The sequence below is a fragment of the Oryctolagus cuniculus genome, chromosome 2, assembly GCF_051225735.1.
Source record: "Oryctolagus cuniculus isolate XC-2025 breed Fujian yellow rabbit chromosome 2, ASM5122573v1, whole genome shotgun sequence".
NCBI classification, from domain to species: domain Eukaryota; kingdom Metazoa; phylum Chordata; class Mammalia; order Lagomorpha; family Leporidae; genus Oryctolagus; species Oryctolagus cuniculus.
Window position 1 is genome coordinate 20,528,981 of NC_142868.1, and position 141,219 is coordinate 20,670,199.

The 141,219-nt window shown below is 47.6% G+C and overlaps 2 protein-coding genes across 12 annotated transcripts; both read left to right on the plus strand.

Annotated features, from left to right (window-relative positions):
- Window positions 1-1,143: 1,143 nt before the first annotated feature.
- ZCCHC4 (zinc finger CCHC-type containing 4) lies at window positions 1,144-62,551 on the plus strand. 10 transcript variants are annotated; one of them, XR_001795666.4, is made up of 15 exons: window positions 1,144-1,373; window positions 2,013-2,131; window positions 3,328-3,410; window positions 21,052-21,327; window positions 22,084-22,164; window positions 33,241-33,313; window positions 38,080-38,230; window positions 40,176-40,270; window positions 49,800-49,921; window positions 50,155-50,230; window positions 51,499-51,735; window positions 53,091-53,142; window positions 53,606-53,750; window positions 60,645-60,878; window positions 62,315-62,551. XR_001795666.4 is itself a non-coding variant. In XM_089327023.1 (14 exons), the coding sequence occupies exons 1-14, from the start codon at window positions 1,247-1,249 to the stop codon at window positions 60,778-60,780; spliced, it is 1,788 nt and encodes a 595-aa protein (XP_089183149.1). In that variant the 5' UTR covers window positions 1,144-1,246; the 3' UTR covers window positions 60,781-61,400. The 10 variants fall into 10 exon arrangements, 8 of the variants coding, with proteins under 8 accessions (XP_089183149.1, XP_017206053.3, XP_089183150.1 ...); XR_011386205.2 differs by lacking the exon at window positions 51,499-51,735; XM_089327023.1 differs by lacking the exon at window positions 62,315-62,551 and having other exon boundaries at window positions 60,630-61,400.
- Window positions 62,552-70,429: 7,878 nt separating this feature from the next.
- ANAPC4 (anaphase promoting complex subunit 4) lies at window positions 70,430-116,061 on the plus strand. 2 transcript variants are annotated; one of them, XR_016229832.1, is made up of 28 exons: window positions 70,430-70,757; window positions 73,487-73,592; window positions 76,899-77,031; window positions 78,810-78,884; window positions 79,027-79,053; window positions 79,139-79,183; window positions 80,079-80,163; window positions 80,760-80,864; window positions 83,034-83,117; window positions 84,315-84,401; window positions 85,300-85,364; window positions 86,043-86,085; window positions 86,201-86,277; window positions 87,504-87,604; window positions 87,684-87,735; window positions 95,233-95,288; window positions 99,127-99,176; window positions 100,294-100,350; window positions 100,641-100,697; window positions 104,520-104,613; window positions 107,144-107,241; window positions 107,604-107,838; window positions 107,917-107,955; window positions 108,056-108,157; window positions 111,009-111,083; window positions 111,877-112,050; window positions 113,979-114,102; window positions 115,739-116,061. XR_016229832.1 is itself a non-coding variant. In XM_008274744.5 (28 exons), exons 1-28 carry the CDS (start codon window positions 70,629-70,631, stop codon window positions 115,964-115,966), a joined length of 2,430 nt encoding a protein of 809 aa, XP_008272966.1. In that variant the 5' UTR covers window positions 70,430-70,628; the 3' UTR covers window positions 115,967-116,061. The 2 variants fall into 2 exon arrangements, 1 of the variants encoding a protein (XP_008272966.1); XM_008274744.5 differs by having other exon boundaries at window positions 107,777-107,838.
- Window positions 116,062-141,219: the final 25,158 nt, after the last annotated feature.

Below are 141,219 nucleotides of genomic sequence, written 5' to 3' on the forward strand. Positions count from 1 at the left end.
AAGGACTTGGGCCATCTTCTACTGCTTTCCCAGGTCGTAGCAGAGAGCTGGATTGGAAGTGGAGCAGCCGGGACTCGAACTGGCGTCCATATGGGATGCCAGCACTGCAGGCAGCGGTCTTATCCACTATACCACGGTGCCGGCCCCTTGACTTATCTTTAATTGGCATTTTGTAGTTTTCGGTTCACAAGTCCTGCATATTGTGGTAGATTGTTTGAACAGCTATAGATGGTATTCTATCTTTAATTTTAATGTTCGTGTGATCATTGTCTGTATATAGAAATATATGTATGCTTATTTCATATCCTGCAACCTTGTGGAACTCACTTTAAACTGGAATTTTTAGGGCCAGCGTCGTGGCTCACTTGGCTAATCCTACGCCTTCAGCGCTGGAATCCCATATGGGCACCAGATTCTGTCCCGGTTGCTCCTCTTCCAGGCCAGCTCTCTGCTGTGGCCCGGGAAGGCAATGGAGGATGGCCCAAGTGCTTGGGCCCTGCACCCGCATGGGAGACCAGGAGGAAGCACCTGGCTCCTGGCTTCGGATCAGCATAGCTCCGGCCGTAGCAGCCATTTTGGGGGTGAACCAACGGCAGGAAGACTTTTCTCTCTGTCTCTCCCTCTCACTGTCTGTAACTCTACCTGTCAGATAAATAAATAAATAATCTTTAAAAAAAACCCTGGAATTTTAAAAAATGTAGATTCCTTAGAATTTTATGCAGAGACAATCACGCCATCGGCAAGTAGGGACAGTTTCGTTCTGATGCCTAAATGCCAAGGGGTGTGCAATTACATGGGTGTGCAACGTACAATCGTTGCACAGAAGTCCGAGAACAGTGTGGCTGTGACGCTGACAAAAGGAGGCTGTTTCCATCATTTCAGCCACGGCAGCCGTTCCCGCTGTTTCTCAGCGGCTGTTGGTGGTGGCGCTGCCGGTTTGGACTTAAATCCCGACCCAGTTTTTGCTCTCTGGGCTACGGAAGACCGCAGGTACTCAGAGCGAGACAGAACACAGGTGATCTCACCGCGCAGGTCCAACGTGCGGCCTGCCAGCCCTACCGCTAGGGGCCGCTTCGGAGCAGCCCCGGAGGGCCGGGCCCTGGGTTTCGGGGCGTGGCCTCCGCGGCCGCGGGAGCCAATTCCTCCAAGGCGCGCGGGGGCGCTGTGAGCCCTCGGACGCTCGGCGCCGCTCTTTCTCCTCCTCCTCCTCGATTCGGACTGAGGCTTTCGGGACGGCGGCGGGAAGATGGCGGCCCCCAGGGACCAGCTTGGTGTTTTGGAGGCACAAGGGAGCAGTGGGAGACAGGGGAGCTGGGGAGTGAAGGTGGCGTTTCCCTCGGATCCTGCCGCCCCCGCCCCGCTCTGCCCTCACGGTGGGTCCGTGTTTGGGCCCAGCCTGGCTGCGGGGCTGTGGCGTCAGGGCCGTGGGGAGCTCAGAAGTGCGTTTGCTGTCCCCCAGTGTTGTGCTTTTGGCTCCAGTGCTGTTACCTCTCTGTTTTCAGGGCGGGGAATGGGCAGAGCGTATGCAAGGGAGAGGCGTTCTCGGGGATTTCATTGTTGGTTTGCTGTCTTATCAAACAGAAGAGTTAGGGGTGGGATGCGATGGATTCTTGCCTGGAAACGAGCCCCACTTTTCCTCTTTGAGAGGGTGTGTCCAAGTTAAAGCTCAGGGTTTCACTGAAAAGATGACCGCGAGGGAGATGGAGAGCGCTGGATTCTCAGGGCGCCTCCTTGCCCTTTAGCATCAGGACCCCGGTTCGTGACGGTCACAGCGCGGACAGAGCTAGACAGATGGTGGCGTTCTCCTTCTGGAGAGACCGGTTTTCAAAAATGGGCGTGTACTAAGTAGTCTGTGCCAGAAGGTTGTGACCGCAACAGAAGAGTTCATGAAATAGTGTTGACTTTAATTACGAAATGTTGTGCATAAAACCAAATCCCATTTTAGGGGCAGTGACTCCTAAGGATTTGATGTAGGCAATTGTTTGACATGTTTTTTCCTGTTCTGGCACTAGGACCCACTCTTCTGTTTGTAAAAGTGATCCAAGGGAAGGAAGAAACGCGGAGATTTTACGCCTGCTCAGCCTGTAGAGACAGGAAAGAGTGTAATTTTTTTCAGTGGGAAGATGAAAAGGTTTGTCAACTTTATTGAACGTTACATGAGATAAATGCCTTCAGGTAGATAAAGATACCAGGAGTTTTGCTTCAGGAGACTGGAGTCGTGTTAACTCAGCATTGGTGATGATGTCTTCTTCCTCTCTCAAAAGTTCTAGTTGCCCTTTAGATTTCCTGAGGTCTTGCTATTGACTGGCAGGTGGTCTGGGTCTTAGCTCAGGCTGCTGTAGACCGGGTGCCGTAACCAACAAGCATTTGTGTCTCCCAGTCTGGAGGCTGCAGAGTCCAAGATGAAGTTTCTGGCAGATGTAGTGTCTACTGAGGGCTGGCTGCCTGGTTTGCAGATGGCTTTCTTCTCATTTTATCCTCGCTTGGCACAGAGAGAGAGGCTGGAAAGAGAAAGTTCTCCTAAGAGTATTAATCCCACACACAGGGGCCCCTTATTCATGACCTAATTGCTTCTCCAAAGCCCTACTCTAAATGCAAGATAAATATTCCTTATCTGACATGCTTAGGGCCAAAAGTGTTTAGATTTTGGATTTTTGAAGTTTTAGAATGTTTGCATAATCTTCACTGGTTGAACACCCCTAATCCAGAAATCCACTCTTGACGTCTGAAATGTTCTGGGTTTTTGGATTGGGGGTGCTCAGGCTAAGCCATCACACTGGAGGTTATGCTTCAACAAGCGAATTTTGGGGGTTGGCATCATTCATTTCATAGCAGTCTGCTTGCAAGGACTGCACAGATCTCTCCCTAAAGAGTCTAGGTCATAATCATTGAGGAAGTAGTAGAAGAACATGTTTTTGTGGACATTTGCATTGAACATCCTTTATCTAGCGTGGGTGACCAGTGAAGGCATCGAGACGTACAGTTATGAGTTTTGTGTCCTCTTGGATTCAGTCCCAAGTAAAGTTTCTGAAGACTTTGTCCAGGGATCTTCAGCGTTGCTCAGTTTATTATGCTACTCTTCCAAGCATTGTTAAGACCAACACATGTGCGTCAGTCTCTCAGTCCTTTCCCTTGTTGGGTGTTACCTGAAGTGCTCTCCTCTTGTCCTTGTTTTCTGAATTTTGTTTTCCCCTGAAATGAGCACTCGTGTTCCACATTGTGCTGCCTGAATTTCTACATCCTCGATGTCAGCACGTGACAGCAGTTTTCCTAGGAGGTTAGCACGTTTGCTAGTTTTTTCTCAGCGAGTTTTGTGCTCTTTTTCAGTTGTCAGAGGCTAGGCTTGCTGCCCGAGAAGCTCATAACCGGAGATGTCTGCCTCCCCTGTCCCGAGTGCAGTGCGTGGACAGGTATGCGTATGCTGTCATCTCTCTGCACCGTGTTAGCCTCAGTGTTTCTTTCTTGGTTGGCTTTGTCTGTGCCTTAAAGTTTACTTACGTTTTTTTATTTTTTATTGTGCTCAAATATACATAATATAAACCTTGCCATTTTGATTATTTGAAAATGTACAGTTCAGTGGCCTTAATTACCTTCCCAGTGAGGTGAGTTAAGCTGCTGTTGCAGTGCTGGCATCCCATGTGGGTGGTAGTTCGAGTCCCAGCTGCTCCATTTCAGATCCAGCTCCCTGCTGATGTGCCTGAGAAAGCAGTGGAAAATGGCCCAAGTCCTTGGGCCCCTGTACCCACGTGGGAGGCCCAAATGGAGTTCCAGGCTCCTTGCCGCAGCCTGGTCCAGCCTTGCTGTTGTGGCTGTCTGGAGAGAGAATCAGCAGGTGGACTGTCTGGTTCTCTGTCTCTCCCTCTTTCTGTGTAACTCTGACTTTCAAATAAATAAATAAATAAATCTTAAAAAAGCACGAAACTGTCACCATTAGGGAGTAACTTACCCATTCCTCCTGTAGCATAGCCTCTGATGACCTCTAGTCTACTTTTGGTTGCTATGAATTTGGCCAGTCCAAGTGCCTCAGTTATTGGAATTCTGCAGTATTTGTCTTTCTATGTCTGCGTTATTTCTTTTGGCATAATGTTCTCAAGGCTGATCCGTGTGCTAGCATGTACGTCAGTACTTCACACCTTTTTTTGTCTAGTGTATACACTGTATAGTATTCGTTATAAAGCACGCTTTGTTGATTCACTTGTCTGTTGATGGGCTCTTGTGTCATTTATACCTTGTGGCCATTGTGAAAAATGCAACAACTTCCAAATACAAATATCTGAGTCCCTGTTTTCCATTCTTTTGGGTATACACTCTGAGTACATAATGACATTATTGGGTTATATGGTAATTCTGTTTAGTTTTTTGAGGAATCCCCGGAACATTTCTCACAGTGGCTACACCCATCTACATTCCCCCCAGCAGAGTACGGGCATTGCTCCACAGCCTGCCAGCACTTAGCTTTTGCTGTTTTTTACTTATAGCCATCCTGGTACTTGCAAACTGGTATCTTGTGGTTTTGATTTTTATTTCCCTTGTTACTAATGATGTTGATCATCTTTTCACATGCTTATGGGCTGTTTGTGTTTGTCTTCTTTAGAGAAATGCCTACTTGAGTCCATCAGCCATTTTTTTTCAAAGTTTATTTATTTATTTGAGAGACAGAATTACAGACACAGAGAGGGAGAGACAGAGAGAGAGGTCTTCCAGCCTCTGGTTCACTCCGTAGATGGCTGCAATGGCTGGAGCTGGGCCAATCTGAAGCCAGGAGCCAGGAGCTTCTTCCGGGTCTCCCATGTGTGTGCAGGGGCCCAAGGACTTGGGTCATCTTCCACTGCTTTCCCAGGCCATAGCACAGAGCTGGGTCAGAATAGGAGCAGCCGGGATACAAACTGGTGCCCACGTGGGATGCTGGTGCCACGGGTGGAGATTTAACCTACTATGCCACAGTACTGGCCTATCATCCATTTTTTAAAAAAAGATTTAGGTCTATTTTTTAAAATACTTATTTACTGGGGCTGGCACTGTGGCGCAGTGAGTTAACGCCCTGGCCTGAAGCACTGGTATCCCATATGGGTGCCGGTTCAAGACCCAGCTGCTCCACTTCCGATCCAGCTCTCTGCTATGGCCTGGGAAAGCAGTAGAAGATAAATCTTTAAAAAAAAAAAAAAACTTATTTATTTATTTGAAAGGCAGAGTTATAGAGAGGGAGGGAGTGAGGAGGGGGAGAGAGAGAGAGAGAGAGAGGTCTTCCATCTGCTGGCTCACTCCCCAGATGGCAAAGCCAGATCCCAAAGCCAGGAGCCAAGAGCTTCTTCCAGGTCTCCCACGCAGCTGCAGGGGCCCAAGGACTTGGGCCATCTTCTACTGCTTTCCCAGGCCATAGCACAGAGCTGGATCAGAAGGGGGGCATCCGGGACTAAAACTGGCACCCATATGGGATGCCAGCACTGCAGGCAGCGGCTTTACCCACTATGCCACAGCGCCGGACCCAAGATTTATGTATTTGAAAGGTAGGGCCTTGGCTGGCTCCCCGGCTCACTAGGCTAATCCTCCGCCTTGCAGCGCCGGCACACCGGGTTCTAGTCCCGGTCGGGGCGCCGGATTCTGTCCCGGTTGCCCCTCTTCCAGGCCAGCTCTCTGCTGTGGCCAGGGAGTGCAGTGGAGGATGGCCCAAGTGCTTGGGCCCTGCACCCACATGGGAGACCAGGAGAAGCACCTGGCTCCTGGCTTTGGATCAGCACGGTGCGCTGGCTGCAGCGGCCATTGGAGGGTGAACCAACGGCAAAGGAAGACCTTTCTCTCTGTCTCTCTCTCTCACTGTCCACTCTGCCTGTCAATAAAAAAAGAAAGGTAGGTCCGGCGCCGTGGCTCACTAGGCTAATCCTCCACCTGTGGCGCCGGCACACCAGGTTCTAGTCCCAGTTGGGGCGCCAGAATTTGTCCCTGTTGCTCCTCTTCCAGTCCAGCTCTCTACTGTGGCCCCGGAAGGCAGTGGAGGATGGCCCAAGTGCTTGGGCCCTGCACCCGCATGGGAGACCAGGAGGAGGCACCTGGCTCCTGGCTTCGGATCGACGTAGCGCGCCGGCCGTAGCGGCCATCTGCGGGGTGAACCAATGGAGGGAAGACCTTTCTCTCTGTCTCTCTCTCACTGTCTAACTCTGCCTGTCCAAAAAAAAGGAAAGAAAGAAAGGCAGCAACAGAGAGAGATGGGTTGGGGGGTGGGGAGAGATCTGTCTTCCATCCCCTGATAGACTTCCCGAATAGCCACAATAGCCAAGTCTGGGACAGGCTGAAGCCGGTCACTGGGAAATCCATCCTGGTCTCATAGGGGTGGCAGGCAGCCAAGCACTTGGGCCATCTACTGCCTTCCCAGGTGTATTAGCAGGAAGCTGGATCAGAAGCAGAGCAGCCAGGCAGAGGAAGAGGGCTCATCCATGTGGCAGACCCAGATTGAGTTTTAGGCTCCTGACTTCGGTCTGTGGCACAGTAAGTTAATCCTCCGCCTGTGGCGCCGGCATCCTGTATGGGTGCCGGCATCCCATATGGGTGCCGGTTCTAGTCCTGGCTGCTCCTCTTCCAGTCCAGCTCTCTGCTGTGGCCTGGGAAGGCAGTGGAGGATGACCCAAGTCCTTGGGCCCTGCACCCGCTTGGGAGACCAGGAAGAAGCACTGGTTCCTGGCTTCGGATCGGCGCAGCTCCAGCCATTGCGGCCAATTGGGGAGTGAGCCAATGGAGGGAAGATCTTTCTCTCTGTCTCTGCCTCTCACTTTTTGTAACTTGACCTGTCAAATAAATAAATAAATAAATCTTTTTTCTCTTTAAAAGAAGATGATTCTGGTCTCAGTTGCTATTGAGAAATAAGATTTCATTAAAAAGTTATTTGTTTTCATTTAATTTGGAAGGTAGAGAGTCAGCTGAAAAGAGATCTTCAATCTATTGGTTCACCCCGAAGTGCCCACAGTAACCATGGCTGGGCCAGTGCAAAGCATGGAACTCAGTCCTGTCTGGGTTCTCCTGTGCGGGTGGTCGGGACTCAAGTACTTGAGCCATCACCTGCTGTGTCCCCTGGTACACGTTTGTAGGAAGTTGGATTGGAAGCAGAGTGGCTGGGACTTGAAACAGGCACCTCGATATGGGGTGTGGGTTTCTCAGTTGCCAACTTAACTACTGTACCACACACCTGCCCCAAGTTTCCGTTTTATGACAATCCTTGTGAAACAACTAAAATGCTGGCGTGGAGCTGAGACGTGCCTAAAGGTTATCCGTATGAAGCAGCCTGTGGTAAGTGTTGACAGTATTACAGGAAGGACTAGATGCTCTGCAAAGTAAGCAGTGGGACTCGGGTGTGCGTCCGCTGGTCAGGACTGTCTGAAGACATGGTGCTTGAACAGGTTTTGGAAGATGGGTAGAAGTTCAGGCTTTCGGAAATGCAGTATCGCTTATGTCACTGCATCAACTTGTAATTGATCCTTCCATGCTTTATAATGTTCCTTGTGGAGGAAGATTTTGAAATCTGAGGCAGGCATTTGTCCTAATGGCTACGATAGTGGTTAAGATGCCCGAACCCTGTATGGGAGCACCTGGATTCCGTGCCCGGCTCTGCTCCTAACTCGAGCTTTCTGCTAATGCAGACCCTGGGAGGCAGTGGCGATGGCTCAAATGATTGGTTTCCTACCACCCATGTGGGAGACTGGGATTGAATTCCCAGCTTCAGCTTCTTGTCCCCTGGATCAGGGCCATTGCAGGCATTTGGGGAGGGAACCAAGGGATGAGAGTTCTCTCTCTCAAATAAATGAATAAATAAATAAATATATTTTTTTAAGTTTGAAATAAGGGGCTGGCCTTGTGGTGCAGCAGGTTAAGCTGCACCTGTGATGGCTGCATCCCAGGTTGGCACTGTGCCTAGTCCGGCTGCTCCACTTCTGATCCATCTTCCTGCTGATGTGTCTGGGAAAGCAGCAAAGGATGGCCCAAGTGCTTGGGTCCCTGCACCTCTGTGGGAGACCCAGGGTGGAATTCCAGGATTATTGCTTTGGCCTGGCCCAGACCCAGCATTTGAGGCCATTTGGGGAGTGAACTAGCAGATGGAAGATTTTTTTTCTCTTTCTCATTAACTCTGATTTTCAAATAAGTCAGTGAATCTCTTTTAAAAAATTTTAAAAAGTTTTAAATCAGTAATTTCTCTAAAAATTTTCAGTGCCACAAGATAAGGAATTCCTATTAACCTGTTGGCTTTTTTCTTTCTTCTTTTTTTTAAACAAAAGCTCAACCCATTCCTTGCTCTGTTAGTAGGACTGTTGTTTAAGACTTACGTTTCTTCCTTGTGTGGACACAGACCTAAGGATGAGGTCCTGTTACCTGAGAGGGTCGTTGTCTTCTAATGTGGGTGATTTAATTCTGTACAGCTCATCTATAAGTTGGCTTATTGAATAATGGCTATTTGAAAGTAGCAAACTACATTTAAACTTTAAACCTAGTGTGTAACCCAAACTTCACCTCTTATTGTGAGTAACAGTAGCTTTTCACTGACTAATTTGTTCTAGAAATCTTTAGAAAGGAAGGATGGGTGCTAGCAAGATAAATTGTCCTTTGTTACCGGATTTTTATTATGGACTGGCAGTGCTTCACAGATTCCTAGGTTTATAGAATGGGTTTGATGTTCATTTTTCTAATCTCACTCTTTGAGGGATGCTTTATGTTTTATAGGTGGTGAGTTGACAGATTTATATTTTGTACCTGAGATTTGCTTTCTCCTTACTGTTGTTAGCTGCCTGTTAGACTCTGAAATGTGTTATTATTCCATTATGTAGTATGTTTGCACCCTTCTTGTGACCTATGGAGTGTTAGGGAAGATATATTTGAGTGCTAAAATCAGCATTAATTTATGTGTATCCAGATAGTTTTGTTTAGTTGGATATTTCATTTGGTTATATATTTTTTCAGAGCTCATTTAAACTTAGATTTTCAAGGTCTGCTATTAGAGAAATGCCATAAACATAATTTGTGTACTCCAGGAAAGGCAAATGCAACATCAAATGGAAATCAATAAAAATGACATTTCCAAATGCTAGCCTGCAGTTTGTGAATCATGCTGAGCCACGAGGCACAGTGAATTCCTCTCCCCCAGGGTCTGTGTCGCAAATGCGCTTACGGAGGGAGCCGGAGGAATCCTGAGGCCTCACTCTCCTGTTCTTCCTCCCAAGCCTTTGAAAAGCCTTATGTCTGAAAGTTAGATCGAAAGCAGTGGAGCTGAATGACTGTGTGGTGACTTTGAGAAGAGAATCCGCACAAGATCTCAGCTTATCTTTTGTCAGAGAAAAAGGTTAATAAACTAGCAATAAAGCTTTCTGAAGGGCAGTGTGGAAAGCTGAAGGAACAGGTAACCGACAGGCGCACAGCTGTAGTGTCTAAGTGGGGGTTCGCTTAGCAGTGTTCTTTTTCTTTTAAAAATAGTGGAACGCCGTTCCTGGTGCTGGGGGAGTCGCGCCGTCAGCCGCTGGTTGCCTGGAACTCCGGTTTCTTAGAGAGCTGAGATAGGAAGTCCTGAGCGCACTGACTAGGGAGACCTGCCGCCGCTCCCTCTGTCTGTGGGACCTCCCTTCCTCAGGTCCTGGGACGCCCTTGGTTGTTGCTGCGGGCCCCGTTGCGCGCATGCTGGGGTACTGAGGTGCTGAACCCAGGGCAGTGCAGCTGACTCTCCGTCGTAGTTCCCACAGTTCTGACGTGAGGACATGACAGCATGGGGAGCTGGGACCACGTTTGCTCGTGGGCAGTCAAACCACGCCACAGCAGTTACAGAGCCTGCCTCAATATGGCAGAGGCTGGCATGTGACCAAATAGACGTCTTGGAAGTGATGAAATGGGTGGTTAGTCTGTGTGTGCCGGTGTGTGATCCCGTCTGACAAGCTTTCTTTTAATGGAGGGATTCAGCCAGATGTGCCTGGGCTTAGTTTTGCTCTCTTACGCTTTCTGTTTTTATTGCTTCTGTTTATTTTGTGCTATATGTTCTGTGTTAGCTTCCTTTAATGTGTGTTGCTGCTGTGTTTTTGTTCTCGTGGGTGCCTTTGTGGCTTTCTCTGGCATTTAGTCATTTTTTGGTCTTCTTTCATCTAAAAACTGAGCATCGGCAGACTTTGTCTGTTTCTCCTTCCCATCTCCTTCCTCCTCCACAGTCACTGTCCAGTTTGGTTGATTGTTTCTTTGCCAGGTTAACTCTTAGACCTTTGAATATTGCTTATAACTCCTTTGATTTTTTTTTTCAATTTTCTGTTAAGTATTTTGGCCTAAAACTCTAAAATATGAGACCATCATTGTGCTTATGCTGTCTCCCACCTCCCGTGTCCCTTTCTCTCCCCCTTTTATCTGACTTGTCTTGTTTACATTGTGTACTGTGACCGTCGTCCCCACACGCATGCCTGCTTCGAGTCTGGAGCTAAGTGGATTCAGTGCGTACCGACTGCTCCTTTCCTGTGGTTTCCCCGCTTACCTCCTAGTAGGCTGCAGTTCATCCTCTAGCGATTCTGATTTTTAAATGAAAGTCTTTCATTCATGAAGCTTTAACTCAAAGCCTCTGTGTAGCTCTTGTCTGATCCTGTTTTCGTGAGGCGTCCAGAGGAACAGATTGGTGGCGACAGAGTCGGTCATGGTTGCCAGAGGCCGGTGGCAGGGGGAGAACTGTGGACGAGTACGGGGTTTCTTTTTAGGCGATGAGCAGGTTCTGGGATCAGATTCTGGTGTTAGTGGCATAGCTTTGTGAAGACACTAAAAAGGAGTGAGAAGGGCAAGGGTACACAGTATGATATGCAGAATTGTATCCCAATTGGAAGTCTGTATGTGGCAGTAGAATCAAATAGTTCTATGAAGTTTTACAAAGAAGAGCAATTTGTTTCCATCCTGCGTTTTTCCCTCCCTAGAAGCGACTGCAGGTAGCTATTGTGGCTAATTCTTTTAGAGTTTACCTTCCTGACTGTGAGCTTTGCTTCTTTGTCACATCAAAAGGTAGATAATGACTGGTTGTTTGCTTTTTAAAAAATTATTTCATGTTTATTTATTTGAAATGCAAACGGACAGAGGTTCACTCCCTCAGTGCTCACAGCAACTAGGGCTGGGCCAGACCAAAGCCAGGAGCCTGGAACCCCATCTGGATTTCCCAAGTAGGTGGCATGGGCCCTACTACTTGAACCATCGTCTGCTACCTCCCAGGGCGCACATTAGCAGGAAGCTAGAATTGGAAGCAGAGTTGGGACTCAGTCTCATGCACTCTGACATGGCACGGGGAGTCTTAACCACTGTGTCAATCCTCACCCCTGGTTGTTCGCTTTTTGTGACACCAGCATCCCATACGGGTGCCAGTTCATATCTGTCTGCTCCGCTTCCAATCTAGCTTCCCTCTGATGTGCCTGGGAAAGCAACAGAAGATGGCCCAAGTGCTGGGGCCTCTGACGTCCATGTAGGAGACCAGGAAGAAGCTCCTGGTTCCTGTCTTTGGCCTGACCCAGCCCTCTCTGGCTGTTACAACCATTTGGGGAGTGAACCAGTAGATGGGAGGTCTCTCACACTGTCTCTCCCTCCTTGTAACTCTGCTTTTCAAGTAAATAAATCTTGAAAAACAACAACAAAAAAGGATTGATCGTGTGTTCAGGTATTGGCCAGCCTAAACCATCTGTTATAAAGTTCCCTGACAGATTTTTGTCTGATGATTTTTGCAGAAGTTGCTGATCATTGCCCAGAGCTGTAATGTGTTTATTAGCTGTGATTTTTCTGTAAAGAAAAGCTTTCTTTAATCAGCTGTTGGCTTACTTTTTTATAGTTTATTTGAGGAAAAACAAGATAAATGTTTAGTGTTTTTTAGTTTATTGACATCGTTCTATTTGATATAGCATTTTTTGAATTTGATTTACTTTTTTTTTTTGACAGGCAGAGTGGACAGTGAGAGAGAGAGACAGAGAGAAAGGTCTTCCTTTTGCCGTTGGTTCACCCTCCAATGGCTGCCGCGGCTGGCGCCCTGTGGCTGGCGCACCGCGCTGATCCGATGGCAGGAGCCAGGTACTTCTCCTGGTCTCCCATGGGGTGCAGGGCCTAAGGACTTGGGCCATCCTCCACCGCACTCCCTGGCCACAGCAGAGAGCTGGCCTGGAAGAGGGGCAACCGGGACAGAATCCGGCGCTCTGACCGGGGCTAGAACCTGGTGTGCCGGCGCCGCAAGGCAGAGGATTAGCCTAGTGAGCCGCGGCGCCGGCCTGATTTACTTTTTTACTGTGCGCTGAAGCTTGTGTATAATGTGATCATGTAAATTTCTCTTTATTGTTTATTTTGTTTATTTGAGAGACAGTCACAGAGATCTCCTGTTTGCTGGTTCACTGGTTTGCTGGTTCCAAATGCCTGCAACAGGTAGTGCTGGGCCAGACTGAAGCTGGGAGCTTGTAATTAAATCTATGTTTGCTACATAGGTGTTAGGACCCAATTACGTGAGCCTACAGCCTCCCAGGGTTTGCATTAGCAGGAAGTTGTAGTCCGGAGTGGTGGTGGGACTTGAACCTAAGCACTCCAATATGAGATATGAACACCCCAACTGGCCTGGTAATTGCTAGGCCAAATACTCACTTTTTGTGAGTGATGGGCGCACTAGTAGATGGAGTTCCAGCGCAGCAGGTTTTGTAAACAGGTCTTTTTTGGGCAAACAGGGATGTACAGTCACCCTAGTGATATGTGGATTGTTAGAGAAAAATTAATTTTGGTTTTCATACTTTCAGCTTTCTGAGATAGGATAATTTACTTATAACACATTTTGCATATTTAAAATGTATAATTTGATGAATTTTGTCTTGTGCATCTCCCTGTGAAACCATCACCACAGCCAGAATAACTACCCCCAAGTTTTCTTCTATTCCATTGCCCTATCTCCTCTGACTTTAAGAGTCCCTGAACAGCCGCTGATCTTCTGTCACTGCAGACTAACTTGCATTTTCTAGAAGTTTATATACAGGGAATCATACAGTACTTACTTTTTTTTTTTTTTGAGGGGGAATTGTGTTCATTTACTCGGCATATATATATATATATATATATATATATATATATATATTTATTTATTTATTTGACAGGCAGAGTTAGACAGTGAGAGAGAGAGACAGAGAGAAAGGTCTTCCCTCCGTTGGTTCACCCCGCAAATGGCTGCCAGGGCCGGTGCACTGTGCCGATTCGAAGCCAGGAGCCAGGCACTTCCTCCTGGTCTCCCATGTGGGTGGAAGTCCCAAGCACTTGGGCCATCCTCTACTGCCTTCCTGGGCCACAGCAGGGAGCTGGACTGGAAGAGGAGCAGCCAGGATAAAATCGGCGCCCCAACTGGGACTAGAACTTGGAGTGCCAGCACCGCAGGTAGAGGATTAGCCTAGTGAGCCATGGCGCCGGCCAGCATAAATATTTTTTATATCTATCCATGTTGATGTGTTTGTCAATAGTTCATCCTTTCTTACTCCCAAATGATATTCTTTTATATGGATATATCCACTCACGTGTTTGTCAACATTAAAGTTTTCTCTAGTTACTGATGGCTTACAACCAAAGCTACTAGGAATATTTATGTATAAGTCTTTTTATGGACTCATGCTTTTATTTCTCTTGAGAAATACCTAAGATTAGAATGGCTAGAACATATGGTAAATATATGTTTGCCTTTTTACAAAACTGCCAGACTCTTCCAGAGTGGCTGTACCGTTTTACATTCCCACCAGCAGTGTGGGAGGATTCCAGTTCTTCTCTGTCTTCCACAAACCTGTTAGCTGTCTTTCTAATTATAGCCATTGTGAAGTGATACTGCATTGTGCTTTTGATTTGCTTTTATGTTGAGCATGATTTCAGATGACTGTGGGCTTTTTGTATGTTGTATTTTTTATAGAAAGCTTTTATTTAATAAATATAAATTTCATAGTTACAGCTTTTGAAATATAGCAGTTCTTACCCTCATACCCTCCCTCCCACCCCCACTCCTGTCCCACCTCCTACTCCCTCTCCCATCCCATTCTACATTAAGATTCATTTTTGGCCAGCGCCACGGCTCAATAGGCTAATCTTCCGCCTGCGGTGCCAGCACCCCGGGTTTCTAGTCCTGGTCGGGGCGCCGGATTCTGCCCCAGTTGCTCCTCTTCCAGTCCAGCTTTCTGCTGTGGCCAGGGAGTGCAGTGGAGGATGGCCCAAGTGCTTGGGCCCTGCACCCGCATGGGAGACCAGGAGAAGCACCTGGCTCCTGCCTTCGGATCAGCATGGTGCACCGGCCACAGCGCGCTGGCCACAGTGGCCATTGGAGGGTGAACTAACGGAAAAAAGAAGACCTTTCTCTCTGTCTCTCTCTCTCACTGTCCACTCTGCCTGTCAAAAAAAAAAAAAAAAAAAAAAGATTTATTTTTACTTTTCTTTATATACAGAAGATCAACTCTATACTAAGATTTCAACAGTTTGCACTCACACAGACACAACAAAATATAAAGTACTGTTTAAAGACAAGTTTTACTGTTAAATCTCATAGTACAACACATTAAGGACAGTGATCCTACATGGGGAGCAGGTGCACAGTGACTCCCGTTGTTGATTTAACAATTGACACTCTTGTTTATGACATCAGTGATCACCCGAAGCTCTTGTCATGAGCTGCCAAGGCTATGGAAGCCTTTTGAGTCCACAAAGTTGGACATTATTTAGACAGGGCCATAATCACAATGGAAGTTCTCTCTCCCTTCAGAGAAAGGCACCTCCTCCTTTGACGGCCCCTTCTTTCACTGGGATCTGAATGTTACCTTTGGAGGAAGCTCTATACAAGTGTATTGCTGCTCTCAGCTGTGGTGGTTGTCTGTGTGTTGAGTAGTAAGTGTTCTTTACATATCGTTGATACAATTCCTTTATCTGGTAATTACTTTCCAAATACTGCCCAAATATTATCTCCCTTTCTTGTGTTGTTCTCTCACTTTCTTTCATTCTTAAAGATTTATTTATTTTATTTGAAGGAGTTACAGAGAGAGAGAGAGAGAGAGAGAGAAAGAAAGAGATCTGCCATTCCTGGTTCATTCTCAGATGGCCACAATGGCCAGGGCTGGACTAGACCAAAGTCAGGAGCCAAGAGCTTCATCCTGGTCTCCCATGTGAGTGGCAGGGACCCACACACTTGGGCAGTCTTCTGTTGTTTCCCCAGGCCCATTAATAGGGAGTGGGATCCTACGTGGAGCTGCTATTTGAGCTGGTGCCGATATGGGATGCCGGATGGGATGCCGGCATTGCGAGTAGCAGCTAAACCCACCGCAGCACAGCGCTGGCCCTGGCTGCTCTTCTGAGTAGCTGACCTGGTGTTTGTGGACTGTGAGGGGTTCCCACTCTGCCTTGTTGGTAGACAAACTGTTCTGGGCTCTGTATGTGTATTCTGGCAGTTGTTCCTCCTGCTTCCTTCAGGTAGTTCTTTCCCTCTTCTTGGCTGGCTGTTCCTTCACACTCTTGTGCTAAATGGCACTCAGCTAAAGAGGGAAATCCTCAGCTAATCTGAGCAGAGAGCCTCCCCCCTTCTCACTGAACTTTTTGTTCCCCATGTACTCCGCATAGATTCTCCAGCGCTCTGTCCGTGAAGTGTCGCTGCCTTAGGCTCCCCAGGTTCTCCACTCCATCTCCAAGGCCTTGAGCTTTCTTTGGATTCTGCACCTCTGTGCTTCGCGCTCCCTACAGGCAGTAAGCCTGGCGGTTGTGGCTCGGCCTCATCTTTTCTACTTGCTCAGGATTCCTTGTTCTGGGCTGCCAAGATGTCCAGTATTTAAACACTGTGGATTCATATATTTTGTCTGTTTAAAAAATTCTTTGAGGGACACCAAGAGACTATTAGATTTGATTAAAGAAATCAGCAAAATTTTAGGATACAAAATCGACACAGAAAAAAATCAGTAGCAGTTTTATACACTAACAATGGCCAGACTGAGAAAGAACTTAAAATTACATTAACAGTAGCTGTAAAAATATTAAAAACATTTGGGGGCCGGCACTGTGGCGCAGTGGGTTAAAACCCTGGCCTGAGGCGCAGGCATCACATATGGGCACCGGTTCTAGTCCGGGCTGCCGCTCTTCCGATCCAGGTCTCTACTATGGCCTGGGAAAACAGTGGAAGATGGCCTGAGTGCTTGGGCCCCTGCACCCACATGGGAGACCCAGAAGAGGCTCTGCTCCTGGCTTCGGATCGGTACAGCTCCAGCCAATGCAGCCATCTGGGGAGTGAGCCAGCTGATGGAAGACCTCTCTGTCTCTACCTTTCTCTATAACTCTGTATTTCAAATAAATAAAATAAATCTTTACCAAAAAAAAAAAAAAAACACATTTGGATACATTGAACTAAGGGTGTGAAAGACCACCACAATGAAAATTACAAAACAATAATGAAAGAAGTAGAAGAAGACACAAGAAAATGGAAACAAGCCTATGTTCAGGGATTTGCAGAATTAATATTATCAAAATATGCATACTACCAAAAGCAATTTATAGATTAAGTGCAGTCCTCATGAAAATACCATTGACATTCTTTGTAGAAGTAGAAAAAAAATCCTAAAATTCATGTGGAGCTTTTACCAAAGAAATCTTGAACAATAAAATCAAAACTGGAGTCATCACAATACTAGATTTATAACCAAAACAGCATGATACTGACCTACAAATAGACACACATGAAACAGGATAGAAACCCCAGAATTTAATTTACCCATCTTACAACCATCTTGTCTTTGATAAATGTACTAAAAACATTCCCTAGAGAAAAGACAGTCTCTTCAATAAATGTTGGGAAAATTGGATTTCCACATGTGGAAGTTTGAAATAAGACCCCCTGCCCCACACCCTGTACAGAGATCAACTCAGGATCCAGTGTTGTGTGGTAGCGTGATGCTGTCATCCCTTATCGGAATGCCAGTTTGAGTCCCAGCTGCTCAGCTTCTGATCCAGGTCCCTGCCAGTGCACCTGTGAAGGCAGGCGGTCAAGTGCTTCTGCCCCTGCCATCCTTGTGGAAGATCTGGATGGAGTTTTGGGTTCCTGGCTTTGGCCATTTGGGGAGTGAACCAACTAATGGAAAATCTCTCTCTGTTCCTCCTTCTCTGTCTCTCTGCCTTCTGCATAAAAGTAAAAATAAATAAATAAAAACACTTCAAATGGATCAAAATGGACCTGAAAGCATGAAACTACTAGAGAAAAACATAGGGGAATCACTCCGAGATACTAGTCTAGGCAGTGCGTTTTGGATAAGTCCCTGAAAGCACAGGTAATAAAAGCAGGAATAGATGAGTGGTATTATATCAAACTAAGAAGCTTCTTCACAGCGAGGAAAACAACAGAGTGAAGAGACAGCTGACAGAATGGAGAAAATACTCATAATGCATCTGATAAAGGATAGGTCCAGAATACATGAGGAGCTCAAGAAATTCAGCACCAGTAAAACAAATAATCCAGTTAAGAAATAGGCAAAGGATCTGAAAAGATAACTTTCCAAAGAAGAAATACTGATGGCCAACAGACGTATGAAACACTGCTCAGGATCACTAGCAATCAGGGAAATGCAAACAGAACCCACAGTGAGGTATCATCTCAATCCAGTTAGAATGGCTATTACTCAGAAGTCAAAAAATTGCAAATGGTAAGACTGGGAGAAAAAAAGGAACTCTAGTACACTGTTGGTGGGAATGCCAATTGATGCAGCCATTATGGAAAACAGTGTGGAGAGTCCTCAGAAAGTGAAAACTAGATCAGCCGTGTGACTCAGCCATCCCATTTCTGGGAATATATAAAAATAAATAAATAAATAAAAAAAGGCCAGCATATGAAAGAGATACCTGTGCTCCCGCATTTTTTGCAGCCCAATTCACAATAGCAAAAACATGGAATCAACCTGGTTGTCCATCAGCTGATGACTGGATAATGACATTGTGGTATGTACACCTGATGGAATATTACTTAGCCATAAAAACTAATGAAATCCTGACATCTGCAACAAAATGGGTAGAACTGTTGATCACTATGCTAAGTGAAATAAGCCAGACTCAGAAAGTAACTTTCCATGTGTTTTCTCTCTTACGTGGAAGTTAAAATACACACAGTATTAAAAAAATGTGTGGATGCCATATTATTTGGTACATGGATATTTGTAAAGATTATATTCACTGAATTATAACCTTATTTAATAATAAATTTATTTCCTCACTTTTTTTTTTAAAGATTTATTTATTTAGGGCCCATGCTGTGTTGTAGTGGGGTAAGCCTCTGTCTGTGGTGCCGGCATTCTGTATAGGTGCCGGTTCGAGTCCCAGCTGCTCCAATTCTGATCCAGCTCCCTGCTAATGCACCTAGGAAAGCAGCGGAGGATGGCTCAAGTCCTTGGGTCCCTGCATCCACATGGGAGACCCGGAGGAAACTCCTGGCTCCTGGCTTTGGATTGGCCCAGCTCTGGCCTTTGCAGCCATCTAAGGAGTGAACCAGCAGATGTAAGACTTTTCTGTCTCTCCCTCTCTCTGTCTGTAACTCTACGTCTCAAATAAATGAATAAATATTTTTAAAAAGATTTATTTATTTGTTTGAAAGACAGAGAGAAGGTTCACTCCCCAAATGGCTACAATGGCTGGGACTAGCCAGGCTGAAGCTGGGAGCCAGGAGCTTCTTCCTGTTCTCCTGTGTGAGTGGCAGGGACCAAAATACTTGGACGATCTTCCACTGCTTTCCTAGGCACATTAGCAGGGAGCTGGATTGGAAGTGGAGCAGACAGGACATGAACTGGTGCCCATATGGGATGCCAGCACCCAGCCCCTTTCCTCACGTTATGATCCTTGGCATAAAATCTATGTTAATTGATAGTAATGTATCCACCCTCTGCTTTTAAGAAAATTGTATATATGACTATATTTATATATATACATATATAAATAAATACATATGCAGTGAATATGGTGTGGTATTAAAAGTTGTTAAATCTACGTGGCCTCATTGGACTCTTCTTTATGCTTTTCTGTATTATTTGAAGTATTTTAAAATAAATAATTGAAAGGCAAAAGGAAAAGGAAAAAATGCATTATATTTAATCAGTGTGTACTTAATGTAGTGACTAATCTCTACCATTTTACTGACTTTCTAAATCCATCTTGCCTGTTCTATCATTTTATGATTAATGAAGTAGTTTTTAAAAAGATTTATTTTGTTTATTTGAAAGAGTGCAGAGAGAGGTAGAGACAGAGAAGTCTTCTATCCACTGGCTTGTTCCTCAAATGGCTGCAATGGCCGGAGCTGGGCTGATCCGAAGCCAGGAACCAGGAGCTTCTTCTGGGTTTCCCATGTAGGTGCAGGGGCCCAAGGACCTGGACCATCTTCTACTGCTTTCCTAGGATATTAACAGGGAGCTGGATTGGAAGTGGAGCAGGCGGGACTTGAACCGGCTGTCCAAATGGGACGCTGCAGTGCAGGACCACTGCACTACAGTGCTGCCCGTTAATAAAGTACTTTAAAATAAAAAGTAAATGCTGTGAGGGCCAGGCTGGTGAACTTGGTCTCTGTGACTGTGTCACGGGCGGATGTGGAAATCTTCAGCACGTAGCACTTGGCGAGGAAAGGTGGTAGCAGGAAGTGCAGTGAGGTCTGTTCCCCAAGGCGTCTCTTGGTTCTTCCCCTTGCATTTCACGTCTTAGAGGGCCTTTCCTCTGCTGACATTTTTACTTTGAGTTACTAAGAAGTTTATTCTAACATCCTTTCTCTCCTTTTTCTTTCCAGGCGTTGATAAGTCTGCCCAAAGGACAGTTATCAGAGAAATAGAATCCATTTAAATCTCTGGCATGATAGCTTGTTTCTCGCTGTAGCTGTTCAGAGTGTCTGTTCATCATTGCCTTGGGTGCTCTGAAATGAAACTGTGCTTTGATAGGAAGGTTTAATACTCACTTGGATTTCGTGTGACACTCAACTTTTACAGTACAGTTCTTGTTAGACCGTGTGACTCTTCTCCAACTGTAAGAGTCCTTCCGTGCATTATTTAACATGCCTGAATTGAGGTATTTCTGACCTTCGGTGGTCTTACTCAGATTTCATCACTGGTATCAGATATTCAAAATTAACAGTTTTTTTTCTTAAGATTAATTTATTTGAAAGATTTACAGAGAGAAGTAGAGGCAGAGAGAAAGGGGTCTTCCATCCGCTGGTTCACTCCCAAATGACCATAATGGCCAGAGCTTAGCCAGCCTGAAGCCAGGAGCCAGGAGCTTCCTCCGGGTTTCCCACATGGGTGCAGGAGCCCAAGGACTTGGGCCATCCTCCGCTGCTTTCCCAGGTACATTAGCAAGGAGCTGGATCAGAAGTGGAGCAACTGGGGCTCGAATCACTGCCCATATGGGATGCCGGTGCTGAAGGCTGGGGCTTTAACCTGCTGCGCTACAGTGTCTGCCCCCCACATCTGCAGTTTTTAAAACATACTGAGCATGATTACTTTTTTCTCTACAATAATCTCTAATAAAATGGAAAAAGAAAATAGTCTTTTTTAAGGCTTTGAATATTGTCTTGCCAACTGGGGTGAGCTTATAGTCAGTACTGCTAGGATCCTTAAAGGAACATCTTTTCTTTTAGGAGGTCATTTTTCTTGCTAAGTATGCCGTAGGAAAGTGAAGAATGATCTTAATTTCTCATTTTAAAGTGACTGTCAACTGAGCCAGGCAGTTTAACGCTCCAAAGTTGGAACACATGCGTTCATCAGTAAATTTAAATGTGCTAGTAGTCGCCATTACTACTAAGTTGTGTGAGTAATATATTCACATTTTAAATGATATTGATCTTCATTCAGTGCCTAAATTAGGGCATCTCAATTCTTAAGAAATTGCTGATTCTTTTCCACTTTGTTGGCATGCAGCCAGACATGAATTCTAGCCAACATTCCACAGCTTTTTCTTTCCTTTGCTTCTTTATGCAGCATTCTTTAGGAAATCAGAACACGTTTGGGATGCTAAAAATAGTAAACGGGCATTGTCTTTAAAGTAAACTTACAATAATTATTCTGTATGTTACTGTGTCTTCAGGTACTTGAAGTTTATTGAGCTGCCCTTGACTCAGAGAAAGTTTTGTCAAAGATGTCAGCAGTTGCTGTTACCAGGTGACTGGGAGAAGCATCGTGAGCATGAGGTGCTGGGTGATATTTCTGTCTCCCAGTTAAAAAGGCCTAGTCAGCTCCTTTACCCACTGGAAAACAAGAAGACAAATGCCCAGTATCTGTTTGCTGATAGAAGCTGTCAGTTCTTGGTGGACCTACTTTCTACCCTTGGATTCAGGAGAGTACTGTGTGTTGGAACACCAAGGTATGTACACACTTGTTTTGTTTTGTTTTGTTTAAGATTTATTTATATATTTGAAAGGTAGAGTTACAGGGAGGCAGAGACAGAGAGAGAGAGGTCTTCCATCCGCTGGTTCACTCCCCAGGTGACTGCAATGGCCGGAACTGAGCCAATCTGAAGCCGGGAGTCAGGAGCTTCTTCTGGGTCTCCCACATGAGTTCAGGGGCCCAAGGACTTGGGTCATCTTCCACTGCTTTCCCAGGCCATAGCAGAGAGCTGGATCAGAAGAGGAGCAGCTGTCACTTGAACTGGCGCCCATATGGGATGCCGGCACTGCAGGTGGCGGCTTTACCCGCTACGCCACAGCGCCGGCCCCTTGCTTGTTTTTTAATTCTCTCATTGTCAATAAACTGTAAGACAATTCTATTGAGTAGGTATGTGTGGGGTGCAACATGAAGCTGGGAGCATTCTCTTAAAGAATGGCCCTTAAAGAGTTACAATTTGGTCTGTTTGAAAGAATTCGCTATAGATTTCCTTCTGATGCGTCATAGCAAATTCTTTCTGATCTTATTTCTAAATTGTTTGTAATTTTAGACTTCTGTTTATGGTAAGTTCTGCCCTTTAAAAAATACTTGCAGAGCTGAGACTTTTGTTATACCTGCTAAATTCTCTTCAGTATTTTATCGAATATCAGAACATCAGTGAGTTTTGTTGTTTGTTTACTTGATGTCTATGACATTTATAATTTCTTATTAAATTTTCTTTCACTAATTGCTTTAGGTTACATGAACTGATCAGGTTGACAGCATCAGGTGACAAGAAGTCCAACATTAAAAGCCTTTTATTGGATATAGATTTTCGGTATGTTTACAAAAGGTGGTAATTCTCCTTTATTGTCTGTGGTTTCTTTTTAGTATTTTTCTCTTGAATCTCATGGTTTATAATCTGTTAACAGTGCTGTTATTATCTTTTACAAGTAGTCGTGGATTATGAGGCACCTTTTTAGTCTTCTAAATGCAGCATGTCATCTGTATTCCAACCAATTTCCCGTCTTGCTAGAGTACTTTCTAGATTTTTATCTCTGAATATATCTAGTTGTCTCTGGCTTATAACTTAGAGATTCATTGCTACGAAATGAAGTTTCTTCTCATGTACTCATGTTCAAAGATAATCCTGAACTCACTCCTATTTCATTAGATTTCTGAGGCTTTGTTTCATCATCAGATCTTTGAAGTGTGCTAAGGTGTTTCTTCGGATCTGTTTTACAGACGATGTGCGTATTGTCTTTCACTGGACATAACCTGAAGTGAAAGCAGTGTTAACTGGGGAATAGACAGGTCCCAGGGCGGCGGACTAGCAAATGGATGTGCTTTCTGGGAGAGGCTCAGAGTGAGCTGCACCTGCTGAGCTGGAACAAACGTGGGTGAGAGGAGCGAGGAACAGTCTTGCATCTCCCATCTGGTGGGAATTTAGGAGACACAGAGCTTTGATTTCTAATGCGATGGTGAACTTGTCCTTCTGCTGTCTCCATAATTCTGTATCTTTGCAATACTCTTCCTAGATTTTGTAGTTGAATTCCAAGAGTTCATGGTGAGTTTAGAGGACACTGTATTCTTAGCGTCTTTCACATGTTTTTGAATGCACTGAAGGAATCAGGATTGTGTTTCTTTTTATAATGTTTAATTTTATTTATTTTTTCTTGTTTTTAATTTTCTTTTATTTGAAAGGCAGAGTTACAGAGAGATAAAGAAAGATATCTCCCATCTGAGGGTTCACTCCCCAGATGGCTGCAATGGCGGGGCTGGGCCAGGCCAAAGCCAGGAGCTGGGAGCTTCTTCCGGGTCTCCCATGTGGATGCATGGAGCCAAGCACTTGGGCATCTTCTGCTGCTTTCCCAGGCACATTAGCAGGGAGCAGGATGGGAAGTGGAGCAGTTGGGTCTCCAACCAGCAGCCATATGGGATGCCAGCATCACAGCTGGAAATTTAACCTGCTATGCCACAATGCCAGCTCCAAGTTTTATTTATTTTTTAAAGATTTATTTATTTGTTTGAAAGTCAGAGTTACACAGAGAGAGAAGGAGAGGCAGAGAGAGAGAGTGGTCTTCTATCCATTGGTTCTCTCCCCAGTTGGCTGCATCCAAAGCCAATCTGAAGCCAGAAGCCAGAAGCCAGGAGCTTCCTCTTGGTCTTCCCATGCGGATGCAGGGGTCCAAGGACTTGGGCCATCTGCTGCTGCTTTCCCAGGCCATAGCAGAGAGCTGGATCAGAAATGGAGCAGCCAGATCTCGAACCGGTGCCCAAAGGGGATGCTGGCACCGCAGGCTTTACCTGCTACACCACAGTGGTACGCCACAGTGCCAGCCCTGTTTTATTTAATTTTTTCTTGTACTTGAAAGGCAGAGCAATATGGGGAGAGAGAAAGGAGAAGAGATAGAGAGATTGAGGGAGATGGATTTTCTATTCACTGATTCATCCCTGGAATGCCCACAACAGCCAGGGTTGGCCAGGGTGAAGCCAGGAGCCTGGAACCCCATCCTATTCTCCCATGTGGGTGGCAGGGGCCCAAGCACTTGCGCCATCATCTGCTGTCTCCCAGGATGCATTAGCAGGAAGCTGGATCAGAAGCAGAGATGGGATTCTCTGATGTGGGACATGAGTATCTCAGTGATATCTTTTTTTTTTTTTTGACAGGCAGAGTGGACAGTGAGAGAGAGAGACAGAGAGAAAGGTCTTCCTTTGCCGTTGGTTCACCCTCCAATGGCTGCCGCGGCCGGTGCACTGCGGCCGGCGCACCGCGCTGATCCGATGGCAGGAGCCAGGTGCTTCTCCTGGTCTCCCATGGGGTGCAGGGCCCAAGTACTTGGGCCATCCTCCACTGCACTCCCGGGCCACAGCAGAGAGCTGGACTGGAAGAGGGGCAACCGGGACAGAATCCGGCGCCCCGACCGGGACTAGAACCTGGTGTGCCGGCGCCGCAAGGCGGAGGATTAGCCTAGTGAGCTGCGGCGCCGGCCTCAGTGATATCTTAACCTGTTCTACAGCCCTCACCCCAGGCTTGTGTTTCTTTTTATTTAGCTCTGATAGAGTCTATTTGGACAGTGTTCCAATATTTGTTGGAGAATATCTCTGAAATTAAATATGCTTTTCCCCCCAAACAGTGTAGACAGGGGTGAGAGTTGTGGCAGAGTGGGTTAAGCTGCACCGTGGGATGCCTGCATCCCATGTCAGAGCACCTGGGGTTGAGTTCAGCCTCTGCTACTGGCAGTTTCCTGGGAATGCTCACCTGAATGGCGGCAGATGATGTCTCAAGCATTTGGGCCCCTTCCATTGACGAGGGAGACCCACATGGAGTTTCTGGCTCCTGGTTTCGACCAGGCCCTGCCCTAGCTATAGTGGGTATTTAGGCAGACAACCAACTGATGTGAGATCTCTCATGCTGTATTTCTTTTTCTCTGTCTCACTGTTTCTCTGCCTTTCAAATAAATAAAAATAAACTTAAGGCCGGCGCCATGGCTCGATAGGCTAATCCTCTGCCTGCGGCGCCGGCACACCAGGTTCTAGTCTCGGTCGGGGTGCCAGATTCTGTCCCAGTTGCCCCTCTTCCAGGCCAGCTCTCTGCTGTGGCCAGGGAGTGCAGTGGAGGATGGCCCGAGTACTTGGGCCCTGCACCCGCTTGGGGGACCGGGAGAAGCACCTGGCTCCTGGCTTCAGATCAGCGCAGTGTGCCGGCTGCAGCATGCCATCTGGTAAACCAACGGCAAAGGAAGACCTTTCTCTCTGCTCTCTGTCTCTCTCTCACTGTCCACTCTGCCTGTCAAAAAAATAAAAATAAAAAACAACTTAAAGTCAGATCATTTTAAAATGTTATATTAAAACCCATAGCTTTTTTTTTCAAAGACTTATTTATTTGATAATCAGAGTTACAGAAAGAGGAGAGACAGTGAGAGAAATCTTCCATCTGCTGGTTCACACTCCCTAGATGTGTGCAATAGCCAGTGCCGGGCCAGGCTGAAGCCAGGAGCCAAGAACTTCATCTGAGTCTCCCACGTGGGTGCAGGGGCCCAGACACTTAGGGCATCCTCCACTGCTTTCCCAGGTCATTAGCAGGGAACTGGATCAGAAGTGGAGCAGCTGGGACACTAACGACCAACCACATGGGATGCTGGCGACACAGACAGTGGATTTACCCATTACGCCACAACACCAGCCCCAGAAAGAATAGCTTTTATAATTTATTTTTCTTTGGTTTTCTAAGTCTACTTGACATTGCTTAATATATGCCTCTAGGATTCTCGGGAATTACCTATACTTTCTCATTCCTTCTTAATCACTCATCCCATGTTAACCGACCAGCATACTTTACTAACATCCACTTGTCATGAGGGATCCTTGGCAGATTGAAAACCCAAGTACTGACTTCTTTAAAATTCCAGTTCTTTAATGAAGTGGATACAATTCACGTAACATTCACCATATTAAAGTGCGTATTCCAGTGGGCTTTGGTGTGTACTCACTGCTGTTGACTGTCCTACTTCTAATGTTTCCATCACACTGAAAGGAGACCCTGTATTCACACTCCCTGGCAACTGCTTCTATCCCCATGGATTTCCATGTTCTGAATATGCTGTGTAAATAGATTTGTATAATATGGGATCTTTCTGTCTGATTTTCTCTTCAGATAATTTTCTTTTAAAGATCTTATTTACTTATTTGAGAGGTAGAGTTACAGACAGTGAGGGAGAGACAGAGAGAAAGGTCCTCCATCCATTGGTTCACTCCCCAGATGGCAGCAATGGCTGGCGCTGGGCCGTACTCTGTAGAGTACTCTGATTAGTTTGGTGGGGGTCACGTACCCATTCCAGAGCAATTACTGTGGTCTGACCAGCCACTGAGAAGCCACATGGGGTAGAAAAAAGGTGTTTGGCTGAAGAAAATGGAATGTAAGTGCTAGAGAAACAGAAAGTCAGATGCCCTAACTGAATTACACTGAAATATGCAGCTGTCGGCAACACTCAGATTCCTGCCTCTGGCACTTTCACTTATGTCAGTAAGAATGGTACAGTGTTATCTTTCTGATGGTATAGTTGTTTGAAGTTACATCAGAAGTCATGGAATGATTCTGATTTCATTAAAGACAAGTTGTCTTCAGGCTGGTTGTTCTGGACTGATGTATGCAGAAGGAAATTTGGAAAAATCATAGTGCGGCTTCTCGCAGAATTTGTTCAAGTCACAGGCATCCTTGGTTTACTTTTTTTTTATTTTAAGGAAAAATGATCTTTAATTTTGCCACTCAAAGCATTCTGGATTTTTTAAAAACCTTTTTATGCATATAACACTGGAAAAAGTAAATTCATAATATATAGTCTTTTTTCCCTCTTGTTGTATTTCAAGCATATTTCTTTTGTAAAAATTGAAATGTACTTCACATGCATAAAATAATGGTTTTAGTATATCCACAAGGTTTTACTTCCATCGTCACTGTGTAATTCCAGAACATTTTTATGACCTTTGAAACAAACCTTCTCTCAGTGAACAATCTCTCCCCATCTCTCCTATCCCTAGCCTTTGGTAAACATCAGTCTGCTTTCTTTCTTCATATGTTTGCCTAATTTGGATATTTCATAAAAGTCTAATCATGTAATATGTGGTCTTTGTGTCTGATTTCTCTCAGAATGTTTTCAAGGTTTATCTGTATTGTAGCATGTATTTGTATTCTTTTGTTTGGTTGGTTGAGTAATATACATTTTTTTTAAAGATTTATTTTACTTGAAAGGCAGAGTTACACAGAGAGAGAAGGAGAGGCAGAGAGAGAGAGAGAGAGCTTCCATCCACTGGTTTACTCCCCAATTGACTGCAACGGCCGAAGCTGCGCTGACACGAAGCCAGGAGTCAGGAGCTTCCTCTGGGTCTCCCACGCAGGTGCGGGGGCCCAAGCACTTGGGCCATCTTCTACTACTTTTCCAGGCCATAGCAGAGAACTGGATAGGAAGTGGAGCAGCCGGCACTCGAACCGGCGCCCATAAGGGATGCTGCAAGTGCAGGTGGCGGCTTTACCCGCTACGTCACAGCGCCGGCCCCTGCATTTTGTTTATTCATCCATTGTCGCTCCCCCTCTTCGTGGGGGAACGACACAGGACCCTGCGCTGTTCCTTCGTCTGCTCGGCCCTCCCCGGGTTTGCTGCTGGTTCCTCCCGGGTTGGCTACTGTCCCTTCAGCTAGATGTTCCCCTTAGATGTTCCTGGTGCATGCCGTCTCTCTCCTCCTTTATAGTCCTCCTCCGCCAATCCCAACTCGGCTGCCCACACGCCGAGTACGCTGCTCTCCTCCAATCAGTAGCAAGTCCTACAGTTTATTGGTTGAACTGGAGGCAGCTGTGCGGAAGCTGTTTACTTCTCTCCCAGCGCCATATTGTGGGAGAGCAGATGCATAAAATAAGTCTTAATTCCAGTAACTCAGTCCAGTCCGGGCTGCTCCCCACAGATCCCCCTTTCTTTTTATTTTTTTTTGGCGTTGATACGCGCCTGTCTTCGGTGTCCCGCGGCACACACTCTGCTCTACTTGCTAGAGTTGCCACAGGTTCTTACAAATCCTATCAATCAGGCAAACCGAATCCGGGTCCTCTCTTCGCCATGTTGTGAGGAGGTTTTTAGGCGCTGATGCGTGCCTGTGTTCGGTGACCTGCGGCTCATACTCTGGTCGAGCCACCTGCTGGTGCTTACCGCCTTAATCAGGCAGACCGAATCCAAGCTTTCTCATTGCCGTATTGTGGGGGAGACTTATTAGTGTTGGTTCGTGCCTATCTTCGGTGACCTGCAGCTCATACTCTGGTCGAGCTGCTTGCTGGTGCTTACCGCCTTAATCAGGCAGACCGAATCCAAGCCTCCTAATTGTTGTATTGTGGGGAGGCCTTACTGATGTTAATTCGTGCCTGTCTTCGGTGACCTGCGGCGCATAAGCTGCTAGCCGCTGCAGGTGCTCATCGCCTCACTTAATCAGGCAGACCGAATCCAAGCTTTCTCATTGCCATGTTGAGGGGAGGCCTTTCTATTTCTCTATTTCTCTATCTCCGGGCATTCCTATTTCTCCCATTTTACTTCTATCTTCCAGCATTCCTATTTCTCTCACTTTACTTCTAAACTTCTATTTCTCTTATCCCCGTGGCTTCCCGGCTGCGCCCGCCCCGAGGCTGCTTCTCGGCAGCTTTCCGGCTCTGAGCCGTTTCAGCCCGCGCCTCTCTCATCTGCGCGGCTTCGCGGCTCTGCGCGGCTCGGCTTTGCGCGCACACTCCGCGGTCTCCGCGCTAGCCCCGCGTTCCCTATGTACTTGAACCCCGCACGCTCTGTCTGCGCGCGGCAGCCTCCGTGAGTCACACAGCGTAGCTTACGTGTCCGCCACTAGCATTCAATCCAAGTTCCCCGGGCTAGCCTGGCGAATTCAACCCAGCATACGTCTCTGCCCCACGGTTTGGCTTCCCGTCCTTTGCTCCCCGGGCTAATCAGACGGATCCCAATCTGGCTTACGTTTCAGCTTCTGGTTTCTACTTTTCGCCCCCCATTCCCGGGCTAACTTGAGAATCCCAAAGTGGCTTTCGTTTCCGCCTTGGCCTGCCCCCCGCGGCTTCAATTTCCCTAACATTTTTCTCTACCCGGTATGTTTCCCCAAGCTTTCCTCCAACAATATTCCTCCCTCATTTCTCCTGGCCTCTCCCCACAGTCCGCATCCGAGTCTGTTTGTTCTAGCTTTCACTTTCGCTTTCGACCTTAGAGATTTCTCCCAGCTTCCCCCCGTAGTCCGTATCCGAGTCTATGCCTAGGCTTTCAATAGCTTCTTCCGGCACCTTTTTCGTCCCGCTTTTCCCTAGGCTGTTTGCTAGTCTCTCTCTGATATTTTCCACTTCCTCCCGTTTCCTCCCTCCTAAGTTTCATATCCGTCCTGGGTTTCCTATCCGAGTCACGGCACCATTATGTCGCTCCCCCTCTTCGTGGGGGAACGACACAGGACCCTGCGCTGTTCCTTCGTCTGCTCGGCCCTCCCCGGGTTTGCTGCTGGTTCCTCCCGGGTTGGCTACTGTCCCTTCAGCTAGATGTTCCCCTTAGATGTTCCTGGTGCATGCCGTCTCTCTCCTCCTTTATAGTCCTCCTCCGCCAATCCCAACTCGGCTGCCCACACGCCGAGTACGCTGCTCTCCTCCAATCAGTAGCAAGTCCTACAGTTTATTGGTTGAACTGGAGGCAGCTGTGCGGAAGCTGTTTACTTCTCTCCCAGCGCCATATTGTGGGAGAGCAGATGCATAGAATAACTCTTAATTCCAGTAACTCAGTCCAGTCCGGGCTGCTCCCCACAATCCATCAGTTGATGAACATTTGGGTTGCTTCTACTTTGTGACTGTTATGACTAACGCTGCTATAACTATTTGTGTTTAAGTTTTATGTGAACATATGTTATCAGATATCTTGGGTAACAAAATATTAAAAACTTAAATAACAGAAATTTATTCCCTCATAGTTCTGGAGGCTGGAAATCCAAGATTAAAGTTTCAGTGAATTTGATTTCTGTCTCCTTGACAGTTGCTCAAGAAGTTAATTCCCACGTGCCCTTTGGCTGCCTTCTTGCTGTCTCCTCGTGTGGCCTTTTCTCTCTTGTAGGGGTCCCACTTCATTCTTTTACATAAGTATATTCAGTTGCCCCATCACCATTTATAGACAAAATTATTTTCCCATTGAACTATTGTGGTATCTTATTAGAAATGAAATGACTTTAGAAGTATGCATTTATTTCTGGATTCTCAGTTCTATTCCATCGATCCATGTCTATCCTGATGTCAGTTCCACACAGTCTTGATTACTGTTGCTTTATTGTGAATTTTGAAGTTGAAAAGTATGAGTGTTTCAGCTTTGTCTTTTTCAATATTGTTTTGCCTATTCTGGGTTTCTTGAATTTTGTAAATTTTAGGATCAGTTTTTCTATTGTATAAAAAAGCCAGCTGGATTCTTTACAGTGATTACATTGAATTTGGAGATGAATTTGGGTAATGTTGCCATCTTTATTAATTTTTCTGGTCTGTGAACATGGGCTGTCTTTCCATTTATTTAGGTTTTTCTTAATTTCTTAAAACAGTATTTTATAGTTTTAATGTACCAGTCCTATACTTCTTTTGTTAAATTTATTTCTAGATGTTTTGTTCTTACTAGTGCTATTATAAGTGAAATTCCTTAATTTCAGTATGTAGTGTTTATTGCCATTGTCCTGATTTACTTTTTAAGAAAATTGTGCTGGAGTACAGAGGACATTTAGCATTTTAACCATTTAAAATTGTCCAGTTTAGTAGTGTTAAGTATGTTTACATTGTTTCTAACCAATCATTAGAACTTTTTACATCTTGTCTGATTTACTTCTAAGTTTAAAGGTTAATATAGCCCCTTCACTATTTCACCTTTAATGCCATGCCTTATCTTTACCCTTCTTAGATATAGTCCGCTGATAAAGGTAGAGAATGTGGATAAAGTTATTTTATAATTCATGGAATATAGTGATACTTATTTTCTTTATATATATACATACACATATGAACTTCTCTGTTTATTACATAAATTTAAAATTTGTAATAAATTGTTTATAAATTCATAATTTATGTAATATATTGATATTTCTTTTCCTTTTACATATATTTGAACTTCTCTGCATTCATTGCAAACAAAAGTTGGTGGTGTTCTTTTTGAGAGATTGTGCCTCAGTTTTTTCATCAGCTGTTGCTGAGTTCTGTGGAGGGTCAACGTTAGGTATTAAGAGAGAGCTGGTTTATTGAAATGCATTAGTTAACAGAATGAGAGCTCAGGCTGTAGCCTGTATTTACAGTCTGATGGGGTACTGGTTGGTTCAGATTTTCTTGCAAACACCACAGTTATATCAGGAGCAGATTCCTGTGTGGTGGAGAATGGCAGTGAATCGTTATTCTGGAGCTTGACTGTGGTATCTCACTGCCCTAGAAAAGTCTTCTGGAGGCTACAGAACTGCATCAACTCAGTGTTTCACGTAGACGTGCTGTAAATTTCCTTCTCGGGGGGTTAAGATATGAAGTTAACATTTGCTAAGAGGGATTTCTGTGTGCTCCGAAATTAGCATAAAGATGTGAAACTATCTGGCAAACTATTATCCTAATAAAGTTATATCAAAAAGTGAATTTCTTAGGTTTATTTTATGAACTAATTTTATTCAGCTCTTGATTACATTTCTTGTGTGCAGGGCATGTTTCAAACTCAGTAACTGGCTCTCATTTAAAGAGAATGAATGACCAAATTAAATGGATGTCCTTTTGAGCAGTTTTCAAGTGCATGCATTTCTGATTGGTTTTGTTTGCTTTATTCAATGGAGAGAATAATTCTTTGCGGACAATTTCATTTTAAGAGGGCAGTGTTGAGTGACTTTTCATAATTTAAAAATATGAATAATTTTGCTCCCTTGTTTGTAGTTGATGAAAATTCAGAACTGAAATCTTGGCTTTGTTTGCTCTCTGGCTCTGCACACAGGCTGCCTAGAATATTTTGTTGGACAGGTGTGATGTGCTGAAATTTATGTAAATCACAATTTCTCTTTTAATTTTTAAAACTGATTGTTGTGTTAAAAAAGAATTTTGTTTTCCTTTATTTGCATTCATCAAGCAATAGAGGAGAGAGGAGAACCCTCAAGTGATAGTTCACCCATGGATGCAATAGCATTGATGTGCTTTTGTTAAAAATCAGGTCATTGAAATTTAGTTAACCAAGAAGACATATTTACTTATTCATAATAATTGACATTGCCCCCACAGTTTCTGGGAAGTTCATTAGATTACAATATATAGTTTACACATTTTTAGTTATCCAAACTTTTTATTTATTCCTTCAGTGCAAATTTATGTTTTATAAGATCAGCAGATGTGTTAAACAGTTCTTAAGTGATATTAACAGATACTATACTGAGAATGGTGAGCAGCTGTCGTATATGTAAAGACGTGTTCCTGGTTTTGTTTTTCCCACTCTTCCACCAGGTTATGAATTTCCAAGAATGGTGGTGTGATTAATATGTGGAGTTTTCATAGTGAAGTAATCCAAGTTCAAATCCTACTGAAATACATGAAAAACCCAGAAACCTGCAAGAAAGTCATTAAGACCCATATACATAAATGAGGAAAATATGCAGATGGGAAGCACAAAAATAGTTAAGAAATACCCATATACATAAATGAGGAAAATATGCAGATGGGAAGCACAAAAATAGTTAAGAAATAGTCTTGTAGCAATCAAATAAATGCAGATTTAAACGATAATGTGCTATATGAGTTTTGCCTAAGAAATTAGCAAAAATTTATAAAAATGCTAATATCCAAAGTTTGTACTTTGTTTCACTGTTGGTATTTTAAAGAAGTTTTGTAAACAAATATTCCTCTTTCTGGCACAAATTTAATACATATGAAATACCAATTTTTTTCTTTTTATACTAGGAGGCATATTTTATTTAATTTGCATCAAACAAGAAAAGCTTTGTATTAAATACTTCTTTTTATGTTTACTACAGAAGAAAATAATTAACAGCTGTTAGGCAAGAATGTTGATTTAGTTTTTTCCTTAAAATTATTAACCATGAAAGATATATTTTAATTGCTAACCCATTGCAAGCTTACATTGCATAATGTAAGTAATACATGTATTTTATATGTGAATATAGTTTTACCACTGGTTTATCAAGATTGGAGAAATAATTTAAGTTCATTATTTATTCACTATTACACATTCCCTGAAAATTTTGGGAAATATTCTTTATTTCAGAAAACTAAAGAGTGATTAAGTTTATTTGGTTAAAGATGTGATTCCATAGCTTTAAATTTCAGCTCAGAGTGTAGTTATTTACTGTATATCTGTGACTGGACAAGTGACTGCAGAAATGAATTATTTTACAGGTATTCACAGTTCTATTTGGAAGACAGCTTTTGTCATTATAACATGTTTAATCATCATTTCTTTGATGGAAAGGTAAGAATTATGACCATTATCTCTTTCTTCAGTTGTTTTAGCAAACAAGTATCTCCTTTGTGTTTTTCTACCATTTATTGGTGTTTGTTTTTGTTCATTCACTGAATGTTTACTGAGCAGGTGGAAGTGACTGTTTTATTCCCATTCCATGAATTTTTGCTGCCTTTGGAACAGGCCACATTCTCACCAGGCCCGTGGGACTGTTGTGGTCTGACGCTTGCTGCCTGTTTCCAGCCTGTCCTCTCCCTCTTCTCCTCTTTGCTGTTTGTGCTCAGGGCACGTAGCTCTCCTGTCCAACCTGCCGGATGCCTTGCCATCGTGGGGCCTTTGCCCATGCTTCTTCTCTCTGGCTGTTTCTATTTGCCATCCATACCAACTTCTACTCATCTTTCAGAGCTCTGTTCCAAGTCCGTTCCTCCAACTCTCTCTCATCTTCCAACAAGGTCATGTCTCCTCTTGGAGGTTTCCCATATTATATTAAGTGCATGTGTGTGAGCAGGGTGGGGGGGCCTATGGCAAATCTTTGTGAACCCAAAACCGCTCCAAAAATTAAGACTTTTATTAAAGTACCTTTAAAAACAGCAGAATTAAACGATTGTTAAAATTATTATTTTTTTTTTGACAGGCAGAGTTAGACAGTGAGAGAGAGAGAGAGACAGAGAGAAAGGTCTTCCTTTTCTGTTGGTTCACTCCCCAAATGGCCGCTACAGCTGGTGCTCTGCGCCAATCCGAAGCTAGGAGCCAGGTGCTTCTTCCTGGTCTCCCATGAGGGTACAGGGCCCAAGCATCCTCCACTGCACTCCTGGGCCACAGTAGAGAGCTGGACTGGAAGAGGAGTAACCGGGACTAGAACTGACGCCCCAACCAGGACTAGAACCCGGTGTGCTGGCGCTGCAGGTGGAGGATCAGCCTAGTGAGCTGCGGCACTGGCCATTAAAATTATTTAAATTTGATGTTAATAATGTTACTGAGAATTAAAAATGTAGCAGATCTGATATTTGTATTCCTACTCCTAAGTTGAATTCTTTATCAGTCCTTTTACAAAATGCAATATATAACCAAGCCAAGTAATCACACCTGATAGGAGGTTGGTCAAAAAAAATTTTTTTTTATTTTTTATTTTTATTTATTTATTTTTTTGACAGGCAAAGTGGACAGTGAGAGAGCGAGACAGAGAGAAAGGTCTTCCTTTACCGTTGGTTCACCCTCCAATGGCTGCTGGACAGAATCCGGCACCCCGACTGGGACTAGAACTTGGGGTGCCGGCGCCGCAGGTGGAGGATTAGCCTATTGAGCCACGGCGCCGACCAAAAAAAAATTTTTTAAAGATTTATTTATTTATTTGAAAGTCAGTTACAGAGTGGCAGAGGCAGAGAGAGAAATATAGAGGGAGAGAGGGGTGGGGGGGGGAGGTCTTCCATGCACTGGTTCACTCCCCAAATGGCTGCAATGGCGGAGCTGGGCTGATCTGAAGCCAGGAGCCAGGAGCTTCTTCTGGGTCTCCCACATGGGTTCAGGGGCCCAAGGACTTGGGCCATCTTCTACTGCTTTCCCAGGCCATAGCAGAGAGCTGGATTGGAAGTGGAGCAGCCAGGACTCAAACCAGCCCATATGCGATGCCTGCACCACAGGCAGCAGCTTTACCTACTGTGCCACAGCGCCAGCCCCCAAAAATGTTTTGAAATTATCAACAACACAACGTGAAGCATACCCATAGATATGTGCATATATACAGTTTTAAAAATTGTGAACCGTGCTTCACTATATATTTATTTGCTAATGATAGAATAAAGCCAAGCAAGACTAAGTAAGCATTCAGGAAGTGAAAACAAATGCTAAATTGTTGGTTGGGATTGAAAAATGAGCCTCCTGATTTAGTATAATCATAGCATTCCTGCCATTTAAATCAGTCTAGTGTTGGGATATGTATGACGTAGTGTGATAGCTATTAAAACCAAGCATTGAAATAAACAGCAGGTAGAATTCCAGCGTCTCCCTGTTTCCTGTGGGTCTTTATGTGGTTAAGATCCCTCGACTTGAGAACAGATGAGATGAATTCAAGGAGAGCAGGGAGGTGAAACTTGGCAGTGCATCTTGAGGGACTTCTCAGCTAGGCTGGAGGCAGCGAGAAAAAGAGAAGTGGGTTGTGCAGGCATTGCACAGATAGAAACAAGGAAATGTGTTAAGTGTCCTTGGGGAAGAAGCCACTGCTGACTTGGTGGTGTGGCCTGGGTTTGAATTTTAGTCTTTAAAACAGAGGGCAGGGGAGTTTGGAAAGACTGAGTTTGTGAAGCTGGTGGGATATGCAGGGGGAGTGTCCAGGCTGGAAGAGCCAGGCCTTGAGCTCAGGGGAGGGTCAGGAAGTAGTAGGGTCTGTATCACTACTTTACTGGCAGTAGTAGGTGAGGGAGTTGGGGCTGCTTTTTTGTTTGTTTGTTTTTAGATTTTTATTTATTTATTTGAAAGGCAGAGCTACAGAGAAGCAGAGGCAGAGAGAACTCCATCTAGGTCTCTCACATGGGTGGCAGGTGCACAAGTACTTGGGTCACCATAGACTGCTTTCCCAGGTGCATTAGCAGGGAGCTGAATCAGAAGTGGAGCATCCGGGACCCAAATCATTGTAGGTGGCAGCTTAACCCACTGTGCCACAATGCCGGCTTTGTAACTTATTATTGAAAGTTTATGGAATTAACTTTCTGAGGGTAGAATAAATGGCTCCACCGTATCTTTTCCAGGGGAAATCAGCCTTTCAGCTTAGGCTTTCCTGACTGTATTTTAGCAGCAGCTTCTAGCACTGCAGCTGTGGAGATAATCTACAGTAGACTATTGTTCTAATGATTGCACTGTCTGCCCTACTCCCTGACTCAAGTGTTTAGGAGGGATTTACTGTGTACTGCTCAGTCACTAAGTATTTCAGTGTCTACTGGGTGCCTCTGAGGCTGTCAAGGGCACTCTGGAGGATGTGAGACTGTCTCAGTGCCTATGCACTGTACAGATCCCTGGGTTAGAAAGCAGGTGTTCCTTGAGTGGGATTTTCTCATAGAAAATCATGCAGTCTTCAGGGTAGTAAATGAATGTCATATGCCTGATGGTAAAGCGGGGTTTATGTATGTACAGAGGATGGTCAGTTAAAATGCCAAGCTGTTTTATCGTGAAAACGGTGGTGAAGGAACGAGTCGAGTTACTGTCAACAAGTACATGCAAGCACCTGTTTCCCACGGGCAGTCAGCATTAGCACCCTTGGCAACTTGTGGCAGTCCATTATACCATGTTTCTTACCTGGAAATAATGCATATTTAAGGCTTCTCAGCCTTTTGGCTAAGGTCAAGTATAATGCTCTTATAAGCAAATGTTTTTTAGGTTGCTTATTTGAAAGGCAGAAAGTGCTACAGACAGACCTCCCCCACCCACTGGTTTAGTCCCCAAATGCCTGCAATGGCCAGGCTGTGGCTCCACTGAAGCTGGGACCTGGGAACTCAGTTCGGGTCTCCTACGTGGACGGCAGGGACTCAACTGCTTGAGCCATAGCTGCAGGCTCCCAGGGTCCACGTTAGCAGGAAGCTGGAATCAGGACCTGGAGCAGGAAGTCAGACTCAGCACCCTGCTGTGAGAAGTGGGCATCTTAGCTTCTCGGCCTTTCTCATGCCCTGCTTTAATACATTTTACACTAGGCTCGGGATTCAGGCATCCTTAACTTGTCGTTTTTCTTTTTTTATACTTTTATTTCTAAGGAGTTTGAAAGTTTTCAATATTGTCATCTGTGCTTTAAGTCCTTGCTAATGTAAGCAGGTTAAGAAAGTGCCAGGAACACTTGAAAAATGATTAACCTTCTTGACACACCATCCTCTGCAGTAGGAGTCCAGTGGGAAGTTAATAAAGACGCTCCGAGGGAAAGAATTGGGATGTTGTCATTTTTTTCTCTCTTCAGTTGGGTCTTCTAAATTGATTTAGTAGTAGAATAATGTATATTTTATTATAAAGTACATACAGGCTTATTAAAGTTTAAAATGCTATTAAACTTTAAAAATCTTGTGCCATTTTGTACACTGTGTTGATTCCCTTTTATAGATGAGTACTTGAAAACTCTTCCCAAGTCAGTAGACTGACTCACTCAAAGTAAAAGATGATAAAAATCCTTGTTAATGTTAGCTTTGTAATTACTAAAACACTGAAACCAGCCTGTTGGGAAAATGTTGTTAATAGCAATGGACTGGATAAGTTTTGTCATCTGTGAACTTTCCCGTATTTACTTGCTGTGCATGTTCAAATATGCCTGTCACTTACTTGACACTCAAAAGCACGTCCATGTTTAACTGGCAATTTGTGGCTGTTACTCAGCTGAATTCACAGTGGTGGGTGAAACAGATGGAAGAAAATATGTCTTACTCCTCTCGGTGTCCTCAGGTTTCTGTTTGTTCTGTTTGTTGAATTTAATGTTTTAGATAGTTTTTCATGGATAATGAGTTTCTCCCTTTTAGGTTACTAAATTTAGTTTTTAATTTAACCGGTTGACATGTGTGGCCCTCTGATAGTGATGGTGTTTGCATTTGCAATTTTAAAAGCCCGCTTATCAAGGAACCCAAAGATAAAATCTTACGGAGGCTAAAAGAGGCTTTAGCTGTTGCAGAGGGACCCTGTGGTGGCAGGAGGACTTGGGAAAGTCGCCAGGGCCAAGAGTGAAACTGGGTCTGAGGAATCTAAGGTATTCTCCAGAGTGGGTGCCTTCCTCCAGGCCTGATGTAGAAACGGATTTTGGTTTGTTCTAGGCTGCCCTTGAAGTATGCAGAGCGTTTTTACAGGAAGATAAAGGAGAGGGAGTCATCATGGTGACAGATCCTCCTTTTGGTGGCTTGGTTGAACCTCTGGCTGTTACATTCAAGAAGTTAATTGCTATGTGGAAAGAAGGTCAAAGCCAAGGTGTGTAATTTATTACTTACTGCAAACTAAACATGTATCTGTGTATCTACTTCCTGTCAAATATTGGCTGAGTTCAGTGAATCACAGCACTGATAGAATGTACATGTCCTGGTTTCTTCTGTTTCAAAAACAGACTCGTTGATGATGTGGCAAACTTCATTACCATGATACACTTTGTATTATCCTAATCATGCATTGTAAAAATGGGCTGAAGGTAAAATATTTGTTTTTTGGAGGGGATAGTGAGACATTATGAAGAATACCAGTGAACTGCTTGCGTTCATTCAGTAAATATTTACTGAGTGGCTGATAGGTGCCAGGCACTGTTAGATACTGCGGATAGATTAGTAAACAAGGCAGGCACGTGCCAGGCACTGTTAGATACTGCAGATATATTAATGAACAAGGCAGGCATCTCTGTCCCAGGGACCGTACTTCCCGTGTTCCTGCAGTTTTTCCCAGGACTCTTAAGAGGCCACCCAACCCAGAGCTCCAGACTTTGCCAGGCGCTGCGTGTGGAGGTTGGAAGTCCCAGAGGCTAACAGTGACTGCTAGTGTCACACAGACTCCCCGGCCCTCGAGGAGGGTTAATAGCTGGCAGTTATTATTCAGTTTAAAGTGGCTTAGGACTTCAGAGTGTTTTATTTAATGATCTAATTAGTTGTTACACTCATTTTTTTTTTTTTTAGATAGTTTCCAGCTTCCGAGTTGATATATTGTATCAGGCACGTGTGATCCAGCTTCTGCTTAATTGTGCTACATAAATAGTGCACCTTGGGAACAGAATGCAAACAAAATCTACAAGGGGACTCATATTGTTAAGTGTCTCACTTATTGGCTGTTCTTACGTCCACTAATCAGTGGATAAAGTCGGAGTTATCGGGGAAGCAATAAAGAGTTTTATGGACTTGAATTCCCATTCTGCCACTTCTGAGCTCCGTGAACCTGATGAGTTGCGATTCAGATTCGCCATCTATAACGTGGGATTATTAGTATCTGACTCTAGGGGTTATTGTAAGGAGACAGAGTACAGAAGGAATTTAGCATAGTACTTAACTTGGCCTCTATTGCTCTCTAAATAATAGTTATGTCCCTGCATCTTGTGAACTAATTTTGATAAGATTGACTAAGAATCTTCAGTGATTCAGCAAGGATTGATTCATGTGAAATCCTACACAGTGAATCTAGGCAGAGCTGGGATGTGGACCCCAGGCCTCTGCTGTACAGTCCAGCCTTCGTCCGTGACACCCTGACCGCTTTTGCTTCACAGTAATACTCTTCCTGTTTTCCACTTTTTTGTTAATATCTTTGACTTTATATGGGCTATGGTAATAAACATATAAGGATTACTTTAAAAAAAAAAAGATTTATTTATTTATGTTATGAAAGACAGGGTTACAGAGGCGGAGAGAGAGACAGAGGGAAAGAGAGAGGTCTTCCATTCGCTAGTTCTCTCCTCAGATGGCCGCAACAGCCTGAGCTGGACTGATCCGAAGCCAGGAGCTTCTTCTGGGTCTCCAACACGGGTGCAAGGGCCCAAGGACGTGGGCCATCCTCTGCTGCTTTCCCTGGCCATAGCAGAGAGCTGGATCGGAAGAAGAGCAGCCAGGACTCGAACCAGTGCCTGTATGGGGTGCCGGCATTGCAGGCGGTGGCTTTATCTGTTACGCCAGGGCGCCGGCCCCAGGATAACTTTTACGTATTGTCTATAGCTACGTGTAGACGTAGGCTACTCTTTCTGTTCACCTTTCGTAAAGGTCAGCTTGTCAGCGGCACTCTGGTAGACATTATTTTTGTATGAGATGTAGGTGTATTGAACAATTGCAGTTTCTGATACCAGAAATTTTCCTGTTATAGCTGTCTGCTTTCCAATTATAATTTTTGTTTTTTCTTTAATGTCAAGTTGATGTTCTAATTTTATTTCCCCATTTTTGTGTTCCACTAGATGACAAAGAACTACCCATTTTCTGGATTTTCCCCTATTTTTTTGAATCCCGAATTTGTCAGTTTTTCCCAAGCTTTGCCATGCTGGATTATCAGGTATAGTAAATAATTCTGTTTTCTGACCTACTTGAGGAATGGATATTCTGCTTAAATAAATATTCTGATAAGACTTCCCACTGATTTTAGTTAATGATATACAGTGTTTCAGTAATAAACACTGAAATTATCCCGTACTCAGCTTAGTTCAGTAGTTCCTAATTAGTCATCCCTCGGGTGCTTACTAAAAATGTGGATTCCTGAGTCCCAGACGAAACCTACGCAAAATCAGAGACAAAACTGGAAGTAACACATTTTCACCAGGCTTCCTAGTGATTGTGATGGGCAGCCTAGGTTTCGGACCGACTGACTGAATCTTTCATCATTGTGAACACTGGTTTGTGTATTCAGAGGTTGTATAAAAGTCAGCCCCTGTTCAGGTTGTCACTCAGAGGATGCCAGGAGTAGTCCTCCTCCCTCATTGCATTGCCTGTCGTGTTTCCTGTGTGCCCAGTAAGAGCAGAGGCCTGTGTCCCCAGTAGCTCTGCTCTGTCCATCAAGGTTGTTCCTGGACTTCATGTGTGCTTCCTTGTGTTTGTTTCCTTGGGGTCTGCAGTTAAGCGTGTTGTGGCCATCACTGGGTGGTCTCTGCTTCCTCTTTCTGCAGTGACAGTTTTCTGAACATTGGCTTCAGACTTTCAGTCCTAGAACTGTCAGTGTCTGCGCTAGTTGTTGCAAGCCAGCTCTTGTTTCTAATCTTAAAGTTATATATAGTTATGAGAATTTTTTGAAATTCTCAGAGACAGTGTTACCAAAAATGAAGGGTAATTCCCTACCTGTAATTCTGTCCCAAACAGCAAGTTTTTATACATTTGAAGTATTTACTTTCAATATTTTAATGGTATGTTTTATGTATTCGTAATTATAAGAGACAATTTTTAATTCTGCTCTCTTCACAAGGTCTTACATTAAGTAAATATTTTTAAAGGTAATCTCCTGATCTTTATGCTTTTAATAAACTTTACATTATTTCATTGACAGGCTGTGTTATCATTCCCTTTTTGGACTATAGGTTTCTTCTCCCTTGAAGGTTCTATAAGTAACACTGCTATAAACATCTTTCTTGCTTGTGGTTTTTCCACATTTTACATAACTTCCTTAAAGTAGATCTCTAAGATAGAGATTACTTTATCAAACTTAATGGATTGTTTATGGCTGTGGAGACATATTGACAGACTCCTTTCCAAATATGTGTAGCACCATTCATTTTAATTCTGGCTTCTCGAGCTCTGCTTCAGGCAAAGTCTTTGCCATAACTCTTCTCAAAACTGGTTTATGGTCCTTTTTAGGGCATCCAGTTTTCTGGTTCTTATCTAAGGGACGCTTCCAGTATTGGCATTTGCAATATTCAGAGAGCTGATATATCCTAAAGATGTTAACTGAGTAAGCTGGTTCCACCTTCCAGCAGCACTGCTGTCTTTGGCAGGGACTAACCGTTTAGTGCAATGCTTGGCGTACAAGAGGTGCCTCAAACATGTCCATTGAGTAGCTGAGCACAAAAGAGTAGGAACTCTGGAGTGGGTGTTGATCCTGATTCTGCTACTTACTTGACCTGTTTGAAGCTCATTGTATCTGACCAATGAGTACAGTGATAATATATCTGTCTCATGAGGTTTTAAGGATTTCATGAGTTATTACATGAAAATGCTTAGCTCAGTCCTTAGCGCATGGTCAGTGCAAAGCTTACTGTCATAGGCATTGCTGTCACTCAGATAGTCCCAAGGTGGGGTAAAACTCAGGTCCTTTTTATATATATATAGCCTCCGAGACATTAAAATTGCATAACACAAACCCCCTCAGAAACCATTGCACACACATTTAGAGAAGAGCCTTTTAACTGTGGGCAAGAGTATGAGCTGGAGAGGGGCACAAGAAGGCAGATGTAGAATACCATGGCTGCGGGGGCTAAAGCGGAGGCCTGCAGAGCCAGCATCCCATATGGGCACCGGTTCTAGTCCCATCTGCTCCTCTTCCAATCCAGCTCTCTGCTATGGCCTGGGAAAGCAGTGGAGGATGGCCCAAGTGCTTGGGCCCCTGTACCCTCATGGGAGACCGAGAAGAAGCTCCAGGCTCCCAGCTTCAGATCTGCCCGGCTCCAGCTGTTGTGACTATCTGGGGAGTGAACCTGCAGATGGAAGACCTCTCTCTGTCACTCCCTCTCACTGTAACTCTACCTCTCAAATAAATACTTAAAAATCTAAAAGAAAAAAAAATACCATGGCTGAGAGAGATGAATGTGGAGTGACCAGCTATTGCTTGTTAGATGGCCTGTGTTACTTAGAAAAGAATGTTTAGAAATATTGTAGTTGTTTTAGTTTATTTATTTTGTTTTTATTTGAAAGACAGAGATCTTGCATCCACTGGCTCACTCCCCAAATACCTGCAACAGGGCTATCGTAGGTCGAAGTCAGGAGATCAGAACTCAGTCCTGGTTTCCCACATGGGTAGCAGGAACTCAACTACTTGGGCCATCATCTATCTTTCTAGATTGCACATTAGCAGGAAGCTGGATCAGAAGCAGAGGTGGGACTTGATGCTACTCACTCTGATATAGGATGTGGGCATCTCAAGTGGGGGCTCAAGGCATTACACCAGAACTCCAGCTCTGGAAGTTGTTGCAAAGTCTAAGCTTATTGAAAATAATTATACAAGTCAGTGTGTTGGCGGACAGAGGTTCTCACTGGATCATGTGTGTCTGATGGTGAAAGTTTTTTTTCATAAAGTGAAAGCCAACCTCACCCTGCACCCGCATGGTAGACCAGGAGAGGCACCTGGCTCCTGCCTTTGGATCAGCACGGTGCGCTGACCGCAGTGGCCATTGGGGGTGAACCAACGGTAAAGGAAGACCTTTCTCTTTGTCTCTCTCTCGCTGCCCACTCTGCCTGCCTGTTTAAAAAAAAAAAAAAAAGAAAAAGAAAGCCAACCTCTGAAATGAAAATGAGAATAAAATCTATCAAAAAAAAAGTTTTCATGATTGCTATTAAAAGTTAAGAATGGCACTGCCAATTACATGCTCATGTTGGAGAAACAGATTTATAAATGTAAATGTATTTATAAATATTATTTGTTGTAACACCCCTTTGGTGATTTTTCTATTTTAGTTTTTTTAAATTTTTGAAAATTTTCCTGAACCTATTATTCTTCTTCTCTGAACCTTTTGCTTTCTTCTTTTTCTTTCTTGTGTTACTTTAACTTCATTTTATGATACTTTTTTTTTTCTATTACATTAGCCTTCTTCATCAAATGAAAAATCTGAAGGGCTCCCGTCTCCTTCACAGACTTTTCCTATAGACCTTGATTAGGCTTTTTTCTGACCTTGCCTAAGATGATTATAAGTCCCCAAACCACAATGCAGTCAAACGCCCCAAATCACTAAGTCTCTTTCGGAAATACTTTTCAGGTAAGAGGAGGGTAGAAATGCTGGAAATCTTCACAGGGTATAAATTATGCAGGCTTTTCAGTGATAAAGCACTTGATGAGTGCAGGATAAAATGGTTATATCAAAGGCCTAGAAAGACCAGAGTTTTATTAAGGGCAGATTAGGAGGAATGTGATAATGAAGAGAAATTCTGATTCCGAGTCAGAGTCAGAGTGCTGGCTCTGCCTCTAAGAAGCTGTTTAATCTGGGAGGAGGAGACTTTATCTTTCCAGGTCTCTGTTTCCTTGCCTATGAAATCAACTAATTGAACTAGAGAGGGAATGGCAAATAAGTTTCACTTTTAGTACCTAGTCTGATAAATTGTTAGTGACTTCCTGGAGAATTTGTTGAGATTCAATGACAACTAATATGATTGATTAGTGATGTCTGGCAGGGGACAGACAATGGCCTGTATTTACCATATCTTAATGAGATGATCTCACACCTTGAACATTGTACTCTTGTTTCTATTTGAATGTGGGACAATTGTCCTGAGAGTTAAGGTAGAACCCTTTGTTTTTTACCAAACTGTTCTTTTCTAAAGTAAGCCTGTCTTCCTGGTCGGGCTGAAAAGCCTGCAAGAGCATTTCAGGCATGGAATGCCAAGACTCTGATGAAAAATATCTTACACGGAGGATCTCTGTGAGACCTCAGAGGAAAGAAAGGGTCATCAAAGACGGAGACACTCTTCTCTGAAGGGAGAGGAGAACATCCACTTTGCTTATGGCCGTGTCCAAACAGCGGTGGAGTCTATGGTCACAAAAGGCTTCCATAGCCTTGGCAGTCCACGGCAAGAGCCTCGGATTGAAATCAGAAAAGACCCCCTAAAATCTACACTAAAATGTGGCCCCTTAAAGTTCCCTAGAAATGCTATCTGGGGTGACACATATGCTACTGGAATTTGGGGTGCCATACGATTTCACCATGGGCTTATTACTAAATCCCCGAGGATTACTAAATCCCCAAGAGGATTCTTGCCTAATATGGAGGCAGGGGGCTACAGCAAGCCCCCTCCTGGCTAGAGGCGGGGCGGGGAGGGGGGAGGGCTTTTAACCCACTTCCAAAAGGGAGTGGTTAATTAACCTGATTGGCTGGTGGGCATCCAGGTGTGGCCAGGTAGGGGAATGAGGCTGCACAGGGGCGTGGCAAAGGCATGGTCTTCCAGTTCACAAATCTGATCAGTTTTAGCCTGTATGCCTGCCTACTTCAGGATGATCACTGATGTAATAAAAAAAAGAGTGGTAATTGTTAAAGGAACAACAGTAGTCACTGTGCACTTGCTCCCCATGTAGGACCTCTGTCCCTGTTGAGTTGTAATACGAGAATCGACTGCAAATTCTCTCCCCAAACTGTACTGTATATGTTGTGTGTGTACGTGGGTGCAAATTGTTGAAGTCTATGCTTAGCATGGAGTTAGTCCTCTGTATATAAAGTCATACTAAAATGAACCATAATGAAGACGGAGATGGGATGAGGGAGGTGAGATGGGAGCCTGGGGTGGGGTGGTATGGGGGGAAAGAACCCCTGTATTCCTAAAGTTGTAGCTATGTAAAAATGCATTCATTAAATAAAAATTAGAAAAAAAATAAAGTAAGCCTCTGTAGGAAACTATTTTTCAAGCTTAGGTTTACAATCAGAAATGAAGATATTTTGCCAGAAATTTCTGGAAAATTAGTGTAGATCAAAAGATGATTGAAATGTAGGGAACTCAGTCTATAGTAAATATACAACAATGGTTTTGAGTGAACAGGAGGAAGCTATTATGTAATACTTTTAACTAGGTTGTATGGAGTAGTGGGACTACGACTTAAAGACCTTATTGCTGGCTGGCGCCGTGGCTCACTAGGCTAATCCTCCGCCTTGCGGCGCCGGCACACCGGGTTCTAGTCCCAGTCAGGGCGCCGGATTCTATCCTGGTTGCCCCTCTTCCAGGCCAGCTCTCTGCTGTGGCCCAGGAGTGCAGTGGAGGATGGCCCAGGTCCTTGGGCCCTGCACCCACATGGGAGACCAGGAGAAGCACCTGGCTCCTGGCTTTGGATCAGCCATTGGAGGGTGAACCAACGGCAAAGGAAGACCTTTCTCTCTGTCTCTCTCTCTCTCTCACTGTCCGCTCCTCCTGTAAAAAAACAAAACAAAACAAAAAAGACCTTATTGCTGTGATGCAAGCTGGTTGATGGAGCCCCCAGTGCACCTGAGACCCTTTCAGATCCTGACGCTGAATCTAGCACAGTCCCTAGAGACTTGTGAAGATGCAAGTGCTCTGATCATATTCCCTCTGTTTCCTGGCGATGCCTGGAGCATAGTAGGTGCAGAATCAGTGTTTGTTGACTGAATGCCTTGTTCCCCATTTAGCTTGTTTCAGTCTCCTGTTACAGAAGACATTTGCATACAGATAAAAGTTGGGGATTGCAGAGATTTTGTGCTTTCCCTCATTTCTATACAGTACTTCATCACATTAATCAGTTCCATGGGAGAAATTTTCTATTTGAAAATGCCTCTCATCATCATTGTGAGTAAAATGTCAGGGATAATGATGGGAAAATGGCGTATCAGCTCTACCACTAGTGATAAGCAATTTGCAAAATTGTGTTTGCTTTATAGCACTTCCATAGGAGGTTTATTTGTGTGGATGGAGCTATGAAATACGGATGTATGTTAGAGGTACATTAATTTACCCTACCAGCATGTGTTTTACATACCATATGTTTATCGTTAAGTGGCACGCAAACCCGAATTTAAAAATAATAATAATCTCAATTAGGTTATGCGAAATCAAGTAAGCCCCTTCCTGATACATACGTTCTCTGGCTCCTTGGGTAACCATAAAGTTATTCCTGTTTCTCGACCCCCACCCCCCTGCCCCATCTGCCATCTGCTATCTATTATATTGCATATTCTATGCGCTAGAAACCTTTCTAAAAATATTCCTTTCCAACATTGGAAAATCTAAGATTCTCTTAGGGAGGATTTCTTTTCTGTCTTAGACACTCAAATGTTGAAAGAATCTTTGTTGACTTTAATAAGGTACTACGTATTTGTTGAGTATACAGAAGAGTGCATTAGGGAAAACTTGTAAATTTAAACAATTTTTTAAAAGATTTATTTATTTGAAAGGTGAAGTTACAGAAAGAGGAGGGACAGAGAGATCTTCTGTCAGGTGGTTCACTCCCCAAATGGCTGCAGTGGGCAGGGCTGGGCCGGGCTGAATCCAGGAACCAGGGTCTTCCCTGCTTTCCCAGGTGCGTCAGCAAGGAGCTGGATTGGAAGTTTAGCAGCCAGGGCTGGAACCGGCATCTGTTTGGAATGCCAGCACTGCAGGCAGCAGCTTTACTCACTACACCACAGCGCAGGTCCATGGAATTTAATTTTAAAAGGAAACAACTTACAGTGCTGTTTTAAGATGATTTTGAAGTGAACCGTGTGTTTGTGTCTTCACCTCTAGTAGGGAGCCTACTTTTAGAATTCGGCAAGCTGGCGAGGAATGTGGAGGCCAGCTCACCCGGGGTCCGCTGAGCAGTCGCCCCGGCTCACTTGAACACTCAGCTTTACTTAATGGCTGTAATCGTTAGCAGATTTTCTCATATTGAGATAAAATATGCTCCCCATCAGCTTTTAACTATTGGTCCTAGTTCTGTTCTCTAAGGTAATTAGACAGCAGAAGTCTAATTCCTGTTCCTGTGACACCCTTTCAGCTGTCAGCTCCTCCCACCCTTCTATTTTCTGAATAAGCAGCACACACACACACACACACCCCAGTTTGTTCAAGTGTAAATCTTACTCATTTCCGTTGCGGTAGAAGTGAACTAGTTTTATTAAGGTCTCTCTTAAAACTGTAGTGAGAATGCAGGACTCGGGCTGAGGCTGACCCCTGCTGCCCTTGTTAGCTACTGCTCTCCCATGCATGCTGGCTGTGAGCCCCAGCCTCCTTCTGCACAGTTAACAGGGGCTGTGGTCTCACATGCTGACACCTGGGGAGCTGTTCACCCTGTCCTTGGGTATTCTCATCCTGCACTGTTTTTTCCACTGCTGAAGCTTATCTGTCCACCTGCAGGCCTAGCCATTGGGGTTAAACTACACAACGCCATAGAGAGCGCCTAGGAATCTGCCACTAAAGGCGTCTCTTTTCCTTGTCATCAATTCCCTACCCTTTTTGTGATTTGATTATTAAATGGCTGACTCAGAAGCCGGTTGTGCTGTAGCTGCTAAGTGTATTCCCACTTAGGATCTAAAGAGCTGGGCCAGCATCCTGGAGTAGTGCTGCCTGCGATGCTGGCATCCCATATGGGTGCTGGTTTCAGTCCTGGCTGCCCCACTTCCTATCCAGTTTCCTGCAGTGTCCTGGGAAAGCAGTGGAAGATGACCCAAGCGCTTGGGCCCCTGCACCCACATGAGAGACCTGGAAGAAGCTTCTGGCTTCGGATCAGCGCAGCTCTGGCTGTTGCAGCCAACTGAGGAGTGAACCAGCGATGGAAGACCTCTCTCTATCTCTCTCTCTCTCTCTCTCTCTTTCTCTCTCTCTCTCTGCCTCTCCTCTCTCTGTGTAACTTTTTCAAATAAATGAATAAAAAATATTTTAAAAAAATAAACAGTTCATTAACACTTACTGGAAAGCTGGGATCTGCCTGAGTTGGTATCATAAAAGTCACATGTCTTCTTTTTTTATATTTATTTTTATATATTTATTTTCATCTACTTGAAGCGCAGAACGAGAGAGAGAGAAATGTATCTTATTTCCACTGGTTCATTCCCCACATGCCTATAACAGCCATGGCTGGGCCAGGCTGAAGCCAGGAGCCTAGAACTCCATCTGGTCTCCATGTGCGTGGCGAAGGTACAAGCAGTTGAACCATCACCGGCTGCCTCCCAAGGTGCACATTAGCAGGAAACTGGATTGGAAGCAGAGTAACTGGGACTTGAACTAGCACTCCCACACTGTGGCTTAACCACTGTGCTGCAGTGCCTGCCCCTCGTGTATCTTTGTGGGTTATCTAAAGTAGTGGTTCTCCAACTTCAGCATGCCATGTAAAATACAGATCGCTGGGTCCCACTACCTAAGTTTCCAATTCACTACATCCAAGGTGGGGTGAGAATTTGCTTTTATAACAAGATTCTGGGTGATGCCAATGTTGCTGATCCAGATGCCATACCTGGAGAATGACTGATCTAAAGAAAGATGGATGTAGTGGCCAGGTGGATTCACTGCAGGCTAGAAGCCAAACTGAGAATGTGTGGATAATAGGTTGAAGGAGTTGTTTACTTTCAAGACCATCTGCTAAAACTGAAGGTTGAATTAGGGATCTTGAGGGGAGAAGTAAATGATTGAAATGCTCATTAGGGATAAACAGCCGTTGTGATGAACTTCTCCCCTCATCTCCATCTCCTACTTTATTCCAAGCCCTGAACTCAGTGTTTTATGTACTTGTACTTGAGCTCATTGTAGGCTTCCCAGCAACTTGAGCATTCAGTGTCAGGGACCCTTTCTTTAGGGAGTGTAAACTCGCCTGAGGTCAGCCAGCCAGTGGTTGAGCCCGTCTGGCCCCCAGACCTGTGCTCTGCAGAATGTGAGAGGACAGTGCTGAGGCAGTGGGGAGCCCATGGCTGAGGCCCAGTGAGCCTCACACACAGAAATACGAGACCTCCGCCAAGCTGGCACACATCTTCCCAGCCAGAAGCGCTTTTAACACAAAAAAACTAAATTCTTAATTCTTAAATTGTCATGACAAATTTTATTTACCTTTTATGTAAATGCCATAAAAGCCTTTCTGAGTCTGTTGATTAATAAGTAAACTCTGGCTTTTTAAAAGATTTATTTTTATTTATTTGAAAGACACAGAGAAAGAGACAAAGACAGAGAGAAATCTTCCATCTGCTGGTTCACTCCCCAAGTGGTCACAAGTATTGCTGGGCCAGACTGAAACCAGGGGCCAGGAGCTTCTTCTGGGTCTCCCACAGGTGGCGGCTTTATTCACTAGGCCACAACACTGGCCCTTAAGAATTTCTTATTAAATACTCGCGTTTAACTTGTATCTTGGCATCAGTTGGTTAAAGAATCGTAATGATGTTGACTCATTGGAGTAAATTTTCTTTTTGCTTTAATTTTAAACTTTGTAGGTAGACTATGACAATCATGCGCTCTATAAACATGGAAAGACAGGTCGAAAACAGTCTCCTGTTCGTATTTTCACAAACATCCCACCCAGCAAAATAATCCTTCCCACGGAGGAGGGGTACAGGTAAGCTCACAGTGGGACTTAATAGGATCACTGACAGTAAATTCCTGAGCAGTATGTCTCAGAGTGAAATGTTTGCCGTGTCGAATCATACCGTTCTCCCATTAAATTTAGTTCATGATTGCATATTGAATTGGGTACTGATTATGGCCAATTTTTGTAACCATTGCCTTGTAAACTTTTACTCTGAATCTCAATAAATATATGTAGCTGATTTCCATTTCTTTTGTCTTTAGGTTTTGCCCTCTGTGTCAACGTTATGTTTCTACGGAGAATCAGCACTGTGAACACTGTAATTCTTGCTCATCCAAGGTATGATTTTTTTTTACAGAATGCGTTTTTATTTAAATATATGTTTTATTTTTAGCTTTAATCTAGTTTACTAGTTTCACTAAAATTTTAATTGCTATTTTGACATTACAATTTGCATTAATATATGTTATTTATTACTCACATTTCAGTACAATACTGTAGTTTATTTTTAATTATAGATTACAACAGGCTTTTTAAAAGTACACTCACTGACGCTAGCACTGTGGGCGTAGCAGGTTAATCTGCCACCTGTGATACCAATATGGGTGCCAATTTGCGTCCTGGCTACTCAACTTCTGATCCAGCCATCTGCTAATGCCCCTGAGAAAGTAGTGGAAGATGGCCCCCATGGTTGGGTCCCTGGCACCCATAGGGGAGACCTGGATGGAGTTCCAGGCTCCTGGCTTACATGGCCCAGCACCTGCCATTGCAGCCATTTGGGAAATGAACCAGCAGATGAAAGAACTCTCTCTCTTTCTATGTAACTGCCTTTCAAATAAATAAATATTTAAGAAGTATACTTACTTGCCTTCATCATCATCAATTTGAATTCATCTTTGTATGGTACTATATGACAGCTAAAATTCTTTCTCAAAGAAGGCACTAAATGAGTTCTAAATTCATATGTATGGTGAAGGCAGAATTATGAAATTTTAAATAAGGCTTTGAACTGTTAGATACCATCGCCATTCTGATGAAATAGTAATTAATAAATATACCATTTACTTTTTATGTGCCAGGCTCTATCCGAAGAGCTTTATGGGGATTAACTCATTTAATCCTCACAGTAGTCTTCTTAGGTGGTTACAGCTGGCTGCTGGCTTTTTACAGATGTGGAAGGACTGCAAGACACATCCTTGCTGTTTCTTGTATTTATCTAGACATCGCTTTTTCTTAATAGACTTTATTGTTTCAGAGCCATTTTAGAACCACAGCAAAATTTGAACAGAAGCTACAGAAATTTCCAACTCTTTGGCCCATGCACACAGGTAGTCTCCCACGTTATCTACATCTCCGATCAGAGGACCTTTTGTTACAGTTAATGAGCCAGCATGGCCCCGTTAAGCCCCAGAGTCTGTTGTTTACATCAGGGTTTCCTGTTGCTGTTGTGGGTCCCATGGGCTAGGGCAGATGTGTGATGACCTGGACCCGTCACTGTGTCTCACAGAGGCCTTTCCCTGGGCTGCTCACTGAGAATCTGCCCCACCCACCCGTCCTCCCCGCCCTGCAACTCCTCACAACTGCTGCTCTTGTTGCTGTCTCCATAGGTGCCGTTTCCAGAATGTGGTGTGGTTGGGATCACACAGTACATGGCCTTTCCAGATGGACTTCTTTCACTTAGTAGTAATAGGCATTTACGGTTCCTCCATGGCTCATTTCTTGTTGGTGTTAGACAACTTTCCCCTGTCTGTGTACCACAGTTTGTCACCTGTTCACCCACTAAAGGACATCTTGATGGCTTCCAGGTTTGGGCAATTGTGAATAACCCTCCTATTTCTAGGAAGGTAGGATGACCTTTAAGTTGCCCTTTTAAAAAAATATTTATTTTCCTTTTATATGAAAGGCAAGGAGCCAGAGAAAGAGAGAAACTGAGTAATCTTCCATCTGCTGATTTCATTTCCCAAATGACAACAACCAGGGCTGGGCCAGGCTGAAGCCAGGAGCCCAGAACTCCATCCACATCTCCCCTTGGATGGAAGGGACCCAAGTCCTTGAGCGGACATCTGCTGCCTCCCAGGGTGCCCATTAGGAGGGAGCAGGAGCAGAAGCACCCTGGCATTCCAGGATGGGACACAGGCATCCAAAGGAGGGCGTTAAGCTGCCCCAGGTTTAACTAAATCTGGAAAGAAAGAATGTGAACTTTAACTTTGGCCATTAAGCACAAATCATTCTCCAAAGAAAAGGCTATGTTTATATAAATACTAGAAAGCACATTTTTCATAATTATATAACTTTATTACTAGTTTATATATGTTTTTAACCATGGTAACCCATCTGATTATATATATAAGGGATCTTCAAAAAGTTCACAAAAATGCATATTAAGGAAAAATTATGCATGGATTTTGACATTTTTTGCATCAAAACAAATATGTTTGTTAATTTGACTTTTCCATGAACTTTTTGAAGTCCTGTAATATTTTCAGTTCCTTTAAGAATTTTAAAATAGTGTGCCCAGCTTTTTTAAAATTGTACAAAACAAAGCTTTATTACTTAGAGATGCATGCATGGGTGGAAAAATAAACAAGACCAAGGAAGTGACTGTCACAGAAAGCAGAGCGGGGTCGGGAAGGAGCGTGTGGGCAGTTGCCAGGGACCGTTGCTCTTTTACTTCTTGACCTGGTGGGTTTCATTATGAAGTGTTTGCTTTATAATACTCATTAAATTGGACATGGATGTTTTATGTGCTTTTCTAGGTGTATTTTATTTCACCACCTGAAAAGTATTCAATCAGTAACCTGTAATTTATCTTCCTAAATTACATAAAATTCTCAAATATGAATTTCATTAAGGATTAAGCAGTATAGACACATGAAATTATGAATCATTAATTCTCCTGAAATTTTCATTTGAGCCCTTCTTTGCACAGATTGGATTGCCTGAACTGAGTGGATTTTCAAGATCATTTAGATAAATTTCCTGGTTTTACAGTTAAGGAAATTGAGGCCCATCAAGGAGGCATTTGAGCTGAGTAGAGAAATGCATAAATTAAAATCAAAGTATTTAATTGTGAAGCCCGAGAAAGGAAGAAATAAGGAATGAATAATTTACACGGGTTTTAATAAGACATTTTAATTTTTAATTGTGGGACTTGATTTTTAATAACAAATTAAATGTAATTTAAAAATTGTTTTTGTAGGATGGCAGGAAATGGAACCATTGCTTTCTCTGCAAAAAGTGTGTGAAGCCTTGTAAGTTTTGAGACCGGGATCCTAGGAGCACATGTGGAGTTATTTAATTAAGTATATGTATTTCTAAAAGCAAATGTGACTACTGTGGAGACAGGCACTAAATGATTTTTGAGTTTTACCCAGACACACGTCTGTCTTTCATCAGGATTGATGGCTGCTCACCTGTGTCAGTGTGGCGCCGGGTTGACTGAATTTAATAGCCAGCCTCCCCTGTGACGTGGCTGTCAGCTCAGGATGCTTTGGGGAAGGGCTGGATTTGTTGCCGTGTAACAGGAGTAAGTTAGCCAGGTTAGGTGGCACTGCAGTTCTTCACCTAGGTCTCTGTAGCCAAAGTCAGACGCGCTAAGCTAACCGGCTGTAATGTTTGAAGTAGGCAGGACTCCTGCATCCTGCCTTCCATGTTAGTGAAGTGAAACACTCTGATTAACTGAACTTCTTCTGAAACTTGCTTTGTATTTTCTAGCCTGGATCCACTGCAGCACCTGCAACCACTGCACTGTCCCGGATCATTCCTGTGAGGGCCCCAAAGACGGCTGCTTTATTTGTGGTGAACTAGGTCACAAGCGCAGTAACTGTCCTAACATCCCTGCATCTAGGAGGGCTAACAAGTTAGTGTCTCTCTTGCATTTACTAGAAAAAGTTTCCCTGTGTGCTTTATGTGGTGCAATCCACAAAAGAATGCAGAATTCAGAGGGTTCAGAAGTGCTCAATGAATGACTATAAATGTGGTGACGTGGGGTTTGCCTAGAGAAGGGTTTGCAGTTTTATAGATTTGAAATGAAAATGACCCAACTATGAGGCAGACAGTGGTTAACCCTGTATCTCTGGCTCATGTGAAATTGCAGTTTGAAGGTTGGCAGTTGAGGCTGTGCTGGAGGGCGTGGCATTCAAGTCAGGCGTGGTGGGACGGAGCAGCTGTGGCCCAGGAGGGCAGCCAGGTTTGGAGAGGGCCTGTGGGACTGGATGGCACCTCCACAGCAGGCACGCTGTTCAGTGAACTCACTTCTTGAAATCAGGTTTTACCCCCAAAAATTAGATATCTCAATACATATATATGTAACATTTTTATTACTATTTTTCCATGTGATTATCTTCACTGTTCCCATCAATATTTGGTATTGATTATAACCCAGACCAACGTTCTACCAATAACAGTGGCATACAAAAATTATTGCTAATTCATCTGGGCTAATTTGAATGACTTTTTTTTTTTAAAGATTTTATTTATTTGAGAGGTAGAGTTACAGACAGTAAGAGGGACAGACCGAGAGAGGTCTTCCATCTGTGGGTCCACTCCCCAATGGCTGCAACGGCCAGAGCTGTGCCGATCTGAAGCCAGGAGCCAGGTGCCTCTTCCTGGTCTCCCATGTGGGTGCAGGGGCCCAAGGACGTGGGCCATCTTCTACTGCTTTCCCAGGCCACAGCAGAGATCTGGATTGGAAGAGGAGCAGCCGGGATTAGAACCGGCGCCCACATGTGATGCTGGTGATGCCAGCGCCGCAGGCAGAGGATTAACCTCCTGTGCCACAGCACCGGCCCCAAATGACTCTTAAAAAACAACAACAACAACAAAAAACTAAGAGATGATAGAGATTATCTTGTTTTTAGTTACATATTACTAAGTAGCCAACGATAACATTACATGACAGATTATAGTAGGATAAAACATTTAGAGTATCATATGACTTGGGATGGAAAAACATGGAGTGTTATAAGGAGCATCTGATGAGTTTCATGTGATGAAGTAATGCATTATTATATGAGAATATTTTCCACTTGCTTATTATATTTTTTGGTCACTGAAAGTATTTTTTTCCCTAAAGGTCTAGCCGCTTGAATTTTGCCTGCTTTTTAAACTGCCTGTCTTATAAATTGATTCTATTTCCATGAAGTAATCCATTGTAGAAGTATAATTAAACAGGCTTAGTGAAGAATCTGATGTTTTTCCTTAGATTCCTTCAAAAACAGAATGCAACCTAGCCGGCGCCGCGGCTCAACAGGCTAATCCTCCGCCTAGCGGCGCCGGCACACAGGGTTCTAGTCCCGGTCAGGGCACCAGATTCTGTCCCGGTTGCCCCTCTTCCAGTCCAGCTCTCTGCTGTGGCCAGGGAGTGCAGTGGAGGATGGCCCAAGTGCTTGGGCCCTGCACCCCATGGGAGACCAGGAGAAGCTCCTGGCTCCTGCCTTCGGATCAGCGCAGTGCGCCGGCCGCAGTGCGCCGGCCGCAGCAGCCATTGGAGGGTGAACCAACGGCAAAGGAAGACCTTTCTCTCTGTCTCTCTCTCTCTTTCACTGTCCACTCTGCTGCCTGTCAAAAAAAAAAAAAAAAAAAAGAATGCAACCTAATAAGCTCACTGGATTGTGGGTATCATGCTATTTACAGTGTAATTCTGAGCAGAGCCAGGCGTTAGTAACACATTCAGCCTTTAATTCTAGGAGCTTAAGATTTGTGGCCACCAAATTTGCATTTTAGTAATAATTGTGGTCCTTTCATTGCTATATTTTTTACATTTTTACTTATTTCCATTTTATTTGAAAAGCAGAGAGCACAGAAAAAGACAGAGATCTCCAGTCTGTTGGTTTGCTCCTCAAATGCCCCCCATAGGCAGGGCTGGGATGTAGATGCATTCAATTCAGGCTGAAGCCAGAATCCTGGAACTCGGTCTGTGTCAGGAACCCGAGTATTTGAGCCAGCACTGCTGCATCCAGGGTGTTTCAGCAGGACACTGAGACTCAAAGTGGAACCAATCGAAGTGAAACGGACACTGCGAAACAATGACCCCATCAGCCCTGTCCTGACTGTCAGTGAACAACTTACTATTTTATTCCTTTTAGTATTTTTTTTGTTCTACTTAATACATTGGTTGAACTCTTTAATTAATACACAATTATTCTTAGGTGTTTAAAATTAATTGAAAAGTGATCTCTGTTAAATATAAGAGTGGGAATAAGAGAGGGAGGAGATATACAGCTCGGCACATGCTCACTCAGACTTACCTCCAATGGTAGAGCTAGAAATGTGCCAGGGGATTCCAATTCAGTCCCATCAAGGAGGCATGTACCAATGCCATCTCACTTGTTAAAGTGATCAGTTTAAGTACATAATTGATCAAAAAGATAGGTTAAGTGTCAAAGAGATTACACAAATAAGACCAGTGTCTGCAAATAATGAAGGATAGAATTAGAAGGGAGAGAATGATCCTACGGGGGAAGCAGGATACACAGCAGACTCATAGAATGGCAAATGCCCTAAACAGCACTCTGGCCTCACAATCAACCCTTAAGGCATTCAGATCTGGCTAAAAAGCCCATGAGAATATTACAGGCATGGAAAGCCAAGACACTGTGGCAAAAATGACCTGAATGAAAGATCTCGATGAATGAGATCCCAGTGGAAAGAACGGGCCATCAAAGAAGGAGGTACCTTTCTCTGAAGGGAGGAGAGAACTTCCACTTTGACTATGGCCTTGTCTAAATAAGATCAGAGTTGGTGAACTCAAGAGGCTTCCATATCCTTGGCAGCTCATGACAAGAGCCTCGAGTGATTACTGACATCATAAATAAGAGTGTCAATTGTTAAATCAACAACAGGAGTCACTGTGCACCTCCTCTCCCTGTAGGATCTCTGTCCTTAGTGTGTTGTACTATGAGAATTAACGGTAAAACTACTAATCGAACAGTACTCTATACTTTGTGTGTCTGTGTGGGTGCAGTCTGTTGAAATCTTTGCTTAGTATATACTAAGTTGATCTTCTGTAATAAAGATAATTGAAAGTGAATCTTGATGAAGAATGGGATGGGAGAGAGAGTGGGAGATGGGATGGTTGTGGGTAGGAGGGAGGTTATGGGGAAAAAAGGCGCAACAATTCAAAAGTTGTACTTTGTAAATTTATATTTATTAAATGAAAAAAAATTAAAAAAAAAAAAGAAAGTGGAGCCAAGATTTGAACCCAGGCATTCCTACTGGGATGCGGGGTCCCAAGCAGTGTCTTAACTGCTGTGCCAAATGTGGTCACTCTTCATTGCTTCTTAAGTAGCTCCAGATTGTCTGTTTTGTAGTTATATGTTGTTTCCAGTGTGTGAAATCATCTAGCATCTTTCAATTCAAGGTTTTAGCAAGTTTAATTCCAATAGCAAATCTCTTGAAGACTGGTAGACCTGCTAATTCTTAAGTAGTGTTACTTTCTTGTCAGAGAAAACTACTAAACTCCTGTTAACAGTTACTGCCTTAAATATTTTATATAATAAACGTGATGAGGCAAAACTAATTTTTTCTAGCAAAATAAAATTTTAGGGACAGGTGTTGTGGTACAGTGGGTTAAGCTGCTGCATGGGACATCTACATCCTGTATCAGAGTGTCTGGTCCAGGTCCCTGCTACTCTGCTTCACATCTAGCTTCCTGTTCATATGCCTGGGAGGCAGCAGATGGTGGCTGGACTGCTTGAGCCCCTGCCATCCTCATGGGAGAACTGGATGGAGTTTCTGGCTCCTGGCTCCTGGCTCCTGGCCCATCCATGGCTGTTGTGGGCATTTGGGGATTAAGCTGGCAGATGGAAGATTTTTCTGTTTTTCTCTTGCTCTTTCAAATAAATATATCAATATATCTTTTAAGAAATAATTTAGTCTTTTTTAGCATGAAGGTAATAAAAACTCTCCATGTTATGCTTTTTACAGCTGCCTTTATATTCATTTGTTTTTCCTTAGTGTTATTTTTTTCTTTAGTTGTGAACTAGAATGATGCTGGCGCCCTCTTGTGGTTAAAGCTATTTTCTCAGTTACATAAATCCCATAATTTAGGGGACAAATATTAGGTCAATTTGCCTTTTGTTTTTCTTTTCAAGATTGTTTATTTGAAAGGCAGAGTGAGAAAGAAGGGGCGAGACAGCTATCTTCCATGCAGTGGCTTACCTCCTCAGATACCCATGACAGTTCAGGCTTGGCCAAGCGAAAGCCGGGGGCTGAGAATTCCATCTGGGTCTCCCATGTCGGTGGCAGGAGCTCAGGTACTTGGGCCATCATCTGCTGCTCCCTAGCTGCTCTAGCAGGGAGCAGGATTCCAATGCAGAGTATCCAGGACTCCAACCAGACACTCCATATGGGATGCAGCTGTCCCAAGAGATGGCTTACCCTTGGCCCTACCACAACGGCTGCCCCCAATTTACTTTTAAGGCAAAACAAAAACAACTAATTTATACTTAATCAGTTCATCACAGCTCAAAGACTTTATGTCTGGAGTGTTTCATTTACAACTGAACATATTCAAATATTTTCCTTCTGTTTTCGTTTACTGCATCCCCTAATGGATCTGGTTCATTTTTAGTCCTGCTCATGAGTGGATGAGCCAAAGAGAAAGTTGCTTTCATTTTGAATACAGGCACCCACGGCTTCATTGACTTTCAGCCAAATTATACTTCGCTAAATGTGCTAAGTCACTACTTCCTAGGAAATTATACTGCTTTTTAAAAAGTGCTGGAATAAAAAGACATTCCATTTAAAAAAAAAAAAAAGATTTATTTATTTATTTGAAAGGCAGAGGTACAGAGAGGCAGAGGCAAGAGAGAGAAGTCTTCCATCTGCTGGTTCACTCCCCAAGTAGCTGCAATGGCTGGAGTTGCACCGATCCGAAGTCAGGAACCAGGAGCTTCTTCCAGGTCTCCCACACAGGTGCAGGGGCCCAAGGACTTGAGCCATCTTCTACTACTTTTCCAGGCCATAGCAGAGAGCTGGATCAGAAGTGGAGCAGCCAGGACTTAAACTGGCGCCCATATGGGATGCCGGCACTGCTATGCCACAGCACCGGCCCTAAGAAGACATTTCTATAATGGGCACAACATGGTATAAAGATAGCTTTAGGCTGGTTTTGTGGCACAGAGAGGTAAACCACAGCTTGGGGTGTCTGCATCCCATATCAGAGTGCCTGGGGTCTAGGCTCACCTCTGTTTCTGATCCAGCTTCCTGCTAACACACCTGGGAGGCAGCAGGTCATGGCCCAAGTACTTGGGTTTCTGTCATCCGCAGGAGTTCCTGGCTCATGTTTAGTTCTGGCCCAGCCCTGGCGGTTGTGGGCATTTGGGGAGTCAGCCAGTGGATGGAAGATCTCTCCTTTTCTGTCTCTCCCCCTCTGTGTCACTCTTTGAAATAAATAAATCAGTTTTTTAAAAGATAACTTATTTTGAGCTAATTATGCCGGTCCACAGTATAAAATCTAAGTCTGGAAAAATGTAAAATTATCAAGCAAATTTCTGTATAATCACGTGGAACTAATAATAACAGCTAGTATGTATTGAGTAGTTGCTATATACTTAACACTTTATATACCTGAACAATTTGTAGTTGAATCTTTAGATCAAGGTGAATGAGAGCACTGGTTCTAGAACCGGTTGGTTCTGCCACTCCTCACTGATCACAGGATTTCATAGCTTCACTTTCTTCCTCTGAAGAGAGCTGAAAGTGAACAATGACACCTGCCTTGTCTCACTCAGTCTCCCGGCTTCTTGAAGTCAGTGATAATGCCCGTCCATTGTTGTACTTTTAGCATGAAACATGTATTGAGTGAACAAAAGTTTGACCCGTTAGGGGGTTGTACACCATTTATGGAGCTATTTCCCCCAGTTTTTATCCCGCAAAGATCAAGAATAAGCTTTTTCCTGGGAAGCTGCTTGTGGCTTATGAGAGATGAATCTAACAAGTGATATTGCTGGGGTCAGAGAAGTTTCCACATTTGCCAGTAGTGTTGGCCCCAGCCCATTCTTTGGTTTGTTATAGAATAAATGGCATGATTCTGCTAGCTTGGAGACAGCGAATGAATGGACCAGTAATCTTTCTTAGCCACAGACTGCCCGCACCTCAGTGTAGAGAACACCAGAAACAGGCATCTGTTTTGTCTGGTGCAGTGTGTTTTGAGGGTGAGTTCCAGCTTGTTTATTTTGAAGCTAATCTTCAAGAAAATAGGGACCACAAAGTGTGGTCATCCTGTGTGAACTTCTTAGGGACTCTTAGATCTACTGAGGAAAGGAAAATTAGTTGTCGGACTTCAAAATGAGCCCTTTCAAGTGTTGCCAGTTTTTTCGATGTGCTGTTTCATTTTTCTTCCTCTGCTAACAGCCAGATGTGAGTTCCTTTCCTAAAAATGTAATTCAGGTATTTGGAGATTGAAGTGCTGAGTTGAGCAGTACACAAAAGACTAAAACAAAAACAAACAAAACCTACCAAACTCATTGGCATGGCTGTTTACCTCTGTGGTGTGTTTGTCCTGAATAGCTCGTTCTAAATCCGTTGCAGCCATCTTTTAAAGAAATTTCTTTCCTCAGACATTTTGCTTGGTCAGGCCTGTGACTGTTTCCTTGTTGTTATGGATAGGATCCTGAGGATTTATGCTTATAATACAGTGAATTCTTTCCCTTCTATTTTCTTATTTGGTAGGCTAGTTAATTAAACTTCAACATAATTACATAATTCACTGTGTTCATTCTATGAAATAATTTAGCACCTTGTTTTTCAGAGCTGTCAGAAAGCAGAAGCAAAGAAAAAGTAATAAGATGAAAATGGAGACCACTAAAGGACAGTCCATGAATCATACATCTGTTACAACGAGAAAGAAAAGGCGGGAGAGAACCCATCAATATCTTTGCTCTTAAATGTCCAGTGACTTGAGAATAAGGAAGATTTATAGTCCAACCTTTGACGCCATTTTCTGAAAGTGCCACCCTGGACTTATATCCAGTTGCTTGCAAAGGTACACACCTTCTGAGCTGGAAAATAGGCTGGTGGCACTTGCTGGGTTAGCATCTGCCCTCGTCTGCCTGTCTGGAGACCTAGAGGGGGCTGCTCTGTCCTTGGCTGCTTTACCAGCTCCCTCTGCTTGCTCTTTTTGTTAAGTCTCTCATAATCACTTTATTTTAGCCTCTTTTATCTGAAAAATGGGCACACAGCATTCTTTTGCAGAATATGTCAGAAGAAAGTGGAAGTGATAACCTTGAAGTTTTGTTTATATTAAACATAGTTTATGTTAATTTAGATTTGCAAACATTTTATGTTGATTGTTAAATCGTGATTTAAATCACACTGTAAAGAAAGGTACAGTCTACAATTATTTTTAGACTGAATCTGAAGATGTCAGAATTTTTACAAAGGTTCTATAAAGATATAGAGATTGTAATGATAACTATTATCAAATATTTATTTATTGAGAAATTTTTGATGGTGTGGAATCACTTAAATGTTGAATGAGACATTCAGAATTAGACTTGCTCCATCATTTCAGTGTCTGTTTATTTTCGCTTCATTTGAGAGGCAGAGAGAAACAGAAAAAGATCTATCCAGTGGTTCACTCACTCCTCAAACACCCAGGGCTGGGACAGGCTGAAGTCAAGAGCGGACCTCAGTGCAGGTCTCCCACGTGGCTGGCAGGACACAGGTCCCTGGGCGTGTGCTAGCAGGAAGCTGGAGAGGAAGCACAAAAGTTGGAACTTGAATCAGGCAATCCAAAATGGAATGTGGGTGTCCCAAGTGGCAGCTTAACCACTGTGCCAGACACCCACTCCCATTTCAGTTTCTTCGCCAATGCAGTCCAAGTGGTCAGTAGAAGACGGGATAGTTTGGTTAAACCTCTCATTCCTGTCCTGACACCTACTGACGTATGACCTTGGCCAAGCCACTCTGGAGAACCCAGGTTTCTTCATTACTGCAGTGGGGAGAACGATAGCTCTGCCTCGGGTTTGTTTTCATGGTTAACGCAGATGAGACCCCAGCGCCTGGCCCCCTGGCCCCCGTGAGTTATGGTAGGGAAGATTGTTCCTGTGGCCCAGCAGCAGTCATCCCTTGGTCCAGTAACAGAGCCCTGAAGGGCATGGTGTGAAGTCTCCAAACAAGCAGATCCTCTCCACCTTTCTCTGCCAGACATCTGAATAGCCATTGAAGGACTTGGGCAGTGGCTTCTGTCTTATGCCCAGGCAACTGCTTTCGAGTTCATCTGCAGCTTGGGGTTAGCGGCAGTCACGTGCATACTGCAACCCATATCTGGTATTTAGATTCCGGTTAAGACTGTTGGATGCATGCTATGGAATATCAGATATGGCCCAGGCGACTATGGTGGTGATATGTATCAGATGACGTCGAGGTCTGGGTTTAAAAAGCATCAGAAAATTCTTCTCTTGTCTCCTTTGTGGCAAGGATTGGCACATGGATTCCATGAGGATAGGAGTGGCAGATTTGGAAAGTCGTCGTGAGTCTGGGATACGGCCTAACTTATGGCGTCCGCCATACCATGGACAACCTGTTGAAATCTCTTCTGAAGCCCACATACCTGAGGGACCATGCCTCATTGAAGAACTGGGTCCTGATGGCCACTGGTCATTATCACTATTATTTCCTTAATTGTAAGATACTATAAATTATAAGATAGATCATTTATTTTTGTTAAAAATCTGTTTGTTTTGGGGGAGAGAGGGGAGATGCTCCTCCATCCACTAGTTTACTCCCCAGTTGCCCTCAGTGGCTGGGGCTGGGCTCACTGAAGGTGGGAGCCAGAACTCACTGCGGGTCTGCCACGAGGATGGCAGGAACCCCACTACTTGCGCCATCACTGCTGCACCCTAGTGTGTGCATTTGGAGCCAGAGCTGAATTTCAGACCTAGGCACCCCAGTGCCGGACACTGGCATCTCAGCTGCTAGGCTAAACATCCACTAAAATGACATGTTTAATAAGTAACTATAATTAACTTTCATTCTGCCTTGTGCCCATATAACAAAATGTAATGAAACAGAATTGTAGGCTCTCAATGATCAGATTTTAGAGTGTTTTTTTTTTTTAATATTTATCTATTTATTTGAAAGTCAGAGTTACACAGAGAGAGGAGAGGCAGAGAGAAAGAGAAAAAGAGAGAAAGAGAGGTCTTCCATCCGATGGTTCACTCCCCAATTGGCCGCAGCGGCCAGAGCTGTTCCAATCCGAAGCCAGGAGCCAGGAGCTTCTTCTGGGTCTCCCACGTGGGTGCAGGAGCCCAAGGACTTGGGCCATCTTCCACTGCTTTCTCAGGACACAGCAGAAAGCTGATCGGAAGTGGAGCAGCCGGGATTTGAACTGGCACCCATATGGGATGCCAGCACTGCAGGCGGGGGCTTTACCCCCTGTACCACAATGCTGGTTCCTTTAAGGGCCATTTGTTTACCTTTTTGGAGAGATGTTTATTCAGTTTTTGCTTATTTTAAAATTGGTTATCTTTTCATTATTGAGTGGAAAGTGTTATTATATCTGGGTACTGCCGCTCCCCCTCTTCGTGGAGGAGCAACACTGAACCCTGCGCTGTTCTTTCGTCTGCTCGGCCCTCCCCGGGTTTGCTGCTGGTTCTTCCCGGGTTGGCTACTATCCCTTCCACCTCCGTGGAAGGGCAGTTCCCCCTGGCCGCATTCCCCACTTCCGCAGGGGAGCGGCACACCGCCGGCCGGTTCTCTCGGGGGCTGCACGGGTTCCCTTAGATGTTCCCCATAGATGTTCCCGATGCATGCCGTCTCTCTCCTCCTTTATAGTCCTCCTCCGCCAATCCCAACTCGGCTGCCCACACGCCGAGTACGCTGCTCTCCAATCAGGAGCAAGTCCTACAGTTAATGGGTTGAACTGGAGGCAGCTGTGCGGAAGCTGTTTACTTCTCTCCCAGCGCCATATTGTGGGAGAGCAGATGCATAGAATAAGTCCTAATTCGAGTAACTTAGTCTAGTCCGGATTGCTCCCCACAGGTACTATACCCTTGGGTCTCAAACTGGCACCCATATGGGATGCCGGCGCTTTAGGCCAGGGCATTAGCATGCTGCACCACAGCACCAACCTCAGATTTTAGAGTTTTTAAAAACATTATTCTGGGGACCGGCGCTGTGGTGCAGCGGGTTAAAGCTGCCACTGCGGTGCCAGCATCCCATATGGGCACCGGTTCTAGTCCTGGCTGCTCCTCTTCTGATCCAGCTCTCTGCTGTGGCCTGAGAAAGCAGTAGAAAATGGTCCAAGTCCTTGGGCCCCTGCACCTGCGTGGGAGACCCGGAAGAAGCTTCTGGCTCCTGGCTTTGGATCGGCTCAGCTCCGGCTGTTGCTGCCATTTGGGGAATGAACCAGCTGATGGAAGACCCCTCTCTGTCTCTACCTCTCTCTGTAACTCTTTCAAATAAAATATAATTAAAAAAATATATTATTCTGGTGCTAGATTTATTTATTTCTGCATTCTTTCTGTCGTACATTGTTCTGCTTGGAATCCAGGCCTCCACCTAGCCATCCATTGACACCCTGTGGGGCCTTCATGCCCCACCCCCTGCATTCCCCTGGGACGTCTCCCACATGTCCCAGGCGCTTGCCAGTACCTCTTCTCTGAACCCTTTCCTTCTGCACCACACCTGGAATACCCATGTGTCACTCTTGGATTAAAACTACAGATTAATTCTTCAAAAGACTCAGCTTTCTTAAGGTCAGTACCCATCTTATCCACTCTGGTGTCCCTTGTAGGGGCTCAATCAAAATTGGATGAACGAATTGAGTTTTCCAGAGGAGAGGATCTATGCTTTCCTGTTTCTTCTCAGGCCTGAAAAGAGGAAAGCAGACATAGACGGCATGGGGAGGGAGTTAGAGTCAGCGTGAAGGCTGACCTCACCTCCAACGTGCTGTGTAAGGAAGACTGGTAGCCTTATCTGGAAATCTTCAAACTTAGAGTCATTCAGCTCTTATATTAAGAAAAGCACCTAAGTTGATATTTGGCCCCTTCCAACCAGTCTAATACTAGGCACCTGGGAGAAGTTAGACTAATTTTTTTAAGATTGATTGATTTATTTATTTGAAAGTCAGAGTTACACAGAGAGAGGAGAGGCAGAGAGAGAGAGAGAGGTCTTCCATCCGCTGGTTCACTCCCCAATTAGCCGCAACAGCCAGAGCTGCGCCAATCCGAAGCCAGGAGCCAGAAGCTTCTTCCATGCAGGTGCAGGGGCTCAAGGACTTGGGCCATCTTCTACTGCTTTCCCAGGCCACAGCAGAGAGCTGGATCAGAATTGGAGCAGCCAGGACTAGAACTGGCGCCCATATGGGATGCTGGCGCTTCAGGCCAGGGCGTTAACCTGCTGCGCCATAGTGCCAGCCCCAGACTAATTTTAAAATATAAATCCACAGCCTACAGAAGGTCCCAGTCTGCTGCCACCACCTTCAGGATGTCCTCATTGGTTTCTCCCGTGGAGCAGTACATCTGACCAGTGAAATAAAATGGTGTGGGTGTGTGTTTTACTTTATCCTTCTTTTGAGAGCCTTAAATCAGACCTTGTGTTACAATGGGATGACTTTATAGATTAGGAGCTACGCATGGCAGGGACCTGTGGACTTCGTCGTTTGCTCCCTGGGACTCCCAGAACTGTGCCTTGTGCACTGCAGCGTCAGATTGCAGTTGCATCTCACGTGCCCTCAGTTAACGGGAGGCAGGCGGCACGGCGAACACATCTCTGCACTCTCCAGGTACCAGGTGCTCATAAATATCAGCTGAGTGAACGGAACTGCCATTTAATAGACTGCTTTCTGCCTCAGCACCCTAACTGCTGTGTGAGTAACGAGCTAATGCACTCAGTGCTGCCAAATTAAGGAAAGCTTCCACAAAATGCAAAGGCAAATCCAATTTCACTTATTTGATGTGACTTTAATTGGAACATTAGGACATGGGTTAAATTACTGGAGGGTCAGCTAAGACGGTCATTGCAATAAAGTGGAGATAAGATCTCTACTGTTTGATTTCAGGCGAGTTAGTATAAATGTTAACTCAGCAAGATTGAGGAAAATAGCACCGAAGAGTGAGCAAGATCGCAGAGCCCTCGGAGCTAAGTTTTACCCCACTGGCTGACAGCCGGACGATTCTCAAAACGGCGCAGTTGCTTCTTACCGCTGCAGCCAAGCAGAGGTGGAACAGCTGCTGGTCTCTAGGAAACTGCGCCCGCATTCCTGGGCCAGTTTCTTTGTCTGCAGAGGCAGAGGGCAGCCTGAGCATCCTACATGCTTCAGGAGGACAAAAGGCTTAATGCTTCACTAAGTAATGAGTTCAGGGAGTAAAAGTAAAGATCACAGTTAAGCAGGAATATGGTTAAGGGCTGTAAACAATCAAATAAGATGTTCAACTTCATTCATTTACAGCACATTTTAAAACAGTCACAGATCATTAAACTGTAGTAGCATACAATTCTTAACAATTTAACAAAGATTTAAAACAAATTTTGACAAAACACAATTTTCAGCAAAACAGATACAGGCATTGTTGGTTTTGCTTGTTTTTTCTTTTAGTGCCTACATGTAAGGGAGAACATGTGGTATTTTTCTGTGTCCAGCTTATTTCATTCAACATGATGTCCAATTGCAGATATTTTGATGCAAATGATAAGAATTTCATTCTTACAGCTGAATAGTATTTCATTGTATGTGTATGCATGTATACACACACACATACCACATTCTGTTTATCCATTAATCTGATGATGGACACCTTGGTTGACTCCATATGACGGCTCTTGTGAACAGTGCTGCTATAAACAGTGGTACACAACAGGTATCTGCTACTATGTGTTTGTCTTTTGGCTCTATACTTAGTAGCAGGATTGCAGGAGCCTATGGCAAGTGTGTAAGAGTTCCCCTTTCTCCTCCTCACCAGTGTTTGTTGGGATTGGTTGTTTTTGTTGTTGAGTTTTTTGAGTTGCTTCATTCCCCAGTTTAATCAGTTCTTACTACTCTACATCAGAAATGTTTCTGCAGGGGCCAGCACTGGGGCCCCAACATCCCATAGCAGAGTGCACTTTGATTCCCAGCTGCTCCACTTCCCATCTACCTGGGAGAGCAGCAGGTGATGGTCCAAGTAGCTGGGCCTCCGCCACCCATGTGGGAGACCAGGATGGAGTTCCTGGCTCAGACGTGGTTGCTGCAGCCATTTGGGGAGTGAACCAGCAGACGGAGGATCTGTCTTGTGTTGTTTTCCCCTGTGCCACTCTGCCTTCCAGATAAATAAATAAGTAAATCTTAAAAAAGAAAAAAAAAAGGAAAATGCAATCCCTTTTTAAAAGCAACTCTGCAATCTGCCCCCCCGCCCACCTAGTCTTACTGATATCTTTACGCCTCCAGTCTTGTGAGAAGACTTAAGGTTCTGAATAACCAGTGAACCAGTGTGATGGGGTCACTTAAATCTCTGTTGGTAGCTGCCTGGCCCTTCAAGATGCAACCGCATGCTACTGCAGAGAAGCCATTGGCATGAGCTAGCCAAGAGGAATAGCGATCAAAGAAACAGGCCAGTAAATGGCTGGTTGTACAAAGATATTCTTGCTTTTCCCCTCCAAACGCTAGGGCATACCAACCATGGAATTTCTTTAAAAAATTTTTTTAATTTCATTTATTCAAAAAGCAAAATGAGAACTTCCATTTCCTCCAAATGCCTATAATAGCCAGGGCTGGGCCAGGTCAAAGCCAGGGCCCCGGAACTCAGTCCTAGTCTCGCGTGGGTGGCAGGGCCCCGTGCCATCATCTCCTGAGCTCTCACCTGCTGTTTCCAGGGTGCCGGTCAGCGGGAGGCAGTGACCTCAAGCAGATCTTAATGTCCGTGCCGAACCACCACCACTGTGTGGAAGTTATTGGATCCGGTCCGTTTTCTGTTACATCTTGCTCACCGCTACCTGCTTTCTCACTCTCCATACGTGGATCTGCTGCCCTTGCTGCTCCCCCCCCAAGAAAGCACTGACACTTTTTGACTGCACAACAAAAGCTCCAGTGAGTCAGTTGGACAAAGCAATATTTGCCTCAGAAGTGGAAGGCAAAGAAATGGAATGGTTAAAGCCACAACCTTAGAGAGCAGTGGGGAAAAGAAAAGGCTAGAAACACTGCGTTAATAGATCTTGTCCTGGGGGCCCGCGTTGTGGCGTAGAAGGTTAAGCCTCAGCCTGCAGTACTGGCGTCCTATATGGGTGCTGGTTCAAGTCTTGGTTGCTCCACTTCCGATCCAGCTCTCTGCTGATGGCCTGGGAAAGCACTGGAAGGTGGCCCAAGTGCTTGGGCCCCTGCACCACATGGGAGACCCAGAAGAAGCTCCTGGCTCCTGGCTTTGGCCTGGCACAACTCCAGCCCTTGCAGCCATTTGGGGATTGAAACAATGAATGGAAGATTCTCATTCTCTCTCTCCCTCCCTCCCTCTTCCTCTCTCTGTATATTTGCATTTCAAATAAATAAATAAAACTTAAAAAAAAACAACACAGGTCTTGTCCTTTGGCTGTGTTGAATCATTTCCAGTAACAATTGCTGTCCCACCCAACACACAGTGATACACCTGAGGCTCCATAGCCACGCAAGACTGCTGTTTCCTGCCCACGTCTGGAACACCACACCTGAGCTGCTTCCTGTGTCTTCTAGGAAAAGCATACTCTTCTGTGAAGACCGAATATGTGTATGCAGACTTGTATTTAGAAGTTCTAGGAAAATGGACGTGTAATGTTCATGAAAAGTGATTAGTTACTGGCCCTTCACCATCCAGATTATCCATCATTACTGCCCCAAAACATTAAACAGCACCTAATTCCAGATTACTGCTAATGCACACCCTGGGAGGGGGAGGTGATGGCCCAGGTAATTTATTTTTTTTTTAAGATTTATTTATTCATTTGAAAGAGACAGACAGCTCTTCCACTCACTGGTTCACTCCCCCAGAGCTTCTTCCAGGTCTCCCATGTGGGTACCAGGGGCCCAAGCACTTGGGCTTATTTCCTGCTGCTTTTCCCCATTAGCAGGGAGCTGGACTGGAAGTGGAGCAGTCAGGACACCAACCAGGGGCCATATAGAATGTCATCATTCCAGGCGGTGGCTTAACCCACTGTGCCACAGCACTGGCCCCAAGTAATTGGGTTCCTGCCACCAACATGAGAAACCTGAATTTAGTTTCTGGTTCCAAGCTTTGGCTTGGCTCTACCCAGCCCTGGTTATTGTAGGCATCTGGGAGGTGAACCAGCAGATGGCCCTCAAATTAATTTGTAAGAACTGGCACAAAATAGCTACTTGAGTATTTGTTGCTGAATGAATGAATCTGTCTCTGCTACCTGTTCTGGGGTTAGACCCAGAGAGAGGGCAGGAAGATGAGACTGGTTGAAAATTGAAGGTCCTGGGGCCGGCGCTGTGGTGTAGTAGGCTTAGCCTCCACTTGTGGCGCTGGCATCCCATAAGGGCGCTGGTTCGTGTCCCGGTACTCCACTTCCGATCCAGCATCTCTGCTGACGGCCTGGGAAAGGAGTGGAGGATGGCCCACGTGCTTGGACCACTGCACCCGCATGGGAGACCCAGAGGAAGCCCCGGGCTCCTGGTTTCCAATGGGCTCAGCTCTGGCGGTTGCGGCCATTTGGGCAGTGAACCAGCGGGTGGAAGACCTGTCTCTCTGTGTCTCTTTAACTCTGCCTCTCAAATCAATAAAATCTTTTAAAAACGAAAATTGAAGGTCCTGCCCTCTCTTTCTCCTTGGAACAAGCAGAAGTGCAAGGCAGAAGACAGATGTTAAATTCAAGATTCCCAGGGATCATAGCTGTTAACCGCTGGCCAGGTTAAGATGTCTAAGTGTCTCCTCTGTAAGGGAGCGTCGATGGATTCGGATTGACAAGCTGTCGGCCAAGCTGGCGCGCGAGCCTGCGCCCCCGAGACCTGTCTGTCGCGGGCAGCGTTTCTGACTTAGTGCTCAGACAGCTATGGCCTAAGTCCTAAGTGCGCTCATCCCTCATTTGTTAGGACACTGTGGTGAGCCTTGCAAGGGACGAGGATCAAAGGAGCACCTGCCCTCGTCAGGGCGCTGAGAGCTGGGGCCCTGCGCCCCCGCCTTGGCGGCAAACCGGGATCGTCTCGAGTTTTACCGAACCCTGGGTCTCCTTCCGCATTAATTCTCTCTTAATTGGTCGGGGCTGCTGCCTCGACAGGAGGGTTTTTAAAAATTCTCCTGAGCAACAAGAGACTGCCAAAGTCGGCCCCCGCCGATCCAGACCTAAAGTTTGCAGCCCATCTGAGGCTCTCAGCCCACAGCTGCGAACTTCCTGAAAAAAAATATGGAAGAAACCGGCAAACCTGCCCACACGCCTTACTACAAGTCCCGCGTGCGGCCGCAAAGACTCGCCCGACCCGGTTTCAAGCGCCCGGAACTCCGTCCGGTCCGGCCGGGGCGCCTATCTCCTTACCTGTGGCCCCGCCCCGGCCCCGCCCACAGGCAGCCCTCAGGCCCCGCCCCGCCCCGCGCGCACTCTCGCCCCGCCTCTTCTCGCGAGGACACTGCAGCGCCGGAAGTGGCCCGTGCGCGCGGCGGGACGGGGCGGGGCGTCCCGGAGTCTGGCGCGCGGCCGGCCGAGGGAGGGGAGAGGCTCCGCTGGGCCCGCGTTGGCAGCGCCCGGGGAGCCTCAGGTGCTCCGGGGGTCCGGCTGCGTGGCCGGGCCTCTTGCCAGCCTCCAGCCAGGGTGTCGTTGCAGGGCCGTCCCCATGTTGCGCTTTCCGACCTGTTTCCCATCCTTCCGGGTGGTGGGAGAGAAGCAGCTGCCGCAGGAGATCATTTTCCTGGTCTGGTCGCCCAAGCGGGACCTCATTGCTTTGGCCAACACAGCGGGCGAGGTAAGTGAGCCGGCGGGGAGCCGGCCTGGGCTTGGGCCAGCCCGCCGTGGGCGCGGGAACACCGAGGCCGACGCTGTTCGCGCGGGCCACACGCTGCCAGAGCCTGCCTCAGTTTCCCTTTGTGCAACCCACGGCGCTCCGCTGTCTGCCCCGCCCCTGCCTCCCGGGGCGGCCGGGAACTTCAGGTGCGAGTGTCACGGGCTGCATGACCCTGTGCCACAGGTGGTCGATGTGCCCGGGCTCGGCGTTTTGTGGCTAAGATGACAGTGTGCAGAGCTTGAACACAGTGGCACAGCCCTGCGCCCCGGGGCTCGTCGGGAGCTGTTCCCAGTGGTCCCGCACACCCTGCCCAGGACTCGCCCACAGTCCAGGAGCCGCAGATGAGGCAGTGCCACGTTGTAGCCCCAAGTGTGCATGCATGGAGAATGTGTGAAAATCCCAGCGCTGTTGTCCCGTTGCACGGCCGCTTCCCAGCGAAACTACCGAGCGAGGCTTCCCGGCGCCCGGGCAGGACGCGCGTGAACGCGGGCAGCCGGCCCTCTCGGGCTCGGCATGTCGCAGCCTTCATGGAGTGTCAGCTCTCCGCCGGGAGGTGCCTGCCGGCCATGTTGTAAGGGAACCTCCACCCGGGCAGCCGTTCCTCTCTGGCCTTCGGGCATTTTCCTGGCGAGGGCCAAGTGCGCGACCAGCTGGCAAGGAAATCTTGGTGTCACCGCGCTGCCCCCATGAGCCCGTCCCTGGGGTGTGGTCTAGTTTCTCTGGGGCCTCCATGAAATCCTCTCTCTCCGCCCCCCTGCCAGGGTGCTTTGTGGCCCCGTCGTGGGTGCAGGGAGTAGTAAGATAGATGGGGATAGCCAGGGCAGTGGCCGGGACCACAGACAGGGCGGTCAGGTGGGCGCGTGTGACAGCGGGCGGGGCTGGGTGCTTTTTGCTCAATGAAAGAAGCAGCCCGGGCGTTGTCTGGGGGAGCCTGTGGGTAGACGCAGAGTCGTGGAGGTGACATGGCTGTTGTCATGGCCGGGAGATGGCTGAGAACCGTCACCACGGTCTTTCAGGAATGTAGGCGGCCGGGCACTCTGCAGATGGTGGGAGGGGTCGCCTGTGTTCCCCGCGGGGGCCGGGAGTGCATGTGCTCCGTCCGAGCTGCAAGGTGAGGCTGGGAACAGTGGTGACGCTGTTCGTGCGGAGTCAGGACGTGGGGAGAAGTCTTTGGGAGCAGGTGCGATTCACTTGAATGAGGCTGGAGTCGTGACGGCCCTGCTGTGGAAGCACAGGGAGCCAGGGTGGCTCGGTGGCCGCAGCTGAAATTAGATGCCACGTTGTCCGATTCCCCGTGAGGTGGTGTGACTCCACGACCGCTGTCTTCTTAGTGCCGTTTGTGTTTCTTTCTTTTTTTATTGCCCTCTTAGGTGGCCGCCTTATTCCTCTCTAAAAGCTAAGTCTCCTGTTGACATAAAAGGAAAATAGGGGCTGGTGTTGTGGCATAGGGAGTAAGCCATCACCTGTGACGCCGGCATCCCATCTGGGTACCGGTTCATGACCCAGCTACTCCGCTTCCGATCCAGCTCCCTGCTAATAGCCTGGGAAAAGCCGCAGACGTGGCCCAAGTGCTTCGACCCCTGCAACTACGTAGGGGACCCGGACAAAGCTCCTGGCTTTGGCCGGGCTCAGCCCTGCCTGTGGCCATTTGGGGAATGAACCAGCAGATGGAAGACCCCTCTTTCTGTGTCTCACCCTATCTCCCTGCAACTCTTTCAAATAAATAAATCTTAAAAAAAAAAAAAATGCTTGGGGCACAGGGTTGAATTAGATCTCCTCTATTTTCGCCCATTTCTCTCTCTCTTTTTTTTTAAAGATGTATTTATTTGGGACCGCACCGCGGCTCACTAGGCTAATCCTCCGTCTTGCTGTGCCGGCACACCGGGTTCTAGTCCCGTTCGGGGCACCGGATTCTGTCCCGGTTGTCCCCCCTTCCAGGCCAGCTCTCTGCTGTGACCCGGGAGGGCAGTGGAGGATGGCCCAAGTACTAGCAGTACTAGCCCAAGTACTGGTCGCCCAAGCGGGACCTCATTGCTTTGGCCAACACAGCGGGCGAGGTAAGTGAGCCGGCGGGGAGCTAGCCGCAGCGCGGCGGCCATTGGAGGGTGAACCAACGGCAAAGGAAGACCTTTCTCTCTGTCTCTTTCTCTCACTGTCCACTCTGCCTGTCAAAAAAAATAATAAATAAATAAATACAAATTAAAAAAAGATGTATTTATTTGAAAGTCAGAGTTACACAGAGAGAGAAGGAGAGGCAGAGAGAGAGAGGTCTTCAATCTGCTGGTTCACTCCCCAATTGCCCACAATGGCCAGAGCTGCGCTGATCCAAAGCCAGGAGCCAGGAGCTTCTTCCAGGTCTCCCACGCAGGTGCAGGGGCCCAAGGACTTGGGCCATCTTCCACTGCTTTCCCAGGTCATAGCAGAGAGCTGGATCAGAAGTGGAGCAGCCGGGTCTTGAAATGATGCCCATATGGGATGCCGGCACTGCAGGTAGCAGCTTAACCCACTACGCTACAGCGCCGGCCCATGTCTTTTGAAATGCCTTATGTTCATTCAGACATTGTTGTGTTCCTCTTTTCTGCTTCTAGCTAAATATTTAAGAGATTTTTTTTTTAAAGTTTTACAGTGGTGATCGCAATTTATTTTTGGAAATGGATTTTTTACTTACTGCCTTATATCTTTTCTCTTAGGTTTTGCTTCACCGACTTGCAAGTTTTCATCGAGTTTGGAGTTTTCCACCAAATGAAAACACAGGAAAGGAAGTGACCTGTCTGGCTTGGAGACCAGATGGCAAACGTAATGATACTGTTATAGAAAAAATCTGTATTTTCACAAAGGGTGAAAATCAAATAGCCTCTAAAGAAAGCTTATTTCCAGAAAGAATTTATTGTTAGACTATACTGGAGTTATAAATGCCAATCGGGGAGCATTTTTCAAAAGCAGGCTTTAACATCTTTCCATAAAGCTCAGATTAATTCTCGGCAGAGGGCTCTTTTAGACGGAGTCCAGCTTCTTGGCAAAGATAACCCTGAGCTGAAATCCGATGGATCCACAGAAAGCTTCAGCTTTGTTCTTTCTGCTATCTCTGGTCCTGCACCCCTGGGCCCAGCACCACCTGCCACTCACAGTCAGCTCAGTTCAAGGCCTCCCAGCCGTGTATTTCCCACTGAGCGTGTGGCGCATCCGCTGTGCAGACCTGCTTGCCACTCCTAGGCGCCCTCAGCTCTGATTCCATTCCTCCCGTGTTTCCTGGGGCCCTTGTGCTGTTGCTCATTATGGCTCTGACGATTGAACTCTTACTCCATGGGTTGCATGGACAATGCCAATCCTTATCTCAGCCGCTACACACAGGACAGTGATGTGTGCACACCACGGAGCTTGAACGTCATCTGTGTCTTTGATGCTTTGGGGATACTGGTTTTGTAGAATGGTATGAGCTCCTCATGGCTTATTTTGTTCCCCCAGATAAATATAATGAAGTGCTTTAAAATTCCCTGAAAACCTTATAAGTCAGAAATAACTTTGTTTTGGAGAACAACTTCTCTAAAATTTCTGATAAAATCCATACATGCAGAATATATACATTATACAGTTTTATCAGAGGGAGGTCATTCGATGCATGCTATTTTTAAAAAATGGATTTATTTATTTATTAAGTGGAGTTGCAGAGAGAGAGAGAGACCAAGATCCTCTGGTTCACTCCCTGAATGGTTGCACTGGCCAGGGCTAGGCCAGGGTGAAGATAAGAGCTTCATCCAGGTCTCCTGTGTGGGTGCAGGGGCCCAAGCACTTGAACCATCTTCCAGTGCTTTCCCAGGCACATTAGCAGAGAGCTGGATCAGAAATGGAGCAGCTAGGACTCAAACCGGTGCCCATATGGGATTTCAGCATTACAGGCAGTGTCCTATCCCACTGTGTCACAATACTGGCCCTAATACATGCCATTTTGTTGTGTAGTTTTTTTGTTTTTGTTTTTTATATTGCTTTTTTCTTGTCACTGTGGATAGATTAACCACATTAATGTTAAATGATTACATACTAATCCACTGTATTTCTATATTGTGATTTGCTAACTCTATCCTCATAGGTGGACATTTAGATAGTTTCTAGTTTTTGGTTTTTATAAAGATGCTATACATAAATATCCTGAACACTGGGAGCGCTGACACTTGGAGTTAGCTCCTTAGATTAATTCCCGGAAGTATGATGTCCAGGAATGCTTTAATGTACTATATTCATTCTATACTCACTTTGCTTAAAATATGAGGCAACTTCAAAAGTTCATGGGAGCTGACGCCGCAGCTCACTAGGCTAATCCTCCGCCTGTGGCGCCAGCACACCGGGTTCTAGTCCCAGTCAGGGCGCCGGATTCTGTCCCGGTTGCCCCTTTTCCAGTCCAGCTCTCTGCTGTGACCCGGGAGGGCAGTGGAGGATGGCCTAAATGCTTGGACTCTGCACCCCATGGGAGACCAGGAGGAAGCACCTGGCTCCTGGCTTCAGATCAGCATGGTGTGCCGGCCGTAGCAGCCATTTGGGGGGTGAACCAACGGAAGGAAGACCTTTCTCTCTGTCCCTCTCTCTCTCACTGTCTAACTCTGCCTGTTTGAAAAAAAAAAAAAAAACAAAATGTTCATGGGAGGGGGCCAGTACTGTGGCACAGCGGAGCAGCAGGTTAAGGCCCCAGCCATCAGCGACGGCATCCTATATGGTGGCCAGTTCGAGTCCCGGCTACTCCACTTCCGATCCAGCTCTCTGCTGTGGCCTAGAAAGGTAGTGGAAGATGGCCCAAGTCCTTGCGCCCCTGCACCCATGTGGGAGACCTGGAAGAAGCTCCAGGCTCCTGGCTTTGGAACAGGTCAGCTCTAGCCGTTGCAGTCATTTGGGGAGTGAACCAGCAGATCAAAGACCTCTCTCTGGCTCTACCTCTCTCTGTAACTCTGCCTTTCAAAAAAGAAAAAAAAGTTCATGGGGAGTGGAATTGAAAGTTTATTTTGGTGCAGAAAATTTTGAAATCCATTCATATATAGGATCTTCCAAAAGTAAATAGAAAATATGTATTATGAAAAAGCACAAATTTCAGACTTACTTTGCACCAAAGTAAACGTTTTTAAGATTTATCTGTTTATTTGACAGGCAGAGTTACAGAGAGAGGGAGGACGAGGGAGAGAGAGATTGTCCTTCCTCTGGTTCACTCTTCCAGTCCAGCTCTCAGCAGTAAAACTTACTGTCCTCCTTGTAGGAAGTCTTAAAATCTTTAAAAAAAATAAAGAAAGAAAGAAGAAGAAGGTTTTAGGGGCCGGCGCTGTGAATGGGTAAAGCCACTGCCTGAAGTGCTGGCATCCCATATGGGCACTGGATTGATCCAGCTCTCTGCTATGGCCTGGGATAGCAGTGGAAAAAGGCCCAAGTCCTTGGGCCCCTGCACCCGCGTGGGAGATCCAGAAGAAGCTCCTGGCTCCTGACTTCAGATCTGTTCAGCTCCGCCCACTGCAGCCATTTGGGAAGTGAAACAGCAGATGGAGGACCTCTCTCTCTTTCCCTCTGCCTCTCTGTAATTCTGCCTTTCAAATAAATAAATACATCTTTGAAAAAAGAAAAAAAAAAAAAAGAAGGCATTAATGACTTCTATGCAGAAAGCATGCTAGATAATCAGCCACAGTCAGGATAAAGGGATTCCTCAGTAGTTGAAGGCCTTGTTTCCCATTATGGGTTAGAAACAGACAGAAAATGAAAATCCTTCAAAGCCGATGGAAACACGTCTTTCCTCTTAGATGTGTTTCTGGCCCAGTACGTCGTGGGGATGAGCTTGAATTGCGTGTCTGTTGAGACTTCTGTATTTTCTGCCTGATGGTGGAGTGCTGCTCTAGACTGGGGGTGCTTGACAAACCCTAGCTCCGTCACGGTGCTCCAGTAGCACTGCCGCACTTGAAAACCAGCTTGCGCAAGGATCTTTAGTTATTAGCACTTAAAGGGGGGACATTTAGGCAAAAAAGCCTTTATGATTAGATGTGTTTAAAATAGTAAAACTGGACAGTAGGCCAAGTACCTGTTTTTCTCAAACATTGCACTAAGTACTCTGTTTTTTTTCTCACCCTGTTCTAGTTTTGGCCTTTGCTCTTGCTGACACCAAGAAAGTTGTTTTGTGTGATGTAGAGAAACCTGAGAGCTTGCACTCTTTTTCTGTGGAGGCTCCTGTTTCTTGCATGCATTGGATGGAAGTGACTGTGGAAAGCAGGTAGAGTACCCAGAAGGGAACAACTCTGGAAGGGAGGGTAGGCTGTTCATGAAATTGCCATTTTTTAAAGTGGAGACTTAGTGGTATTTTGAGTATGTGTATGCCTCATTTAAATTTTGGCTGTAAGCTTGTAAGATGGAATATTTTAATTTTTTTCTTTTGAAAAATTTTCTTATTGGAGCAATAATGCCTGGCGGGCCAGGATTTTTCTCTGCATGTTGGCAGTGTATGTCAATGGTGTATACTTCCAAGTGATATTAGTTAATTACGGACCAGCACAGTGAGAGTCTGCTCACTGTTTAATTCGTCTGGAGCTCTGTTTTTGTGTCTTAGTAAATATCCTTAGACTATGAAAAGTCTGAAATGGAGCATTCTGTTCTGATGCTGGATTCTTTTCTGTGTCCTGGTCCTGATAGTTTCCTTATTTCATGAAAATAGTTTTGACCTAGTCTGTGTAGTCAAGTAATATACCGGGTGTGCAGTGAACATGGCCTAAGGAGTCTCTGGGTTTGGCTAATACTGGTAAAAGCAGATTTCAAGGAGGAGGGTGTGATCCCGGAGTCCCCATTTCCACAGGGCATGAGTTGCACGACCCCTACTGGATAACCGACATGGTGGGTGGTACGGAACCCTGTATACACTGTGGTCCTTCTATGCCGATGTACCGGTGGTGAAGTTAAATTTGTAAAGAGCAGAACGACAGAAACTAATTAGACGATGGAGCGTTTATAACAGTATACTGTGTTAAAATTTCTATGAACGTCATCTTCCTTTTACCGTCTCTATCAAAATATCTTTCTGTACTCACCCTCGTTGAACTTGGGTGACTGAAACCAAGGAGCAGGAAAATGCAGAGAAGGGGAGACTGATGTCATGTGATTTTCTTCCCGTTAGCTTTTCCTTTCTAATTAAGTCCACTGAGTTAATATCAAATGAATTTGTAAATCTTGAACATCATTTTTAATTGGTGAAAAGATTGGAAGTGGATGAAAAGGATCTAGCCTGGGGTTCCACATTCCCTGTAGATAAACCAGAGTGATTAATCCATTATCAAATAATCAAGGAGTGCAAATGGCCATATGAACTTCTACAAGGTTGGAGGAGCAGTCTCCATGCTATTCCTGTCACAGCCCAGTCACTTGCTGTGTATTCCCAGCATACTTTCTGCTGGTAGTTTAAAAATTATGTGGGATTACAGGATCTCAGGACAGCTACTTTGGGGGAAAAAGTGGGAAAAAATATTTACTGAATCACTACCTTTTCACCTGCTCACTTATTTCTAATCTTATTTAAGGTAGAATTAAAAAATAAAAAGGGATAAGTAAGACAATTTAAAAATATGTGATATGTGACATACCTGCAGGTTTGTCAAATCCCAAGTGTGTGTAAGCTGTAGAACCAATAATTAAATGATACAGTAATCACAACATTCCTTAAAATTACTCTGAGTATTTAACATGTTCAGTGTAGGTTCTTAAGTAAAGCTGACAAATTATAAATTCTCAATCAGTCTCTGAATACTGAATATATTTCAGACACTGAGAAAATTATTCATTCATGTAAATATAAAGTGGGTGGGCATTTTTTTCTTGCAAAATTTAAAAGAAACTTTCTAATTATATTTTTCATTTGAGATTGTTACACTGACTCTCACAATGGTGAAATAGTTGCAGCATTTGTTTAGTTGGTAATGTTATAAAACAGCATCTTTTTAAAAACTTCACTTTTTTAATGGAAAGAGAAGTAAAATCTTTGGTGTTTTTCTACTACCTTTTTAGTGTTCTGACGTCTTTTTATAATGCTGAAGATGAGTCAAATCTTCTGTTACCTAAACTGCCTACATTGCCAAAAAAGTAAGTATCACAGTTTTATTTTTTTTGGAATTAGCCTTGCAGATTTCACTTTCTTCTACTTTCAACACTATGATCAGTTTTCTCATGTGTTTTTAATACTTTTTATCACGAGTATTTTTATCCCATCTCTGTTTTCTTCTAGCTACAGCAACACCTCAAAAATATTTAGGTAAGATATGCCTCATTTTCATGTATGATAATCTCTTGTCATTTGAAACAATTGAAAGATGACCCAATTTATTTTTATATTTTAGTGAAGAAAATTCCGATGAAATTATTAAGCTCTTGGGAGATGTCAGGTAGGTCTCATAGAGATCTTAACTAAATCCGGCTTCTTAAAGTTGCTACTTCATAGTTGAGGCAGTTTGCCAAAGTCCAGCCTTTCTTTGTCCTGTTTTCTTGTCGTTGATGTAACACCTCCATACCATACACATACATTAATATTTATTATTTTTATTGTGTGGGCTTTCATTTTGTCAGACTTCAGTACCATTCAAGTGTGCCTTTGTTTATAAATTTTTTTTTATTTGACAGGTAGAGTTATAGACATTGGGAGAGACAGAGAGAAAGGTCTTCCTTCTGTTGGTTTACTCCCCAAATGGCCGCTACAGCCGGTGCTACGCTGATCCAAAACCAGGAGCCAGGTGCTTCCTCCTGGTCTCCCATGCAGGTGCAGGGGCCCAAGCACTTGGGCCATCCTCCACTTCCCTCCCTGGTCACAGCAGAGAGCTAGACTGGAAGAGGGGCAGCCAGGACTAGAACCCGGCGCCCATATGGGATGCCGGTGCTGCAGGTGGAGGATTAACCTAGTGAGCCACGGCGCCAGCCCCAAGTGTGCCTTTGTTTATTAACAAGCAAAAGAGGATTGAAATTTCTAAAATTTTAATTTAAGAATATAAGTTTCCTTTAAGCCCATTTAGTGTAGTTAGCATGATAGCCGTGATAAAGCTGTAGAACTTTGTATTACCTGGAAAAATAGTTGTTTTGTCATCGAGAGTGTAATTGTTAGTATCATGTATTCTTAGTTTACCGTAAGCGGATTTGTGTTGGAGTTGAGGAACTCTGGGTTTGAGTGGTGGTGCGTTTGTGCGTGTCCCACTGCAGGGGAGATGACAGCGCAGAGTTTCTGTCTTGGTTTAAGACACGGTCATCTCTGCTCAGTGTGCCTCACCTCACTGTACTATTTCTACTTAGGCTTAATATTCTTGTCCTTGGAGGAAGCTCTGGCTTTATTGAACTGTATGCTTATGGCATGTTCAAGATCGCCCGAGTCACGGGGGTAAGTTTGTCTTTACCGTTGTCTCCATCGTTTCTGGTAGCTAATTTGTTTATGGTTTTCTTTGGCTTCAGCCCGTGGGACTGTTCGTTCTTGAATGTTCAGAGGCTAGTTCTCTTACTGAGATACAGCAGTAGTGCTAGGATGTCTGTAGAGACCAGGGGCTGTTGGTGGAATTTGTTTCTCTTTAACAAAGACATGGGATAATGCACTTGGTTATGATGGAGTGTCCTTCCTGCTGTGCGAGAAGAGCTGCAGTGTGCGGTGGGAGTGTGATCAGCCACCAAGTGCAGCACTGGAGCTAAGTCCTGCTGGTCGCCACAGCTCCTTCGTCTGTTCTTAGCTTTCTCTAACAGGTGGCAGGCCTTGCAGGCTGTGTGGACTAGAGTGGCCCTCTAGCACCTGATGGGACCTTGGTGGGAGGGCGCCAGGAAGCAGAGTGTCTGTGTGTCCTAAGACTGGGAAAGACACGCACCCTCCCCTGCTGCCTGCGTGCTTTTTAACACTCATAGGAGAATTCTTGCTTTCTGTGCTATAAGCAGAGGCAACCTAGCAAGACTACTACATTCCTCAGGGGGCTGGGGTCCACTGTTTTACAGATTGCCGGCACCTGTCTCGCGTTGTGTTTGTCCAGTGATCTGAAGTCACTGTCAGTGGTCACAGAGGTGTCTGCCGGTGGGGCTGCAGAGGTCTCTTACTTCCAGGTGAGTACTGGAGTGTGACAGCAGTAGAGGAAATACGTTCTGTATAGGATTTTATAATCCTTATCTGGCTCTATTCTTACCATCATTCAAGCAAAGTGTAACAGGGCAGGCATTTACCCCAGCAGTTAAGATGCCCGCGTCCCATATTGGAGGACTTGGGTTTAAGTCCTGTCTCTGGCTCCTGACTCCAGCATCTGCGGCAGACACTGGGAGGTGCTGGTGATGGCTCAAGTGATTGCATTCCTGTTACCACGTGGCAGACCCCGATTGAGTGTCTGCTCCCCTGCTTCAGCCCGAGCCCGGCGCTGGCCATTGTGGGCATCAGGGAGATGGGCCAGCAGATGGGAGCATGGGAGCATGTTCTCTCTCTGCCTCTCAAATAAAGAAAAGAAAAAACAAAACAGATCTATTAGAAGCTTCTAAATCTTATATTAGATGCTGTTACGGTGAATGCCATTTTATTTTCCTTATGCTCCAGTATAATTCTCATAGAAACAGTATTTGGATGGTTTGTTCATGGCTACATTAATTGGTTGCCGTACCAATGTGCCAAGCATTGAGTGCTTCTAGTTCATTTAAATCCTCGCAGCAACCTGTTGGGTAGGGACTGTCGTTTTCCGGCTCACAGAAAAACTGGAACTTGTTCGCTGCCTCAGAATTGGAAAGTGATTCTGGACAATCCGGCTCCAGGGTCTGAGCCCTTAACAAGCACGTTGCCTCTGGTGTAAAATGGCCGCAGGATACTTTTTTGTTGTGTGCTGTTTGTAGTATCATTTGAGGAAGTGGTTTGAGCTCCTGTAGAGTAGTTTGATCGTAGCCTTGCCTTCCCAAGAAGTCTGCCCGAAGTGTTCCTCTTAAATGTTGCAGGGCAGTTGTTTTGGTGTGGCCCTTACGTGGCTGCTTGGGATACCCTTGTTCTGTTAGAGTTCCTTGTTCGGGTCCTGGCTGCTCTGCTTCTGATCCAGCTTCCTGCTAGTGTGCATCCCAGGAGGCAGCAGGTGATGGCTCAAGTAATTGGGTCCCTGACACCCATGTGAGAGACCTGGATGGACGTCCAGGCTCTTGGCTTTGACCTGGCCCCGCCCTGACTGTTGTGGACATTTGGGGATTGAACCAGCAGATGGAAGACGTCACTCTATCTGTGTGTGTGTCTCTCTCTCTGTCTTTCAAATAAAATAAAAATAAAAATTTATAAATAAAGAATCATATTAAAAAAAAATTCCAGCCACCTAAGTAAGTACGTGTGAACTCTCAAACAAAAGTGCAACAAAAAGATGGAAGAAGTGACGTGTAATGCCTTCCTCCAGCAGCCCCTGTATCCAGGGTGTCGGAGGGCTCTCTGCTGAGAATGCACTAGGGGGATTGTTCACATTTGCTCTCCATGTTAAGGTTCTGTGGAACTGTTATTGCCAGGATTCCATTTGGGCTAGAATGAAGTGATTCTCTATTTCTGGGAAGTTTGTAATAGATTTTTTTAAAAAATCTTTTTATTTTCATTTGAGAGGCAGAGAGACACACAGAGCAATCTCCCATCGTTTGGTTTACTCACTAAATGCCTGTAACAGTCGGGCTGGGCCAGGCTGAAGCGGGGAGCCAGGAACTCAATCAGACCGGGTTTCCCACGTGAGTGGCAGGAGCACAACGCTCGAGCTGTCACTGCCGCTTTTCAGGCGTGCTAGGAGGGCTGGGGCCAGGTATCTAACCCAGGTACTCCCCTGCAGGATGCAGGAGTCTTAACCGCCCAGCCGTGTGCACACTCAGTGGAAAGGGTACTTTAATGGCAAGTTTTAGTGCACACAACGCACATGTCATTCATAGCTGCTTTTCCTATATTTATCAGTAGCGTTTAATCCCGTCTACTCCTTTAAATTTGTATGCATAACTATGTCCATTTTTAATGTCTTCACAATAGTGTTACAAAATAGATCATTCCATGCTTTTTTGCCACACAGGGAGATTGATCACTCAGAGTGATCTGTGGAGTTGCCCACAGGTGAGAGAATTCTAAGGTTTGTGTTCTGAGGGGAATCTCAGAGCTGCTATGCTCAAAGGGAGCCCGGTTCTGGCATAGTCTTTCGGATTCTTTGTTTTTAAGCTGGACAGGACGGACTTCTCTTCAAAAGCTGCAAGTGCATCTGACTGACTCACTCCCTTCTCTTGATTCTACAGCTTGAAACCAACCTGTTATACTCTTTCTTACCTGAAGTAACTCGCATGGCCAGAAAGTTTACACACATTTCAGCTCTTTTACAGGTATTTATCTACTGCTTGTTTTATGTGAATATTTACCATAAGCATCCGATGTTTCATAAATTAAAAAGTTCAGAATTTTCTTTTGTAAAGCTTTCTGTAGTTGGAGTGTGTAGTCCTAATCTTCTTATGTTCATTAAAGCAAGAAGGAAACGTAACTGAGATTGTATTTCCACCCAACTCTACTTAACACCTTTAAAAGAAGAGCAAAAACTAATTTAAATCTTTTAAAATATTCCCTAAAATAAATAAAATTTACACTTTACTACAAATAAAATGGAAAACCAGTCTTCATATGAGTTAGCTTTTGTTCAGAATAAACCTACCCCAGGTTAGCGCTCACAATCACCTAGGTTGGCAATTTGGGTTGGGTTTGGCCAGAAGGTTCTGGTGATCTGGGCTAGGTCAGCTAATCTCACCTAGGCTTGGTCATGCAAGCCGAACTGTGTCCTTGGCTGTCGCGGCTCTGTCCCTGCCCCGCCCCCCACCCCCCATTCTCCAGCAGGCCGCACAGGCTTGCGCACATGGGATGATGGCAGCAGACAGCAGACACCTAAAGGGTGCAGGCGGCAGTGTGCAAAGACTTTGGAGGCCCTCAGTTCGGCAGTTCATCTTTGCTCTTTGTGTCAGAGGGATCCAAGGTCAGCCACATTCAAGGGCTGGAGAAAAGTGCCCTGCATCTGGAAGGAGGAGCTACAGTGAATCGTGGCCATGCTGTTCATTCTCAGAAGTCAAGAGAGTCTTTTTAAGGGCTGTCATTGAAAACTGGTTAGCTGGCAGAGCAACATTTTGACAGTCAGTGTGCATGAAACATACTATCCCAGAGCCGGCGCTGTGGCGTAGCTGGTAAAGTCGCCGCCTGTAGTGCCCGCATCCCATACGGGTGCTGGTTTGAGTCCCGGCTACTCCACTTCCAATCCCACTCTCTGCTATGGCCTGGGAAAGCTTAGGATATTTGTTTTACCAGGCACGAACCTAATTTAAGAATGTTTTATTGTGAAAGCTGAAAGAATCATCATGTGCTTTAAAGTTAAGTAATTAGGAAACGTTATCTATCATCTTCTCTTCTTAGGCTTAACTGAGTTAAAAGCGTAATTGAAAGTAAATTCTGGATTTCTCTGAAACATTTGACAATAAGAAGCACATATTGTCTAGTGAGCATGCTAGTTTAAATGTTTTTCATTGACACTCTTTTAACAGTATATAAATTTGTCGCTGACGTGTATGTGTGAAGCATGGGAAGAGATCCTCATGCAGATGGATTCTCGTCTCACTAAATTTGTGCAGGTAATGCCCTTTAAGTTTCTATGGGAGAGTTAGAGTGCTTAGGGCGTCTGGCCCGGGGTGAGACACACACAGCAGTGCCTGGATTTGGTGCCCGCCTCCAGCTCCTGTCTCAGCTTCCTGCTAACATGGACCTGGGAGGCAGCACCAAAGGCTCATATAGTTGGGTTCCTGGCTCCTGGCTTTGTTCTTAACCCAGCCCCAGCCGTTGCAGACATGTTAGTGGCTAGGAGCTTGCTCTCTCTGTTTGCCTCTCAAATAAATAAATATGTAAAGGCATTCATGGCATCTGTGTTCACTTTATGCAATACATGAGAAAAATTGCTTTGATTTGCAAACAGCTAAGCTCGTTAGTTTTTTTTCAGATGGCTTGGTCTGACCTCACTGCTTTCTCAGAGCTTTGCTGAAAGGGCTCTGTATTAGTCATTCTGCCACCGCTGTAACAGAATGCCTGAGGCTGAGTAATGTCTAGAGAGAAGAGGTCTGCGTCGCCCTCAGTTTTGCAGGCTGAGTCCAAGATTGGACAGCCCCATTGCTTCCGCCTCTGTCAGGGGAGCCTCGTGGCAGCCAGCGTCACAGCTGCAGCGTGTGCCAGAGGGATTCTGCGGTGGGACTGGGAGCGCGGGCGTCAGGCGTCCCCTTCCATCAGACTCAGGCCTGGGGGAGCTAAACACAGTCCCACGAGTGCTACCTTAGTCCCTTCAGGTGGCCGAGGTAGGGTGAGGGGATGAGGACGGTATTGGAGAAGCCAGCTGGCTGTCTCCTGGCACTAATGTCCACGTGGTCAGTTTCAGTTCTGAATCTGAGGGAAGTTGAGGTAGAGAGAGTCATGTTCCTCTAATTTGAAATAAATGTGCTTAAAGTTGCAAAAACATGTATCACAGTTAACTGTTTTGTCTAGGAAAAGAACACGACCACATCAGTGCAGGATGAATTCATGCACCTGCTGCTGTGGGGGAAAGCAAGGTAATGAGCTCGGGTTGGGTGCTCTGCTTCTCCTCCTCCTGTTTGGTAAATGGAGATGATGACAAAGAAACCTGTACGCACCGCTTCACACATAGAAAATTCTAGAACATTACCAAACAAAAGTATGTCTTTCAAGGCTTTCCTGTGTACTTTTAAAAATGTAAATGTGATCACACATTTTGTTTGTGTGTATTTTTTAATATATATGAAAAGTTAAACTTTTTATGTAGCCAAGCCAACCTTTCTTTATGGCACCTGCTGTTACTCTTAAAAAGACCTTTCCTGTTTTAAGGGCTTTCAGAGATTGATCTGTATTTTCTTCTGTTTTATTCCATTTACATAGTCTAGATTTACTTGGTTGTATGCCCTAGAAAGCTAACTTTTTTCCCCTAAGTATTCAGATAAATCTAGTTTGATTTATTGAGTCTGCTCACTTCTCCCTATGGTTTTGAAATGCTGTGTTAGCACAAGTGTATCCAATAGATTTCAATCTGTTTCTGAACTTTGTGTTGCCAGTTTTTCTTCTGTTCTGTTTTGAGTACAACAGTCTTAACTTTTTGTTAGGCTGTTTCTTTTTATTTCAAAATCTTGTTTGTACTATGAAATTCAAAAGTTTTAAATGATGGATTCAGATTTTGAATAGAGAAGTGATTAAGAATGCTTTCTTTTTCATTGTAGTGCTGAACTGCAGACTCTCTTAATGAACCAGTTAACAGTAAAGGTACAGTTTAAGTATCTACATATTTAATGGCTATGAACACACTAAATTTTGTTTTATTTTGAATGGCATGTGGTATCCAGGTTCAATGCTAAATATATTTTCTTCTCTTAATTAGGGCTTAAAAAAGCTTGGCCAGTCTATCGAATCATCATATTCCAGTATACAAAAGTTGGTTATAAGTCACTTACAGAGGTATGGAGGTGATGTAGAATTTGTTGGTATTGCACCCAGATGTACATGGCATTGGTCTTCCTGTGGCCTTCTCTTCATCATTTGGCAATGCTCTAGCCTTTTCCATCTAAAGTTACTACATTGGCATTTGAGGGGAATCTTGGGGAACCCAAGATTGAGAATCAGTTATAGTAATTCTGCTTTATGAAGTAATTTTTGAAGTCTTTTCATGAGTCTAGACCCCATCTGGGTCTTTTTCTCACTCAGGTGAGAATTGGAATTGGACATCAACCTTCGTGTGAGCAGTGAAGTTAAGTGTTTCCATGTATTTTACAGTTTCTAAAGCCTACTGTGTACTTTTTGATTTAACACCTTTGCGGGCTGTTTGTTAGGATTATCCTCATTTTCCACAGTGGAAACTGCAAACTTATATTTAGGATGTGTTATGTGGCTGGCCCAAAATTACTCAGTGTCAGAACTGGGATTTGGTCCTAGAACTTCAAGTCTCACGCTGTTTCCATGCACAGCAACTTGAGTGAAGCAGTTTGCAAGTGGGTGCTGAGCGTTCGGGTTAAATTTTGCAGAATCCCTGTATGCTTAGTACCTCTCCCTAGCCACATCTTGTCTCCCGAGGATCAGCGAGCATCCTCTGGACTGCTGTTTTGCAGCCCACACTGAGTGCCTCGGGTGTAGGTTCCTGAGTGGATTTAATCGTGTTACTCTCTTACTCCAAGATCTTTGCATGGCCTGTAGCCTACCTAGCGCCCTGCTTTGCCTACACTAGTGCCATTTAGTTTCCCAGACTCGATGTTTTGTCTCCCGCGCAGGACCTTTGCCATCTCCTGCCTGGCGCGCTCCACCCTGCTCTCCACTTTCCCTCTTCGGCCCTCAGCTCGGATCCATGTCCCCACTGTCTATCACAGGCTTGCCTGGAAGTCAGAGCTGACGAAGTATTGGTTGAATGTTGAATACGTAGCTGTTGGGTGAACAAGATGGCCAAGTGCCAGAACTAATAGTTTGATCATCTTGCAAAATTTAATCTTATGGTCATGTATTCATTCCATTACTCATGATCACCAAATGACTTTTGCTACAGTTTTAAGAGAAAATTATTTCTCATAGGAAGAAAGTTAAAGTCGCTTTCTGTTTTTATTTCTGGAAATTTAGGCGTGTTTAGCGGACATAGTAGCTGCCCGCCACCTTGACCATGGTAACGGTATTCATTTATTTCTGCCTTGTGTCGGCAGTGGCTCTGAGTCTTTGCTGTACCATTTGAGTGAGTTGAAAGGAATGGCTTCGTGGAAACAAAAATACGAGCCCCTGGGACTGGATGCCACAGGCATCGAAGGTAGGGATTTCTTTTCTGGGTAGAGTACACTAAGTACAGTTTGCTTATTTCACAAGTGATATTTCTTTATTTCCTTTAGATGCTATTACCGCTGTGGGTTCCTTCATACTCAAGGCCAATGAACTTCTTCAGTAAGTAGTGGGCATACCTGGAGTGACTCTCAGCTTGTCATGAGAGTCTCTCTTGTCTAATGTTTTTCTTTTTTTTTTTTTTCTTAAGATTTATTTATTTAAAAGAGTTACAGGGAGAAGGAGAGACAGATATAGAGTCTTTTTTTTTTTTTTTTTTTTGACAGGCAGAGTTAGAGAGAGAGACAGAGAGAAAGGTCTTCCTTTCCATTGGTTCACCCCCCAATGGCCACTACGGTGGCGCTGCGCCGATCTGAAGCCAGGAGCAGGTGCTTCCTCTTGGTCTCCCATGCGGGTGCAGGGCCCTAGTACCTGGGCCATCCTCCACTGCTTTCCTGGGCCACAGCAATGAACTGGATTGGAAGAGGAGCAACTGGGACAGAATCCGGCACCCCAACCGGGACTAGAACCTGGGGTGCCGGCGCCACAGGTGGAGAATTAGCCAAGTGAGCCGCGGCGCCGGCCAGATGTAGAGTCTTACATCCACTGATTCACTGCCCGTGGCTGCAGTGGACAGGGCTGGGCCAGGCTGAAGCCAGGAGCCTGGTGGGTGGCAGGGGCCCAAGCACTTAGGCCATCTTCTGCTGCTTTCCCCAGTGCGTTAGCAGGGAGCTGGATCAGAAGTGGAGCGTCTGGGACTCACACCAGCACCACAGGGATACTGGCAGTGCAGGCAGAGCTCCTTAACCTGCTGTGCCACAACACTGGCTCCTCGATTCTCTTAAAATGAGTTTTTAGAGTTGCACCACCAGTGTGCCTGAGTGATTGAATCCAGCCAGCAGCTCAGGGGCCTTGCAGAGCTGTGTTTTCCCATCCCACCACCTTCGTCCAGGTCCTGTATCCAGACAGAACCGTTTTAACTCTTGTAACTATTTCTGGTTTTAAGGCGTTCTCCTGCAGATTGCCTCCATGTTTGTCAACTGTGTGGTCTCCTGCATTTCTCTTATCAGTTTTTAAGAAATTATTCTTTGGCTTTCCTGGGCTCTTGCCTTCTTGCGTCTCACCCTGTCTACCACACATCCTTCCAGTCTCTCCCTGTCGGAGACGTGTCTGGGTGCTTCCTGCAGCCTCCTCGCACAGCTGTGGCCCGCACGCTGTGCGCTCGCTCTCCCGCCTAGCCACCACCTAGGCAGCTCCATTGCTTTCCTGGATGAGATCCGGGGCTTCCACAGGTGCCTCTTTCTCGCCTTAGCTCATCGTTTTTCTGGAAAACCTGCTCTAGTAACTTACCCAGAAGCTGACTGAGCGGTACCTCGTGTCTTCTTGTGCCTTCTCTACCCTCCTCGTCCTTCATGGATCATCTTGGCTGGCTGGGGGTTCTCAGGGGAAATCATTTTCCTGTAAACTTCCAAAGCCTTGCTCCATTGCATTCTGGGCTTCTGATTCTTCCCTCCCTCCCTCCCTCCTTCCCTTCCCTTCCCTTCCCTTCCCTTCCCTCCCCTCCCCTCCCCTCCTTCCTTCCTTCCTTCCTTTTTTTGACAGGCAGAGTGAACAGTGAGAGAGAGAAAGGTCTTCTTTTTGTCGTTGGTTCACCCTCCAATGGCCGCCGCAGCTGGCGCCCTGCGGCTGGCGCACCGCACTGATCCGAAGGTAGGAGCCAGGTGCTTTTCCTGGTCTCCCATGGGGTGCAGGGCCCAAGTACTTGGGCCATCCTCCACTGCACTCCCTGGCCACAGCAGAGAGCTGGCCTGGAAGAGGGGCAACCGGGACAGAATCCGGCGCCCCGACTGGGACTAGAACCCGGTGTGCCGGCGCCGCTAGGTGGATGATTAGCCTATTGAGCCGTGGCGCTGGCCCTGATTCTCTTTTCTTTATGGTTTTTTTTTTTCCCTTGTCAATAAAAGCTGTAGTCTTTCTTTATCCTTGAAATACTGAATTTTGCAGCATTATTTTCAGATTTTTTTATGTGCTGATTTTAACATAAATTCTCATATTTGGATAATTTGCTCTTTTTTAACTAGGTTTTTGTTGAAAATCTGGTTGGTCAGTAAATATTAGCCTTCATAGATTGATCATCTATGTCTCGTCTCATTTTTTATGTCTTTATCTTATTTGGGCTTGTGTAGTCTGTCATTCATCAGTTATTGAACAGTTAACAATATTGTAAATGCTATTCTAGACCCTGAGGATATAGTTGAGAATAAAACAGATAAAAACTTCTGCCTTCATGTATCCTGCCCTCTATTACAGTGAGACAGGCAGCAGGAAAACGGGTACTCAAGTATCTCGGCGCTTAGACGGTGGTGAGAAGTGGGAGGACACAGAGCTGGGGAGGGGACCTGGGGCAGGCTCGCGGGGTGGGGGTGGGGGGTGCTGCCTGGTACAGGGAGGCAGGGAGCCCTCTCCGACATGGCAGAGTTGGGAGGAGACAGGGCAAAGGTAAGCCCTGTTGCTGTTTGGGGTCAGAAGGGATAGCAGGTGCACAGGCCCTGAGTTTAGAGCGTGCCTGGAGCATTTTCAGGCCCTCAGGGGCACTGTGGCTAAAGCGAGTAAGGAGTGAGAAGTAGGGTTTGAACTGAGAGAGGTAGCAGAGGAGCGCGTCGAGCCGTGGGCTCTGGGCGGCTTCGAGTTTTATTCTTGGTGCAGTGAGAGGCCCTTGAGAAGCAGAAGTGGTGTAGTGACAGGATCTGATCCCTCTTAGCTCTGAGTGTTGAGAATGGGTCACAGACAAGCAAGGACAGAGCCAAGGGAGAAATGACATCAGACTCTGGGTGCTCCGTTAGGAGATATAATTTTTTTTTAAAGATTTGTTTGTTTGAGAGGCAGAGTTATAGATACAGAAAAGGGGAGAGAGAGAGAGGTCCTCCATCCACTGGTTCACTCCCCAAATGGCCACAATGGCTGGAGCTGGGCCAATAGGAAGCCAGGAGCCTGGAGCTTCTTCCAGGTCTCCCACGTGGGTGCAGGGGCCCAAGGACTTGGGCCATCTTCTACTGCTTTCCCAGGCCATAGCAGAGAGCTGAATCGGAAGTGGAACAGCTGGGACTCAAACCGGCGCCCATATGGGATGCCGACACTGCAGGCAGCCAGCCCCCTGTTATGGAGTATAATTGACAGGAGCTTCTGACTGATAAGAATAATACAGAACTCTGATAACAAAGATAATAAAGGTCTTCTCCAGTTCACAATTTGTAAGTGTTCTGCTGTATTTATTGTTGATTTTTCTGAAACATTTGAGAGTATGTTATGTATGCCATGTGCTTTAGTCTGCAGTACTTGCATTTAAGGCTGTAGGAGTATGGCTGTTTTCTTGCGTAACCCTAGTGCAGTTCCACAGACAGGGATTTCAACATTGGTGCAGTAGTGAATCTGCAGTTCAGTTCCAGTTTGCACTTATCCCAGTAATGTCCACTCAGATACATGCAGTTCAGGTCACATATTTGTCTTAATTACTGCATCTCTTTCATCTCAAACTGTTTCTCAGACTTTCTTGGTGTTTATGATAACACTTGAAATTTTTTTTTTATTTTTAAAGATTTATTTCCTTGAAATGCAGAGTTACAGAGAGAGAGGGAGAGACAGAGAAAGATTAATCTTCCATCTGCTGGTTCATTCCTCAAATCACCACAGTGGCCAGTGCTAGACTGTGCCAAAGCCAGAGCCTCCTCCAGGTCTCCCACGTGGGTGCAGGAGCCCAAACCCTTGGGCCATCTTCCACTGCTTTCCCAGGTGCCCTAGCAGAGAGCTGGATTGGAAGTGGAGCAGCCAGTCTTGAACTGGCAGCCACATGGGATGCTGGCACTGCAGGCAGTGTCCTTACCCAGCATGCCATAGCAACGGCCTTGATATTTGGTGTCTTTAAAGAAAGCAGGTTTTATATATATACACACACACACACACACACACATATATGTATGTATATGTATATATTTATGCTTCTCCCTGTGGGTTTACCAAATACTTGCCCATTATTGGACTGAGATTATACTTCCTGAATCAGAATTCTACATAACTGGTGCATCCTTCTCAAGGTGTTTCCATCCACCCTACCTGATGTTAATGTTGGGCACTGTGTTAATTTGTCAGGCGTATTGGATTTGAAATGTCTGTTAGACCCACAGGTCAAGCTGCCCTGTGCATTGTTGGTGACATAGGACTTAGTGTTCAGGGGAGGGGTACAGGCTGGGAATGTCCATTTGGGAGTTGTCAGCACACTGGTGTCACTTAAAGCCTCGTGAGCTGGGTAGGCGCTGGAAGTGCTTAGGGAAGAGGAGAGACCTGAAGACCCAGTAGTGGGCATTCAGAAATGGGGATGATGAGGAGCTGGCAAAGGACACTAGTGACACAACAGCCAAGGCCGTGGGCGTCTGCCGGTCACGTGTAGGCTACAGTCGGGCATGCTACGAGGTCAGGTAAGGTGGAGACGAGGAGTAGAAATAGAGTCTTGGGATATTACTGGGCTAATAGCTTGATGAGCTCCATCTTGGTGGAGGGAGGCACTGGCACGATACACAGGAAGAGCAGGTGCCAGGAGGACAGGTTTGCAGTAAAGGGGATGGCCAGTAGTTGGAAACAGAGTTGCTGGGTTTTCTTTGCGTGTTGGGAGAAGCGAGGCCGTGTTGTTAGGTGGGTGATCTCTAGAAGGGGAGCAGCTGTTGGTGAGAGGAGCAGGATTGCTGCAGCGAGACTGTGTGAGGATTGGGCTGGAGTGCGCAAGGTGAGAGAGTGCAGGGCAGAGGGGGGAAGGTGAGAGTAGGGTCCCAGAGGCCAGTGTACGAGCGATGGGACCTTGGGAACATTGCCTTCCAGGCGCTTCATTACCTCACTGCAATAGGAAATCATTGCTGAGAAAGGATGGGGAGGAGGTGTCGAAGTTCGAAGAATACAGGAGAAGCTGTGACGTGGTTGTCTACTCCCACAAGGGAGAGAAGGGGCCCATGGAGCCAGGAGGACTGCTGGTGGCACCGAGGGCGCTCGGTTAGCGTTCACTCGAGCTGTAACGTGAGGCCAGCCGGCAGGCAGGACCTGCTGTGGGAGTGGGGCACAGAGCAGGGGAGCAGTTAGATTGCCCCGGCTTGGTGTTAAACCATGGTGGGATTAGAATGGTGACCCTCAGACGTGGACTGGGTTAAGAGGGAAGTGAGACCATGAGGTGAGAGACCATACAAGGTGGTAGAAGCAATGGACAGTGCATCCTGGGGAGACAGAGTTTGGGGCCCTACAGAGAGGCTACTGGGCAGACGAGAGGTACAGCTGGTCAGCAGAGTGCCTTGCGGGTGAGACTGGGGAGGGTCGCGGCCTGGTAGTGCTCGGGGCCGGGCGTGGACTTTGGAGCACGTAGCCGGGTGGGGTGGGAGGACTGAACCACTATGACAGTCCTGTCTTGTCATTTCCTAACGTGTTCCCTTGTTCCTCAGATCCTTCCTCAAGGCCGTGCTCTGCTTTGTGGCTGTGACATCTTGTGAATTCTCTCGGGGGATACTGATTAGATGTCTGTTGAAGTCCATTGTTCGCCTAATGATCTCCACTGCATGGGTCACGTCTGGGTCTCCTGTTGGAAGCTCGCTTCCGATGCGTGGTGCTTGGTTGTTCTCTCATGTTTATTCATGAGGCATCTCTGCAGGCAGGCAGGCAGGAAGCTGGCATTGTGTGCACAGGAGTGTGCGGGGTCTGGCTTCGGGCTGCTGGCGCCCACCCTACGCTACCTGAGCTCTTCCCAGCACATTCCATTTCTATGAAGACCCCTCGGTTTTGGCCACAAGGTGAAACCCTAGCCAGTTCGTGTTTAAAGCTGTTCTGTGCCCAGCCCCTCCTGCCATCTTGGTGACTTCCGTGGAGCCTGCATTTCCAAGGTCTGAGCATCCCTGAGGCTCTTGGGGCCGACGCCTTCTTCCTGGCTGCCCAACCGGGGCCTGGGGCGTGCCCTCTGCCGTCCGTCAGTCACCGCCAGGCCTCTGTTGGCTCTTGACAGTTCTGGGATTCACTTCCATTTCGTTTCTGACGTTCTCTCTGTTCTTGTGTGTTCATAACACAGCCACCCTTGCCCATCCACTGTCACTTCAGTGGGGCTTTAGAAGAAAGGCTAGGGGCTGGCGTTGTGGCATAGCAGGTAAAGCCGCCACTTGCAGTCCTGGCATCCCATGCAGGCACTGGTTTGAATCCTAGCTGCTCCACTTCCCATCCAGCTCTCTGCTATGGCCTGGGAAAACAGTAGAAGATGGCCCAAGACCTTGGGCCCCTGCACCCACGTGGGAGACCTGGAAGAAGCTCCTGGCTTTGGATCAGTGCAGCTTCAGCCTTTGTGTCCATCAGGAGTGAACCAGCAGATGGAAGACCTCTCTCTCTTTCTGCCTTTACTTCTCTGTAACTCTGCCTTTCAAATAAATAAATAAACCTTAAAAAAAAAAAAAAAAAGGTAAGACTCTAGATACTTGTGCTCAGAAGACAAAATGAGAGGAGAAATCCCATTGTCTGTCCTGTATTTTGAGGTGTTTTTTGCTTCACCGTATTTACTGAGCAAATATACAATATTAAGCTTTCTGTGATCACTTTTCAATGTGAATGAAAGATCATTTAACTTTTTGCTCCTTTCAGATAAGTAACGTGTACTGTTAGTGCCTTAGATTACAGTTGGAGAAACTGAGGCAGTGGGAATTTTGAAGTTAGCTTGGGGTGGAGGTGATGGTATTGATTGGAAGCAAACAGAAACGCTTACCTTATTTTTTCATTGTTGCTGCAAGAGAGTTGATTATATTGTTTGGTAACATGAGAGTTGTTGCAGACTTTTACTTCAGGTGCTTTACTTTGTACGGAAAAGTTAGTATCAACCCACCAACACTAACCCACAATTCCATTAGTGTCAGGAAACTTACTGCTTGGAAAGGGCTTTGAAATTTAAAGATGAAAAGAGCTTAAGTCATTATCTTACAGAAAGAAGCTTAAGAAGATACTTAGAAAATGATACCCATTTCTGTATGTAAAATGTTCCATCAAAATGAAGAAGTCTTCACCATTTGTAACAGTTAATTTGAGGGGCAGGTATACTTATGTAAACCTCAGGGAAATTCAGTTTTTGAGATCTCAGTTATTGTCAGAGTCAAACATAAACTTCCAAAAATAATGTCCTTTAATATCAGAGGTAGTGACATAGGAAAATTACTTTGTAAAAGGATTTTCTGTTGGAGTTGTTTTTTCTTACTGACCGGTGAGCATTTTTTTAAAAAGTGAGAATAACGCTGAAAACACTTTTTCTGGATTTATTTGCCAAGTTAGCAAGGGATTTCAGCCTACTGGATACTGGTTACACAGTTGTGGCAAGGCTCCTATAACCAGTTAGAATCTGAGTTATTTGCTTTATCTTTGAGAAAAATCAGATCTGCTTTTTGAAATCTTATTCTTAGGTGTGTTTGATTTTTAAAGGCTGCTATTCTAAAGGCTTAAATACCATCCAAATAGGATAACAATAGAGCAGTGAAGAGTATTATATTCCATGACAATTGAACAGTGGTAATATGCACCCAACATGATAATCTTTTTTCTGGTTTCTTTTTATCTTTGTAGAGTTATCGATAGTAGTATGAAAAACTTCAAAGCATTTTTTCGGTGGCTGTATGTAGGTAAGTGAATTGAATGAAGCATTCTTGTTATTTTAGCACTTAGTTCTAAGTGGGATGTCGTTTTAGACTGTTTGAGTTACTCTAGTACAATTTCAAATCCTGTGGAGGTAGAGCAGATAGTATGATCCTCCACCCAATGCCCCTCCCCCAGCTTCAGCGCTTACCAGTGCATGGCCACTCTTACTCCAGCCCCAGCCCCAGCCCCAGCCCCAGCCCGTCTCCCCGGGGAGCACGGGCACCCACTTACAGTGCCTGTTGTTCCTGCTGCTGGTGACAGTTCGCCTGCTTTTTCCCTTGTAATGTTTCCTGCAGTTGAATAACCCTTGATTTCCTGCTGTGTGTCAGGCACTGTTCCCTTCAGTAGTCTACTTCCTGGTTTGCTTTTTGGCGTTCTGTCTCTAGAGCTATGCCGTGCATCATGGCAGCCACTAGCCACGTGCAGCTGTTTAGACTGGTAGAGATGCTGTGGCACTGCACACTCCGATCCTTAGTTGTCCCTGGCCACGCCGGCAGTTCTCAGGGGCCACCTGTGGTCAGTGGCAGCTAGAAGCAGAGCTACACTGAGTGGGGACCACCGCTTGTCTACTTTGTATCTCCTTGGTGTCTCTGCTTCGAGTAGGGAGTTGAGTGTACATATGTGTGTATATTTTATGTAGCTCCATTTCCACTGCTGTTTTTATGATCTCTTAATGTCCTTGAAATAACCCAGCGTACATTTCCCTCCAACATGTGCAAAATGTGTCAATTTTGTTAAAATTCTAAACAGTGAAGTACATGCAAATTACCTGTAATGTACTAATATCCTTTGGATAAATATTATTTATTTACCATTTGTTATGACTCCTTAAATTCTGACATTACAAATGCAGACTTTGTATTTTTCAGCCTATTACCACTGCTTTTGTTTAAAAACTGAATGTGATCTGTAGATGTTGATATTTGATTTAGATTTTTCTCAGAACTATACCAATATTAGCCAGAATGGGGAACCAGAGTGTTTATCAGGCCATCCTATTTATTTATTTATTTATTTTTAAGATTTATTCATTTATATGAAAGGCAGTTAGAAAGAGAGCCTCTTTTTTTTTTTTTTGAGATTTATTTATTTACTTGAAAGTCAGAGTTACACAGAGAGAGAACGAGAGGCAGAGAGAGAGAAAAGTCTTCCATCCGTTGGTTCACTCCCCAGATGGCCACAACGGCAGGAACTGTGCCAGTCTGAAACCAGGAGCCAGGAGCTTCTTCCAGGTCTCCTACGTGGGTGCAGGGGCTCAAGGACTTGGGCCATTTTCTACTGCTTTCCCAGGTCAAAGAGATCTGGATCAGAAGTGGAGCAGCCAGGACTTGAACCAGCGCCCATATGGGATGCTGGCGCTTCAGGCCAGGGCGTTAACCCACTGCGCCACAGTGCCAGCCCCGAGAGATATCTTCTGTCCTCTGGTTCATTCCTTACATGGCTGAAGCCAAGAGACCAGAACTTCATCCAGGTCTCCCACATGAGTTGCAGGGGCCCAAGCACTTGGGTCTCTTTACTTAGCATAAATTAGAATATTAAAACTAAATGAGACCTTGGAAATCATTTCCTTTGACCAAAGGCATTTGGTTTTACTTATAGTTACTGGAGGTAATTTAGAGTTTCTATTCTTATTGCTGACGATCACAAGTATCAGGATTAGAAGAACAGCAAGGGGCTGGCGCCGTGGTACAGTGAGTTAATCCTCTGCCTGCGGCACTGGCATCCCTATGGGCACTGGTTCTAGTCCCTGCTGCTCCTCTTTCTGTCCAGCTCTCTGCTGTGGCCTGGGAGAGCAGTGGAGGATGGACCAAGTGCTTGGGCCCCTGCACCCGCGTGGGAGACCGGGAAGAAGCTCCTGGCTCCTGGCTTTGGATCGGCACAGCGCCGGCCGTGGCGGCCATTTGGGGAGTAAACCAACGGAGGGAAAGCCTTTCTCTCTGTCTCTCCCTCTCACTGTCTGTAACTCTACCTCTCAAATGAATAAATAAAATCTTTTTTTATAAAAAAAGAAGAACAGTGAGTTAGCGCAGGTCCCCATCATTGCGCTGGGACGGTGTAGCGAGCACGCTGGGTTGGAGACCCGGAGACCTAACTGCTCTCGGCTCCGCCGCAGTAGCTGTGTGAGGACGAGGCCCCCTTCTGTGTTGCTGTACTTCAGCACCTGATAAGTTATCAGTCTCACTCTTGAATGGATCATGAATACATGAATGAATGGAACTAGATTCTCGCCCGTTGCTCAGTTTAGAAGCTTGAATTAGTTAAAAACTAAAATAATCTTTACTTGCAGAAATAACTTCCGACATGCTTGTCACTGGCCAAATACAGTGAAGAAGGCTGTTCAGACAGTGTGCATGAGCACACGCAACGTATTTAATCTTGTCTTAGGGGAATGTAATACCAAAAAACATAGTACTGGGGAGGACAACCTTATGAAAGGGCAAAAAATGTCAGGCACGGCACTAAAGAAAACTACGTAGATATGCATACATGAAGAAGATCCAGAGTGTTCAAGGAGAATGGAGTTGAAAGATGATGAACACTTGCCATGAATTTTAAGGATTTATTTATTTTGCTTGAAAGTCAGAGTTACACAGAAAGAGGAGTGTCGCTCCCCGTCTTCGTGGAGGAACGACACAGGACCCTGCGCTGTTCTTTTGTCTGCTCGGCCCTCCCCGGGTTTGCTGCTGGTTCTTCCCGGGTTGGCTGCCATCCTTCCACCTCCGTGGAAGGGCGGTGCCCCCTGCCACTTTCCCCACTTCCGCGGGGGAGCGGCACACCGCCGGCCGGCTCTCTCGGGGGCTGCTCAGGTGTTCCCTTTAGATGTTCCTGGTGCATGTTGTCTCTCTCCTCCTTTATAGTCCTCTTCCACCAATCCCAACTCTGCTACCCACACGCTGAGTACGCTGCTCTCCTCCAATCAGGAGCAGGATCAGCTCCTGCAGGTCATCACTCAAGTTGGCGAGAGGCAGCTGCGTAGAAGCTGTTTACTCCTCTCCCAGCGCCATATTGTGGGAGAGCAGATGCATAGAATAAGTCTTAATTCCAGTAACTTAGTCTAGTCCGAGTTGCTCCCCACAGAGGAGTGGCAGAGAGAGAGAGAGGTCTTCCATCCACTGGTTCACTCCCCAGTTGGCCGCAACAGCTGGAGCTACACCAATCTGAAGCCAGGAGCTTCTTCCAGGTCTCCCAAGCGGGTGCAGGGGCCCAAGGACTTGGGCCATCTTCTACTGCTTTCCCAGGCCATAGCAGAGAGCTAGATTGGAAGTGGAGCAGCCTGGTCTCGAACCGGTGCCCATATGGGATGCCGGTGCCACAGGCGGCGGCTTTACCCACTATGCCACAGTGCTGGCCCCTCCATGAATTTTTTAAAGCATGCTGGTGAGTGTGTGCATGCATTCCTCAGGTGTAGTGCAGCTGTCTTCATGTAACAGAAAGGCTGAGGGAAATAAGCCAGGTCTGATTTTGTAGGGTTTCACAGGAAGGAACTGGTTACAGACTCTAAGGAAAGAAACAGTTGTGGGTTGGAATGAGGCTACCACCCAGCACAGGAAGCAGTTAGGTTTATGTGGAGTGGCAAAGGGTTGAGGAAAAAAATAAAAATAATAGTTTAGAGTGATTAGACTAGCAGCTTTCAACCTGAAAATAGAAATCAAATCTAAGTTCTTCACACTTCAGTTTTTAGAAGAAAAACAAGTTTCTTGGCAAGAAGAAGCTCTTTAAAATTCAATATTTGGTTCAACAAATCATTTTGTATTTGAAATATATTTGTAGTTGAAGCTACGTGTGTCGTGTCTCTTCAGTTGTATGCCTCTCTGTTCGCAGCAATGCTGAGAATGACAGAAGACCACGTGCTTCCCGAGCTGAATAAGGTGGTACGTAGTGCTTGGCCGGGCCTCTCCAGATTTGTGGCCGCACCCTTGGAGCTCAGCTTTTCAGGTCATCGAGGGAACCCTGTGTAGGGGTCAGGCTGTGGATTTAGCCCCCTTTCGCCTCCCCCTCTCTTTTTTTTAAAAGAAACTTGCATGTGGTGGTTTTTTTCACCTTTCACAGTACCTTGTATGGCCATCTAAATTTGTAATTTTCATGCTCATGTGAGGTTCTAAAATCTGTATAATGTAGCATCTTTGTATTCCGTGGTATAACTTCCTTAAGTCTTAAATGCACTTTCCTTTTCCCTGGAAATGAAGTACTTAGATGTTAGTATCTGTGTGGACCTCAGGTAAGCCCCTGTTTCCTTCTAACTGTAGGGATTATGACAGATGACAGTGGAGTCTCCTTGGAGGGAGATCTTAGAGAAGAGGGCAGAGTTCTCATTGAATTCCTGTGGCCCCTCCTCCTCGCGCCTGCCTAGAGTGTCCCTCGAGGCGGAGTCAGGGGTTTGAGACTGAGAGGATGGAGAGTATTAGTGTTAGCCCGCGTGGGCTGAAAGGCCCTCCTGCAGGCTGAGTGCTGCTTTTGTACTAGGTGACGAGTCCCAGACCAGGGTAGTTTCACAAGAGCTCTGTCCAGATAGAACCGTTAGCTCTGAATCCAGCTATGTTTTCCTGGTAATCGTGGGGGAGAGACCTCAGCGTGTGCCGGTTTTGAGGGTGAGAGATTGCGAGAAGCAGAGGCAGCACTGAGGCGTGCAGCGGCGATTACTTAGGCCCTTCGGAAGGGTAAGGCTGCTTATCCGGGCTCAGAGCTCTGCTGCCAGAGGGAGCCCTGCTCGCAGTCTTAGCAGAAGGCCTGCCGTGAGCAGGCAGCCTCGGGCCGTCGGTTCTGCGGCTGGGGGACTCGCTGCTTGGGAGAGGATTTGGAATGCTCAGGGCCATCCTTGGAACCCCAGGACTTCGCTTCTTCACGGCTGCACAACCACTGCTTCTTAGGAGGAGCTTTGTGCCTGTTTTCCCGGGCTTTTAGTTCTTAGTGAAAAATTCACGTGTATTATTACATCATATTTCTTCTATTTGGAAACTTTTAATTTGTTTTTATTCCTTTTGTTGATAGATGACTCAAAAAGATATTACATTTGTTGCTGAATTTCTTACTGAACATTTCAATGAGGTAAGAAATGTAGTTTTTAAAAAAATGGCTACAATACACCTGGGTATTGATAAGAAATGATTACTCCAGTGTTATGGAAGCCCTTAGCATCTACTTTTTTTAAAACTATTTTATAGCAGTACTGATTTTTATACATAAAGTCTACAAATCGAATTTGTTTTTGTATACCTTACGAAAAAGTGCCACTAACAGCACTCTTAAAATAAATGAATTTTTTTGGTTTAAGCTTAAGATTTTTCCTTTTCTTTTGTGAGTTGACTTAAGAATTAAATCATATTTATTTTTTCTAGGCTCCTGACCTTTATAATCGCAAAGGAAAATACTTTAACGTTGAAAAAGTTGGTCAGGTAAGAGCTGTGGATTGAGTTGCCTTATTACCCTCTTTTTTTTATTTTAAATTTTTAGTTATTAGAGAGAGAACATAAGAACAATAGCCAGTGAGCACCCTAGAGGGAGCACCTGTCTGCTGCTTTGCTTCCTAAACGCCTGCAATAGCCAAACTGATGCCAGGAACCCAGAACTCCATGCAGGTCTCCCCTGTGGGTGCCGCGGACCTAACTACTTAGCTATCACCACTGTCTCCCGTGGTCTGCATTAGCAGGAAACTGGAATCAAGCTGCAGAGCTGAGAATTGAACTCGGGCACTCAGATGTGGGTGTCAGATGTCTTAACCAGTGCCTTAAATGCTAGGCCAAATGCCGACCTCTGCTCTTAGCTTTTAAGAACTAATTTTAAACCTGCATCATTTTTCAAACTTTATGGAAAGCGATATAATAGCAAGTCATATAGAGATCCTGCATTTTAGAAATAACCAGGGGCCAGGGCCGGTGCTGTGGCATAGCGGGTAAAGCCATCGCCTACAATGCCAGTATCCCAAATGGGCTCCGGTTCAAGTCTCAGCCGCTCCACTTCTGATCCTGCTGCCTGCTAAAGTACTTGGGAAAGCAGCAGAAGATGGCCCAAGTGCTTGGACCCCTGCACCCATGTGGGAGACCTAGATGAGGCTTCTGGCTTTGGACTGACCCAGCCTTGGCCATTGTGGCCATTTGGGGAGTAAACCAGCAGGTTAAAGATCTCTTCTTGTCTCTCCTCTCTCTGTATCTCTGCTTTTCAAATAAAATAAATAAATCTAACAAAAAAAATCAGCATTTTTTTGAAACTTTGATTTCAAAGCCCTTTTACATTCTTTTTATTTATTTGAAAGACAGAGTTACAGAGAGAGAGAGAGAGAGATCTTCCATCTGCTGGCTTACTCCCTAGGTGGCCACAATGACCTGCGCTGGTCCAGGCAGAAGCCAGGAGCCTGCAACTCCATCTGGGTCTCACACATGAATGCAGGGGCCCAAGTGCTTGCACCATCTCCCACTGTTTTACCCAGGTGCCTCGGCAGTGGAGCAGAAGTGGAGCAGCCGAGACTCTAACTGGTGCCCATATGGGATGCCACCATTGCAGGCAGCAGCTCAACCTGCTGTTCTACAACACCAGCCCCACCTTTACATTTTTAAAAGTTATTGGCCGGCGCCGTGGCTCACTAGGCTAATCCTCTGCCTGTGGCGCCGGCACACCAGGTTCTAGTTCCAGTTGGGGTGCCAGGTACTAGTCCCGGTTGCTCCTCTTCCAGTCCAGGTCTCTGCTGTGGCCCGGGAGGGCAGTGGAGGATGGCCCAGGTGCTTGGGCCCTGCACCCGCATGGGAGACCGGGAGGAAGCTCCCGGATCCTGGCTTTGGTTTGGCACGGCACCGGCCGTAGTGGCATTGGGGGAGTGAACCAGCGGAAGGAAGACCTTTTTCTCTTTCTCTTTCTCACTGTCTATAACTGTCAAATAAAAAAAATAAAAATAAAAAGTTATTGGGGACCTGAAAAAGAGCTTTTGTTTATGTGGGTTGTTATCTATCAATGGTGCATATTATTTGATATTAGTTAAACTGGATAAAAACATTTCTTGGTTCATTTTTTTTTTTTAATTTTTTTTTTATTTATTTATTTTTTTTTGACAGGCAGAGTGGACAGTGAGAGAGAGAGACAGAGAGAAAGGTCTTCCTTTGCCGTTGGTTCACCCTCCAATGGCCGCCGTGGCCAGCGCGATGCGACCGGCGCACCGCGCTGATCCGATGGCAGGAGCCAGGAGCCAGGTGCTTTTCCTGGTCTCCCATGGGGTGCAGGGCCCAAGCACCTGGGCCATCCTCCACTGCACTCCCGGGCCACAGCAGAGAGCTGGCCTGGAAGAGGGGCAACCGGGACAGAATCCGGCGCCCCGACCGGGACTAGAACCCGGTGTGCCGGCGCCGCTAGGCGGAGGATTAGCCTAGTGAGCCGCGGCGCCGGCCCTCTTGGTTCATTTAAAATTAACAACCAACTTACCTTTACATGTTAATTTAAACATTTTTATTTATTTATTTATTTATTTAAAGATTTTATTTATTTATTTGAGAGGTAGAGTTACAGGCAGTGAGAGGGAGAGACAGAGAGAAAGGTCTTCCTTCTGTTGGTTCACTCCCCAGATGGCCGCAACGGCCAGAGCTGGGCTGATGTGAAGCCAGGAGCCAGGAGCTTCTTCCCAGTCTCCCACGCAGGTGCAGGGGCCCAAGCACTTGGGCCATCTTCTACTGCTTTCCCAGGCCATAGCAGAGAACTGGATTGGAAGATGGGCAGCGGGTCTTGAACCGGCGCCCATATGGGATGCTGGTGCTGCAGGCAGAGGATTAACCTGTGCCACGCTGCCGGCCCCTAAATATTTTTATTTAAATACTGAATTGAAAGATAATGTATTTAACAAAAGTAATTTATTGAAGACTGTCTTCGGGATTTATATTCTTGCAAATCCCTTTGATGCCAGGTAGAGTCTTTTATCTGCTTCTTCAGGCATTCTGAGATATGTGTATTGTTTTTGTTGAGTATATAAAGAAAATATACACTCAGATGTGTAGCTGGGAAGGGAGAAGTATTGTAATGGCTTAGTCAGGTAATTGTAGCTAGCGATAGTACACCAGACCTCAACAAGTAATGGTATGTGTAAGGTTAGTTTCAGTGTGGAATCTAAAAATCGCATCCATGAGCTGTCCATCCTCAGTGCTTGAAGTGGCTTCTTCCCCCTTGCACTTCGAGTGGGTCTCTTGTAGCATCATACACTGGCCGCTGTGGGAATACTGGCTCCCTGGTTATGCAGTTCCGTGTGCCTTCAGCTGGTGGCCGGCAGAAGTGGGAGCTCACTGGCGTCAGCACTGATCTGACCGGTGACGTCTGAGTGCGGTGGGGCGTGAGCACGCAGGAGCAAGTGCCAGGTTTTCCACAATTTTAGTTTTTGCTTGAAAGTTTAAATTGTAGCATTGGCAGCAGATACAGTCAGTCGTTTTGCTCAAAGTTTTCAAGCTCATTGCATTTTTGAGAAGCTATGTGCCAAGTACTGAAGTTGGAATAATCATAGTTTGTCTACCAGTTATTCTCTCATGTGAAAATGTGATTCCCTTCCAATCAAAATGAAACCGCGTGGCTCTGCTCACAGCTAAATCAGTTTCACGAGTGCTTTGCCTCAGGAGAGCCACCATACCCGAGTGCAGCAAAAATACCTCTGTGTCCCTTCCATGACGCCGCTGTTAACAGTTTGCACTCACAGGCAGAGACTGAATAAAACTAATCATTTAATAGCTTCATCCAAGGGAAATGAAACTGAATATGTGGCAAAAAACAATACAGTAACCGCAGGTATGAATCAGGGCCACCGTGTTGACCCTCGGAGGCACCCGTGGTTTTCCCACCGTCAGTGTAAACATAGCCCAGTGAGAAAGGCATTGCTGTCAAACTGGCATTGACCTGGTGGTTCCCTGATGGCATCTCAGGGACGCTGGGGTCTGCGAACCACACTCAGGAACAGCTGCGAGAGCGTGCTGGCAGCTGACACCCGTGAGGCGGCCTTCTCTCGGTCAGGTTAGCATTCGCTCAGGTGCATACTCAGTTTGGGGTCTCCTCATCTGCAGCATGACCATCTTCTGGTGCTGACAGCGTGTCTAGTTGTTTGGCGTGGATCACGTTTTGTCTCCCTCGCTTAGAGCAGCAGCGATGCACTGCCAGAAGACTCGCAGTAGACAGCAATACTCACTAAATAGAACGATGTCGGGCATGGGCCTCGCTCTTTAGTTACTAAATTTAAATTTCTGATTCTGTGTTTCTAGTACCTGAAAGACGAAGATGACGATCTCGTGTCGCCCCCTAACACGGAAGGAAACCAGTGGTATGACTTTCTTCAAAACAGCAGCCACCTTAAAGGTACTTCGATGATCCAGGGCACCTGGGCTGTGTTCACGCTCATTTGAGACCAGATTTTTAATAGGTCAGCTCACAGTTTTGCTCAGCACTTGGCCGAATACTGATCCAAATTCTGTAGCGTGATTTTTATGTGCCCATTTTATTTGATTAGAGAAACAGCAAAATAACAGTATGTGACATGATGCTAGGTAGAAAACACTCGATATTGTGCTGGCACCAAAATGAATTTTTTTTTTAACCTCTTGACACCAACAGGGTGACCTACAATTGTGTAAAATTCTGGCACTTGCCAGGGTTAGCCCAGGCTCCACATGTGACCCCGCGTCAGGTCACAGGTTATCCCACCGTCTGTTCATAGCTACTAGGTCGGGTTCCCACAGTGCTCCGTCCCTTCGGGTTGCATGACGCTGGAATGGCTCACAAAACCCAGTGAAACGTGTTACTTATTTTTACTGGTGTATCATAAAGCACACAACTCAGGACTAGCTAACCGGGAGGCAGGCAGACAGGAAGGACAAGGTACAGAGGGAGAGGTGCTGAGCTGCCGTGGTCCTAGCACTCACCCACCAGGTGTGTTCACCACCGGGAAGCTCTCCGGCCCCACTGTTTTCAGGGATGAGGGCTTCTTGACTCTGGGGTGGGTGATTAAATCGTTGGCCGGTGGGAAGTGAGCTGCAGGTCCCAAGCCTCTAAGCAGGGCTCGGCTCTCCGGGACCAGCCCCCTTCCTGAGGCTGTGTGGGGGCCTGCCAAGTGTGGCTTCCTTAAAACAAAAGCACTCCTATCACACTAGCACTCAGGGAGTTCCAGGGCCTGTAGGAGTTCTGTTTCAGGAACTGGGGACAAGGATCAAATGTCTGTGATACCACAGCATCTGTCACCTCTTGGGAGCTTAAAGTGTTAGCACAGTTGAAGTCACTGTGTCCAGCACAGCTGGGACCTGGGCTGCCGTGTGCAGCGTCGGCCTGGGGAGCACTGTGGGACAGGGTCAGCTGCAGTCAGGCTCGGGTTTGAGTCATAGATTAGATGCTGGGGCATCTGCATGCTGGCCGCCTGTATAAATCTACTAAGCCATTTTTTTTTTAATCCATAAATTAGACAGTATGATGTTTGGTTCACACAGCTGTCCTTAGCAATAGAAATAACACATACAAAGAACCTAGCAGAGCGGGGAGTCAGTAAATGCTAAAGTATATCTTGCTTTCTACTGACAAAGTAGCATTTTAAAAAAAATTATTTATTTGAAAGTCAGAGAGAGGGACCAGCGTCATGGTGCAGGGGGTTACGCCACCACTTGCGATGCCTGTAGCCCATATCTGCGTGCCAGTACAGTTCTGGCTGCTCCGCTGCTTCTCTGTCAGTCTATCTTGTTTTGCTTTGTGTTTTCAAAGAAAGGCAGAAAGAGAGAGCTCTGTGCATTCACTCATATTCCCACAGTGGCTGAGACTGGGCAGGGCAAAGCTGGAACCCAAAACTCAAAAAACCATGTCTTCCTTATGGGTGGCAGGAACCCAAGTACTGAGTCAGCCCCACTGTCTCCCAGGGTCAGCATTAGCAGGAAGCTGGAATTGGACCAGGACTTGAACTCAGGCACAGCAATGTGGGACCGCATCCCTAGCTGCAGCTTAACCACCACACCGAATGAATGCATGCCCCTGATAAAGTCGTCTTTTAAACAGTGACAAGATTCACACAGAGTCGTTTCTTGTCTCTTGTTTTCTAGAATCATACTGTTCTGAAACAACACTGGACTGCCATGGTCATCCCATGTGTCAGCATGAGAATTTTGAACTTTGTTGAACTTTATATAGCTTAGAGTTCCCAACAGTCCGTCCGTCCTCCCTCCCTCCCTCCCTCCCTCCCTCCCTCCCTCCCTCCCTCCCTCCCTCCCTCCTTCCTTCCTTCCTTCCTTCCTTCCTTCCTTCCTTTCTTTCTTTTCATTTATTTATTTGAAAGTCAGAGTTACACAGAGAGAGAAGGAGAGGCAGAGAGAGAGAGAGAGAGAGGTCTTCCATCCTCTGGTTCATTCCCCAGTTGGCTGCAATGGCCGGAGCTGCAGTGATCCGAAGCCAGGAGCATCCTCCAGGTCTCCCACACGGGTGCAGGGGCCCCAGGATCTCGGCCATTTTCCACTGTTTTCCCAGGCCACAGCAGAAAGCTGGATCAGAAACAGAGCAGCCAGGACTTGAACCGGTGCCCATGCCCGTATGGGATGCTGGCACTGCAGGCAGTGGCTTTACCTGCTATACCACAGCGCCAGCCCCAACAGCCCTTTCTTAAGAGCCAGTACAAGTAGTGTTGTTGGATTTTGGTTGGACCAAGCTTGCGCCTAGTGTGGGGATTGCTAGTGGGCTGTCAGTCGGGGGTGGCCATGGTTTTGGAGGAGGTATGTGAAAGTAGAATGAAGCGGCCAGTGAGGAGTCCACCCTGGGTAACCTGCAGGCTGGCTCCAGCAGGCAGCGTGTTGTCCTCCCCTCATCAGCAGTTCGCTACAGTTCTTTTTTTTTTCTTTCTGTTTTTGTTTGAAACCAGAAAGTCCTTTGCTGTTTCCTTATTACCCTCGAAAATCATTGCATTTTGTGAAAAGGCGCATGGAGAACATCATTGACCAGTGTTTGCAAAAGCCAGCTGTAAGTTTGAAAGAAATGCATGTCTCTGTGTAGGAGCAAAAATATCTCTGAGTGATCACAGTCATTAGGATGAACGAGATGGAAGTCCTGATACTCAACCCTTGGACAAAAATGGCAGTTTCGTATGTCTCAATCTGATAAGGCATCTTGTTAGTTTCTTACATGAATTTTAAAAAGACTGCAAGATTGCAGGAGGTGTTGGCATGTTAGCATTTTCTTTGCTTCCAGAACAAATTCCTTATAAGGGGTCTGGTCTCAGTTTCAGAGCTGAGTCTCCTTTTTCCTCCCGAGGGAATGGAAGGGTGCAGATGAGTGGTGTTGTGGGGTTGGAGGAGATGGCCCCTAACGTCCCGTGTGCTTAGCTCCAAGGGCCTTGTCGACTGAGAATCTTCTCGTTAGAGCTGTCACTCAGTGTTCGGAGCACGGAGTGCGGTGATGAAGAGTGGGTTCTGCTGTGCGTGCGCTGTGACGGCCAGTCGCTTCCTGCGGGTCTGCACAGAAGCGCTCTAACTACGCTCCAATCTATCTCATACAGGACGTAATTGGAAAATCAATGAATCAAGCCATCTGCATCCCATTATACAGAGATGCTAGGAGGTAATTCTCTTTACCGCTGGGTGGTAGAATTCAGCAGCCAGTTTAAATTTTTCTCACTTTTTTTCCTTCTTCTTTTAGTGAGGATTGTGCTCGTAGATTGTTCAAATTCCCTTTTCTGTAAGTGCATTCCTTGCCTATCTTTTGTGAACAGCACAATTTTGTTCCAAGCAGCAAGAGCTAAATACCGTGTTGTAACGTTAAATTTGTTCACCCTCAGGTGGAATAATAAAACTTCAAATCTGCATTATCTTCTTTTTACTATTTTAGAAGATTCACTTTATAAAATGTGCATCTTAAGGAGACATACTGATATTTCCCAGTAAGTATCAATCTGATGTTTGAATCAGAGATAAGATTGTATTACTTTTTGCTAATAAAGCTTATTAGTGCTTCCTTCTCAACACTTCAGATTTTAATTAAGCCACCTTGTGACGTTATAGTTGCTGTTTAATGTATCATTTACTGTTCTCGGTCTTTTTTTTTTTTTTTTTTTTTTTTTTTTAAGATTACTTATTTATTTAAAAGGTAGAGTTACAGAGAGAGAGAGAGAGAGAGGTCTTCCATCCACTGGTTCACTCCCCAAATGGTTGTAACAGCTACAGCTGAGCCAATATGAAACCAGGAGCCAGGAGCTCTTCCCACGCGGATGCAGGGGCCCAAGCCCTTGGGCCATCTTCCACTGCTTTCCCAGGCTATAAGCAGAGAGCTGGATGAGAAGAGGAGCAGCTGGGACTTGAACCGTGCCCTTATGGGATGCCGGTGCTGCGGGCGGAGGCTCAGCCTACTAATGCCACAATGCCCGCCCCACTCAGTCTTTGATTTCATATCAACATGATAGCACTTAGTTAGGTAGCTGCATGATTCCTTTCTAGTGTAGATTTCTTAAATTTTGTGTTGGTGTGCAGCTATTGTATATAGAATATTTTGTTTTCTTAGGAAAAAAATACGACAGCAGAAAACCCAACATTTTATCATATCTCATGAACTTTTTTTAAGATTGATTGATTTACTTGAAAGGCAGAGTTGCAGAGAGAAAGGGAGAGTCAGATAGAAGTTTTCCATCTGCTGGTTCCCTCTCCAGGTGGCCACAATGGCCAGGGCCGGGCCACGTTGACGCTAGGACCCGTCTGTGTCTCCCACATGGGAGGCAGGGGTCCCCACAGTTGATCTCTATCTGCTGCTGCTTTCTCAGGCGGGTTAGCAGAAGCTGGATCTGAAGTGGAACAGCTGGGGTATGGGCTGGCGCTCAGTGGAGTGCCAGCCCCGCGGGTGACAGCTTCAGCTGCTGTGCCGCAGCACCAGCCCCCGTGGACTTGTTTTAGCTTCTTAGTGGGGTTCCTCACAGGCAGGTATACCTTGGGTTAAATACACCTCTCGTAAAACAAGGGCCTTGGCCACAGATCCTTGTTTTGAGAATCCGAAGTGTAAGTTCTAAAAGAAAATCATATTCAGCATTAGTATCTTAAGTGCTTTTAACTTTGAATGTATATTTAAATTTAAAAATTTGGAGGCCAAGACAGAGCCAAGAGAAAGAATTTGGTACTTCTAAGTGTCTAATGAAGGTCTCTTGCTGCTTTGTTGACTGTTAAGACTTCTCTTTTCTTTTTAAAGATGTATTTCTTTATTTATTTGAAACAGTTATGGAGAGAGAGGAAGAGACCAGAGAGAGAGAGAGAGATCTTCCATCCATTGGTTCACTCTCCAGATGGCTGCAACAGCCGGGGCTGAGCCAGACCAAAGCCAAGAGCCAGGAGTTTCATCCAGGTCTCCCACGTGGGCGGCAGAGGCCCAAGCACTTGGGCTATCTTGCGCTGCTTTTCCCAGGCCATTAGCAGGGAGCTGGATTGGAAATGGAGCAGCTGGAACCCAAGTTGGCACCTGTGTGGGATGCCAGAGTTGCAGGCTGCAGCGTTACCCGCTCCGCCACACCACCAGCCCCTGAGATTTTTCTTTTTTTGTTTGAAAGGTGACCTGACAGAAGTTGAGAAGAAGGAAGGAAGAGAGGGTGGGGAAAGAGGGCTCTTCTATCCACTGGTTCACTCCTCGAAGGGCCACAACAGCCCAGTCTGGACCAGACTGAAGCCAGGAGCCAGGAACTCCATCCTGGTCTCCTACGTGATCGTCAGGGGCCCAAGTACTTGGGTCATCAGCTGCTGCTCTCCCAGGCGCGTTAGCAGGGACCTGGATCAGAAGCAGTGCCTAACATGCTGAGCCACAGTTTCAGCCTCAACTGCAAGATTTGTTTTTAAGATTTTATTTCTTGGGGACCAGCGCTGTGGTGCAGCGGGTTAAAGCCCTGGCCTGAAGCACAGGCATCCCATATGGGTGCTGGTTCTAGTCCCTGCTGCTCCTCTTCTGGTCCAGCTCTCTGCTATGGTGTGGGATAGCTGTAGAAGATGGCCCAAGTGCTTGGGCCCCTGCACCCATGTGGGAGACCTGGAAGAAGATCCTGGCTCCTGACTTTGGATCGGCGCAGCTGCGGCCATTGTGGTCTTCTGGGAAGTGAACCAGTGGATGGAAGAACTTTCTCTCTGTCTCTACCTCTCTCTCTGTAACTCTGCCTCTCAAATAAATAAAATAAATCTTTTTAAAAAAAGATTTTTTAAAAAAAGATTTTATTTATTTATTTGAGAGGCAGAATTACAGAGAGAGGGAGACAGAGAAGAGTCTTCCATCTGCTGGTTTACTCCTCAAATGGCCACAATGGCTGGAGCAAGGCTGATCCAAAGCCAGGAGCCAGAAGCTTCTTCTGGGTCTCCCACGTGGGTGCAGGCACCCAAGCACTGGGCCATCTCCCATTGCTTCCCCCAGGCCATAGGCAGAGAGCGGGATGTGAAGAGGAGCAGCCAGGACACCAACCAGTGCCCTTATGGGATGCCGGTGCTGCAGGTGGAGGCTTAGCCCACTTGGCCACAGTGCTGGCCCTCCCCTTTGCTCCCACTCCCCCCCACTATAAGATTTTAAACCAAGTTAGTTTATCTACCGAAGAGGATGAACTACCTAAGGTCCACAGTAATTATCAGTATTCTGGAGAGAGGGATGGTAGTCTGTCCTAGGATCTGATGTTGAGGTAAATGCACCAACACTGGCAATCGTATTCTTTGAAGCATTTAGAGTCTTGGCCTTCCAGGTTGATCCATAGCGTGTCTTTCCCCTGTTCTTTCTTCAAGATCTGTAAGTAATGGACTGATTGCTGTTAAGTTTGGGAGCTTCACGTATGCCACAACTGAAAAAATCAGGAGAAGGTGAGTCTTGGATCTTGCCTGGATGACATGTGTAGGGACGTGTGGTGGATGTGCAGCAACGTGGCCATCCTCAGTAGTGGCGACAGGGAGACAGACGGTCACTTCTGACCCAGGAGGCAGGATTCTTCACATGCGTTCTGAAGAGTGACTTGACTGAGTTGGGTAGAGCTGCGTTGCCCTGCAGGAGCAGGTGTAGCATGGTCTCATAAATGACACTTCACTCCGAGCTCCCCGTCTGCTAAAACAGTGTGGGTGCAGGGCAGGGGCCTGCCGTGAGGTTCTTGTCACCACCAGCACCCGTGAGAGGCTGTGTCTCACTGACCCAGAGGACAGCAGGCTGCTGACGCCAGTCCTAGATTGATCTCACTCCTTGTGTAAAATCTTTTTCTTTTAATGACAGAGTCTTTGAAGTTGTTGTATCTTTTTGTTCATATGTAAAATTTTGTTTCTACTTTTCAGTTTAGTTAACTTGGCTTACTCAAGGTACATATAAATGATGTTGTTGATGAAACTTCCCCAAGCCTAGAATCTAAACATTATTGTTGTCAAGAGTTTTCTAAAACTGTGAACATACTTCACAGATTTTTTTCTGATTTCATGATTACCTGATTAAGACCCTAGTTATTGTGCTTGTCGTATGAGCTAATGCTGTAGTTTAAGTGTTAATTGTATGGAATGGTACTTAATTTTTTTAAGTTATTTTTTTCTGTTGATTGTCAGTATAATGTTACTTTATACGTTTTCTCAGTAGTCCTGATTATCGTTGACATCACAACATTTGTTTCAATTCCAGCACCTACAGCTGTTTAGATGCGCAGTTTTATGATGATGAAACTGTTACGGTGGTTCTTAAAGACACAGTAGGACGGGAGGGAAGAGACAGACTCTTGGTCCAGCTGCCATTGTCTTTAGTATACAACAGCGAAGATTCTGCCGAATACCAGTTCACTGGGAGTTACTCTGTAAGGTAATTTTCTTTCTGCTACAGTTAAATGTTTTCTACCATGCATCAGAGATTCCAAAATGTTTGTTTCCTAGTTATTAGGGATAACTGCAGGACCCGTGGAGCTGAAATATGTCTATTATTTGAAAAAAAAAAAAGTTTTGTGTATTAGACGAACAGACGGAGACAATTCCCATGTGCTGGTTCACTGCCCAGATGCCTGCAACAGCACTGGGCTAGGCCTGGCAGGGGCCAAGCCAGGAGCCAGGAACTCAATCTAGGTCTTCTGTGTGGGTGGCAGGAGCCCATTCACTTGAGCCATGACTGCGGCTGCTTTCCACAGTCTGCATTAGCAACAAGCCAGAGTCAGGAGTGGAACCAGATAGCAGCCCCAGGTTCTCCAGTGTGAGATACTGGTCTCTTAACCATTGGACCAAATGCTTGCCCTACTGCTGGCCATAGAGTGCTTTTGTCCCTCAGTTCTACCAGTAAATCAGTAAGTGTTGGGGCTGGCGCTGTGGTGTGGCAGGTAAAGCTGCCACCGCCTGCAGTGCTGGCATCCTATATGGGTGCCGGTTCAAGCCCCGGCTGCTCCACTTCTGATCCAGCTCTCTGCTATGGCCTGGGAAAGCAGTAGAAGATGACCCAAGTCCTTGGGCCCCTGCACCCACCCATGTGGAAGACCTGGAAGAAGCTCCTGGCTCCTGGCTTTGGATCAGCTTAGCTCCAGCTGTTGCGGCCATTTGGAGAGTGGACCAGTGGATGGAAGACCTCTTTCTCTGTCTCTACCTCTCTCTGTAATTCTATCTTTCAAATAAATAAAATAAATCTTTTATAAAAAAGAAGAAGAAGAAGAAGAAGTATTTGCTAGGGTGCCTGCATTGTGGCGTGCTGAGTTAAGGCTGCACTTGGGACAAGGACATCCCACATCAAAGTTGCCGGTTCAAATCCTGGCGGCTCTGTTTTCCATCCAGCTTCCTCCTAACATACCTGGGACGGCAGTGGATGATGCTGAGGCCCCTTTCACCCATGTGAGAGATCCAGATGGAGTTCTAGCTCCTGGCTTCAGCCTGGCCCAGCCCTGGCTTTCCAGCCATTTGGGGAGTGAGTCACAGAACAGAAGAGATCTCTCTCTCTCTCTTTCACTCTCTCTCTCTCTCTCTCTCTCTCTCTCACACACACACACACAAACACTCTTTCAAATAGATAAATCTTTTAAAAAGAAGTATTTGCTAGAACAGGGTGTGGAATTATTTGGAATGAGCAATGGAATTTTTAAAAAAAGATTTAATTATTTGAAAGGCAGAGTTAGAAAGAGGCAGAGACAGAGAGGTCTTCCATCCATTGATTCACTCCCTAGATGTCCTCAACAGCCGGAGCTGGGCTGATACAAAGCCAGGAGCTTCTCCCAGGTCTCCCACATGGGTGCAGGGGTCCAAGCACTTGGGCCATCCTCTGCTGCTTTCCCAGGTGCGGTAGCTGGGAGCTGGATCAGAAGTGGAGCAGCCGAGGTTCAGACCGGCACCCGTATGGCATACCAGCGCTGCAGATGGTGGCCTTCAGTTGTCTTTTTGAGAATAGTACTGACCCTAGTTTATAGCAGAGTTAATTATTTTAGATTTGCCTTTAGTAGTGTCTTTCTGAAATTAGGACCTCAGCTCCCATGTGGAGAGCACGTAACCAATTCTAAGTGATGACTTTGGTTGTCAGGTTTTTTGGTTCCCAGTTCCCTTAACTGATGTAAAAATGTACCTACTTGGCTTTTCCTTGACAGGGAATCTAAAACCTTACTGAGATGATTTGTCCAACTTTGGAATTGCAGGGTTTTTATAGAATGTCCCATCACACTTTCCTGTACAGTGACTGCTAGGATCGTGTTGGGAGTGGGGTGATGGGAGAAGCTGGACCGGGACTTGACCCTGATGGTGACCGGGCTCGGTGTTTCCCCGCAGGCTGGACGAGCAGTGCGGCGTCATCCCCACGCGCACTGTGCATTTCGAGAAGCACTGGCGGTTACTGGAAAGCATGAAAGCACAGTACGTCGCTGGGAATGGTTTCCGGAAAGTGTCCTGCGTGGTGAGTGTCCGCACGTCTTCACCAAGAGCAGCGGCAGGAGGGCCATCGCTCTGACGCGGCACGGAGCCCCTTCGGGGGAGACCATGACTCAGCTTTACTGATGTGGGCCGTGTAGCGACCTTAGCTGTTGAGTTCTCCTATTCTGAGAAAGCTCACGGAGCGTGCGTGGAGAAAGTAGTTAATGCTTCTGGATTTTTAATAAGCTCGTGAAATTTCCGCTGTTGGATGTGGCGATTCCTCTCTACAGAATAAGGCCGATGGTCGGGCTCTGTGGTGCAGTGGTTTGAGCTGGTACTCGGATGCCTGCATCCCGTGTCAAAGGGCCAGCCCCCCACCCGTGCTTCCAATCCAGCTGGTGCCTCCTGGGAGGCAGCAGGTGCTGGCTCAGGGGTTGGGTCGCCGCCACACATGTGGGCGAGCTGGACTGAGCTGTGTCCTGGGCTTTGTCCTGGCCCAGCCCATGTGTCTGGGAAGTGAGTCAGCAGATGGGAAGTCCATCTCCCTCCCTGTTCCTCTGCCTTTCAAGTAGATAAACACAAACTAACAAGAATGAAGGACACGGGGCTGGCGCCGTGGTGCACTAGGTTACCCCTCCGCCTGCAGTGCCAGCATCCCAGATGGGCGCTGGTTCTAGTCCCAGCTGCTCCTCTTCCGATCCAGCTCTCTGCTGTGGCCTGGGAAGGCAGTAGAAGATGATCCAAGTGCTTGGGCCCCTGCACCTGCATAGGAGACCTGGAAGAAGCTCCTGGCTCCTGGCTGCGGCTCAGCTTGCCTCTGGCCGTTGCGGCCATCTGGGGAGTGAACCAATGGAAGGATGACCTCTCTCTCTGTCTCTCCCTCTCACTGTTGTAACTCTACCTCTCAAATAAACAAATACAATCTTTAAAAAAAAAAAAAAAAAAAGAATGCAGGATAGGTACTGGGCTGCCGCAGGCTAAGCCACCTCACAATGCTGGCATCCCTTTTGGAGTGCCCGGTCCAGTCCAGGCACCTCTGCCTGCTGTTCCGCTTTCTGCTGCCGTGCCTGGGAAGGCAGTGGAGGGACTTGTGCCCCTGCACCCACACGGGAGACCCAGGTGGCGTTCCTGGCTCCAGCGTTCATATTAGCAGAGTCTGCATCAGAACTGAGACTTGAACCCAGGCACCCTGCTATGGGATACGTGTGTCCCAAATAGCACCTTTTTTTTTTTTTTTTAACATTTGTCTATTTATTTATTTGAAAGGCAGAGCAACACAGAGAGAGAAATAGAGATCTTCCATCTGCTGGTTCACTTCCCAAGTGGCCAGAACGGCTGGGGCTGGGCTAGGCCGAAGCCAGGAGCCTGGAACTCCATCCTGGTCTCCCACATGGGTGCAGGGGCCCAAGCACCTGGGCCATTTTCTGTTGTTTTCTTAGGTGCGTTAGCAGGCAGCTGGATCGGGAGTGAGCAGCCGGGACTTGATCCAGCCCCCGTGTCACATGGGATGCAGCGTTGCGGGTAGCGGCTTTACCTGCTGCACCACTCCGGTCCCCACAAACAGCATCTGAACTGCTGCACCAAATCCCGCCCCTCCAGCTCCAGATCTCTGCTTCCTTACGTGGGAGGCATTTCTGAGCCGTTCATTAGAAATTCTTCCTCCGGCCCTTTCCTTTCAGTTAAGCTCGAACCTGCGCCACGTGAGAGTGTTTGAAATGGACATCGATGACGAGTGGGAGCTGGATGAGTCTTCGGACGACGAGGAGGAGGCGGGCAGCAAGCCTGTGAGGATAAAGGAGGAGGTGCTGTCTGAGGCCGAGGCCGAGAGCCAGCAGGCTGGCGCCGCCGCGCTGGCTCCCGACGTCGTCATCAAAGTGGAAGAGCTGGACCCCGAGCTGGACGCGTAGCGGCCCCGCCGCTGGTGTGGGCGGAGGAGCAGGGCTTGGACCACAGTGAATTTTCTTTGTGTAACAAAGAAATAAACAGTATGTACTTTCTCATATTCTCCTGCTCAGTGATACGGGCACTGTGTGCAGACCTAATATTTAAGGAAAGAACTGATTGAAGGGGAAGACAAAGTTTAATCTTTTCTGCCAAAAGATAGCAAAATTTATTCCTCTATCAGGAAATCACATTTTCATAATCATTCACCACTGGAAATGTTGATAGATATGGTATTTTTTTAAAAAAGATTTACTAGAGAGGCAGAGAGAGAGAGAGAATCTTCCATTTGCTGGTTCACTCCCCAGATGGCCACGTTGGCTGGAGCTGCGCTGATCCAAAGCCAGAAGGCAGGGGCTTCTGGGTCTCCCATGCAGGAGCAGGGGCCCAAGGGCTTGAGCCATCTTCTGCTTTTCCAGGCCATAGCCGAGAGATGGATCAGAAGTAGAGCAGCTGGGACTAGAACTGGCACCCATATGGGATGCTGGCATTGCAAACGACGGCTTTAACCACTACGCCACAGCGCCAGCCCCTGGATATGGTATTTGCAAAACGCAGACATTATTGCTATTTTCTTGCCTTGCCTTCTAGTTCACTTTGGATCTCTAGAATGTTCTCAAAATCATGTTTTTTTACATAAATGATACTGGTTTACTGTAATACTAAGCCAAACTGCCTTTTATACTACAAATCGCAAAACACTGCTTGACACCCGCATCATTCTCTTCTCGTTCTGTTCCTGGTGTTGCACTCGGGAGTCCATGGAGTCAGCAGTGTCCAGGTGTGTCTTGTGCTGTGTAGTTACAGTCACGGTAGCTCTCTGGTTAGCTCAGCAGGAACACGAAACATAGGGACCAACTGGACCTAACAGAGCATTGGTGCCGGTGAGCTACCGTCGGCTTCCTAATGCGTGTTCCTGAGGTACGGCAGTTTCCTCAAGTGGCTTTCAAAGAGTGGCCGTTTCTACATATGAATTCTAATACCAGGGCACTGCCGAATGAATGGGTCTTTTAAAGTTTTAAATGTCTCCAAGCAGGCGTATAAACTTCACCCAGGTGAGTGTGTAACCGCAGGGTTGTTATTTAATAGGCTGGCCGTTCACACTTGGATTTCGGGTGCTGTTAAATAAAAATTGCAGGCAGGCGTTGTTAGGACTAGACTGCTGCACTAGGCCCCGACAGACCAAACAGAAAATCAAAATGGAGTCACTCATGCTGACATTCCAGGTGAGCCGAAGCTACCTTGCTGTCCAACCTTCCAAGAAATCAGGAAAGAAAAAGGTAGCAGCCAAAACTCCCCAACTGCACCAGTTTCGATGGGCGTGACTGTGAAGTTCCCCAGCTTCAGTCGTCACAGAAAACAGCTCTGAGTAATCTGATTTTAACCAGTCGGTTATTTTTCTGTTATTCTGTCTCCTGTCCCTGCTCGAAAAAGAGTGTAACTCTGAAATGACCAATCCCCGTTCTGTTTAGCTTCTGCTTTTTTTTCAGCCTTCCTCTGTCTGCGCAGCCCATCAGAACACTCACTGCCTTTGCCTGATTCTAGAGTCACAAATAAAGCCACCTAAGATCTTGGCGTGGGCCCTTTGTCATGAATCCTCTCTGAGCACTCCCGCGTGGCTCCATCGTGGACTCTAAGCAGGGGCTGACGGGAAGCCGCGGCAGTGTAAGCTCTGGGCGTGTGCAGCCTCCTGCCAGCAGGCCCTCCGCCCCTCTTGTGCCTGATCCGTACAACTTTTGTCTTTATGGCATAAGGCAGAAACGTCTTCAGTTTAACTTCTGTGAGCCAAAAGGGTAGACTGTCCGGAGGAGGAACCGTTAGGGAGAAGGGATGGCTGTAGGAATGTGGAGCATTTTGGAAAGAATCCACTGTGCGAATCAGCTACATGACATTTAAATAAGGGATGGATTTTAGGGACAAGTAATTACAGCTTGTTCTTGGAATGAATTACAGTTTCACAGTAAGCAAACAGCTCGTGATTAGTTCATCTGTCCCACATCCATGTGACTTCAACGTAAGATTTATGAAAGATGGATTTGGTAGATATACATTTGCCAAGACTCTGAGACTCAAGTCCTCTGTGGGACCAGGGTGTGGTCCCACCTCTGCAGGTGTACCAGCCATCCCTCCACATTGCGTTAACATTATTAATGGCGAGCATTTCTCATTTTGGGGTGAGAGTGTCTTCATCAATGCTTCCAGTGTATATAGCCAATATTTAGAGACTGCATTATTATCCCAGTGGAAAAGGTTAAGTTCATACTGAATGTGTTAAGTTTTACTAAGCTGTAGAGAACAAACACTCTGTGTTTAAACTTTGTGTTTGTCATTGTGCTTTTACATATATAATTTTTTATACTATCAATGCTTTGCCCTTTATATCTAGAACCAATGTGACCCTTGTAGGCTGTCACTTTTACGTGTGTAGCGGCAGATGCTGAATCTGAGTTTGGAGTTCAGTGGGTGGGAGTGAGCGCAGTGGGGAGAGGAAGCTGAGCACCGGGGCTCTGCTCCGCGGGCCGTGCGTGGTTCAGTGTGTGAGTGTGTGCGCGTCTCAGGGCTGTGGGCCTGGATGGGGGTGCTGGCAGAGCGTTGTGGCTGGCGCATGGGAGAGCTGGTTCCAGCCTCGTGCTTCTGACTGGCCGCCCTGTGCTGCCCTTGTCCAGGATAAATGGTGTTGAGTTTTTAGAAATCCTTTTTTTTTTTTTTTTGCCATGCTTATAACAATAAAATTGTGACAATAGTCTTCCTAATTTTCTGGCTTTGTAGTCTTCTGTTGTGTTTTGATTTCTTTCCAAAATAAAAATCTCACACTGCAGAATGTTCAAACCTTCTCGTCTTAGTTCAGGTCATCTGAGTGTAAGTGTGAGGAATGCTTCCATTGTGTTTTGGGGTCTACTCGAATTAATCTAAATCTGGGCACGTACTTGACGGAGGTGGGAGCCCGGGGGGGACGTGCTCCGTTCTCATTTCCAGAGGATGCTGTAACAGAAAGCATGGCTCGTGTGGAATCACCATGAGCAAATCCATTTTTTGGACATCGCTTTAAATTGTGACAAATACCCTCACACTATTTGCATTTGCTTGAGTCTACTTTTGACTTCCTATACCATTTTTAGTTCTCTCAGAGCACTGAGAGCTAATATTTAGGATTACACTGTCAAGGTCACAAAAACATTCTAAGAGTAAGGAATGGGTTAGAGCTGAAATGCTCTTGTGGGGAAATACGGTTCAGAAACCGTTTGTTAAATGGTTAGTTCTAGGGAGGAACTGTCAATATGGAGGTCAGTGTTTACTTTCCGCTCTTGTCTGTGAGCAGAGTGGAACTTCAGGATTTCCCATGAAGCGCGACCTTCCACGTCAGGCGTGACCAGGGCAGTCATTACAAACGCAAATGTGCGGCTTCCACCCCGCGCCTGCTCAGCCAGGGCCCAGCACTGCGTTTTTATCCAGGTCACCTGATCATGCCTATTGCCTACTAAGGCTAAGAACTATGATTTTCTATGGATGGGTTGTTTTTTTTTTTTTTTAGAAATTTAGATGATTTTTTAAATTTTAAGGTCATAAACTGCTCCCTTAGATACACTGGAAATCGACGTATTGTTAAAAAATGACCCAAGGGGCCAGCGCTGTGGCATACCAGGTAAAGCTGCCTCCTGCAGTTCCAGCATCTCATATGGGCGCCGGTTCGAGACCCGGCTGCTCCACTTCCAATCCAGCTCTCTGCTAATGGCCTGGGAGGGCAGTGGAAGATGGCCCAGGCCCTTGGGCCCCTGCACCCGCATGGGAGACCCGGAAGAAGCTCCTGGCTCTGCGTTGTAGCTCCGGCTGTTATGGCCAATTGGGGAGTGAACCAGCAGAACCTTTCTTTCTCTCTGCCTCTCCTTCTCTCTGTGTAACTCTGACTTTCAAATAAGTAAATAAATCTAAAAACAAACAAAAATCCAAATTGGTGGGTCATTACACACGCAAGAAGCTCACTGTGCTATATAGATGACCACGGGCCTAATGGTGCCCCAACGCCTTCCCTCAGCGGCGTGTGGGAATGAATCCCCTGGGGCCACACTGTTGCACTAGCAAGATGACAGCCAGCCGAGTGATGGGCACGCATGGGCCACTCCTCTGTCTCCCCCTCTCCCCCCTCTCCCCCTCTCCCTCTCTCCCTCTCCCCCTCTCCCCCTCCCCTCTCCCCCTCTCCCTCTCTCCCTCTCCCCCTCTCCCCCTCCCCTCTCCCCCTCTCCCCCTCCCCCTCTCCCCCTCCCCCTCTCCCCCTCCCCCTCCCCCTCTCCCCCTCCCCCTCTCCCCCTCCCCCTCTCCCCCTCTCCCCCTCCCCCTCCCCCTCTCCCCCTCCCCCTCTCCTACAGATGTCACCTTTCCTCTGGCGTGTGCAGTCAGACCAAAGCCAGGGCCCAAGACAGGAGGTGTAACGTGTTGTTAGCTTTGTCTGGGTGATAGGTGGGCCCTACCACGTGACTGTAGATGCACCTGGAGTTTAGCAGCTTGTTTGGTTTTAACGTAGAACTGCGGGGGGACAAGTGTGTTGTCCGCGTCACCCCAGCCACGCGACAGCGATGGCGACCGTTTCTCTTCGTCTCTGCATGCCTGTTGAGCAGTCTTCATTATTTTAAATCCCACTTGACCTGCCTGATGGGCTTCTTTAATTTAATAGCCACTGGGGTCTCCTGCCACCCAAGCCACTCTAAGTCTCTTGGAAGGCACCTCTTTCTTCCCAAATGGCCTGGGCCAGGCTTAAGCCAGGAGCCAGGAACTCCCCATCTGGGTCTCCCACATGGGTGCCAGGGACCCAAGCATCTGGGCCGTTGTCCACTGCTTTTCCAGGTGCATTAGCAAGGAGCTGGATTGGAAGCAGCCAGGACTCCCAGCAGGTGTTCATTCTGATAGCGGATGCTGGTGGCTTAACCCCCTGCAGCACAATGCCCACCCCTGGAGCTCAGGAGAAGAGCTATGTTAATGCATAGTTATCCACCAACGGAAGTGATTCACAGACGCGGTGGGGGGAAACTGGCCATTCAAGAGAACAGGGGAAATAGGCAGACTGAAGTCTTTGTCTCAAGGCAAACAGGCTTAAGACCCAGTAACAATGGAGGGGCGGCCTCAGGGGCGGGGCCTGCAGGCCCTTCCATCCCGAGAGGAGTGTGTGCGACAGGTGCTGGCGGGCGCCGGAGCCGGGGGTGAGTGCAATTTTCCCTATGAAATGTATGTTCGGACCTCCGTGGGCAGCGAGGAGAGGTGCGCACTGGCCACCTGGGCACAGGAACACGAGCTTGGTGGGGAGGCTTTAGCCTGGAGGGGTCTGGTGTGAACCAAGGGTGCACCTAAGGGGTCGTTTGCCCTGGCTGCTCAGGTGTGGCCTGGATTCCGTGGCACGGTGGGTTCGATTGGGGTTAGGGTCTTCTTCAAACTATTCCAAGGCCAAGACTGGCAAGGGGGAGGGGAGGGTAGTAAGCAGGGACAAGGTCATCGGCTGAGAAGGTGGAAGAACTCCGGGGATTCAGCATCATGGGGTGTCTGGAGGCTGCAGAGGAGCCTGCCTTGGACACCCCAGGCTATAAGGGACCCAGGGCGCAGAATACAGCCTGAGGCTGGCGCTTCTTCCTCAGTGAGATTAGATCAAAGGCTGGGGGGGGGGGGGGCTCGGTGCTCACTTGACTGTGAATCTGCAGCCAGCAGCCTCCCCTGAGGGCTAACAGTGCGTGCTTAGCAAGACCTAGGGCCCGCCCAGGACAGCCTGTGCATAAGTGAGACTGTGCATGATGAACCTCCGTCCATACTTGGAGAAACTGAGGGACGGGCAGGGGAGCATTTCCTGACTTGTCAACAGGAATCCCACAGGCAAGGGGGTGGCACTCAGCCTGCCAGTGCAGCTGCAGGAGCTCATGGCTTTACCCATGCCCTGGGCTCTCCCTCCAGGCCCCCAGCTGTGGTTCCTGCCTGCAAGGATCCTTGTGGGGGCCTGAGCAGGACCACCCACAGCGTCTGCACGGTGCAGGTGAGGCTGGCGGCCATCTGCATGGTTCACTCAGCTCCTCCACTGGCGCAGAGGGAGCAGAGAGGCCGTGAGAGACAGGCGTGCCTGCTCCTCCCCCTGCAGATGCGCGGATCAGGGGACTGGACCAGACCCCACGCCTCTGTCCCGCAAAGCCAGCGTTACTTAAGCTCCTTGGTCTGCTGGGGACATGGCCTGTGTTTGCAGCCCACACACTCCCCCTCCCCACCCAGAGATACAGCTCTGCTCCTGGGGGCACTGGGGTGTGGGCTCTGAGTGCGCCCCAGCCTGGGGGCTGGGAGGTGGTGAGCCCGAGGCAGGGAAGAGAGAATACACAGGAAAAGGAGAGGGCAGGTGTGCGGCATGCGAGGTCCTGGGCCCCCAGAGCAGGGCTGTGGACTCCGAGCAAGACCAGGAAGCAAGCACGCGTCTCGTCCCCTAACTGCGAGGGGCTAGGGGTGTCCGTTTCATGTCCTGTGTTTTAACACTGTGGAGAGCATCACTGGGCCACGATGCTGCCTGCCCCTCCTGATTGTGAAAGGGGCCGGGGCGTGGGGTGGGAGGGGGTGAGCGGACGAGACAGTCTGAGGATGGCGCAGGACAGGGAGTGGTGTAGCGTCCACTTGCGACGTGGCGACTGAGGCAGCGGCTTGCCAGTGGACTCAGCGGTCCTCAGCTCCCTGGCTCAGTGCTTGCCACCCTGCGACGGCCCGTGGTCTTGAGTTGGTTGCCCGTCGCCGTCATTTATAACTAGTCTTGCTGTGGCCCAGGCAACAGGCAGGGTGCACAGAGGCCTGGTCCCGCTGTTTCCAGAAGCCTGAGGGGGGGGGGGGAGATGATGGTGTGCTCCCCGAGGGTGCTTGATCTCCGCGGTGTCACTGGACAGGGAAGACGGCCAAGCCTTGTGGTGGCAGCAGAACAGAGAGGATGCTTCTGCTCTGGCGGTCAAGTGCATGACCACGTCCACCCAGCTCCGAAGACTGGCTGCCCCTTGTCACAGTGTCCACAGCATCCACATCAAAGCTTTCCTCACTCCCCCGGCCCCTCCTCGGTCCTCGGCTGGTGTCTGTGCCTCAGGGCAGTTCTCAGGATTACCCACGTGGTCACTGAGCACTGACCGTGGGCGAGGTCCTAGGCTAGAAGCACTGTGGGCATCCACTTGTTCAGCCGACCCTGCCCCACCACCCACCCACGAGGAAGACAGCATTATTAGCCCCTTTGTGCAGAGCTAAGGAAGCCCAAGACCCAAGTTCTCGGTCATGGGCTGTGCTTCTCTGACATCCGCCACCTGCTCTCTTACGGGTGATGCACACTTTCCTTATGCCTCGGGGCTCCTGGAGTGGAGGGCAGGGCCACCAGTCAGTGCCCTGGGGCCCGTGTCCTGCTTGGCAGCTGCAGCGCCCCCTGGTGGCTGGGAAGTCTATCTTTAGCCCCCAGCTGGCTACTGCCAAAGGCTCCCCAGCCCCCGGGACCAGGGCAGCAGAGCTTGGAAGGCAGGAGGTGGCTGCTCCCCACAGCTGCGGCCACGTGAGTCCCCGAGGGTGCTTTGTGGGGAGGCTGGCGGCAGGTGTAGAAGTGGGGAAGTTGAAGGATGCTTCAATGCAGGAGGCCTGGCACGGCGTGAGCTTTCTGGCTAACTCTGGAGCTGCCCGGGCAGGGCTCCACCAGTCCCAGTGGTGTGGGTCTGGGCTTGGAGCCAGGAAGGCACACAGCCCAAAGATCTAGGGGTTTCCTGAGGCCTGGCCGGAGTTGCAAGGCTGGGGGTGGCAGGAAGCCCTGCAGAGGGCAGCAGCCGGCTTGGCTTGTCTGCGCAATCACACTGGGGGCTCCTGCTTGGTCTCAACGCTCTTTGGAAATCAGCGAAGACCCAGGAGATGCGAACAGGCCCAGGCTGTGCCTTTGGAGCTGCTCCAGCCAGGGTCAGCCCCCAGCACTTGCACTGGGTGCAGGCTCAGAGGCATTCGGGGAGCCAGGAAGCTGCAGGGTAGAATCTGGGAAAGCTCCACACCTGGGCCCTGGTTGGAGGACTGGGGGTGGGGGTGGGGGTGGGATTGATCGGCCTGGGGGGTGGGGGCAGCGGGTGGGCTGAGCGGAAGCAGGGCACCCTGCAGGATTGGTGAGTGATGTGTGTTGGCTTTCTCTGGTTGGTCTTCAGTTGGAAGCAGGGACAAAAGTTAGGGAAGCTGTTGGTTATTGATCAACTGCTGGACATTGGGGACCCGATTGCTCCGCTAGTCATTGCTTAGCCGCCTGGGTTGTGACGGCGTGGCAGGAATGGTTCGCAGTGGGCTGGCGTCCTGGGCTGTGGCCGTGTGTTGGGGCTGCTCTCCTGGGCAGGTCGTGGGCCAGACTTATGGTTTGGTATTCGACCCGGCCACTGTCCGTGTGTGTACCCTGTCTATCACTCTGTCTTGAAATTCTTCCCAGGGAGCTCTGTGTTTTCGTTTGACAATGGGCCCTGCAGATAACCTGGCCATTCTGGGGCTGGTGACCAAGGACGCTCCATGGTTTTCCATCGGCAGCCCAACCTCCCTGCAAGTGTCAAACTTTTACCCAGAGTGGGAGAGTGTTTGTCACCCTTCCCCCCACGAGGGCCCGCCAGGTGCACCCAGGTTCCGAATCCCGCGTGGATGTCCCCAGAGACCTGGTTGCTGTGCTGTCTCTGCAGCCTGGCAGTTCCTGACCACCCAGCCAGGGGGGCCTGGTCACCTCCGCAGCGCTGCACCCCTCCCCCCACCACCTGTGGCCGCCTCTAGGGTGCTGGGATTGCAAGCTTATTGCATCCCATCTCACATGGGACGCCAGCAACTCCAGTGGCGTCTCACATGCTGGGCCAAATGCCTACCCCCCTGTTTTCATTGTCTTTAAAAAATGTTTTTGTTTTCATTTTATTTGAAAGGCAGAGAAATGGAGACAGAGACTGAGAGAGGGCTTCCATCTGACGGACCCCTCCCCAACTGCCCAGAGGTGGGCCAGGCCCGGCAGGGAGCCCGGAGTGCCACTCGGGACTCCCGTGGGGGTGGCAGGGACTCAAGCACTCGAGCCATCAGCTGCCTCCCAGGAGGGGCACTGGCGGGCGGCGGGACCGGAAGCGGAGCCGCTGGGACTTGAACCAGGCACCCGAGCGGCCACCTCAGCTGCCGCTCCCCTTGCTTCTGATTGCTCTTTTCCTCTCCCACACCCTCCCTCATCTTGGAGGTCTGGGAGATCTTCTCGTTGTCTGTGGTTCCAATATCCTTTCTAAGATGAAATTCCTGTGATTAAATGTGGTTGGCGTGTGTGTGTGGATGTGTGGGTGTGTGTCTGTGTGTGTGTGTGTGGCTCTGTGTGTGTGTGTGTGTGAGTGTATGTGTGTGTGTGGCTGTGGGTGTGTGTTGGGGTCTGGGTGTGGGTGTGTCTGTGTGTGTGGGTGGATGTGGGTGTGTGGGTGTGTGTGAGTATGGAAGTATGTGTGTGTGTGTGTGTGTGTGTGTGAGGGGGTGGGTGTGGGTGGGGGTATGTGTGTGGGTGTGGGTGGGGGTATGTGTGTGTGGGTGGGTGGGTGTGTGTTGGGGTCTGGGTGTGGGTGTCTGTGTGTGTGGGTGTGTCTGAGTGTGTGTGTGTCTGAGTGTGGGTGTGGGTGGCTGTGTGTGTGTGGGGGTGTGTGTGTTGGGGTCTGGGTGTGGGTGTGTCTGTGTGTCTGGGTGTGTGTGGGTGGCTGTGGGTGTGTGTGTGTGGGGTGTGTGTGTTGGGGTCTGGGTGTGGGTGTGTCTGTGTGTGTGGGTGGGTGTGGGTGTGTGTGGGTGGATGTGTGTATGAGTGTGTGTGAGTGTGGGTGTGGGTGTGGGCGTGTGTGTGTGAGTGTGTGTACGTGTGGGTGGGGGTGTGTGTGTTTCCCTGTATTATTGGCTCCCTCTAGGTTGCTTTTATTCTGCTGTTCTGTTTCGCTTCTCGGGTCCGGAATCTCCTCCAGGTGTCTGATGACCACTGCCTGCTTGTTTCTGAGAGGGAAGCAAGCTGTCTCCCATGGAAACTCCTGTGCCTGCCAGGGGACCTGCTGTCTCAGGGTCCTGAGTTAGAACCCGGCCAGCCATTCGCGAGGGAAGCATTTTCTCAGTTGCTGTCGCTGTGTAACCAAGCACTCCCACGTCCGGTGGGTCAAAGCCACAGCTAGTTATCGTGTGTCTTTGGTTTGCATGGCTGTGACCCATGACCTGACTCGGGCGTGGCTGATTTCCACTGGACTCAGTCGGTGGGCTGGCTGGCTTAGCGTGGCTGTGGCTGGCGTAACTTGGCTCTGCTCCATTTGCCTTTGTGGATTTATGTCTTCAAGAAAAAACAAATCCACTCATTGTCATGTTCATGGGATCTAGTACACCGTACTCGTCGTTATTAACAAAGGACTCCTGGTATATTTTTATTCTTATCACGATCAGCAGGGAGGAACTGGCTGGTGAGAAAAATTGAAAGTGCAAGAAATTTTCAGGGATGGAAAGTATGGGAGAACGGTGGTGGTGGTGGTGGGGGGTAGACAGGGGCCAGACTGCGCTGAGCTTGGCAGGCCGGGTGAGGATTGTGGCTTTTCTTCCAAGAGTGCTCACAGTGGGGACGGGGGCAGGATTTGGGCACTGTGGACTGAAGGGGCCTTTGCTATATCCAGCTGTGGGTGGTCGCTGTCCGGGGGACAAGTGCTCCTGGTCCCTGTCCCACACCCGGAAAGTCGGATCGCGGTGGGATATAAACAGGTGATGAGGCCAGTTCACAGGTCAAGGACAGAGAGAGGTCCGGGCTGTTGTAGAACCTGGCCATGGGCCTCCAGAGGGGGACCACCGAGGGAGGGGCGGCCCTGAGAGGTGAGCCATGGGGGAGAAGCTGTGGGGAGGGGCTGGGAGTACGGCTGTGGGTGCAGCCAACCTGAGTGTTGGCAAGAGAAGAGTTGGGGCACCCCGCGAGCGCCATGCAGAGGGGGTGTGATGCTTCCCTGGGATCCCCGTTTCTGCCTCTGGTCTTCATTGCCATTCTCTGGGGGGACTGTCGGGGTCGCACTCCCAGGAAGGCAGGTTCGCTCGTGCCGTGAGGACTCTGTGGTTTCTCTGGTGTGCAGCTACTGCAGGCCGCCGGTTGGCTGACAGCCACAGTGCCAGGCCCTTTAGGAGCGAGTCTCCACTATGGCACAGCTGGGTAAACTGAGGCTCGGCAACCTGAGCTGCTGATAGGAGCTCTGCAGGACTCGCCCAACAGCCCGCAGTGTGGGTGTGCTTTCCTTTCTAACCCCGCTCGGCCGTCTCACTCCCACCAGCAGCCAGCGTGCCCGGGGAATGGCAGGCACTTGCCTTCCACGCGCCACTTTGACTCCTTGCAGGCGTGTTGCAGAGCTAAGGAGCCCTAGAGGCTCCAGGCAGGACCCATGGGCTCTTCCTCTCACCCTGCCCGTCCACTGCCTTCTCCAGCCACAGCCAGAGTCGCCTGGTCTGCCCCTCCCCTCCAGAGAAGCTGGGGAAAACGATTGTTCTGGCAATCTGGCCGCCGGGATCCACACACTCGGCAGCTCGGTGGAGTGAGCCTGAGCTCCCGGCTGGGAAGTCGAGTGGACCGAATGGCGTGGATTGGTGCGAAGCTTTCCACGGGGCTCCCGAGCTTAGAGAGAACGCTCAGATAGGCCAGCGGCCGCCGCTCCCACTCTGGGCAGGTGACGCGGCTGAGAAGCCCGGCGTGAGACCGCCAGGGCCACCCTGCACCTTGCCGTGCGCTGTGGCCTTGACCAAGGTACTCCGCTTCTCCTGTCTGCAGCTTGAGCAGCGCACGACGGCGTTCGGGAGGAGTACGTGGGACAGCGTGTCCCAGCGCGGCTCCGGGAAGGCTGTTACCCAAGCTGGGCCATTTGAAGTCCTAGTTCCCATCACCTTTCTAGCGGAGCCTGCTTCCCATGCGCATCAGTGCCTACAGCACCCCACACATCACAGCCTATAGCACTATTGAACCTGTGTGAGTCGGCCCCTCCGGGCCCGGGTCACATATCCAGTCACGGACTTCGAGTGGCTTAATCCTTTTCACTTTATTCTGAGTCTCTCCGAGTGCACCTCCCGCCTCGTATATGTTTATAAAAATGACAACATGCAGCACCTCCTTTCTGCTTCTCTGCACTTCATTTTAGCCATAAAATCTCTCCCTTTCCAGGTCTACTTCCATTAAATGGAGGAGCTCACGATTTGCCATCAGACCACTCAGCTTTAATTCCCAGGACTGTATTTAACTAGCTGTGTGATTTTGAGTGAGTCCATTAAAATTTTTTCTTTTTACTTTATGAGGGAGAGAGAGAGAGAGAGAGAGAGGACTCCATTGACTGATTCACTCCACAAATCCATGAACCAACAAACTATAGACCTTAAGTTATCAGACCAATGTAAATTCTTATTTATATTAAAGTTTGCACTTGTTCTAGTTGGTCACGAATGGCTATGGGATGAGACCTTAGTAAAGTGTAGCAATAGGGAGTTAGAAGGCAGGGAAAATAAGAAAGGAGGTGAGAGTGAGAAAAACTGCACTGCAGAAAGTGGCCAAGCTCCCATGCCTGGCTGACTGGCGGCAAAAGCAGACCAAGCAGCTGCAATGCAGAGATCCATCCGACCACTAGAGGGAGACATACATTGATCTGCTCAGTCCGCAGCGCCCTTCAGGGTGTTTGCAGTTTTAATTTACCATCTAGGGTCTGGCATTTGTGTCCCTTTCTTTTTATTTATTTATTTTTTTTTTGACAGGTAGAGTTATAGACAGTGAAAGAGAGAGAGAGAGAGAAAGGTTTTCCTTCTGTTGGTTCACCCCCCAAATGGCCACTACTGCCGGCGCTGCGCTGATCCGAAGGCAGGAGCCAGGTGCTTCCTCCTGGTCTCCCATGCGGGTGCAGGGCCTAAGCACTTGGGCCATCCTCCACTGCCTTCCCGGGCCACAGCAGAGAGCTGGCCTGGAAGAGGAGCAACCGGGACAGAACCGGCGCCCCAATCGGGACTAGAACCCGGTGTGCCAGCGCTGCAGGTGGAGGATTAGCCTAGGGAGCCATGGTGCTGGTCCTTTTATTTTTATTTTTTAAGATTTATTTATTTATTTGAAAGAACTCCATCCTCTTCTGTCAGGTGGGTGCAGGGGCCCAAGCACTAGGCTATCTTCTGCTTTCCCAGGCCATTAGTAGGGTATTAGGAACAGGAGCAGCTGGGACTCGAACCAGTGCCCATAGGGGATGCTGGCGTTGCAGGTGCTACAGTGCTGGCCCCTGTTTCTTGCTTTTTAAAAATCACCTTTCTCAGCTTCCCTGCCACCACCATCGTCTTCACCTTAGTCATAGTCTCTGTCCAGGCCTCATTGGTCTTTTCTCTCTTTGCCTTCTTTTAGGAGTAAAAACACTGGGTTCAAAATCACGCGTTATAACTAGAACGGAACTTTCTAGAGCTCCCAAGCCTGTCTGCCGATCAGAGCAGCTTCTCTGAGTTGGTGAAGGGCGTGCGAGGGCAGCCGTCACGCCAGGAGCTGGCAGGTTCATTGCTGTCCACCAGGGGGACAGCGCGCGCTGGTGCTGAGCCCCCGGGAGCTCCCCTTGTTTGGTTGTTTCAGTGGGAGACTCGCAGGCCACGGGGGAAGATCCGGCTTGAGAGAGAAGCTATTTTTGGAGTTTCTGATAAAGCCAAACCCACAAGCCTTAAACCCATGAGCTTTAAACTCCAACAAACTCATTTTGCTGATATTAATGTTGCCAGCTTTTCTGGGGGAAAAAAAAAACAGCCTAGGAGGCATGAAATGATAAGAGGGCCGCGTCCCCACAGTTCTGCTCCATTCCAGGAGCAGGGAGGGCAGAGGGTGTCCTGCCCTCCTCAGAGAGCCACAGCATCAGCTTGGGGCCAGCTGAGCCGCCTCCGCCTCCTCTCCCGGGGGGCAGTGGTCCCTTCCCGCCTCTGCCCAGCACCCAGGTGGCTGGCAGGGGCCGGGGACCTGGGCCACAACCACCTGCCTGGCAGCATCTGGAGCAGTCAGGTGAGCCTTGGGAGATTTAGGAATGTCACTTTTCTTCATACACGATCAGGTACTGCTAAAGATCACTCGTATATTATATATACATGTATATTTATGTTATACATATACATATTTTGGCTTGTGGGATTTTATGCATTATATATACATATTTTGGCTTGTGGGATTTTTTGTTTTTAAAATTTATCTATTTATTTGAAAGGCAGAGTTACAGACAGAGAGACAGAGAGAGGTCTTCCATCTGCAGGTTCACTCCCCAAATGGCCAACATGGCCAGAGATGGGCCAGGCCAAAGCCAGGAGCTTCCTACAGGTCTCCCACATGGGTGCAGGGGCCCAAGCACTTGAGTTGTCCTCCACTTCTTTCCCAGGCCATTAGCAGGGAGGTGGATGGGAAGTGGAGCAGCCGGGTCTTGAACCCATGCTCATATGGGAGGCTGGTGTCGTAGGCAGCAGCTTTACCTGCTACTCCACAAGGTCAGCCCATAGATAATGTGGTAACTTCAGGGGTAATACTCAGAGAAAGACAACTCAGGAGATTTTACTGGTTCCCGCGGACTCGGTGCACTGTTCAGCCAATATTCCCTGGGCAGGTCCTTTGTGCCAGCCCTGGCATTGGCTCCTACAGATGCAAGGCAGTGGAGCTCCTGGCCTTGGCCTTGAGACAAGTGAGGACACGGATGGATGAGTGCCTGGGTGAGAGAAGACAGGCAGGGCCAAGGCGGGGCCAAGACTAGCAGTGTGCCCAGGGGAGCTGGGAGGGCTTCGTGGGGAGGTGGAGCTGCCGCCGAATCCGGGAGTAGGACTAAATCTTCCCAGGACAGCCAAGACACGGCGGGAGCACCTGCGAAGGCTTGGGGTGATGAGGATTGGGTCGCCGCGCCCACCTGCAAGTTGAGCGCTGGTGGATTGTTCTTGGGAAGAGGGGAGAGAGACAGGAGACCTGGCCGGAGGAGGGGGCAGAGGTCGGATCACGGAGACACTGTGTGCCACACTAAGCAGTCAGGGTGTTGTCTATTCACTCAGCAGACACGCAGGGAGTGCTGCCTCCATGCTGTCCTCACTGTGGCCACTGATGGACACTCAGTCCCTGCCCCTGGGCTCTTAAATCCCGATGGCAGTGAGAGCAGGACAGGAAGAAGTAGGGAGAGGGGTCGGGGAGCAAGCCGCAGCCAGAGGATGGCACTGCTTCCAAAGAAAGGCGCCCCAGGTTCAAGGCCAGGGAGGCCAGCACGTGGCTGCATGAGGTTGGGCAGGCGCTCGCCGAGGTGGTCCAGTGATGGTGACGTTGTGGGAGCCACTTACTCCTGATGGAGGTGCTGGCGTGTGCAGGGGAGCAGGGGGTGGGGGACCGGGAGGGGAGGGGAGGGGAGGTGTCTCCCCCACCTGCTGAGACTCTGGGCGTGGGGCCGGCAGCCTGTGGTGGAACCCGCCCTGGCGAGAAAGCCTCCGCCCCCACAGGGTGGTGAGAAGTCTGGAGAATTCGGGCGAGACTGGACTGCACCTGACTTCTCCCTTCGGAAGCCGATCTGCTGAGCCCCTCCCCGGAGGGCAGGGCGGGGTGTGTTAATTAGCAAGAGGGGATGAGGGTGCCCTGAGGGCAGCGTGCCTGGGGCTGGTGGAAGAGGCTGAGTGTGGCTGAGTGTTGGATGCCTGGTTGCCTCACCCGCCCGCCCTCCTCCTTCCTTGTGGTCACCCTGCCGCAGAAGAGGAGAGAGACTGGCATTTGCTTAAAAGAGAACCCCAACAGGCACAACACTGTGTATAATGCACGCCACTGAATCCTCTTAAAAATGGTTAAAATGACAAGTGTTATGTGTATAGCCAGGTATGACCCGGGGCTGGTGGCGAAACCTCACCTGAGCTGAGACGATGACTGGTGCCGTGTGCAGCCACTGAGTGTGGACTTGCGTGTCCCTCGTTGTGGAAATGCCAGCGCATTTAGCTGTGGGGCACCTGGGCCTCGCAGACAAGGCTGGGTCTGCATTGCGCAAAGTCTCTCACCTGCAGGCACTCAAGGGACGGGGACCCAGTGAGTGTCCGACGCTGGGCTCAGGACACACATGGACACTGCTCTCAGCCCAGCTTCCTGTCTGTGCTCCCAGGAACGCCATGGGAAGTTACGGGGTGCTCACCTTGTTTTTGGAAGGAGGCAGAGAGGGCTTGCCTCTGTGTGTGTGTGCGTGTGTGTGTGTGTGTGTGTGTGTGAGAGAGAGAGAGAGAGTTTGTGTGTGTGTGTGTGTGTGTGTGCGGGTGGGTGGGCGGGTGGGTGGGTGAGGGCTGTCGTGGGCAGGGGTGGCTCTGCAGAGGAAGAATGAAAGATGATGTTGGTTTTTCTTGTCAAGATCCAAGGCCAAGCTGCTTCGATGTTTTCGTCCATACCCGTTGGGTACGGATTTCAGGAAATCACGCCCCCACCGTGCCAGACTGGAAACCCCGGAGGCTGGTTTTCCTATGTTGGCTGGGGCTGCCGACAATTCCCGGGGTGGGGGGGCTTGCTTCTGGGCAGGTGTCCCGGGCTTCCCGGTACCGGGGACCGAGGACAGTCACTTGTGAGGAGAAGGCTGTTTCCTCTGGTCCTTGTCCAGTACTCGAAGCCACTCCAGCGATTAAGTAGTGGGGTGGCAAGTGCTCTGGGGCGGGCCCTGCATCGGGCGATTCTTCTTCTTTTTTTTAAAGATAAATCATTCAAGTTTACCTTAGTATCCAGCCCATGAAAGAGGCCAGTTCTCCCAGATACTCAGTCCAGTATTGATTTTATTTTAAAGATTTATTTATTACTTATTTGAAAGGCAGAGTTACAGACAAAGAGAGGGAGAATCTTCCATCCTGTGGTTCACTCCCCAAATGGTCCCAATAGTGAAGGCTAGGCCAGGCCAAAGCCAGAAGCCAGGAGCTTCCTCCAGGTCTCCCACGTGGATGCAGGGGCCCAAGCACTTGGGCCATCCTCTGCTGCTTTCCCAGGCCATAAGCAGAGAGCTGGATCAGAAGTGGAACAGCCGGGACTCGAACCAGTGCCTACATGGGATGCTGGCACCGCAGGTGGCAGCTTTACCCTCTATGCCACAGTGCTGTAGAATCTCCCTCGGGAGATTCTTGAACATGAGCAGGGGCCCTGCGGAGCTGGAGGGGGCTCTCCAAGGCTCCCAGGAAGGGGCTGAGAACCAAGAATGTCTCTGGTAGAGTTGCCAGGCATGGCTGAGCGTGCTGTGGGCTGGACAGGTGCGGTGAGCCAAGTCAGTTCATTAGAGTGATTTAAAGTATGAATCTCAAGGGCGCCCAGAATGAAATGCGTGAAATATTAGAGGACTTGAAAATGTCTGCACGATTTCACGAGCAGAAAAGCATAGCAGGTGATATGGTAAGTGCCATCTACCCGCCGCCCGGCTTCAGGAAAACCTTCAGAGTGCTGTACTGGCTTCAGACTATTCAAGGAAGCCAAGTGTTATAGATGCAGCATGACCCTTCTACAATTCTGTCGCTTCCTTTCTTTTTTTAAAGAGACGTGTTTATTCCATGATCCATACAGACCAAATGCATTTAAAAAAAATTTATTTGAGAGGCAGTGTTACAGACAGAGAGAGATAGAGACACAGAGAGAGAGGTCTTCCAACTGCTGGTTCACTCTGCAAATGACCACAATGGCTGGAGTTAGGCAGATTGGAAGCCAGGAGCCAGGTGCGTCTTCTGGGTCTCCCATGCGGATGCAGGGGACCAAGGACTTGGGCCATCTTCTACCGCGTTCCCAGGCCATAGCAGAGAGCTGGATTGAAGAGGAGCAGCGGGGACATGAACTGGTGTCCATATGGGATGCTGGTGCCACAGGCGGAGGCTTAACCTGCTACGCTACAACGTCAGCCCCAATTCTGTCCCTTACTTCTCTCCTTCTCAACTTGGTTATTATTCTCAGGCATGCTTTTGCATCATTATAACAAATACTGTCTCCATGAAAGGTATACGTATAATTGTATATGTTTTTCAAGCTTACGTATCTTGTATAGTATGGTTTTTATAGAGCAGACTACATATGTATAAACTATGAACGCTCACATCACTGCGTCTATAGCTCGCTTGAAGGCATCGGTTCTTGTTGGCCAATCGTGCGCTCGTGGGCTTTGCCCACAGATGCAGTGTGTGGAACGGTCTCCTGGCCGACTTGCCCCGCCCACTCACAGCCTGCGCTGTCACGAACCACATTGCTGCCAGCCTTCTTGTATTCTCGCTGGGGTTTCTCCAGAGTGTTGTGGAAGCTCTCGGAGTCCAAGGGGCATTTCTTAAAGTGTCCCACCCTAATAAAAGTCACTGAATAAATAAACCTGGGGGTGGGGAATCTCTTGCACGAATGCTTGATAACAAGAACCATCGTGAGATCCTTCCAGATCCACGCTAAGGCACCGTGACCTTCACAGAAAATACTTCTGACCATCTTGGACTAACGTCAAGATCTTGCAGCCAAGGATTCTCCTTTGCACAAAACATACTCGGACCTCTCATCCTGCTGGGGATGGGCATTTGGCCTAGCGGTTAAGACGTCATATCCTCCATCAGTGTACCTGGGTTCAAGTCCTGTCTCTGGCTCCTGATTCCAGCTTCCTGCTGGTGCAGACCCTGGGAGGGCATGGTGATGGCACAGTGATGGGCTCCTGCCACCCATCCAGGACGCATGGACTGAGTTCTGACTCCTAGCTTCAGCCTCGGCCCCGTTCTTGTTGTCGTGGTCACTAGGGGGAGTGAACCAGAGGCTGGGAGCTTGCTCTCTCTGTATGTCTGTCTCTCTGCCTCTCAGATAAACATTATAGGGGCCAGCATTATGCATAGCGAGTAAAGCTGCCGCCTGCAGTGCCAGCAGCCTATATGGGCGCCGATTCGAGAGCCGGCTGCTCCACTTCTGATCCTGCTCTCTGCTATGGCCTGGGAAAGAAGTAGAAGATGGCCCAGGTCCTTGGGCCCCTGCACCCACATGGGAGACCCGGAAGAAGCTCCTGGCTCTTGACTTCAGACTGGCGTAACTCCAGCCACTGCAGTCATCTGGGGGGTAAACCAGTGGATGGAAGACCTCTCTCTGTTTCTCTCTCTCTCTCTCTCTCTCTCTCTCTGTAACTCTGCCTTTCAAATAAATTAATCTTTAAAAAACAGAGAAACTAAAGAGCCAACATGACTACCGACTAGGACATTAATGATGATAACATTATTAACTGAAGCCCGGTGAATTCGGACTTCTTGGCTTTGATCTACTGCTGCTTCCCAGCGCTGGGCTCCCAGGTGGGGCCGAACCTGCAGCCGAGTCATCACCAGGCTCCCGCCCCTCTTGGCTGGGGAACCTTCTCAGACATTCCTGCCCTTTGGATGGTTTTGAGGCCTGCCGACCAGGGACTTAGTGAAACAGCCCTCAATTATGGTGTGTCTGGTATTTTTCTGGTGCCTACCTGGGGGTTACAGGTTCGGGGAAGAGGGCCACAGGGGCCAGGTGCGAGCTCATGACGCAGTGCAGGAAACCTACATTCCTTCCACGTGATTCATAACCGCTGGGGAGCGCCTTGCTCAGCAGATCTGAGCCCAGGAAGCCAGAACAGGAAGGAGCCGGGCCTGAGCCCCTCTGGGCTGCTAACCTGTGTCCAATCCTGGATTGGAATCCTGTCCTAAGTGCTCCCAGCTGCTGGCCTCTGACACGGAATGGGGGAGGACGGGGAGGATCCCAGGGGGTCTTCCAGGGCCCAGGTGCTGCCCTTTGTGGGATTTTACTGCTGCAAGCAATCCCGCGAGAGGGCCCGGGGGAAACCCTGTGCAGTCCCCTCCCCCGCCGGGCCCTCGCCACCCTGCAGCCCACAGCCTGGGGAACGGGGCCCTGAGATGGGGACAGACTCAGGGGGAGGCTTGCAGGGCTGACACCTGTGATGGGAAGAAGCTGCCCAGTGGACAGCAGAAGTAACCGGTCAGGTGCGGTCACAACAAAGACCTCAGCCAGCGGGGGGCGCTGTTGCACGGAGATGGGGGTGTGCTGAGGTCGGAACACTGTGCCCTCCTGGAGGCCGGTATGTGGCGCCCTGACCCCCACGGTGGGAGGCGGTTGGGGCAGGTGGGCTCAGCCCTGGTGTGTGGGATCAGTGTCCTTGGAAGAGGGGGGTCCCACGAGCAGGCGCCACCGAGGAGCCCCGGGGCCTCCCCAAGTGCTGGATCGGCCCGCACCTTGCTTTCGGTTTTCCCAGCATGCAGAACCGTGAGAAGTACTGTCTGTCAACCATGCAGCCCCGGGTAGACGAAGCCAGGGGCCCGGCCGGCCTTGAGGTCCCCACGGCGGCTGGCGGCTGTGGAGCTGGGGTCTCGCCTCGTCCCAACTCCCAACCCTGGCCTGCCTGGGGCTCTGGGGGGCCACAGACAGGAGACCAAGCGCGGGGGGTGCGGATCCCGCCCCTCCCGGCCGCAGGCTGCAGGTGTGCTGTGCCGGGCCCTCCCCACTAGGGCCCAGGGCAGCCACAGCTCAGGGCTCTGCCGTCCTGGGGGCTCCCTTCCTTGAGCCCCTCGTTGCGAGCCCTCACCATCGTCCCCTTCCGAAGCACATCCACCCGTCTCTCTTTCCGGAGGACGCGCGGTGTCCGTTTGTCAGTGATACCAAAATGCTTCAGTGCTACCCGCACTTCTGGGAGCAGCAAAGCGACAGCGCGCTCTGAGCCATCCACCCTGTGGGCCCGCTTCACTCTCCAGCCCAGGGACAGTCCCACGGGGACTTGGGGGGGGAGCCCCAGCCAAGAGAGCCACGGCTGCACACCACAAACCTCTGTGGCCATTCCTGCAGGAGAGCCCTCCTGTCGGTGTGGAACCTGTGAGGTTCAGGGCTTTGCTGTGCCTTTTTGGAAGGGTGGATGTGACAGAGCAGGTAGCACCGGCCACCCAGCCTGTTTGAGTGGACCAGGAGATGGCCCTTGTGGGCACCCTTGTGCAGTCCACAACCTGCGCGACAGTTCGCAGTGGGCCTGCTGATATCTTCACCCAGCGAGCGTGCTGACTGGGCAGTGGTGAAGAGCCAGTGCGTTGGGTTCAGCTGGGATCCCTCTGCTGCCTGTGGCTTCCCTGTGTGCTCCGGGGCGTGCCCGGTAAGTTGCTGAAGTCTCCATGCGTGTGTCCCTGCCTGCACTCGGGAGCCGCTGTGAGGACGAAATGGGTGGAACGTGTGCCGGGTGCGTGCGCCATGCCCAGCGGGTGCCCTCGTGTTCACTCTGGGGCTGTAACTTGCCGAGGCCGCGGCTCGGATCTGCAGCCCCCGCTGGTTCTCACTGCCGGGGCCCACTGGGGGCCAGGGATGCTGTCCTTGGCAGTCTGGGCTCCTCCCTGGAGACCCACCTGGGGCGTGGTCTCCACGGCAAAGGCCGCCTGTGGACATGGTCACGTCTGCTCTGTCGCCTCTGCTTCCTTCCGCCAAGCTGCTCGCCAGCTTCACTCGCCCTGCCCCTCTTCCCTCCTCCCTCCTCCCTCCTCTCTCCTCCCCTCTTCCCCACATCCCTGCTTTTTCCCAAGCAGGCCCTGCTCTGGACATGGGTGTGAGGTCCTGAGGGTTGGTTCTGCAGCTGGTCTGGCTCTGTGGGCACCTGGGCCAGGTGAGGCCGCACCTGGCAAACCTCGGTGTGGACTTGAGTGAGCCCAGCAGGTGACACCCCTTCTGAAGGATCAAAGCCACGTGGGGTTGCTTAGAAGAAAGGGTAAAGGTTTTCCCAAGGACCTTAATGCGCTGGGGGCAGTGGCTCCCTCTAGCGGGCAGCCGTGGGACAGCGCGAAGCTGAGCAGTGGGGAAGCAGGGCGCTGAGCCAGGGGGCGGCAGGTGCTCCTCCGAGGCCCGAGAGAGCGGCACGCGTGGGATGTTTCTCGCCTTGGGAGCCCACCCTCCTCCCACGGCCTTGATGGACAGGCCGTGCCGTGCACTCGCTATGCACCGGCCTCTAGACGGTTTATTCTAACAACCCCGTGACTTTTGCTGCAAGGTTTCTAGAAACAAAGGCGCCGAGAGGTTAGGACGCGGAGAAGCCCTGAGCGGAAGAGGGTCCCTGCACGCCCCATCGTCCCTGCAGTGTGCCGACCAGAGCCCTTTCCTGGCCGCATCTTCGCCCAGGAACTTCTAACTTTCACGTGGGCAGACGGTCACTGGGGTGCACGGCTGGCCCGCCCGCCTGGCCTGCCCGCCTGTCTCCCTTGCTGCTCTCTGCGGCTCTGCTTGGGGCCTCCCTCATCAGACTCCCACGTAGCTCTTCCTCCCCAGGGCAGGCCTCCCATGCGCCTTTCTGACCTGATTTTCTCGGCCCCTTGGCTGCATCACCCAGAGGTCCAACCGTTCTGGAACCTTCCATTTCACCCACTGCCCAGGCCGGAAATCTGTTCTGGAGCTGTGTCTTCCCACAGAACATTCTCTGTGGCTGACACCCCTCTTCTGCCTTCTCCTATCTGAAAGGCAGAGAGAGCGAGCGAGCGAGTGAGCTTCCATATGTTGGTTCACTCCCCAGTTGGCTGCAATGGCTGGGCCAGGCCAAAACCAGGAGCCTGGAGCTTCATCCAGGTCTCCCACGTGGCTGGCAGGGGTGTAAGCCCCAGGGCCATCTTCCGCTGCTTTCCTGAGAGCGTTAGCAGGGAGCTGGATCAGAAGTGGGACTCGAACCAGCACTCATATGGGATGCTGGCATCACAGGCGGCGGCTTCATCTGCTACACCACAATGCCAGTCTTTGGATTCCAACTTTTTTCATACCAAAATGAATTCTTTCAGTTCTGTTTTCCATGAATATTTCAAAATATCCTTGCATGATACCTTGGGGGATGTACTAGAGGGAAGGAAGCTACGGGTACCATAGCAAGGTGTATCCTCTCCGGGTTGGCAGAGAATTGCTCATCCATTCATGCAGGCAACCATCCATTCAGTAAACTAATACTGAATACCTCCTGTCTGCTGGGCACTGAACTTGAAGCGGCTACAGCAAAGAGCATCCTGCCTCCATGGCGTCTGCCCAGGGCTTGTAGGCGGAGGGAGAAGAGTATCAGACCCAAAGGAGAACAAACAGATACAATCGATGATTTCTAACTGTGCTCCGTGTGGTGCAGGGAAGAGCAGGGTGGAGAGAGAAGGACCGAGGAGAGCAGTACGGGGAAGAGCTGAAGATATCAAGGAGACAGCCAGGGTGGGGGTGGGGGTGGGGGTGTGGTAGAGGGCTTTGTCCAGGTCCAGATGGGGTGTGCCTTTTACACAGTGGAAGCTTCAGCATGAGCCACTAACACGCGGGTCACAAACCCTCTGGGGAAAAGGCCAGAGCTCAGACCAGGGCTGGCCGTGGGGCAGACTAAAAGGCCCTTGTTCATGGCCGCCACCTGCGCCCGAGCTGTGGGTCTCAGGACTTCCAGGAGGACGTGGTCTCGCCTGGAGTTCCAGCAGTGATGTGTAGAATCTTCTGGGATTCTAGGAGACTGGCACTGACCCAGCACCTCCCCTTTGGGGTCTGAAATTGAGCTTGCATCAGCAATAAGATCCCGACATCACCCTGAGCAAGGAGTAGGCGGGAGCTACTAACAGGCCCATGGTAGAGGCTGGGACACTGACGCTTAGCGGGCTGAGGGCATGGCTCAGAATCGCACAGGTAGGGGCAGCGCCGTGGCTCACTCGGTTAATCCTCCGCCTGTGGTGCTGGCATCCCATATGGGCGCCGGGTTCTAGTCCCGGTTGCTCCTCTTCCAGTCCAGCTCAGGAGGGCAGTGGAGGATGGCCTTCCTTGGTGTTCAGGTGATGAAAAGGAAGCGCCTTTGAGGCTTGCTCTTGCTGACTCCTCTGAGTGTGTCTGTTCATTGTTCAGTGCCGTGGAACCATGGCGCCCTAGCTAAGTGTTGGTCGGAGACCATTGGGTAACGGCAACACCATGCTGCCGCTTTTAGCTGGCCAGCACACAGACGTGTCGCTGATGAAACCAGGGATCTGACACCCGTGCTACGGCCTGGGAGGAATTCTGGTCCTCTTGGAGTATGTGTGTGTGTGTGTGTGTGTTTCCTCTTTGCCAGGGCCTCGCTGGGGCACACACAGCACAGCCATGAGGGTGTGCGTGGGTGGCCCCAGGTGGCAATAAGTGGGAAGAAGCGTGGCAGATGCAAATCAGATTTAGACCCAGGGGAAACCCCCGGCCACAGAGGGCAAACCCACAGGGAGACGGAAAACTTAATCCCATCGTGGTGCTTGATGGGGCTGTGTCAACAGTCACGCTCATTTGGCTTGTCACCCTCTTGACAAGTGGGCACTGCCTTGGCTGGGAAGTCCCGGCCTGGCCCCCAGGGCAAGGAGGGGGAGGGGCTCTTGGTGTCCCAGGTTGGGTGAGTTCTGTCTTTTCCGGGAATGCTCTTGCCCTGTGGGTGAAGTAGGGGGTGCCGCATCCATGGCACCAGGAATAGCAAGCAAACTACAGCTGGGTGTTCCCCTGGGAGGCGAGGGAGCGAGCAGAGCTTTGCAGCTCCCGGGGGTGGGGGGGTGGGCGGGCAAGCTCTCAGTCTTGGTCAGTTTAAGGCAGGGACTGGGTGGCTGGATGACCCAGGCCACACCCCTTTGGCGACTGGAACAGGATTGGCTTTGGTTACAGAGCTGGAGGGGAGGGGAGCACCGCACTCGCAGGCCACAGCCCGGTCTCCCGGCGTGCGCATCCTTCATGACCCTGTTCCTGACACCTGCGAACTCTCCCCTCCTTGTTCTCCTGACTTGCCCTCTCCTTTGCTTCTCCCGCTGGGGTGCCTTCTCCCCTCGCCTCCTTCTCATCTCCGCAGTCTCGGTGCTGTTGGGTTGGGTTCCTTCTCCACACCAGGCTCTGTGACAGCCACAGAGAGTCCCAGGTCTCTGCTCCGCGTGGCCGTCTCCCTACTCTCCGGTGCAGGGATCTTGTGTTCTGCAATCGTCTGCTTGTATTTCTGCCCACTCACCGCAGCTTTTCCAGGGGGTGCTTGGCCCGTGGTAGACAATGCATTGGTATTTGTTGAAGGAGAAGTGATGGATCTACAGTGCAGGCCCCCCAGGAATCAGGACTCCCACATCCGAGCCTTGCACGTGGCTCCTTGAACCGGCAGGGATGCTGCTAGGGCTTCTCTGTCAGAACGCCAGCTTCTCTGCTCTCCTCCTGTCAGGGGGCAGAACCTGGCTTCCCATCCCTTCCAGAGACGAGGGGGAGAGCAGGAGGACGATCCTTAGGGCACAGCCCGTCTCCCTGGCC

What these genes read in the sequence shown, in the direction of transcription:
- ZCCHC4 (XM_089327023.1), top strand. Translation starts at nt 1,247, where the DNA reads ATGGCGGCCCCCAGGGACCAGCTTGGTGTTTTGGAGGCACAAGGGAGC. An exon ending in ATCATTTCTTTGATGGAAAG is followed by an intron (nt 33,314 to 38,079) that starts GTAAGAATTATG and finishes GGTTTGTTCTAG; the next exon opens with GCTGCCCTTGAAGTATGCAG. An exon ending in GTAATTCTTGCTCATCCAAG is followed by an intron (nt 50,231 to 51,498) that starts GTATGATTTTTT and finishes CTGTCTCCATAG; the next exon opens with GTGCCGTTTCCAGAATGTGG.
- ANAPC4 (XM_008274744.5), top strand. Translation starts at nt 70,629, where the DNA reads ATGTTGCGCTTTCCGACCTGTTTCCCATCCTTCCGGGTGGTGGGAGAG. An exon ending in AAGGCCAATGAACTTCTTCA is followed by an intron (nt 87,736 to 95,232) that starts GTAAGTAGTGGG and finishes TTATCTTTGTAG; the next exon opens with AGTTATCGATAGTAGTATGA. An exon ending in ACTGGGAGTTACTCTGTAAG is followed by an intron (nt 112,051 to 113,978) that starts GTAATTTTCTTT and finishes GTTTCCCCGCAG; the next exon opens with GCTGGACGAGCAGTGCGGCG.